Source organism: Ranitomeya imitator, chromosome 5 (genome assembly GCF_032444005.1).
Source record: "Ranitomeya imitator isolate aRanImi1 chromosome 5, aRanImi1.pri, whole genome shotgun sequence".
In the NCBI taxonomy this organism is placed as follows: Eukaryota; Metazoa; Chordata; class Amphibia; order Anura; family Dendrobatidae; genus Ranitomeya; species Ranitomeya imitator.
The window spans coordinates 327,427,932-327,572,110 of NC_091286.1; positions in this window are offsets into that span (position 1 = coordinate 327,427,932).

Here is a 144,179-nt window from a genome sequence, read left to right on the forward strand (position 1 = left end):
CACCAATTCATATGCACCCCAATAAGCCTTTGAACCCACATACTGGATGAGCCCATGAAAATCTGCTTCACAATATACATTTTGTACTCCCGTACTCCTTTGTTTTACACATTGGCAGCAAGGCCAGCCCTGCTGCACAGCCAGTCATATGCCCCCTTATTCCTTGGATCCCACATACTGGATGGGCCCAAGAAAATCCACTTGTATTTTTTAATGATATGATGGTTCCCTCTTTGCAGAATAATTTACAGGAGAATTTGGCAATTTAATTTGCCATGTTTTAACACTAAGTTTCAGATACAGCTTTAAAGAAGGCTAATACTTGCAATACAACGCAATTCTATAGCAAAGTAACAAATTAAAGGAATAGTATGATTGAATAGCATGAGTCTGTACACTTTTGTGTATGTTGACATAGAAAGGTTAAGTACATCTAAGGATTAAGTACATATAATGATTAAGTATATATAAAGATTAACTGCATACAGTATACTTAGATCATCACCAATAGGCATTTAAACATCATCTGTCTGGAATATCAGAGAAGCAACACCAAGACAGAGAACCCATGTGAGATTACCTACACTCCATGGGCATCCCCAATTATACAGGTATGAGCGTACTGTACATAAAACCACTACAGGTACCCCAGTTTTCGTATCTGTCTTAGTCATGTTTCTCTGGTCTTATATAAAGATGGACACTATGTAGTAACTCTAGTTTCAACCAGCCATTCAAGTGGTCAGCTTTCAAGGTTGGATGAAACTGAGATATCATGGAGTCATCAGATGAGGGGCCATAAACCCCTAGAATATAAAAGCCACAAGGATTTAGATCAAACCACCACAGGCAGAGTTTCCGAAAATCTTAATGTTTTACAAATACAAGCAGCAAACATATAGAGTCTTAGAATTGTTTTTGAAGTTAATAAACAAACATTTCTTTAAGATTGTGTCACTATGAGCATTGACTGTCACATCTGTAAATGTTTTACTAGAAATGCAGCTATGTAATTGTCTGAATGCATTCGGTATATAGTATTTTAATCTGGATTCCAAATTGCCATTTGAAAATTTGCCATTTGTACATTGGATGCAGCCAAAGTTTTTGCTCTCAAGGAGAGAAAGTAATATAGTGGACAAAGAAATATTGGTAATGAACTACAGAGCCAAACTAACAGCATTGCTTTATCAAATTTATGTGAAGTGCATTGTTTCCAATGTGAGCAACCAAGCAACACAAAAAGCTTTTTAAGTGAGCTCTTTAAGGAACACAAATGTTATGAAGTCTTTGCCTACAAGGATATGGTTTCACCAATGTGGGGTACTTTTTTAAAAATTATACTATTGCTATTACCGCCCCCCTTGTCCAAAATTCACCGGCCTATAACAGTACAGAGCTGGTTCACCCTGGTCATCTAGTGTCAGGTAAAGAAGATACATTGCAGGAGACAAAGTTAAGAAGTAGGCCCAATGTAGGGGTATGGGTCTCTGAGACTTGTAATGGAGTGCATGACCTGACAAGCATTTGCTCATGGGGGGTAAATTTTAAAAAAATATTTCATGGGGATAATAGATACCCTTGGCAAAAAATTGACTGTCTGTAGCAACACGGAACACATGAACCCTGGTGATATAGTGGTGGAAAATGATGAGAGGTAGAGGAAGGCCTCATTAAAACCTAGGCCCAATTGAAAGGAGCATTTCTCTTACACTTGTAATGCCCATACACTAAGTGCCTATGGGTTGACAAACATTACCCCAAGGGGGATACATTGATTAAAAACATACTATGGGCATCTGAGACACCCTTGCCAAAAAGTTGACTGCCTTTAGCTGCACACAAGCTGATAAGCCTGGTGATCTAGTGGTGGAGAATGAGGAGACATAAAGCTAAATCATAATGAAATAAAACAAATAGATAAAAAATGTGAATCCACTGATGAAAGTAAATAACAAAAGGGAGGGGCGAACACAGGTTCATAGATCTGAAGCCTGAATGTGTCCAACGAGATATGTTTGTCCCTATCAACTGCTCAGAGACAGGGCTAAAAATAAAAATATAATATACAAGTCTTGGAATAATTTTCTATTGTAAAGGTATACACTACCTCATTAGAGGATTTTCCAGAGATTGGGAAAATGGAAAATATAAGAATAACTGGGAATAATAGACTTACATCTCTTTTTTATGACATTTACCCCTCTGTGAGTAACATTTGTTTTGGTTTCCAATTAGTTGCTGGCATAATAGTTACACCCTTGCCAAAAAAAATTAGGAATTTGGCATCACGGAATCCGTTCACTCTGGTGCTATACTGGTTGTGACTTATGAGAATGAGGATAAGGAGGAGGATAACAAGAAGCAGACCAAATCTGGAAGCGAATACCCATGTGTGGTTGTGAAGAGGTGCATGAGAATACACCTCTAAAAACAGAGAATGTATTTGAGGTTATGTTTCGCTGTTTTCACTTGGTAGTGTCTTTCCCAATCCAACTCTTATTCATTTTTATAAGAGTCAGCCTGTCAACATTTTAAGTTGACAGGCGGATGCGCTTATCTGTTGTAATTCCACCAGCTGCACTAAAAACGCGCTCTGACAGAACGCTAGCAGCAGGGCAGGCCAGAACCTCCAAGGAGTAGAGAGCCAGTTCATGAAACGTGCTACAAGGGCCCTCTGGTACTGAAACATTTTAGTACACCTCTCTGCCTCTGACAGAAGAGATTGAAAGTTCTCCTTGTAGCATGGGTTTAGAAGTGTCACCATCCATTAATGATTGTCACCCAAAATTTTTATAATGTGAAGGTCACGTGAAATGCAGCACAACATAAAGTCTGCCATGTGTGCCAGACTGCTAACAGGCAAGACTTCCATATCCTTACCAACAGGAAGACTGACCATGCTGTTCTCCTCCTTCTCATCCTCCTCCCTGTCCTCAGGCCATTCCCGCTGAACAGACAGTATGACAGCTATGTTTGTAGTACCATCTATAGTGCATGAAAGTAGCTCATGCTCTTCCTCATCCTCCTCATTGACTACCAATGCATGTTGAGAAGACATGAGGCTTGGCTGTGCGTAATCCCCCTGTATGGTTCCTTGCTCCGTGCCCTCATGCTCTGCCTGCAATGCATCCTCTTTAATTGTGAGCAGAGAGCTTTTCAGAATGCTGAGAAAGTGGGATGGTGACACTAAATATGGCGTCATCGCCGCTCACCATCTTTGTGCAGTCCTCAAAGTTTTGGAGGATGGTACATATGTTTGACATCCATGTCCACTCCTGAGGTCTTATGTGTGGAGTCTGAACTGAATATCGATGGCCTTGTTGATGTTGGTAGTCAACATCTGCACTCTTCAGCTAACAAATCCTTTCCCACATATGCAGCATAGAGTTTCAGCGTGTGGGCACATCACACACCAGCCGGTGAGTGGGAAGCTGCAAACGCTGCTGAAGCACGGCAAGGGTGGCTGAAGCTGTAGCTGTCTTCCTAAAATGGGCAGACAGTTGGCATACTTTCACTAGCAGATCCGGAAGCTCCGGGTAGCTTTTCAGAAAATGTTGAACCATGAAGTTAAACACATTGGCCAAGCAAGGAACATGTGTGAGCTCACCTTGCCTCAGAGCCGCCACCAAGTTATGGCCATTATCAAACATGACCATGCCTGGCTGTAGGTTCAGCGGTGTCATCCAAATATCTGATGGCTCTTTCAGCACTGTCCACAACTCTTCTGCATTGTGCGGTTTGTCACCTATGGAGATTATCTTTAGCACAGCCTGTTGCCAGTTGGCTGAGGCAGTTTTGCAGTGCTTCCAGCTTCTGTGTTGATTTCAGAGATGGAGATTGAAGAGGAGGAGGTGCAGGAGCTGTAGACTGTGGGAGCAACTCTGATTGATGTAGGGCCAGCAATCCTCAGCAAGGGGAGGATGTGTTCCATCCCAAGGTCCGACTGGGTCCCAGCTTTCACTATGTTAACCCAGTGTGCCGATAGTGAGATGTACCATCCCTGCCCACAAGCACTTGTCCATATATCCGTGATTAGGGCGACTTTCCCTGTAACATCATTGTTGAGGGCACGGGTAATGTTGTGGGACACATGCTGGTGTAATGCCGGTATGGCACACTGGGAGAAATAGTGGCGATTGGGGACCGAGTACCTTGGGATGGCCGCCGCCATCAGGTGGCAGAAAGCTTCCATCTCAGTGAGCCTAAAAGGCAACATTTCTAGCGCAAGCAGAAGAGAAATATTAGAATTTAGGACTGTGGCCTGTGGGGCGTTGGCTGGGTATTTCTGCTTGCGTTCCAAAGACTGTGGTATAGACAACTGAAGGCTGTGCTGGGACAAGGACGTGGATGGGCTTGATGATGGTGCTTCTTGACTGTGGGCAACAACAGGTGTGGGGCTAAAGGCATCTTCACATTCACGGTGTACAGGGGATTGGCTTCTATGCAAAACAGTGGAAGAAGCAGTGGTGTCACCTGCAGACAGTGGTCCTGGAGCCTGGAGTTCGGCCCACAAAGTTGGGTGCTTTGCTGCCATGTGCCTGATCATGTTGGTGGTGGTCAGGCTGGTTGTTTTGCTACCCCTGCTGATGCGGGCATGGCAGGTGCTGCAAATGGCCTGTTTGGGGTTATCGGCAGAGTCTTTAAAAAATAACCAGACTCGGGACGATCTAACAGTTGGAATGTCAACTTCACTCATGTTGGTTTTACTGGGAACGGATGCACGCCTTCTGTCTGTGGCTACAACACTGCTTCTTCCTGCCTGTTTGGGTGATATGCCTCCTTCCCCAAGTGTGCTGCTGCCCTCGCTCTGCATGTCCTCCTGCCAAGTTGGGTCAGTCACATTGTCATTTACCACCTTGTCTTCCACATCTGCACCCTGCTCCTACTCCTGACTTACTGGCAATCGTGACTCATCATCATCCACCTCTTCTGACACTTTCCCACCATCACGTTTGTGTGACCTGGGCTGGTCAAAGCTTTGGGCATCTCTACATGCGATCTCAGCTGGCAACACTTCAAGTTGACCGGTCAAGAGTTCAGAATCTTGAAATGGAAAACTGAATAGTTCTTCGGAGTGTCCAAGTGTGGGATCAGTTGTCTCGGGGCTCTCGGCATGGTGGGAGGAAGGAGGATCAGGGTGAGGAATATCCGGGCCACACTCTTGGCTACTCAGACTTGACTGTGTGGAAGACATGGCGGTGGTGGCTAAGTGACTTGAAGCATTATCCGCTATCCAACCAACAACAGTTTCACACTGCTCTGGCTTCAATAGTGGTGTGCTGCGGTCCCCTAGAAACTGGGACAGAAAGGACGAGCAAGAAGATGTGGGTCTTTGTTGTGGCCCACTTTCACCTTGGACACAGCCTTGTCCTCTGCATGTACCATCAGCATCATGTACACTTCCCCGTCCCTTGCCCATTTTAAATGGACTACTGCACTATTTCAAAAGCTCAACACAAATGTATTTATTAAGAGCGAAATAATATCTGATCAGTATGTCTGCAAATCTACGATTTTTCAAACACAAACACCAGGCAGGCCTCAGCCTTACATAACAGACGGTATTCAATTTTTTGGGGCTTTTTTGTGAATTTTAATTCATGCAAAATAGTGCTGTACATAAGTAGAGTAACAGACAGCAAAAACAGTGGGAAAATGGCCTACAACTCCCAAACTTGGAGCACACAGATATAAGAGGCCTGTCACGGAAATACAGCACTGTCAAATATGAGTGCTGTATATAATTAGAGTAACAGACAGCAAAAACAGTGGAAAACCAGCCTAAAATGCCCAAACTTGGATCACGCAGATATATGAGGCCTGTCACGGAAATACCACACTGCCAAATATGTGGCCTGTGGTTTTTGTAAAGCAAAATAGTGCTGTATATCAGTAGACTAACAGACAGCAAAAAAAACTGGTAAACCGGACCACAATGCCCAAACTTGCCAAACTTGGAGCACGCAGGTATATTAGGCCTGTCACGGAAATATCACACTGCCAAATATGTGGCCTGTATTTTCAGAATGCAAATTAGAGCTGTATATAAGTAGAGTATCAGACAGCAAAAAAATGGTAAACCGGCCTACAATGCCCAAAACTTGGAGCACGCAGATACAGTTATATGAAAAAGTTTGGGCACCCCTATTAATCTTAAGCTTAATGTTTTATAAAAATTGTTTTTTTGCAACAGCTATTTCAGTTTCATATATCTAGTAACTGTTGGACACAGTAATGTTTCCACCTTGAAATGAGGTTTACTGTACTAACAGAAAATATGCAATCTGCATTCAAACAAAATTTGACAGGTGCATAAGTATGGGCACCCCACCAGAAAAGTGACATTAATATTTAGTAAATCCTCCTTTTGCAAAAATAACAGCCTCTAGTCGCTTCCTGTAGCTTTTAATGAGTTCGTGGATCCTGGATGAAGGTATTTTTGACCATTCCTTTTTACAAAACAATTCCAGTTCAGTTAAGTTTGATGGTCGCCGAGCATGGACAGCCCTCTTCAAATGATCCCACAGATTTTCAATGATATTCAGGTCTGAGAACTGGGATGGCCATTGCAGAACAGTGTAATTGTTCCTCTGCATGAATGCCTGAGTAGATTTGGAGCTATGTTTTGGATCATTGTCTTGCTGAAAGATCCATCCCCTGCGTAACTTCAACTTTGTCACTGATTCATGAACATTATTGTCAAGAATCTGCTGATACTGAGAGGAATCTATGCGTCCCTCAACTTTAACAAGATTCCCGGTGCCGACATTGGCCACACAGCCCCAAAGCATGATGGAACCTCCACCAAATTTTACTGTGGGTTGCAAGTGTTTTTCTTGGAATGCTGTGTTTTTTGGCCGCCATGCATAACACCTTTTTGTATGACCAAACAAGTCAAACTTGGTTTCATCAGTCAACACGACCTTCTTCCAAAAAGAAATTGGCTTTCCCAAATGTGCTTTTGCATACCTCAGCCAACTCTGTTTGTGGTGTCCTTGCAGAAACGGCTTCATTCGCATCACTCTCCCATACAGCTTCTCCTTGTGCAAAGTGTGTTGTATAGTTGACCGATGCACAGTGACACCATCTGCAGCAAGTTGATGCTGCAGCTCTCTGGAGGTGGTCTGAGGATTGTCCTTGACTGATCTCATCATTCTTCTTCTCTGCCTTTCTGATGTTTTTCTTGGCCTGCCTCTTCTGGCCTTAACAAGAACTGTACCTGTGTTCTTCCATTTCCTTACTATGTTCCTCACAGTGGAAATTGACAGGTTAAATCTCTGAGACAGCTTTTTGTTTCCTTCCCCTGAACAACTATGTTGAATAATCTTTCTTTTCAGATCATTAGACAGTTGTTTTGAGGAGCCCATGATGCCACTCTTCAGAGGAGATTCAAACAGGAGAACAACTTGCAAGTGGCCACTTTAAGTAGCTTTTCTCATGATTGCATACACCTGGCTATGAAGCTCAAAGCTCAATGAGGTTAGAAAACCAAAAAAAGTGCTTTAGTAAGTCAGTAAAAAGTAGGTAGGAGTATTTAAAACAAGAAAATGATAAGGGTGCCCATACTTATGCACCTGTCAAATTTTGTTTGAATGCAGATTGCACATTTTCTGTAAGTACAATAAACCTCATTTCAAGGCAGAAACATTACTGTGTCAAACAGTTATTAGATATATGAAACTGAAATAGCTGTTGCAAAAAAAACATTTTTTAAAAACATTAAGCTTAAGATTAATAGGGGTGCCCAAACTTTTTCATATAACTGTATATGAGGCCTGTCATAGAAATACCACACTGCCAAATATGTGGCCTGTATTTTTATTTTAATGCAAAATAGTGCTGTACATCAGTTGAGTAACAGACAGGAAAAAAGTGGGTAACTGGCCTACAATGCCCAAACTTGGAGCACGCAGATATATGAGGCCTGTCATGGAAATACCACACTGCCAAATATATGGCCTGTTTTTTAGAAATGCAAATTAGTACTGTATATAATTAGAGTAGCAGACAGCAAAACAGTGGCAAAATGGCCTAAAATGCCCAAACTTGGAGAACGCAGATATATGAGACCTGTCATGGAAATACCACACTGCCAAATGTGTGGCCTGTTTTTTTGTAAAATTCAAAATAGTGCTGTATATAAGTAGAGTAACAGACAGCAAAAATAGTGGCAAAATGGCCTAAAATGCCCAAACTTGGAGAACGCAGATATATGAGGGCTTTTTTGGTGAATTTAAAACACACACACAAAAAAACAGTGGCACAAGGATAGCACACACAACTATGCTACATATGACTGACAAACTATGATTTTTAAACACCCCCCTATTTACTTAACTATGATTTTTAAACAGGCCTCAGTCTGACTGAACAGACTGTATATTTTTTTTTGGGGGGTGAACTTTTTGGGAAAAAAAAATGCCACTAAGTATATAGTAACGAAGCTGCAGCAGCAGCAGACAGTTATGGAGCTTTGGGAGGGAAGCAGTGGGAGCAATGTACGCACATACAGTACATTGTACGCACCGATGTGGATATGCTGTGCCCTGCCTACCTAGCACTGCAATATCGGGACCCATGAATTAGCCCTAAAAAGGACTGTTGGTTTCTCAGGAGTTGTGGATTTAACAGTTGCAGACCTACACTAACCATAAAACCACGATTCTGACCCTATCTTGGCAGCGCTCTTCCTACTCTTGCTTAATCCGGAGCTAAATGTGGCGAGCAGGGCGGCACTAGGTCTCTTATACCTGGGATGATGCTGTGCGGCCAAGCCAATCACTGCACGACCACAACAAAGATGGCTGTGGTGTTTCATGGCATGGCACACAATCCCTGCACTGTGATTGGGTCTCTAAAGTCTGCCAAAAATGCTGGGTGGAGACACCAGTTACCACCAAAAAATCCCGGAAATGCTCTGCGCTCGGTGAGTACACCAAGTACACTGATACTCGGGTAAGTAACAAGTAGTGGCAAGCATGTTCACTCATCACTATCTGCTACCCTTGTTCTATACATTAATTTGTGATAAAAAAAAAAAAATCCAGGCCACACTGTAATGATTAGGCAATTCAGTACCACAATGGACATAGCGATCACTAGAGGCAGCCGTGGATTGCGCCTAACACTCCCTATGCAACTCGGCACAGCCTGAGAAACTAGCTAGCCTGAAGATAGAAAATAAGCCTACCTTGCCTCAGAGAAATACCCCAAAGGAAAAGGCAGACCCCCCACATATAATGACTGTGAGTTAAGATGAAAAGACAAACGTAGAGATGAAATAGATTTAACAAAGTGAGGCCCGACTTTCTGAACAGAGCGAGGAAAGGAAAGGTAACTTTGCGGTCAACACAAAACCCTAAAAAACCACACAAAGGGGGCAAAAAGACCCTCCGTACCGAACTAACGGCACGGAGGTACACCCTCTGCGTCCCAGAGCTTCCAGCAAAACAAATAGATAAGCTGGACAGAAAAAACAGCAAACAAAATAGCAAAGGAAAACTTAGCTATGCAGAGCAGCAGGCCACAGGAGAAAAACAATCCAGGAGAAAACAAGTCCAATACTGGAACATTGACAGGAGGCCAGGATCAAAGCACTAGGTGGAGTTAAGTAGAGCAGCACCTAACGACCTCACCACATCACCTGAGGGAGGAAACTCAGAAGCCGCAGTACCACTTTCCTCCACCAATGGAAGCTCACAGAGAGAATCAGCCGAAGTACCACTTGTGACCACAGGGGGGAGCTCTGCCACAGAATTCACAATAGTACCCCCCCCCCCCTTGAGGAGGGGTCACCGAACCCTCACCAGAGCCCCCAGGCCGACCAGGATGAGCCACATGAAAGGCACGAACAAGATCGGGAGCATGGACATCAGAGAGCAAAGACCCAGGAATTATCTTCCTGAGCATAAGCCTTCCACTTAACCAGATACTGGAGTTTCCGTCTTGAAACACGAGAATCCAAAATCTTCTCCACAATATACTCCAACTCCCCCTCCACCAAAACCAGGGCAGGAGGGTCAACAGATGGAACCATAGGTGCCACGTATCTCCGCAACAACGACCTATGGAATACGTTATGTATGGAAAAAGAATCTGGAAGGGTCAGACGAAAAGACACAGGATTAAGAACCTCAGAAATCCTATACGGACCAATGAAACGAGGTTTAAACTTAGGAGAGGAAACCTTCATAGGAATATGACGAGAAGATAACCAAACCAGATCCCCAACACGAAGTCGAGGACCCACACAGCGTCTGCGATTAGCGAAACGTTGAGCCTTCTCCTGGGACAAGGTCAAATTGTCCACTACATGAGTCCAAATCTGCTGCAACCTGTCCACCACAGTATCCACACCAGGACAGTCCGAAGATTCAACCTGTCCTGAAGAGAAACAAGGATGGAACCCAGAGTTGCAGAAAAATGGCGAAACCAAGGTAGCCGAGCTGGCCCGATTATTAAGGGCGAACTCAGCCAAAGGCAAAAAGGACACCCAGTCATCCTGATCAGCAGAAACAAAGCATCTCAGATATGTTTCCAAGGTCTGATTGGTTCGTTCGGTCTGGCCATTAGTTTGAGGATGGAAAGCCGAGGAAAAAGACAAGTCAATGCCCATCCTACCACAAAAGGCTCGCCAAAACCTCGAAACAAACTGGGAACCTCTGTCAGAAACGATATTCTCTGGAATGCCATGTAAACGAACCACATGCTGGAAGAACAATGGCACCAAATCAGAGGAGGAAGGCAATTTAGACAAGGGTACCAGATGGACCATCTTAGAAAAGCGATCACAGACCACCCAGATGACTGACATCTTTTGAGAAACGGGAAGATCTGAAATAAAATCCATAGAGATATGTGTCCAAGGCCTCTTCGGGACCGGCAAGGGCAAAAGCAACCCACTGGCACGAGAACAGCAGGGCTTAGCCCGAGCACAAATCCCACAGGACTGCACAAAAGTACGCACATCCCGCGACAGAGATGGCCACCAAAAGGATCTAGCCACTAACTCTCTGGTACCAAAGATTCTAGGATGACCAGCCAACACCGAACAATGAACCTCAGAGATAACTTTATTCGTCCACTTATCAGGGACAAACAGTTTCTCCGCTGGACAACGATCAGGTTTATTAGTCTGAAATTTTTGCAGCACCCGCCGCAAATCAGGGGAGATGGCAGACACAATTACTCCATCCTTGAGGATACCCGCCGGCTCAGACAAACCTGGAGAGTCGGGCACAAAACTCCTAGACAGAGCATCTGCCTTCACATTTTTAGAGCCCGGAAGGTACGAAATCACAAAGTCAAAACGGGCAAAAAACAGCGACCAACGAGCCTGTCTAGGATTCAACCGCTTGGCAGACTCGAGATAAGTCAAGTTCTTATGATCAGTCAATACCACCACGCGATGCTTAGCTCTTTCAAGCCAATGACGCCACTCCTCAAATGCCCACTTCATGGCCAGCAACTCTCGGTTTCCCACATCATAATTTCGCTCAGCAGGCGAAAACTTCCTGGAAAAAAAAAGCGCATGGTTTCATCACTGAGCAATCAGAACCTCTCTGCGACAAAACAGCCCCTGCTCCAATCTCAGAAGCATCAACCTCGACCTGGAACGGAAGAGAAACATCTGGTTGACACAACACAGGGGCAGAAGAAAAATGACGCTTCAACTCTTGAAAAGCTTCCACAGCAGCAGAAGGCCAATTGACCACATCAGCACCCTTCTTGGTCAAATCGGTCAATGGTTTAGCAATACTAGAAAAATTGCAGATGAAGCGACGATAAAAATTAGCAAAGCCCAGGAACTTTTGCAGACTTTTCAGAGATGTCGGCTGAGTCCAATCATGGATGGCTTGGACCTTAACAGGATCCATCTCGATAGTAGAAGGGGAAAAGATGAACCCCAAAAACGAAACCTTCTGCACACCAAAGAGACACTTTGATCCCTTCACAAGCAAAGAATTAGCACGCAGGACCTGAAAAACCGTTCTGACCTGCTTCACATGAGACTCCCAATCATCCGAGAAGATCAAAATGTCATCCAAGTACACAATCAGGAATTTATCCAGGTACTCTCGGAAGATGTCATGCATAAAGGACTGAAACACTGATGGAGCATTGGCAAGTCCGAATGGCATCACTAGATACTCAAAATGACCCTCGGGCGTATTAAATGCAGTTTTCCATTCATCGCCTCGCTTAATTCGCACCAGATTATACGCACCACGAAGATCTATCTTGGTGAACCAACTAGCCCCCTTAATCCGAGCAAACAAATCAGATAACAATGGCAAGGGGTACTGAAATGTAACCGTGATCTTACTTAGAAGGCGGTAATCTATACAAGGTCTCAGCGAACCATCCTTCTTGGCTACAAAAAAGAACCCTGCTCCTAATGGCGACGATGACGGGCGAATATGCCCCTTCTCCAGGGATTCCTTCACATAACTGCGCATAGCGGCATGCTCAGGCACGGATAAATTAAACAGTCGACCTTTTGGAAATTTACTACCAGGAATCAAATTGATAGCACAATCACAATCCCTATGCGGAGGTAGGGTATCGGACTTGGGCTCATCAAATACATCCCGGTAATCAGACAAGAACTCTGGAACCTCAGAAGGGGTGGATGACGAAATTAACAGAAATGGAACATCACCATGTACCCCCTGACAACCCCAGCTGGACACCGACATGGATTTCCAATCTAATACTGGATTATGGGCTTGTAGCCATGGCAATCCCAACACGACCACATCATGCAAATTATGCAACACCAGAAAGCGAATAACCTCCTGATGTGCAGGAGCCATGCACATGGTCAGCTGGGTCCAGTATTGAGGCTTATTCTTGGCCAAAGGCGTAGCATCAATTCCTCTCAATGGAATAGGACACTGCAAGGGCTCCAAGAAAAACCCACAACGCTTAGCATACTCCAAGTCCATCAAATTCAGGGCAGCGCCTGAATCCACAAATGCCATGACAGAATACGATGACAAAGAGCAGATCAAGGTAACGGACAGAAGAAATTTTGACTGTACCGTACCAATGGCGGCAGACCTAGCGAACCGCTTAGTGCGCTTAGGACAATCAGAGATAGCATGAGTGGAATCACCACAGTAGAAACACAGCCCATTCAGACGTCTGTGTTCTTGCCGTTCAACTCTGGTCAAAGTCCTATCGCACTGCATAGGCTCAGGTGATACCGCCAAATGGTGCACAGATTTACGCTCACGCAAGCGTCGACCGATCTGAATGGCCAAAGACATAGACTCATTCAGACCAGCAGGCATAGGAAATCCCACCATGACATCCTTAAGGGCTTCAGAGAGACCCTTTCTGAAAATCGCTGCGAGCGCACCTTCATTCCATTGCGTGAGTACGGACCACTTTCTAAATTTCTGACAATATACCTCTATCTCATCCTGACCCTGACAAAGAGCCAGCAAATTTTTTTCTGCCTGATCCACTGAATTAGGTTCATCGTACAGCAATCCAAGCGCCAGGAAAAACGCATCGATATTACTCAATGCAGGATCTCCTGACGCAAGAGAAAATGCCCAGTCCTGATGGTTGCCACGCAAAAAAGAAATGATGATCCTAACTTGTTGAACTGGGTCACCAGAGGAGCGAGGTTTCAAAGCCAGAAATAGTTTACAATTATTTTTGAAACTCAGAAATTTAGTTCTATCTCCAAAAAACAAATCTGGAATAGGAATTCTCGGTTCTAACAAAGAATTCTGAACCACAAAATCCTGAATATTTTGTACTCTTGCCGTGAGCTGATCCACACATGAAGACAGACGTTTAATGTCCATTGCTACACCTGTGTCCTGAACCACCCAAATGTCTAGGGGAAAAAAAAGGCAAAACACAGTGCAGAGAAAAAATAAATGGTCTCAGAACTTCTTTTTTCCCTCTATTGAGAATTATTAGTACTTAGGCCTCCTGTACTGTAATGATTAGGCAATTCAGTACCACAATGGACATAGCGATCAGAGCACATACAGTGATCTGACAATAACCTAAAAACATAGAACGAGCTCTGAGACGTGGGAACTCTGTTGACCGCAATCCCTGATCCTCTCCAACAACACTAGAGGCAGCCGTGGATTGCGCCTAACGCTCCCTATGCAACTCGGCACAGCCTGAGAAACTAGCTAGCCTGAAGATAGAAAATAAGCCTACCTTGTGTGGCACCCCTAGGGGTATTTGCCACAAAAATAGTTACTGACAGTAAGTACAAATACTAAAATAGCAAGACTGCACTACCACCTCCGGCCAGAAGGGGGAGCTCCAGAGACTCCCCTTGATCTATTCTGGTCTGAGAGAAGAACTGGCAGTTGGGCTAAGGAGCTGATAGTGAGAGGTCATACAGCTGAATTTCTAACAGCCCTATGACGGTTTCCAGGCCGAAATCACCGGCCTGAGGAGAAGAGGGATAGAGAAAAAGGACATTGTGAGAACCGGGTAGCATTAATCACTACCCAGAACACGCACAAAGACGGATACCGGATCCGTGGCTGTATTCATTATATATAATACAGCAACCGGAAAAACGTGAGGTGATATCAGCTTCACTAGGGCCGGACGCAGCAACAGACACAGAGTTCAGCGGTACTCCCAGAGGGGGTAAACCGATAAAAGGACTCGGGTTGCCCGTCGAACCAGTACCCAGAGGGGACAGATTGGGCCGGCAGCCAGTTCACATACAGCAGCAGGGCCACACAGAAATTGCGCACAATAAGAGGCGAAGACCCCGGCAGGGTCAAAGTAACTCAGAGTTCCCATACAGACTCCGGTGACAGGACTGGTTGTAAATCCTTTTATGTTAAAGTAAACTGGTTAAACGTTTCAGTGCCTCAGTCTTTCATTTGGACAATAGCCATCTATCCAGGATCGGGATCGTCACCGCTGGGAGAACCTGCTGCTGATCAAGTAAGTGCCTGTCCCCTCATGATACCCCTTACACTGTGCATTGCCTGAGGCCACAGCACCGAGTCAAGCCACCCGTGACATCCCCCTCAAGAGACAGACTCCATTGGTCCGGTGCTGGGTATCCCGGTCTCCTGGGCGTCACAATTTCTGTGTGGCCCTGCTGCTGTATGTGAACTGGCTGCCGGCCCAATCTGTCCCCTCCGGGTACTGGTTCGACGGGCAACCCGAGTCCTTTTATCGGTGTGACGCCCAGGAGACGCCCAGGAGACGTGACGCCCAGGAGACCGGGATACCCAGCACCGGACCAATGGAGTCTGTCTCTTGAGGGGGATGTCACGGGTGGCTTGACTCGGTGCTGTGGCCTCAGGCAATGCACAGTGTAAGGAGGCCAGGATCAAAGCACTAGGTGGAGCTAAGTAGAGCAGCACCTAACGACCTCAACACATCACCTGAGGGAGGAAACTCAGAAGCCGCAGTACCACTTTCCTCCACCAACGGAAGCTCACAGAGAGAATCAGCCGAAGTACCACTTGTGACCACAGGAGGGAGCTCTGCCACAGAATTCACAACACCACATATTTAAACAGTCTGTTATCTCAGTCAGATTCCTGGTCTATCTGTGGTGTCGAAATCCTTGCTTTTGTAGGCATACATTCCAGTTTTTTGTCTGCTACGATGGATCTATGCAATATTTTGTGGTTAAAAAAAATTCAAAAAAATCCAGGCCACTTATTGAAACAGTCTTTTATCTCCATCAGATCAAAACAACCAACTCACAAACATTAGCAGCATGGCAAATTGTATAATAAACCACAATGGGGGAATGATGGTACAAGGAAAAAATCCTAGCCTGCTATAGTCAAATGGACGTAAAAAACGGACCAGTCACAAAACAAGCATATATAAAGAAAGGGCAAAAAAGCCAGAACAAAACGACCAAAAGGTTCATATATAAGTATATGCAAAAATGCTTTATTAAGGACAATACAAAGAACAGTACAAGATCAGAGTGTAAAAATGGTGCAAGGGAAAACATCCATAGCAAAAAAGTACAAAAAACAAGCAAGTGTGAATAGACCCATAGAACCCCCACATCAAAAGGAAAAATGCTGTGGGATTTGGGACAATGCCCAGTAATAATCAAATAGTCACAGAGATATCCCTATGTGAGTCAGAGAAATAAAACTATCCACTGGGAATCCACATGCCAATACACTAAAGTATATGAAACTTAGCACCAACATATTAGTTTCTGAAGGGTATAAGGAAAAATTCCCAGTCTATCCTAGTGCAGCCAGGACATCACAGGAACATTACATACCGCAGCAGGATGATGTGAGGGTTCACAGGGGCCATCCACACACCCCGACGATCGTTTCCGACAATCACCTTCCTCAGGGGGCATGTTGATAAGTGTCTGAAACCAGAGTTAAATAGTAAAAATAACCAGAAGTGAAATGGTTTGACCCCGGAAGTATAGGCGTAACCAAGGAGACCGGTGCACAATACGAAACCACACAGAAACCTATACAGCACAGCACATGGTGTCCCCTCCAAAAGACGGCACAGGCCCTGTGCCACAGCACACCAGGCAAAAACACGGGGCCCCGTGTATCACACCGGTGGGTGGGCAAAGGGACGAGCGCCGGAGAAATTGGGGGCGGAGCCATAGCCACGCATGCGCAGGTGGGGCACAAAGGGAGAAGCCACCATACAGACTAAGGGCAACAGGTAGGGAACCAAGTGACATGAAAATTAATAGCCATACTGTTAGGACTGGCGGACCGCACCAAGAGAGATGTAATGGATGCGTTCGCAGTCCAGGGTCCACCGTGCAGGTGAAACCTGCTGCTAGGACATGACAGACGATATGGCGGTACTCATAAGTATACACGCGTGGGTTAAACCTCACCCAGCGTGAAGAAAGCGATCCTGTTGCGTCACAGGATCGCGGTACCGCACATAGAGCGCGAGCAAGTGGTCAGCGAACTAGACCCCAACAGGGATAGTAGTCCGATTAGACCCTTGCTGGCACTACACCACAACTGGGTGTGAAAAGTATATACAATAGAGGCACCGAAGTGCAAACTGTGCCGTGCTGGCAGGCACCACTAAGTACCCAGACATGGGTCAGGAAGCGCACACAGGCGCGTGGCGCCGCACTGGCGGTCACAGCAGAGGACGCTGACACGTGTGTGACACGTTGAGTGTTAAGTCGGGCGCTAGATAGCAGCCATACACCATACGCGAACAATCATACAGTAGGGTAGGGGTATTTAAAGGACGACTTGCACTCACAACAAACACACGTATAAAGTTGTACACTAGCGCATGGCCGTGCGGTCATGCGCAGTTTATATAGCTGCAGGACAGGAAGCGGCCACAGAAACTTTGCCCTTCCAAGACCTGCCAAGAGGACCAATAGAATGCGCTGCAGAGTCTGAGCACATGACCCTCGATCTCCAACGGGAGATCTTGCCCTGGGCATGCTCAGTGTGCGCAGACAAGGACTTAGTCCCAGAGAAGTCCACTCGCTGCTGACCAATATTGGCTTTAAAGGCAGAAGCTGGAGAAGCAGCAGTAACTCTTCTCACAGAGTCAGACTGAGCGAGACGCTGGGATCGACGTCCCTGCTGAGCAGGCTCCACTGCGGCTGGAGGAGAATGGGAGACCGCAGCGGAGACGGATCGAGATTCCCCCTGTGCAGCAGAGGAAACTCGACTCCTAACATTACCCCCCCTCCTAGGGCCCCCCCCTCCTTGGGCCTCACTACGTTCGAAGGCAGCAATGAGCTGTGGGGCCCGAATGTTTTCAGCAGGCTCCCATGACCTGTTCTCTGGACCATAACCCTTCCAATCCACCAGATAGAACTTTTTTCCGCGTACCACCTTACACCCCAAAATAGCGTTCACCTCGTAATCGTCCGTAGACGAACCCGATGTCCCGGCAGATGACTCGGAAAACCGGGACATGTATACGGGTTTCAAGAAGGACACATGAAAGGTGTCGGTGATACCCAAGCGTGGAGGAAGAGCCAGGCGGTAGACCACAGGATTAACCTGTTCGAGAACCTTGAAGGGACCCAAGTAGCGAGGAGCAAACTTAGTGGACTCAACTCGCAGCCTGATGTTATGGGCGGAGAGCCACACCAAGTCGCCAGGGACAAAAGTCGGAGCAGGGCGCCGATGATCGGCGGAGGACCTCATTCTCTCCTTGGAGGCCCAAATGGCATCCTGCGTGCGATCCCAAATGTCCCGTGCCTCCACAGCCCAGTCTGCCACCCTGGGATCAGCGGAAGACACAGGCATGGGCACTGGAACACGCGGATGCTGGCCGTAATTTAAGAGGAATGGAGTCTGACCGGTGGAGTCGGCAACGGCATTGTTAAGTGCAAACTCTGCCCACGGTAGCAAGGATGCCCAGTCATCCTGTCTGGCAGAAACAAAATGTCGCAGATATGTGACCAAGGTCTGGTTGGCCCTTTCTACCAACCCATTCGTCTCGGGATGATATGCCGAAGAGAGATTTAACTCAATACTGAGTAAACGACATAGCTCCCTCCAGAATCGAGACGCAAACTGGGGACCCCGGTCACTAACAATTTTGTCTGGCATACCGTGTAAGCGAAAGATATGCTTGATAAACAAGACAGCCAACGCCCGTGCAGATGGTAGCCGTGGAAGAGGCACCAAATGCACCATTTTGGAGAAATGGTCGGTGATCACCCAGATAATGGTGCAATTACGAGACTTGGGTAAGCCCACCACAAAGTCCATCCCGACCATCTCCCAGGGCCTGTCAGCCACGGGCAGAGGGTAAAGCAAACCAGCTGGCCGTTGCCGAGGAGTCTTGTTCCTGGCGCAAGAGACACACGCCCGAACGTACTCCGCGACATCACGAGCCATATGCGGCCACCAGTATGTCCTCGCCAGTAACTCAGATGTCCTTTTAGTACCAAAATGTCCACCCACCCTGGACGAGTGCGCCCAAGAGAGAACCTCCAGCCGCAAACTAGATGGAACAAAAGTCTTGCCCGGGGGCACAGACTCCAGCGAAACCGGGGCCACGGTTCTCAAACTCTCGGTGGGGACAATAAGCCGAGGCTCCTCCTCCGCAGATGACACAACGGAGCGAGAGAGAGCATCGGCCCGAATGTTCTTCTCCCCAGAAAGGAAATGGAGGGTGAAATGAAACCGGGAGAAGAACAAGGACCATCTGGCCTGGCGAGAATTCAACCGCTGAGCTGTCTGCAGATACACCAAATTTTTGTGATCTGTGAAGACTTGGAAGGGAAAACGTGCTCCCTCCAAGAGATGTCTCCACTCCGAGAAAGCCAACTTCATGGCTAGCAACTCCCTGTCCCCGATGGAATAATTCCTCTCTGCTGGTGCGAAGGTCTTGGAGAAAAAGAAGCAAGGATGCTTCCGACCTTGAGCATCCTTTTGGAAGAGGACTGCTCCAGCACCAACAGAAGAGGCATCCACCTCCATGATAAATGGCTTATCAACATCGGGGCGATGAAGTATGGGAGCGCTAGCGAAGTGTGACTTTATAGAGATAAAGGCCTTGGAGACCTCCTCAGACCACAATTTAGGATTTGCCCCCTTCTTGGTGAGGGCAACCAAGGGAGCTACCAAAGTTGAGAAATGCGGGATGAACTGGCGATAATAATTGATGAACCCCATAAAGCGCTGCACCGCTTTAAGAGAATGAGGTTCCTGCCAGTCCATCACAGCCTGTAGTTTGGCAGGATCCATAGCCAATCCCTGGGCTGAGATGATGTAGCCTAGGAAAGGTAAGGACTCCTGCTCAAACATGCACTTCTCCAACTTGGCATAGAGGGAGTTTGCCCGTAGGAGGTCGAAGACTTTGCAAACATCTCTCCGGTGGGAGTCAATATCTGGAGAGTAGATGAGAATATCATCCAGATAGACTACGACCGAGGTGGAAAGCATATCCCGGAAGATATTGTTCACAAAGTCTTGGAAAACGGCTGGGGCATTACAGAGCCCAAAGGGCATCACCAGATATTCATAGTGCCCATCCCTGGTGTTAAAAGCCGTCTTCCATTCGTCCCCCTCACGGATGCGAATCAGGTTGTAAGCACCCCGCAGATCTAATTTAGTAAATACCCTTGCTCCCCGAAGCCTATCGAACAGTTCAGATATCAAAGGCAAAGGGTATTTATTCTTAACGGTGATGGCGTTAAGACCCCTGTAGTCTATGCATGGACGCAATTCCCCACTCTTCTTCTGCACGAAGAAGAATCCTGCCCCAGCAGGTGACACTGACTTCCTGATGAACCCTCTTGCCAGATTTTCCTGTATGTACTGTGACATTGCCTCCGTCTCCGGGAGAGATAGCGGATAGACTCAACCCCGGGGAGGCTCAGCACCAGGCAAGAGGTCAATAGGACAGTCATAGGGGCGATGGGGCGGAAGGGTCTCCGCCGCCTTTTTGGAGAATACGTCTGCATATGACCAATACTGCTTGGGGAGAGAGGATAGATCTGCGGATACCTCAGTAGTAGCAACCTGAACGCACTCCCTCTGACACCTACCCCCACAAGATTCACCCCAACCCAGAATTCTGCCTGAGGACCACTCGATATGAGGAGAGTGGTACCGTAGCCAAGGTATTCCCAACAGGATCTCATCAATTCCTTCCAGAATGACGAGCAGAGAAATTATCTCCTGATGAGATGGCGACATGGACAGAGTAAAAGGGATGGTCTGGTGTGTTATCTGTGAGGGCAATGTCGACCCATTCACCACTCGCACCGTTACTGGTTGAGCAAGCATAACCAAGGGTATTGCGTGACGTTGGGCGAAGGCAGAAGACATAAAGTTGCCCTCCGCCCCAGAATCCACGCAGAGCTCTACCGAGTGGGAAAATGAGCCAATAGTAATTGTCCCCTTAAAGGACAACTTAGAGGCAAACGTCGCCGTGTCTAGTGTACCTCCACCAACTACCACTAGACGCTGACGTTTCCTCGACCGCTGAGGACATCTGGTGGCTAGATGTCCTGACTGCTGGCAAACATGACAGACCCTGAGTGCACAAGCGGTCCGGGACTTAGATCCTGCTTGTGACACCTCCCTGGCCTCATGTGACTCAGGAACCAGGACTGGAAATTCAAGAGGTTTGGCAAAAGTAGGAGCCAGCCGAAACCTCTGCCTACACTGGGGTCGCTCTAACCTCCGCTCGTTAAAACGGAGGTCAATTCGAGTGGAGACAGTTATTAACTCCTCCAGTGTGGCAGGAATCTCCCTAGTGGCCAGAGCGTCCTTTACGTGGTCAGCCAAGCCCCTCCAAAATATGGGGATAAGAGCTTTATCCGACCAATCCAGCTCAGATGCTAAGGTGCGGAATTGGACGGCAAAATGACTGACCAAGGACTCACCCTGAGTTAATGCCAGCAATTGGAGCGCAGTATCATGGGTGACTTGAGGTCCTAAAAAGACCTGTTTCAGAGCGCTCAGAAACAGCGGAGCACTCTGCACCACATGATCGCCACGCTCCCACAGCGGCGTAGCCCATTCCAACGCCCTGTCCGACAATAGAGACAAAATAAATCCCACCTTAGCACTGACTCACAAATCCCCTACAAAACTTGCTATCACCAGAAAATTTTTCTGGCAGCGGGAGGTGAGATAATGTCGGAACAGGGGTGGCAATGGACATAGTAGCTGCAGCCACGCTGGCAGCCTGTACAGCTACTGCAGTAACATCCACAGCTGAGGTCGCGCTCTCGAGAGCCGCCAACTTACCCTCCAGCTGCTGGATATGCCGCAGAGATTGCTGTATGTCTGTCATCACTAGCCAGACCCTGGCGCTAGTGTAATGTTAGGACTGGCGGAACGCACCAAGAGAGATGTAATGGATGCGTTCGCAGTCCGGGGTCCACCGTGCAGGTGAAACCTGCTGCTAGGACATGACAGACGATATGGCGGTACTCATAAGTATACACGCGTGGGTTAAACCTCACCCAGCGTGAAGAAAGCGATCCTGTTGCGTCACAGGATCGCGGTACCGCACATAGAGCGCGAGCAAGTGGTCAGCGAACTAGACCCCAACAGGGATAGTAGTCCGATTAGACCCTTGCTGGCACTACACCACAACTGGGTGTGAAAAGTATATACAATAGAGGCACCGAAATGCAAACTGTGCCATGCTGGCAGGCACCACTAAGTACCCAGACATGGGTCAGGAAGCGCACACAGGCGTGTGGCGCCGCACTGGCGGTCACAGCAGAGGACGCTGACACGTGTGTGACACGTTGAGTGTTAAGTCGGGCGCTAGATAGCAGCCATACACCATACGCGAACAATCATACAGTAGGGTAGGGGTATTTAAAGGACGACTTGCACTCACAACAAACACACGTATAAAGTTGTACACTAGCGCATGGCCGTGCGGTCATGCGCAGTTTATATAGCTGCAGGACAGGAAGCGGCCACAGAAACTTTGCCCTTCCAAGACCTGCCAAGAGGACCAATAGAATGCGCTGCAGAGTCTGAGCACATGACCCTCGATCTCCAACGGGAGATCTTGCCCTGGGCATGCTCAGTGTGCGCAGACAAGGACTTAGTCCCAGAGAAGTCCACTCGCTGCTGACCAGTATTGGCTTTAAAGGCAGAAGCTGGAGAAGCAGCAGTAACTCTTCTCACAGAGTCAGACTGAGCGAGACGCTGGGATCGACGTCCCTGCTGAGTAGGCTCCACTGCGGCTGGAGGAGAATGGGAGACCGCAGCGGAGACGAATCGAGATTCCCCCTGTGCAGCAGAGGAAACTCGACTCCTAACACATACAAGGCAAAAGGCACACCGCAGCCATGTTAGATGATAAGTACCCAGAAACTGAGAACTAATATATATTATGGGGAAAACGTCATCCCATATACTGGCCACAAATTACCCCACACCCATATTAGTAAGGGGGCGGAGTCAGGGCTGCCCTTAGCCAAAGGGATAAAGGAAACGACCATTAAGAATATGGGCAGCAGGTAAAGGCCTGGGTGATAGTGGCCATATGAGATAAAAATAAAAATAAAAAACACCAAACGACCACAGGGTTATAGCAATGTGTCCAGGACAATAAATTGTCCGGAACTAGAGATTTGTATATATTAAATAGGGTGGCGACATACGATATGTAAGCCACAGGTGACCCCATACCCGTACTATAATATCGAGAACGTTAACTCTTCCCACCGGGACATAAGAATAACCGGAGGACACATATCACCCAAGTAAAAAATAACAAACAACGAACAAAAATGAAGGCAATTACCTGTGAACAGGCAATTATGGTTAGGATGTAACAGTACACTCATAAAAAGATAACCACAATTAAATTGTACTAGTATTGCCCTGTGAAAATTCACAGGAAATACATAAAAAGCCGCAATAATTATAATACATCTTATATAAATCATAATGTCCCGCTGGGTACAAGTATCAAAAGTCCATGGTCTCCGAAAGGTGCAAAGAAGACACAGAATAAATAACTTGATAGTCGATCCTGATATCCGTCCAGAGAAGTAACATGTTCCTTATATTCCCCTACAATGTCTCTTGGTGTACTGAGTTTCTATTGTGTTGATTGGTGGTCACTAGGGTTGAGCGAAACGGGTCAGTCATTTTCATAAGTCGCCGACTTTTGGCAAAGTCGGGTTTCATGAAACCTGACCCGATCCCTGTGTGGGTTCGGCCATGCGGTACGCGACTTTCGCGCCAAAGTCGCGTTTCAATGATGCGAAAAGCGCCATTTCTCAGCCAATGAAGGTGGACGCAGAGTGTGGGCAGCGTGATGACATAGGTCTCAGTCCCCACCATCTTAGATAAGGGCATTGCAGTGATTGGCTTGCTGTCTGCGGCGTCACAGGGGCTATAAAGGGGAGTTCCCGCCGACCGCCATCTTACTGCTGCTGATCTGAGCATAGGGAGATGTTGCTGCCGCTTCGTCAGAAGCAGGGATAGCGTTAGGCAGGGTCCATTAACCCCCAAACCGCTTGTGCTGTAGCGATTTCCACTTTCCAACACCACCTTTTGTTTGCAGGGACAGTGGAGGCTATATTTTTTTTTCCTCAGCGCTGTAGCTCATTGGGCTGCCCCAGAAGGCTCCCAGATAGCTGCATTGCTGTTTGTACACCGATGTGCAAACCAACTGCTTTTTTCAAAGCACAAGTCCTGTTGCTCCTTCCTTTCTGCACAGCTTCCTTGTTTGTTTGTCCACACTGTTGACATTTTTTGTGCAGCAGTCCACTCCTTGTTATTGCTGCCTGCCATACATTGCTGAGATTACTGCAGGGAGATAGTAATTGTAGGACAGTCCCTTTTTTTTGTTTCGTTATATCTCTTCAAGCCACTTTCTGCCACAGAAAATATACTCTAATACAGTGGCCCAGATTTATTCACTAGTCTCCCTGAAGAAGAAAAGAGTGCAGATTAAAATTGGCAAATCTGTATCAGTAGCAGTCCTGTGTGTGGAACCTGTCTGAAATTGTGTGCCACATTAAACCTAGTGTGTAATACTGGGTCAGATTTCTTTTAAATTCTCCCTGAAAAAAAAAATTGTGGGAGATTAAGATTGGCATTTCTGCTTCAGTGCCACTCCTGTGTGTGCCACCTGTCTCAAATTGTGTGCCACATTAAACCTAGTGTGTAATACTGTGCCAGATTTCTTTTAAATTCTCCCTGAAAAAAAAAATAGTGGGAGATTAAGATTGCATTTCTGCTTCAGAGCCACTCCTGTGTGTGCCACCTGTCTCAAATTGTGTGCCAAATTAAACCTAGTGTGTAATACTGGGTCAGATTTCTTTTAACCCCTTCATGACCCAGCCTATTTTGACCTTAAAGACCTTGCCGTTTTTTGCAATTCTGACCAGTGTCCCTTTATGAGGTAATAACTCAGGAACGCTTCAACGGATCCTAGCGGTTCTGAGACTGTTTTTTCGTGACATATTGGGCTTCATGTTAGTGGTAAATTTAGGTCAATAAATTCTGCGTTTATTTGTGATAAAAATGGAAATTTGGCGAAAATTTTGAAAATTTCGCAATTTTCACATTTTGAATTTTTATTAGATATTTTAGAGATATATGACACAAAATAGTCAATAAATAACATTTCCCACATGTTTACTTTACATCAGCACAATTTTGGAAACAAAATTTTTTTTTGTTAGGAAGTTATAAGGGTTAAAATTTGACCAGCGATTTGTCATTTTTACAACGAAATTTACAAAACCATTTTTTTTAGGGACTACCTCACATTTGAAGTCAGTTTGAGGGGTCTATATGGCTGAAAATACCCAAAAGTGACACCATTCTAAAAACTGCACCCCTCAAGGTACTCAAAACCACATTCAAGAAGTTTATTAACCCTTCAGGTGCTTCACAGCAGCAGAAGCAACATGGAAGGAAAAAATGAACATTTAACTTTTTAGTCACAAAAATTATCTTTTAGCAACAATTTTTTTATTTTCCCAATGGTAAAAGGAGAAACTGAACCACGAAAGTTGTTGTGCAATTTGTCCTGAGTACGCTGATACCTCATATGTGGGGGTAAACCACTGTTTGGGCGCACGGCAGGGCTTGGAAGGGAAGGAGCGCCATTTGACTTTTTGAATCAAAAATTGGCTCCACTCTTTAGCGGACACCATGTCACGTTTGGAGAGCCCCCGTGTGCCTAAAAATTGGAGCTCCCCCTCAAGTGACCCCATTTTGGAAACTAGACGCCCCAAGGAACTTATCTAGATGCATAGTGAGCACTTTGAACCCCCAGGTGCTTCACAAATTGATCCGTAAAAATGAAAAAGTACTTTTTTTTCACAAAAAAATTCTTTTAGCCTCAATTTTTTCATTTTCACATGGGCAACAGGATAAAATGGATCCTAAAATGTTTTGGGCAATTTCTCCTGAGTACGCCGATACCTCATATGTGGGGGTAAACCACTGTTTGGGCACATGGTAAGGCTCGGAAGGGAAGGAGCGCCATTTGACTTTTTGAATGAAAAATTATTTCCATCGTTAGCGGACACCATGTCGCGTTTGGAGAGCTCCTGTGTGCCTAAACATTGGCGCTCCCCCACAAGTGACCCCATTTTGGAAACTAGACCCCCCAAGGAACTTATTTAGATGCCTAGTACGCACTTTAAACCCTCAGGTGCTTCACAAATTGATCTGTAAATATGAAAAAGTACTTTTTTTTCACAAAAAAATTCTTTTCGCCTCAATTTTTTCATTTTCACATGGGCAGTAGGATAAAATGGATCATAAAATTTGTTGGGCAATTTCTCCCGAGTACGCCGATACCTCATATGTGGGGGTAAACCACTGTTTGGGCACACGGCAGGGCTCGGAAGGGAAGGCGCGCCATTTGACTTTTTGAATGGAAAATTAGCTCCAATTGTTAGCGGACACCATGTCGCGTTTGGAGAGCCCCTGTGTGCCTATGCATTGGAGCTCCCCCACAAGTGACCCCATTTTGGAAACTAGACCCCCCAAGGAACTTATCTAGATGCATATTGAGCACTTTAAACCACCAGGTGCTTCACAGAAGTTTATAACGCAGAGCCATGAAAATAAAAAATAATTTTTCTTTCCTCAAAAATGATTTTTTAGCCTGGAATTTCCTATTTTGCCAAGGATAATAGGAGAAATTGGACCCCAAATATTGTTGTCCAGTTTGTCCTGAGTACGCTGATACCCCATATGTGGGGGTAAACCACTGTTTGGGCGCATGGCAGGGCTCGGAAGGGATGGCACGCCATTTGGCTTTTTAAATGGAAAATTAGCTCCAATCATTAGCGGACACCATGTCACGTTTGGAGAGCCCCTGTGTGCCTAAACATTGGAGATCCCCCAGAAATGACCCCATTTTGGAAACTAGACCCCCAAAGGAACTAATCTAGATGTGTGGTGAGGACTTTGAACCCCCAAGTGCTTCACAGAAGTTTATAACGCAGAGCCATGAAAATAAAAAAAAAAAATTATTTTCTCAAAAATGATCTTTTAGCCTGCAATTTTTTATTTTACAAAGGGTAACAGGAGAAATTTGACACCAAAAGTTGTTGTCCAATTTCTCCTGAGTACGCTGATACCCCATATGTGGGGGTAAACCACTGTTTGGGCACATGCCGGGGCTCGGAAGTGAAGTAGTGACATTTTGAAATGCAGACTTTGATGGAATGCTCTGTGGGAGTCACGTTGCGTTTGCAGAGCCCCTGATGTGGCTTAACAGTAGAAACCCCCCACAAGTGACCCCATTTTGGAAACTAGACCCCGAAAGGAACTTATCTAGATGTGTGGTGAGCACTTTGAACCCCCAAGTGCTTCATAGAAGTTTATAATGCAGAGCCGTGAAAATAATAAATACGTTTTCTTTACTCAAAAATAATTATTTAGCCCAGAATTTTTTAATTTTCCCAAGGGTAACAGGAGAAATTTGACCCCAATATTTGTTGACCAGTTTCGCCTGAGTACGGTGATACCCCATATGTGGGGGTAAACTACTGTTTGGGCACATGCCGGGGCTCGGAATTGAAGTAGTGACGTTTTGAAATGCAGACTTTGATGGAATGCTCTGCGGGCGTCACGTTGCGTTTGCAGAGCCCCTGATGTGCCTAAACAGTAGAAAACCCCCACAAGTGACCCCATTTTGGAAACTAGACCCCAAAAGGAACTTATCTAGATGTGTGGTGAGCACTTTGAACCCCCAAGTGCTTCATAGAAGTTTATAATGCAGAGCCGTGAAAATAATAAATACGTTTTCTTTCCTCAAAAATAATTATTTAGCCCAGAATTTTTTATTTTCCCAAGGGTTACAGGAGAAATTGGACCCCAAAAGTTGTTGTCCAGTTTCTCCTGAGTACGCTGATACCCCATGTGTGGGGGTAAACCACTGTTTGGGCACACGTCGGGGCTCAGAAGGGAAGTAATGACTTTTGAAATGCAGACTTTGATGGAATGGTCTGCGGGCGTCACATTGCGTTTGCAGAGCCCCTTGTGTGCCTAAACAGTAGAAACCCCCCACAAGTGACCCCATTTTAGAAACTAGACCCCCCAAGGAACTTATCTAGATATGTGGTGAGCACTTTGAACCCCCAAGTGCTTCACAGACGTTTACAACGCAGAGCGGTGAAAATAAAAAATCATTTTTCTTTCCTCAAAAATGATGTTTTAGCAAGCATTTCTTTATTTTCACAAGGGTAACAGGAGAAATTGGACCCCAGTAATTGTTGCGCAGTTTGTCCTGAGTATGCTGGTACCCCATATGTGGGGGTAAACCACTGTTTGGGTGCACGTCGGGGCTCGGAAGTGAGGGAGCACCATTTGACTTTTTGAATACAAGATTGGCTGGAATTAATGGTGGCGCCATGTTGCGTTTGGAGACCCCCTGATGTGCCTAAACAGTGGAAACCCCTCAATTCTAACTCCAACACACCCCTAACCCTTATCCCAACTGTAGCCGTAACCCTAATCACAACCCTAACCCCAACACACCCGTAACTCCAACACACCCCTAACCCTAACCACAACCCTAATTCCAACCCAACCCTAGCCCTAAGGCTATGTGCCAACGTTGCGGATTCGTATGAGATTTTTCAGCACCATTTTTGAAAAATCCGCGGGTAAAAGGCACTGTGTTTTACCTGCGGATTTACCGCGGATTTCCAGTGTTTTTTGTCCGGATTTCACCTGCGGATTCCTATTGAGGAACAGGTGTAAAACGCTGCGGAATCCGCACAAAGAATTGACATGCTGCGGAAAATACAACGCAGCGTTCCCGCGCGGTATTTTCCGCACCATGGGCACAGCGGATTTGGCTTTCCATATGTTTACATTGTACTGTAAACCTGATGGAACTCTGCTGCGGATCCGCAGCGGCCAATCCGCACCGTGTGCACATAGCCTAATTCTAAAGGTATGTGCACACGCTGCGGAAAATGCTGCGGATCCGCAGCAGTTTCCCATGAGTTTACAGTTCAATGCAAACCTATGGGAAACAAAAATCGCTGTACACATGCTGCGGAAAAACTGCACGGAAACGCAGCGGTTTACATTCCGCAGCATGTCATTTCTTTCTGCGGATTCCGCAGCGGTTTTACAACTGCTCAAATAGAAAATCGCTGTTGTAAAACCGCATTGAAATGCGCAGAAAAAACATGGTAAATCCGCCATAAATCCGCAGCGGTTTAGCACTGCGGATTTATCAAATCCGCAGCGGAAAAATCCGCAGAGGAACAGAATACGTGTGCACATACCGAAACCCTAACCCTACCCCTAACCCTACCCCTACCCCTAACCCTACCCCTAACCCCACCCCTAACCCTACCCCTAACCCTAACCCTACCCCTAACCCTACCCCTAACCCTAACCCTAACCCTAGTTCTTACCCCAACCTTAGTGGAAAAAAAAATAATATTTTTTTTATTGTCCCTACCTATGGGGGTGACAAAGGGGGGGGGGGTCATTTACTTTTTTTTTTTATTTTGATCACTGAGATATAACCTATCTCAGTGATCAAAATTCACTCTGGAACGAATCTGCCGGCCGGCAGATTCGGCGGGCGCACTACATATGCGCCCGCCATTTTGGAAGATGGTGGCGCCCAGGAAAGAAGACAGACGGTCCCCGGGAGGCCAGGTAAGTATAAGGGGGGGGAGATCAGGGCACGGGGGGGCGTCGGAGCACGGGGGAGGTGGATCGGAACACGGGGGGGTGGATTGGAGCACGGAGTGGGGGATCGCTGTGCGGGTGGGTGGATCGGAGCACGGGGGGGAATCGCTGTGCGGGGGTGGATCGCTGTGCGGGGGGGGGATCGCTGTGCGGGGGGGGGATCGGAGTGCGGGGGGGTTTGATTGGAGCACGGGGGTGTGATTGGAGCACGGGGGGAGCGGGCAGGAGGACGGGGGAGCGGAGCACAGGACCGAGGGGAGCAGACCGCAGATCGGGGGGCTGGGGGGGCGATCGGAGGAGTGAAGTGGGTGCACATTAGTGTGTCCAGCCATGGCCGATGATATTGCAGCATCGGCCATGGCTGGATTGTAATATTTCACCATTTTTTAAGGTGAAATATTACAAATCGCTCTAATTGGCAGTTTCACTTTCAACAGCCAATCAGAGCGATCGTAGCCACGAGGGGGTGAAGCTTCACCCCCCCCCTGGGCTAAACTACCACTCCCCCTGTCCCTGCAGATCGGGTGAAATGGGAGTTAACCCTTTCACCCGATCTGCAGGGACGCGATCTTTCCATGACGCATATGCTGCGTCATGGGTCGGAATGGCACTGACTTTCATGACGCAGCGTATGCGTCAAAGGTCGGGAAGGGGTTAAATTCTCCCTGAAAAAAAATAATAGTGGGAGATTAAGATTGGCATTTCTGCTTCAGTGCCACTCCTGTGTGTGCCACCTGTCTCAAATTGTATGCCACATTAAACCTAGTGTGTAATACTGGGTCAGAATTCTTTTAAATTCTCCCTGAAAAAAAAAAATAGTGAGAGATTAACCCCTTTCTGACCTCGGACGGGATAGTACGTCCGAGGTCAGATCCCCTGCTTTGATGCAGGGCTCCGCGGTGAGCCCGCATCAAAGCCGGGACATGTCAGCTGTTTTGAACAGCTGACATGTGCCCGCAATAGGTGCGGGCAGAATCGCGATCTGCCCGCACCTATTAACTAGTTAAATGCCGCTGTCAATCGCAGACAGCGGCATTTAACTACCGCATCCGGCCGGGCGGCTGGAAATGACGTCATCGCCGACCCCCGTCACATGATCGGGGGTCGGCGATGCGTCTCCATTGTAACCATAGAGGTCCTTGAGACCTCTATGGTTACTGATGAGCGGTGGCTGTGAGCGCCACCCTGTGGTCGGCGCTCACAGCACACCTCCATTTCTGCTACATAGCAGCGATCTGATGATCGCTGCTATGTAGCAGAGCCGATCGCGTTGTGCCTGCTTCCAGCCTCCCATGAAGGCTATTGAAGCATGGCAAAAGTAAAAAAAAAAGTTAAAAAAATGTGAAAAAAATAAAAAAAATATAAAAGTTTAAATCACCCCCCTGTCGCCCCAATCAAAATAAATCAATAAAAAAAAATCAAATCTACACATATTTGGTATCGCCGCGCTCAGAATCGCCCGATCTATCAACTAAAAAAAAGCATTAACCTGATCGCTAAACGGCATAGCGAGAAAAAAATTCGAAACGCCAGAATTACGTTTTTTAGGTCGCCGCGACATTGCATTAAAATGCAATAACGGGCGATCAAAAGAACGTATCTGCACCAAAAATGCTATCATTAAAAACGACATCTCGGCACGCAAAAAATAAGCCCTCAACCGACCCCAGATCATGAAAAATGGAGACGCTACGAGCATCGGAAAATGGTGCAATTTTTTTTTTTTAGCAAAGAATGGAATTTTTTTTCATCACTTAGATAAAAAATAACCTAGTCATGTTAGGTGTCTATGAACTCGAACTGACCTGGAGAATCATAATGTCAAGTCAGTTTTAGCATTTAATGAACCTAGCAAAAAAGCCAAACAAAAAACAAGTGTGGGATTGCACTTTTTTTGCAATTTCACCGCACTTGGAATTTTTTTCCCGTTTTTTAGTACACGACATGCTAAAACCAATGATGTGGTTCAAAAGTACAACTTGTCCCGCTAAAAATAAGCTCTCACATGGCCAAATTGACGGAAAAATAAAAAAGTTATGGCTCTGGGAAGGAGGGGAGTGAAAAACGAACACGGAAAAATGAAAAATCCCATGGTCATGAAGGGGTTAAGATTGGCATTTCTGCTTCAGTGCCACTCCTGTGTGTGCCACCTGTCTCAAATTGTGTGCCACATTAAACCTAGTGTGTAATACTGGGTCAGATTTCTTTTAAATTCTCCCTGAAAAAAAATAGTGGGAGATTAAGATTGGCATTTCTGCTTCAGAGCCACTCCTGTGTGTGCCACCTGTCTCAAATTGTGTGCCACATTAAACCTAGTGTGTAATACTGGGTCAGATTTCTTTTAAATTCTCCCTGAAAAAAAAAAATAGTGGGAGATTAAGATTGGCATTTCTGCTTCAGTGCCACGCCTGTGTGTGCCACCTGTCTCAAATTGTGTGCCACATTAAACCTAGTGTGTAATACTGGGTCAGATTTCTTTTAAATTCTCCCTGAAAAAAAAAATAGTGGGAGATTAAGATTGGCATTTCTGCTTCAGTGCCACTCATGTGTGTGTCACCTGTCTCAAATTGTGTGCCACATTAAACCTAGTGTGTAATACTGGGCCAGATTTCTTTTAAATTCTCCCTGAAAAAAAATAGTGGGAGATTAAGATTGGCATTTCTGCTTCAGTACCACTCCTGTGTGTGCCACCTGTCTCAAATTGTGTGCCACATTAAACCTAGTGTGTAATATACTGGGTCAGATTTCTTTTCAATTCTCCCAGAAAAAAAAAATAGTGGGAGATTAAGATTGGCATTTCTGCTTCAGAACCACTCCTGTATGTGCCACCTGTCTCAAATTTTGTGCCACAGAACATATACTGTATGAGAGTGGGCCACATTTCTTCAAAATTCTCCCAGAAAAAATAAAAAGGGGGAGATTTGAATTGTTAGTGTCTGCATCAGCGTCATTCCTGTTAGTGGCATATCAGTCTGCCACTGAAGCTGTGTACTGTTATACATTGGGCCTGATTTTCCCTGCAGTCTGACCCACCTATAAAGGGATATATAAATCCAACAGAAGTTTGAGTTCACCTTGTAACTGGTTTTACAGTAACAAATACCGTTAGTTTGGTTACGTTTTTCAAACAATGAGGAAGTCTAGTGGAAGAGGTCGTGGTCGTGGGCGGTCATTGCCAGCTGGTAATAATGGTAGTGGTGGTGGAGCATCACGTGGTCGTGGGAAAAGCAATATAGCACCTAAGTCTCGAGTTATTGAGCCAGGTTCGTCGTCTGGCTACATAAGGCCTTGAACGCTCCCTTTCCTGGGAGTAGGAAAACCGGTTTTTACCTCTTCAGATGCCCCAGCGTTCAGCGTTTGCTCTGGACACAGCCGGTCTCAGCACTCATCGGCTTTTTCACAGCGCAGCCCAGCACATCAGCCGGCGCAAGTCTGGGACTTCTATTGCCCTCTACAGCTATCCGGACCTTCAGTACTAGTAAGTGGATGTTTTCACTATCTGTGGGCACTCCATTACTGTCGGTTCTCAGCGGACAAACCCTCATGCCACCATAATAGGAGGCGGCCAGTATAATATTGATTTTGGAGGCATAGCCCATTTATCTTATACATATTTATTGCATTTATCTGTGCGCAAGTGGCTCCGTCCATGTTGCTGTATTGCTAGCATTATATTTGTTTTCTGAGCGCAGGTGGGTCAATAGTACATCTTTACACATACCGTTCCTGGGTTAGAAAGTGAAACAGTTAACAGGCCATGCCCATTACAAATTGAATCGGACATGGAGTGCACTGATGCACAGCCACAGCCAGATTACTATGCTCTTCCTTTGACTCAGACCACAACATTGCCCTCGCAGTGTACTGATCCAGAATCAGATCCTGATGAGACTATGGTGCCCCGTCACGAACGCTATACCACCGGCTTACACGGAGACACAGACGAAGTTGCACACGAGATAGAAGAGGAGGTCATAGATGACCGAGTTGTTGACCCCGATTGGCAGCCATTGGGGAAAGAGGGTGCAGGCGGCAGTAGCTCTGAAGCGGAGGAGGAGGAGCCGCAGAAGGCATCAACATCGCAACAGGTTCCATCTGCCAGACCCGTATCTGGCCAAAACCAGTTGTAGGACAGCGTGGACATCCGGTTAAAGAAGCTCAGTCTGCAATGCCTGAAAAGGTATCCGATAGTAGAAAGAGTGCAGTCTGGCATTTTTTTAAACAACATCCAAATGATCAGCGCAAAGTCATCTGTCAAAAATGTTCAACTACCTTAAGCAGAGGTCAGAATCTTAAAAGTCTAAATACAAGTTGCATGCGTAGACATTTAACCACCATGAATTTGCAAGCCTGGACTCACTACCAAACGTCCCTTAAGGTTGTAGCACCCTCGGCCAATGAAGCTAGTCAGCAATGCTACATCTCTTCCCTCACTGTAAGCCCACCATTTCCCGCACCACCTGCAGCAAATGTGCAGATTTCATCGCCAGGCCAAAGCAATCAGGGAATCACCAGTTTCGTAGTAGGAAACACTGCATGTAGGGCACCAGCAAGAATACCATCTCCAACCCTCTCTCAGTCTGCCATGTCCACCGGCACCCCCGCTAGTTCCACGATCTGCAGCTCTCCAGTCCAGCTCACCCTACATGAGACTCTCGTTAGGAAAAGGAAGTACTCATCCTCGCATCCGCGTACACAGGGTTTAAACACCCACATTGCTAGACTAATCTCATTAGAGATGATGCCCTACCGGTTAGTTGAAAGCGAAGCTTTCAAAGCCCTGATGGACCACGCATAACCATGCTATGAGCTACCCAGTCGACACTTCTTTTCGAGAAAAGCCATCCCAGCCCTCCACCAGCATGTAAAAGACCGCATCATCCATGCACTCAGGCAATCTGTAAGAACAAAGGTGCACCTGACAACAGATGCATGGACCAGTAGGCATGGCCAGGGACATTACGTGTCCATCACGGCTCACTTGGTTAATGTGGTGGATGCAGGGTCCACAGTGTTAGGACTGGCGGAACGCACCAAGACAGATGATATAGATGCGTTCGCAGTCCGGGGTCCACCGTGCAGGTGAAAACCTGCTGCTAGCAAATTGCAGACTATATGGCGGTACACTTAAGTATACACACGTGGGTTAAACCTCACCCAGCGTGAAAGAAACAATCCCGTTAAGTCACAGGACCGCGGTACCGCACCTAAAGCGCGAGCAAGTAGTCAGCGTACTTAACCCCAGCCGGGATTGAAGTCCGATTAGACCCTTGCTGGCACTACACCGCAACTGGGCGTGAAAGGAAACTAAATAGAAATATATAAATGCACAGGAGTGCGAGCAATGCCGCACTGACAGACGCCACCAACCACTCAGGCTTGGGTATGGAAAGCGCAAGGCAAGCGCAAGCCGCCGTACAGGCGGACACAGCAAGAGGACGCTGTAATGTGTGTATTGTGCAGATGGTTAGTCGGGCGCTAGATAGCTACCAACATCCGCGAGCAGACAACAACTCTAGGGAGGGATACTTAGGAGCTTTCATCCATCGACATACATCCATCTACACACACACATATATCATTGTAAGACAATACTAGCACATGGCCGTGCGGTCATGCGCAGTTTATATAGTTGCAGCACAGGAAGTGGCTACAGCACTTTTGCCCTTCCAAGACCTGCCAAGAGGACCAATGGAATGTGCTGCAGAGCCTGAGCACATGACCCTCGATCTCCAACGGGAGATCTTACCCTGGGCATGCTCAGTACGTGCAGACAAGGACTTAGTCCCAGAGAAGTCCGCTCGCTGCTGACCAGCACTGACTTTAATGGCAGAGACTGGAGAAGCAGCAGTAACTCTCAGAACAGAGTGAGAATGAGCAAGACGCTGGGACTGACGTCTTTGCTGAGCAGACTCCACTGCGGCTGGATAAGAATGGGAGACCGCAGCAGAGGTGGCTCGAGATTCCCCCTGTGCAGAAGCGGGAACTCGACCCCTAACATTACCCCCCCTCCTAGGACCCCCCCCCTCCCTGGGCTTCGCTACGTTCGAAGGCAGCAATGAGCTGCAAAGCCCGGATGTGCTCAACAGGCTCCCAGGATCTATCCTCAGGACCGCAACCCCTCCAGTCCACCAAATAAAATTTTTTGCCACGAACCAGCTTGAAGCCCAGGATAGCGTTCACCTCATAATCGTCCGTAGACGAACCCGATGTCCCAGTAGAGAACTCAGAAAACCGGGACATGTAGACGGGCTTAAGGAGGGACACATGAAAGGTGTCAGTGATACCAAGGCGTGGAGGAAGGGCCAGGCGGTAAACTACAGGATTAACCCATCCAAGGACCTTAAAAGGACCTAAGTAGCGAGGTGCAAACTTGGTAGACTCTACTCGCAACCTGATATTACTGGCGGAGAGCCACACCAAATCGCCAGGAGCAAAGGTTGGAGCGGGGCACCGATGTGCATCGGCGGAGGACCTCATTCTCTCCTTGGAAGCCCGAATGGCATCCTGAGTGCGATCCCAAATGTCCCGTGCCTCCACAGCCCAGTCTGCCACCCTGGAATCGGCGGATGGAGTCTGTCCAGTGGAATCAGCGACAGCATTGTTAAGAGCAAACTCCGCCCATGGTAGCAAAGATGCCCAGTCATCCTGCTTAGCAGAAACAAAATGTCGCAGATATGTGACCAAGGTCTGGTTGGCTCTCTCTACCAACCCATTTGTCTCGGGATGATAAGCCGAAGAGAGATTCAACTCGATACTGAGAAGACGACAAAGCTCTCTCCAGAACCGAGACGCAAACTGGGGACCTCGGTCACTGACAATTTTGTCTGGCATACCGTGAAGACGAAAGATGTGTTTAACAAACAACGCTGCCAAGGCCCGTGCAGAAGGTAACCGGGGAAGCGGCACCAAATGCACCATTTTAGAAAAATGGTCGGTGATTACCCAAATAATGGTACAGCCACGAGACTTGGGCAGACCCACTACAAAATCCATCCCGACCATCTCCCAGGGCCTGTCTGCCACCGGCAGAGGGTATAACAAACCAGCTGGCCGTTGTCGGGAAAACTTATTCTTGGCACAAGAGACACATGCCTGAACGTAGTCTCCGACGTCACGAACCATATGTGGCCACCAGTACATTCTCGCCAGTAACTCAGATGTCCTTTTTGCCCCAAAGTGTCCACCCACTCTGGACGAATGAGCCCAAGAGAGAACCTCCGGTCGCAAATTGATGGGAACAAAAGTCTTGCCCGGGGGGCACAGACTCTAGCGAAACCGGAGCTACAGTTCTCAGACTCTTGGAAGGGACAATGAGTCGAGGCTCGTCCTCCTCCTCCTCAGCTGACACGAAGGAGCGAGAGAGAGCGTCAGCACGAATGTTCTTCTCCCCGGCGAGATAATGTAGGGTAAAGTGGAACCGGGAGAAAAACAGGGACCATCTGGCCTGACGAGAATTCAGCCGCTGGGCTGTTTGTAAATAGACCAAATTCTTGTGATCCGTGAAAACTTGGAATGGGAACCGAGCACACTCCAAGAGATGTCTCCACTCTGAAAAGGCCAACTTCATTGCCAGTAACTCCCTATCCCCGATGGAGTAATTTCTCTCCGCTGGTGTGAAAGTCTTAGAGAAAAAGAAGCATGGGTGCTTCCGACCCTGAGCATCCTTTTGATAGAGGACTGCTCCAGCACCAACGGATGAGGCATCCACTTCCAAAAGGAATGGCTTACCCACATCGGGACGATGTAAGATGGGAGCGCTAGCAAAATGGGACTTTATAGAAGTGAAGGCCTTGGAGACCCCTTCGGACCACGATAAGGGATTCGCTCCCTTCTTGGTGAGGGATACCAAGGGAGCTACCAAAGTTGAGAAGTGGGGAATGAACTGGCGATAGTAATTTATGAACCCCATAAAGCGCTGCACCACTTTAAGAGAATGGGGTTCCTGCTAGGGTTGAGCGAAACGGGTCGAACATTTTCAAAAGTCGCCGACTTTTGGCTAAGTCGGGGTTTCATGAAACCCGATCCGACCCCTGTGCGTGGTCGGCCATGCGGTACGCGACTTTCGCGCCAAAGTCGCGTTTCAATGACGCGAAAAGCGCCATTTCTCAGCCAATGAAGGTAAACGCAGAGTGTGGGCAGCGTGATGACATAGGTCCTGGTCCCCACCATCTTAGAGAAGGGCATTGCAGTGATTGGCTTGCTGTCTGCGACGTCACAGGGGCTATAAAGAGGCGTTCCCGCCGACCGCCATCTTACTGCTGCTGATCTGAGCTTAGGGAGAGGTTGCTGCCGCTTTGTCAGAAGCAGGGATAGCGTTAGGCAGGGTCCATTAACCACAAAACCGCTTGTGCTGCAGCGATTTGCACTGTCCAACACCACCCTCGGTGTGCAGGGACAGTGGAAGTTTTTTTTTTTCCCCTCAGCGCTGTAGCTCATTGGGCTGCCCTAGAAGGCTCCCTGATAGCTGCATTGCTGTGTGTACGCCGCTGTGCAAACCAACTGCTTTTTTCAAAGCACAAATCCTCTTGTTCCTTCCTTTCTGCACAGCTATCTTTTTTGTTTGTCCACACTTTTTATTTCATTTGTGCATCAGTCCACTCCTTATTGCTGCCTGCCATACCTGGCTGAGATTACTGCAGGCAGGGAGATAGTAGCTGCCTGCCATACCTGGCTGAGATTACTGCAGGCAGGGAGATAGTAATTGTAGGACATTCCCTGTTTTTTTTTTTTTTTTTTTTTGGTGGGAGATTAAGATTGGCAATTTGGCATTTCTGCTAGAGTGCCATCCCTGTGTGTGCCATCTCTCTCACATAGTGGGCCATAGAAAGCCTTTTCATTTTTCTGTATTTTTTTTTGTGGGGTGTATAAATTCTCCCTGATAAAAATACAGTGGGAGATTAATATTGGCCTTTGGGCTTGTGTGCCAGTCCTGAGTGTGCCATCTCTCTCACAAATAGTGGGCCATAGAAAGCCTATTTTATTTTTTTTGGGGTTTTATAAATTCTCCCTGAAAAAAGGGAGATTAATATTGGCCTCTGGGCTTGTGTGCCAGTTGTGAGCGTGCCATCTGTGCCAGTCCTGAGCGTGCCATCTCTCTCACAAATAGTGGGCCATAGAAAGCCTATTTAAATATTTTTTTGGTTTTATAAATTCTCCCAGAAAAAAAGGGAGATTAATATTGGCCTCTGGGCTTCTGTGCCAGTCCTGAGCGTGCCATCTGTGCCAGTCCTGAGCGTCCCATCTCTCTCACAAATAGTGGGCCATAGAAAGCCTATTTAATTTTTTTTTTGGTTTTATAAATTCTCCCAGAAAAAAAGGGAGATTAATATTGGCCTCTGGGCTTCTGTGCCAGTCCTGAGCGTGCCATCTGTGCCAGTCCTGAGCGTCCCATCTCTCTCACAAATAGTGGGCCATAGAAAGCCTATTTAATTTTTTTTTTGGTTTTATAAATTTTCCCTGAAAAAAGGGAGATTAATATTGGCCTCTGGGCTTGTGTGCCAGTTGTGAGCGTGCCATCTGTGCCAGTCCTGAGCGTGCCATCTCTCTCACAAATAGTGGGCCATAGAAAGCCTATTTAATTTTTTTTTTGGTTTTATAAATTCTCCCAGAAAAAAAGGGAGATTAATATTGGCCTCTGGGCTTCTGTGCCAGTCCTGAGCGTGCCATCTGTGCCAGTCCTGAGCGTCCCATCTCTCTCACAAATAGTGGGCCATAGAAAGCCTATTTTTTTTTTGGGGGGGGTTTTAGAAATTCTCCCTGGAAAAAAAAAGGGAGATTAATATTGCCCTTTGGGCTTGTGTGCCAGTACTAAGCGTTCCATCTCTCTCTCTCTCTCTTAGTCAGTGGGCCATAGAACGCCTATTTTTGGTTTTATTTGTTTTCTAAATTCTCCCTGCAAAAAATCATTTTATTTTATTTGGTTTCTAAATTCTTCCTGATAAAATCATATTTTTTTTATTATTTTTTTTTCTAAAGTCTCCCTGAAAAAAAAAAAAAAAAAAAAAAAAACAGTGGGAGATTAATATTGGCCTTTCTGCTTGTGTGCCAGTCTTGACTCCTGGGTGCGTCATCTCTCAGTCAGTGGGCCATAGAACGCCTATTTTTGGTTTTATTTGTTTTCTAAATTCTCCCTGAAAAAATCATTTTATTTTATTTGGTTTCTAAATTCTTCCTGATAAAATCATATTTTTTTTATTATTTTTTTTTCTAAAGTCTCCCTGAAAAAAAAAAAAAAAAACAACCAAAAAAAACAGTGGGAGATTAATATTGGCCTTTCTGCTTGTGTGCCAGTCTTGACTCCTGGGTGTGCCATCTCTCTCTCTCTCTCTCTCTCTCTCTCTCTCTCTCTCTCCAATTGTGGTCCATAGAAAGCCTATATTTTTTTTCCTTGATTTGGGTTCCAAAATCTACCAGAGAAAATAACTACATCAATCATTGGTAGAAAAATATTGGCCTCTGGGCTTGTGTGCCACTCCTGATTCCTGTGTGCGTCATCTCTCAGTCAGTGGGCCATAGAACGCCTATTTTTGTTTTTATTTGTTTTATAAATTCTCCCTGAAAAAATCATTTTATTTTATTTGGTTTCTAAATTCTTCCTGATAAAATCATATTTTTTTTATTATTTTTTTTTCTAAAGTCTCCCTGACAAAAAAAAAAAAAAAAAAAAAAACAGTGGGAGATTAATATTGGCCTTTCTGCTTGTGTGCCAGTCTTGACTCCTGGGTGTGCCATCTCTCTCTCTCTCTCTCTCTCTCTCTCTCTCTCTCTCTCCAATTGTGGTCCATAGAAAGCCTATATTTTTTTTCCTTGATTTGGGTTCCAAAATCTACCAGAGAAAATAACTCCATCAATCATTGGTAGAAAAATATTGGCCTCTGGGCTTGTGTGCCACTCCTGATTCCTGTGTGCGTCATCTCTCACTCAGTGGCCCATAGAAAGCATATAGTTTGTTACATTTGTTTTCTAAATTCTCCCTGCAAAAATCAAATTTCTTTTTTTTTTGGGGGGGTTTCTAAAGTGTTCCTGAAAAAAATAAAAATAAAAAACAAATAATAGTGTGACATTAATATTAACATTTGTGCTTCAGTGACAGTCCTGCGTGTGGGGCATCTCTCTAATTTGCAGCCACCAAAAAAAGAGTGTGTAACATTGTGCCTGATTTTCGCGGTGGTCTCACCAACCTGTAAAGGGGTAGCTAAATCATACTGAAGTTATAGCTCACCGTGTAAGTTGTGTGACTGCAACAAATAACGTTAGTTTGGTTACGTTTTTAAAACAATGAGGAAGTCTAGTGGAAGAGGTCGTGGCCGGGGGCGTTCATTGTCAGCTGGTAATGAGGGTAGTGGTAGTGGTGGAGCATCAGGTGGTCGTGGGGAAAAAAATATTGCACCTAAGTCTGGAGCTGTGGAGCCAGGTTCGTCGTCCGGCTACACAAGGCCTCGAACGCTCCCTTTTCTGGGATTAGGAAAACCGCTTTTAAAGCCGGAGCAGCAAGAGCAAGTTTTGGCTTATCTTGCTGACTCAGCCTCTAGCTCTTTTGCCTCCTCTCGTGAAACTGGTAAAAGTAAAAGCAGCGCGTCGTTAGTGGATGTTCACGGTCAGGGACAAGTCACTTCCTTGTCCTCTTCAGCAAAAACAACAACAGAGAAGAATGCAGCAGGCGACACAACGGGTTACTCCATGGAGCTCTTTACACATACCGTCCCTGGCTTAGAAAGTGAAGCAGTTAACAGTCCATGCCCATTACAAATTGAATCTGACATGGAGTGCAGTGACGCACAGCCACAGCCAGACTACTATGCTGGTCCTTTGACTCAGACCACAACATTGCCCTCGCAGGGTGCTGATCAAGAATCAGACCCTGATGAGACTATGTTGCCCCATCACGAACGCTATACCACCGAACGACACGGTGACACAGACGAAGTTGCGCAGGAGGTACAAGAAGAGTTATTAGATGACCCAGTTCTTGACCCCGATTGGCAGCCATTGGGGGAACAGGGTGCAGGCGGCAGCAGTTCTGAAGCAGAGGAGGAGGAGGGGCCGCAGCAGGCATCAACATCGCCACAGGTTCCATCTGCCGGGCCCGTATCTTGCCCAAAACGCGTGGCAAAGCCAAAACCTGGTGGAGGACAGCGTGGCCATCCGGTTAAAGCTCAGTCTGCAATGCCTGAAAAGGTATCCGATGCTAGAAAGAGTGCAGTCTGGCATTTTTTTAAACAACATCCAATTGATCAGCGCAAAGTCATCTGTCAAAAATGTTCTACTTCCTTAAGCAGAGGTCAGAATCTGAAAAGTCTCAATACTAGTTGCATGCATAGACATTTAACCACCATGCATTTGAAAGCTTGGACTAACTACCAAACGTCCCTTAAGGTTGTTGCACCCTCGGCCAATGAAGCTAGTCATCAACGCAACATCCCTTCCGGCAGTGTAGGACCACCATTTAGCGCACCACCTGCTGTATCTGTGCAGGTATCTTTGCCAGGCCAAAGCAGTCAGGGTCAGGGAATCACCAGTTTCGTAGTAGGAAACACTGCATCTAGGGCACCGGCGGCAACAATACCATCTCCCACCGTCTCTCAGTCTGCCATGTCCACCGGCACCCCCGCTAGTTCCACGATCTCCATCTCTCCAGTCCAGCTCACCCTACATGAGACTATGGTTAGAAAAAGGAAGTACTTAGCCTCGCATCCGCGTACACAGGGTTTGAACGCCCACATAGCTAGACTAATCTCGTTAGAGATGATGCCCTACCGGTTAGTTGAAAGCGAAGCTTTCAAAGACCTGATGGACTACGCTGTACCACGCTACGAGCTACCCAGTCGACACTTTTTTTCCAGAAAAGCCATCCCAGCCCTCCACCAGCATGTTAAAGAGCGCATCGTCCATGCACTCAGGCAATCTGTGAGCACAAAGGTGCACCTGACAACAGATGCATGGACCAGTAGGCATGGCCAGGGACGTTACGTGTCCATCACGGCACACTGGGTAAATGTGGTGGATTCAGGGTCCACAGGGGACAGCAAGTTTGGGACAGTTCTGCCTAGCCCACGGTCTAGTAAACAGTTGTCTGTAGCCGTTCGCACCCCCTCCTCCTCCTCCTCCTCCTCGTCCTCCTGCAGAAGCAAGAGCTCGTCCACAGACCGCAGTCGCACAAACACTCCATCCGCACCTGCCACTGTTGCACACCAGGTCTCCCATTATGGGGCAGCTACTGGCATACGTCAGCAGGCTGTATTGGCTATGAAGTGTTTGGGCGACAATAGACACACCGCGGAAGTTCTGTCCGAGTTCTTGCAGCAAGAAACGCAGTCGTGGCTGGGCACTGTAGATCTTGAGGCAGGCAAGGTAGTGAGTGATAACGGAAGGAATTTCATGGCTGCCATCTCCCTTTCCCAACTGAAACACATTCCTTGCCTGGCTCACACCTTAAACCTGGTGGTGCAGTGCTTCCTGAAAAGTTATCCGGGGTTATCCGACCTGCTCCTCAAAGTGCGTGGACTTTGCGCACATATCCGCCGTTCGCCTGTACACTCCAGCCGTATGCAGACCTATCAGCGTTCTTTGAACCTTCCCCAGCATCGCCTAATCATAGACGTTGCAACAAGGTGGAACTCAACACTGCACATGCTTCAGAGACTGTGCGAACAGAGGCGGGCTGTTATGTTTTTGTGGGAGGATACACATACACGGGCAGGCAGTAGGATGGCAGACATGGAGTTGTCAGGTGTGCAGTGGTCGAAGATTCAAGACATGTGTCAAGTCCTTCAGTGTTTTGAGGAATGCACACGGCTGGTTAGTGCAGACAACGCCATAATAAGCATGAGCATCCCCCTAATGCGTCTGCTGATGCAAAGTTTGACGCACATAAAGGATCAGGCGTCTGCACCAGAGGAAGAGGAAAGCCTTGATGACAGTCAGCGATTGTCTGGTCAGGGCAGTGTACATGACGAGGTACCGGGCGAAGAGGAGGTGGAGGATGAGGAGGATGATGGGGATGAGTATATTTTTAATGAGGAAGCTTTCCCGGGGGCACGGGAAATTGGTGGCGTGGCAAGGCCGGGTTCTGGTTTTTTGAGGGACACAAGTGACGTAGATTTGCCTGCAACTGCCCCTCAACCAAGCACAACCGCAGATTTGACAACGGGAACTTTGGCCCACATGGCGGATTATGCCTTGCGTATCCTCAAAAGGGACACACGCATTACAAAAATGATGAACGATGACGATTACTGGTTGGCCTGCCTCCTTGATCCTCGCTATAAAGGCAAATTGCAAAATATTATGCCACATGAGAACTTGGAACTAATATTAGCAACAAAACAATCAACTCTTGTTGACCGTTTGCTTCTGGCATTCCCTGCACACAGCGCCCGTGATCGTTCTCACACGAGCTCCAGGGGCCAGCAGACCAGAGGTGTTAGAGGGGCAGAAATCAGAAGTGGCGTTGGCCAGAGGGGTTTTCTGACCAGGTTGTGGAGTGATTTTTCTAGGACCGCAGACAGGACAGGTACTGCAGCATCAATTCAAAGTGACAGGAGACAACATTTGTCCAGTATGGTTACAAACTATTTTTCATCCCTTATCGACGTTCTCCCTCAACCGTCATTCCCATTTGATTACTGGGCATCCAAATTAGACACCTGGCCAGAATTGGCAGAATATGCATTGCAGGAGCTTGCTTGCCCGGCAGCTAGTGTCCTATCAGAAAGAGTATTCAGTGCTGCAGGTTCAATACTAACAGAAAAAAGGACTCGTCTGTCTACCCAAAATGTAGATGATCTAACCTTCATTAAAATGAACCACAACTGGATTTCAAAATCTTTTGCCCCACCCTGCCCGGCTGACACCTAGCTTTCCTATGAAAAGGTCTTGCCTGTGGACTATTCTGAATGACTTTTCCAATCTCGTAATTTTCTTCACCTGATTGTCCAGCATACGACATGTTTCCACCTCACGAAATGGCCAAACTCCCCACACGGGGTCGTGCTATCGCCACTTTGCGCTTGGACCCTTGAGAGTGCTGTTTGTCTGAAGAGGTGGGTGAGCCCGCTTTTGGTCGACGGCACTGCCACTGGGTCCCTCATAGTACAATAAAGTGTCTCTGGCGGTGGTGGTGCGCACCCAACGTCAGACTCACCGTTGTAATATGAGGGGCCCTGTGCCTGTACCGCCGGCCACAAGCCAGTTCCCCCCCCCCCCAGCTCAAACAGTGCTCTACCACTAGCAAAATTATCTCTCACAGCTTCACCAATGTGTAGTCTAGGCGCTGACATCCTTCAATGACTGGCACTGACAATACCATTGTTTTGACATTTTTGTTATGTTAGGCCTTCGAAGCCTGTCTGCGGTCACTCCTTCCACTAGACTTCCACTGACCAGACCACTGCTGCCCGTGTACCCCTGGAACCAATTTAAAATTGCCTACAGCCATGTGTGATTATTTTAGGCCGTCGATGCCTGTCTGCGGTCACTCCTTCCACTAGGCCTCCACTGACCACACCACTGCTGCCCGTGTAACCCTGGAACCAATTTAAAATTGCCTACAGCCAGCCCAATTTTTTTATTTTAGGCCTTCGATGCCTGTCTGCGGTACATTCTTTCAACTACTACTACACTGACCAGGGCACTGCTGCCCAAGTACCCCTGGAACCAATTTAAAATTGCCTACAGCCATGTGTTAATATTTTAGGCCTTCGATGCCTGTCTGCGGTCACTCCTTCCACTAGGCCTCCACTGACCACACCACTGCTGCCCGTGTAACCCTGGAACCAATTTAAAATTGCCTACAGCCATGTGTTATTATTTTAGGCCTTCGATGCCTGTCTGCGGTCACTCCTTCCACTAGGCCTCCACTGACCACACCACTGCTGCCCGTGTAACCCTGGAACCAATTTAAAATTGCCTACAGCCAGCCCAATTTTTTTATTTTAGGCCTTCGATGCCTGTCTGCGGTACATTCTTTCAACTACTACTACACTGACCAGGGCACTGCTGCCCAAGTACCCCTGGAACCAATTTAAAATTGCCTACAGCCATGTGTTAATATTTTAGGCCTTCGATGCCTGTCTGCGGTCACTCCTTCCACTAGGCCTCCACTGACCACACCACTGCTGCCCGTGTAACCCTGGAACCAATTTAAAATTGCCTACAGCCATGTGTGATTATTTTAGGCCGTCGATGCCTGTCTGCGGTCACTCCTTCCACTAGGCCTCCACTGACCACACCACTGCTGCCCGTGTAACCCTGGAACCAATTTAAAATTGCCTACAGCCATGTGTTATTATTTTAGGCCTTCGATGCCTGTCTGCGGTCACTCCTTCCACTAGGCCTCCACTGACCACACCACTGCTGCCCGTGTAACCCTGGAACCAATTTAAAATTGCCTACAGCCAGCCCAATTTTTTTATTTTAGGCCTTCGATGCCTGTCTGCGGTACATTCTTTCAACTACTACTACACTGACCAGGGCACTGCTGCCCAAGTACCCCTGGAACCAATTTAAAATTGCCTACAGCCATGTGTTAATATTTTAGGCCTTCGATGCCTGTCTGCGGTCACTCCTTCCACTAGGCCTCCACTGACCACACCACTGCTGCCCGTGTACCCCTGGAACCAATTTAAAATTGCCTACAGCCATGTGTGATTATTTTAGGCCGTCGATGCCTGTCTGCGGTCACTCCTTCCACTAGGCCTCCACTGACCACACCACTGCTGCCCGTGTAACCCTGGAACCAATTTAAAATTGCCTACAGCCATGTGTTATTATTTTAGGCCTTCGATGCCTGTCTGCGGTCACTCCTTCCACTAGGCCTCCACTGACCACACCACTGCTGCCCGTGTAACCCTGGAACCAATTTAAAATTGCCTACAGCCAGCCCAATTTTTTTATTTTAGGCCTTCGATGCCTGTCTGCGGTACATTCTTTCAACTACTACTACACTGACCAGGGCACTGCTGCCCAAGTACCCCTGGAACCAATTTAAAATTGCCTACAGCCATGTGTTAATATTTTAGGCCTTCGATGCCTGTCTGCGGTCACTCCTTCCACTAGGCCTCCACTGACCACACCACTGCTGCCCGTGTAACCCTGGAACCAATTTAAAATTGCCTACAGCCAGCCCAATTTTTTTATTTTAGGCCTTCGATGCCTGTCTGCGGTACATTCTTTCAACTACTACTACACTGACCAGGGCACTGCTGCCCAAGTACCCCTGGAACCAATTTAAAATTGCCTACAGCCATGTGTTAATATTTTAGGCCTTCGATGCCTGTCTGCGGTCACTCCTTCCACTAGGCCTCCACTGACCACACCACTGCTGCCCGTGTACCCCTGGAACCAATTTAAAATTGCCTACAGCCATGTGTGATTATTTTAGGCCGTCGATGCCTGTCTGCGGTCACTCCTTCCACTAGGCCTCCACTGACCACACCACTGCTGCCCGTGTAACCCTGGAACCAATTTAAAATTGCCTACAGCCATGTGTTATTATTTTAGGCCTTCGATGCCTGTCTGCGGTCACTCCTTCCACTAGGCCTCCACTGACCACACCACTGCTGCCCGTGTAACCCTGGAACCAATTTAAAATTGCCTACAGCCAGCCCAATTTTTTTATTTTAGGCCTTCGATGCCTGTCTGCGGTACATTCTTTCAACTACTACTACACTGACCAGGGCACTGCTGCCCAAGTACCCCTGGAACCAATTTAAAATTGCCTACAGCCATGTGTTAATATTTTAGGCCTTCGATGCCTGTCTGCGGTCACTCCTTCCACTAGGCCTCCACTGACCACACCACTGCTGCCCGTGTAACCCTGGAACCAATTTAAAATTGCCTACAGCCATGTGTTATTATTTTAGGCCTTCGATGCCTGTCTGCGGTCACTCCTTCCACTAGGCCTCCACTGACCACACCACTGCTGCCCGTGTAACCCTGGAACCAATTTAAAATTGCCTACAGCCAGCCCAATTTTTTTATTTTAGGCCTTCGATGCCTGTCTGCGGTACATTCTTTCAACTACTACTACACTGACCAGGGCACTGCTGCCCAAGTACCCCTGGAACCAATTTAAAATTGCCTACAGCCATGTGTTAATATTTTAGGCCTTCGATGCCTGTCTGCGGTCACTCCTTCCACTAGGCCTCCACTGACCACACCACTGCTGCCCGTGTAACCCTGGAACCAATTTAAAATTGCCTACAGCCATGTGTTATTATTTTAGGCCTTCGATGCCTGTCTGCGGTCACTCCTTCCACTAGGCCTCCACTGACCACACCACTGCTGCCCGTGTAACCCTGGAACCAATTTAAAATTGCCTACAGCCAGCCCAATTTTTTTATTTTAGGCCTTCGATGCCTGTCTGCGGTACATTCTTTCAACTACTACTACACTGACCAGGGCACTGCTGCCCAAGTACCCCTGGAACCAATTTAAAATTGCCTACAGCCATGTGTTAATATTTTAGGCCTTCGATGCCTGTCTGCGGTCACTCCTTCCACTAGGCCTCCACTGACCACACCACTGCTGCCCGTGTACCCCTGGAACCAATTTAAAATTGCCTACAGCCATGTGTGATTATTTTAGGCCGTCGATGCCTGTCTGCGGTCACTCCTTCCACTAGGCCTCCACTGACCACACCACTGCTGCCCGTGTAACCCTGGAACCAATTTAAAATTGCCTACAGCCATGTGTTATTATTTTAGGCCTTCGATGCCTGTCTGCGGTCACTCCTTCCACTAGGCCTCCACTGACCACACCACTGCTGCCCGTGTAACCCTGGAAACAATTTAAAATTGCCTACAGCCAGCCCAATTTTTTTATTTTAGGCCTTCGATGCCTGTCTGCGGTACATTCTTTCAACTACTACTACACTGACCAGGGCACTGCTGCCCAAGTACCCCTGGAACCAATTTAAAATTGCCTACAGCCATGTGTTAATATTTTAGGCCTTCGATGCCTGTCTGCGGTCACTCCTTCCACTAGGCCTCCACTGACCACACCACTGCTGCCCGTGTAACCCTGGAACCAATTTAAAATTGCCTACAGCCATGTGTTATTATTTTAGGCCTTCGATGCCTGTCTGCGGTCACTCCTTCCACTAGGCCTCCACTGACCTGTCTACTGCGGCCCGTGTACCCCTTGAACCAACCTAATAAAATATTTAAAAAATTAATTTGATTATAAAAAATAAGATCGTGTTGAGATCTCAAATGCAGACATTTTAACATTAAAAACAAACACACAACAAAAATCTGGAACTGTACTAAAAAGGTCCACCAGCTACAATTACTTTCTCCTGCAAGAAGTTAACTGAAAGGTTTTTTTGGAGTTGTTAACACAGATATGGCATCCACCGAGTGTTGTCCTGTCGCGTCTCCTTTAAATTATTTCCAATAAGATGTTAAACTATTAATTTAATAAAATCAATAATTAAAAAAATAATTGAGTAAGTCAAAAGCACATTGCAAATAAACATTAATTACAAATCAAGAAGCATGGCGCGTCCGAGGGTGAGTAGATACCGAATAAGAATATAATCACCCTCGGGCGCGCAATGCTTATTTACAACAGCCTTCCTTCCTAAGAATCAGCCCTTCCGTGGTGTAGAGAGAGGTTGTTGTTACACTCCAAGGTGTTCCCCAGGTTGCCTTTCCTGAGCTTCGATCTTCCGGCTCTCGTTTACTAGCTGTTGGAAACTACGCTGCATTAGGCCTACAAATTGTGTATGGGTGAAACAGTGGCGCATCTGCGGTCCCTCCTTCCACTAGGCCTCCACTGACCTGTCTACTGCTGCCCGTGTACCCCTTGAACCAACATCTTAAAATAAAAAAATAATTATTTTGATTATAAAAAATAAGATCGTGTTGAGATCTCAAATGCAGACATTTTAACATTAAAAACAAACACACAACAAAAATCTGGAACTGTACTAAAAAGGTCCACCAGCTACAATTACTTTCTCCTGCAAGAAGTTAACTGAAAGGTTTTTTTGGAGTTGTTAACACAGATATGGCATCCACCGAGTGTTGTCCTGTCGCGTCTCCTTTAAATTATTTCCAATAAGATGTTAAACTATTAATTTAATAAAATCAATAATTAAAAAAATAATTGAGTAAGTCAAAAGCACATTGCAAATAAACATTAATTACAAATCAAGAAGCATGGCGCGTCCGAGGGTGAGTAGATACCGAATAAGAATATAATCACCCTCGGGCGCGCAATGCTTATTTACAACAGCCTTCCTTCCTAAGAATCAGCCCTTCCGTGGTGTAGAGAGAGGTTGTTGTTACACTCCAAGGTGTTCCCCAGGTTGCCTTTCCTGAGCTTCGATCTTCCGGCTCTCGTTTACTAGCTGTTGGAAACTACGCTGCATTAGGCCTACAAATTGTGTATGGGTGAAACAGTGGCGCATCTGCGGTCCCTCCTTCCACTAGGCCTCCACTGACCTGTCTACTGCTGCCCGTGTACCCCTTGAACCAACATCTTAAAATAAAAAAATAATTATTTTGATTATAAAAAATAAGATCGTGTTGAGATCTCAAATGCAGACATTTTAACATTAAAAACAAACACACAACAAAAATCTGGAACTGTACTAAAAGGTCCACCAGCTACAATTACTTTCTCCTGCAAGAAGTTAACTGAAAGGTTTTTTTGGAGTTGTTAACACAGATATGGCATCCACCGAGTGTTGTCCTGTCGCGTCTCCTTTAAATTATTTCCAATAAGATGTTAAACTATTAATTTAATAAAATCAATAATTAAAAAAATAATTGAGTAAGTCAAAAGCACATTGCAAATAAACATTAATTACAAATCAAGAAGCATGGCGCGTCCGAGGGTGAGTAGATACCGAATAAGAATATAATCACCCTCGGGCGCGCAATGCTTATTTACAACAGCCTTCCTTCCTAAGAATCAGCCCTTCCGTGGTGTAGAGAGAGGTTGTTGTTACACTCCAAGGTGTTCCCCAGGTTGCCTTTCCTGAGCTTCGATCTTCATGCTCTCGTTTAGTAGGTGTCGGAAAGTAGGCTGCATTAGGCCTAAAAAATGGGGAATGGGGTGGAGAGAGATGGTGTGTTACACTCCAAGGTGTTCTCCAGGTTTCCTCGCCATTGCTTCGATCTTCCGACTCTCGTTTAGTAGTTGTAGAAAACTACACTGCATTAGGCCTACAAAATGGGTATCGGGTGGAGAGAGATGGTGTGTTACACTCCAAGGTGTTCCCCAGGTTTCCTTGCCATTGCTTCGGTCTTCCGACTCTCGTTTAGTAGTTGTAGAAAAGTACACAGCATTAGGCCTACAAAATGGGTATGGGGTGGAGAGAGATGGTGTGTTACACTCCAAGGTGTTCCCCAGGTTGCCTTTCCTGAGCTTCTATCTTCAGGCTCTCATTAAATTGTGGTTAAATGGAACAACTGCATTTGGCGTACTAGTTGGTTTGGGGCCTACTATCGGTGTCTGCCACTCCTTGCTGTTCTCCTGGTTTCCTGTCCTGAAATTCCATTTTCAGCCTCTCGTTAAGTAGTTGTTAATGTTAGACTGCATTTGGCCTACTAGTTGGGTTGGGGCCTACTATCGGTGTCTGCCACTCCTTGCTGTTCTCCTCCACTGAACAAAGCTGTGCCGCCTGTTTACTACGGTTGCCAATTTTGAACTGCATTTCGACTACTTACTGATTTGGCCCTACTCTCTGTGTCAGCCTCTCATTCCAGTTGTCCTCCACTGCAATGCCCCCTGGTTATTCCTGTGTTACCAATTTTGAACTGCATTTAGCCCACTTTCTTCTTTGGGCCTATATCTGTGTTTCCACTTCATCGTGCCCATTGCCCAGCCAGTGATAGATGAGTCTGCTGGTACATTGACCCATAACGCAACATTCCCCGTGCACGCTACACAACAACATTGTGACCCTGCTGAAAGTCAGGTTGCTCTTCCCGCATACCATACCACCTTACACGGGGACAAAGAGGAAGGTGCAGATGAAAGTGCAGGTTCCTTCATCAGGTGGGGGGAGGAATACTAGTTGGCGACGTCACTGGCACAGGGCCTCTCATAGTACGCAAAAGTGTTGCTGCCGGTGGGAGGCGCCCCCGCCGTGCAAACACACCGCTGTACTTTGAGGGGCCCTGTGCCAGTGCCAATGCCAACGAGTGGGCCCCCCCTGCTTGCTCAGGATCACAGCACTTGCAAAGTTGAAATACTTACCTCTCCCTGCTCCACTGCCGTGACGTGGTCCAGATTTACTGGGCCCACTAATTACTTGAACCAGCCCTACCCCCCACAACTTTAGCCAAATGACCCCCAATTTCAAATGCCTTCCAATTATTTTAAGGTAAATTACGCTTGACAAGCTTCATTAAGAAGAATGGATGGTTTTGACATTAAAATGGGCACTCTAGGTGTTTTCCTGGCCCCCACTCACTGCCGACTATGCTGCCCCATTGACTTGCATTGGGTTTCGTGTTTCGGTCGATCCCGACTTTACGTCATAATCGGCCGATTTCACTCGACCCGACTTTGGACATAGTCGGGTTTCGCAAAACCCGGCTCGACTCTAAAAAGGTCAAGGTCGCTCAACTCTAGTTCCTGCCAGTCCATCACTGCTTGTAGTTTGGCAGGATCCATAGCCAATCCCTGGGCCGAGATGATATAGCCCAGGAAAGGCAAGGACTCCTGCTCAAACACACACTTCTCCAACTTTGCATATAAGGAATTCGCCCGTAAGAGTTCGAAGACTCTGCCAACATCTCTCCGGTGGGAGTCAATATCTGGAGAGAAGATGAGAATATCATCCAGATAGACTACGACCGAGGTAGAAAGCATATCCCGGAAGATATCGTTGACAAAGTCCTGAAAAATTGCTGGGGCATTACAGAGCCTGAAAGGCATCACCAGGTACTCATAGTGCCCATCCCTGGTATTGAAAGCCGTTTTCCATTCGTCCCCCTCACGGATGCGAATCAGATTGTAGGCACCCCGCAGATCTAATTTGGTGAATATTTTAGCTCCCCTTAATCTGTCAAAGAGCTCCGATATCAGGGGCAACGGGTATTTGTTCTTAATAGTGATAGCATTGAGACCCCTGTAATCGATGCAAGGACGTAACTCCCCGTTCTTCTTCTGCACGAAGAAGAATCCCGCCCCTGCCGGAAACACTGACTTTCTTATAAACCCTCTTGCCAAATTCTCCTAAATGTATTGAGACATAGCCTCCGTCTCAGGGAGAGAGAGGGGATATACCCTTCCCCGAGGAGGTTCGGCTCCAGGCAAGAGGTCGATAGGACAGTCGTAAGGGCGATGAGGCGGTAGAGTCTCAGCAGCCTTTTTAGAGAACACGTCTGCATAACACCAATAATACCTGGGAAGTGATGAAAGGTCTGCGGGTACCTTGGTAGTAGAGACCTGTACACACTCACTCACACACCTGCCCAAACAAGACTTACTCCAACCCAATATTCTCCCTGAGGACCACTCAATTTGTGGGGAGTGGAAACGGAGCCAGGGTATTCCCAGCAAAATCTCATCCATTCCCTCAGGAAGGACAAGAAGGGAAATAATCTCCTGGTGGGAAGGAGATATGGACAGCGAGAATGGAACTGTCTGGTGTGTGATTTGCAGTGGGAGTGTCGCCCCATTCACAACTCTAACCGTTACTGGTTTGGCGAGCATGACTAGTGGTATAGCATGACGTGTAGCAAAAGCAGAGGACATGAAGTTTCCCTCTGCTCCTGAATCCACACAAAGCTCAACTGTTAGAGTGGAGGAGCCTAACAGGATTGTCCCTTTAAAGGACAGTTTGGAGGAGAATGCAGCTGTGTCTAGTGAACCTCCCCCAATGGTTACTAGACACGATCATTTCCCGACCGCCGCGGACATTTATTGGCGTAATGTCCATGTTGTTGACAGTTATTACAAACCACGGGTACTCGAGCGGTTAGGGATTTAGGTCCCGCTCGAGAAACCTCCGTGGCCTCATGAGAATCTGACACCAAGACAGAGGATTCCAGAGGTCTGGCGAAAGTTGGAGCCAGCCGAAACCTCTGCCTACACTGGGTCCGCTCCAACCTCCGCTCGTGAAAACGGAGGTCGATGCGGGTAGACACAGAAATAAGTTCCTCCAGTGTGGCCGGTATCTCCCTAGTGGCCAAGGCGTCCTTCACATGGTCTGCCAGTCCCCTCCAGAACACCGGAATAAGAACTTTGTCTGGCCACTCTAACTCTGAAGCTAGAGTCCGGAACTGGATGGCAAACTGGCTGACCACGGACGTACCCTGTGTAATAGACAACAATTGGAGTGCGGTGTCGTGGGTAACCTGAGGCCCTAAAAAGACCTGCTTCAGAGTGTCCAAGAAGAGAGGAGCACTCTGTACCACACGATCATCTCGCTCCCAGAGTGGCGTTGCCCACTCCAACGCCCTGCCCGACAAGAGAGATAGGATAAATCCCACTCTCGCCCGCTCCGTAGGAAAACATGATGCCAGGAGCTCAAGATGTATAGAGCACTGGCTCACGAATCCGCGACAATGTTTACTGTCGCCAGTAAACTTGTCAGGAAGCGGGAGACGGGATAAAGTCGGAGCAGGGGTGGCAGCGGACAAACTGGCTGCGGCTACACTTGCAGCCTGAACAGCTACAGCAGTGACATCCACAGCTGAGGTTGTACGCTCAAGAGCCGCCAACCTTCCCTCCAGCTGCTGGATGTACCTCTGTAAACGCTGGTCGTCCGCCATTTTACTAGCCAGACCCTGGCGCTAGTATTATGTTAGGACTGGCGGAATGCACCAAGACAGATGATATAGATGCGTTCGCAGTCCGGGGTCCACCGTGCAGGTGAAAACCTGCTGCTAGCAAATTGCAGACTATATGGCGGTACACTTAAGTATACACACGTGGGTTAAACCTCACCCAGCGTGAAAGAAACAATCCTGTTAAGTCACAGGACTGCGGTACCGCACCTAAAGCGCGAGCAAGTAGTCAGCGTACTTAACCCCAGCCGGGATTGAAGTCCGATTAGACCCTTGCTGGCACTACACCGCAACTGGGCGTGAAAGGAAACTAAATAGAAATATATAAATGCACAGGAGTGCGAGCAATGCCGCACTGACAGACGCCACCAACCACCCAGGCTTGGGTATGGAAAGCGCAAGGCGCCGTACAGGCGGACACAGCAAGAGGACGCTGTAATGTGTGTATCGTGCAGATGGTTAGTCGGGCGCTAGATAGCTACCAACATCCGCGAGCAGACAACAACTCTAGCGAGGGATACTTAGGAGCTTTCATCCATCGACATACATCCATCTACACACACACATATATCATTGTAAGACAATACTAGCGCATGGCCGTGCGGTCATGCGCAGTTTATATAGTTGCAGCACAGGAAGTGGCTACAGCACTTTTGCCTTTCCAAGACCTGCCAAGAGGACCAATGGAATGTGCTGCAGAGCCTGAGCACATGACCCTCGATCTCCAACGGGAGATCTTACCCTGGGCATGCTCAGTACGTGCAGACAAGGACTTAGTCCCAGAGAAGTCCGCTCGCTGCTGACCAGCACTGACTTTAACGGCAGAGACTGGAGAAGCAGCAGTAACTCTCAGAACAGAGTGAGAATGAGCAAGACGCTGGGACCGACGTCTTTGCTGAGCAGACTCCACTGCGGCTGGATAAGAATGGGAGACCGCAGCGGGGGTGGCTCGAGATTCCCCCTGTGCAGAAGTGGGAACTCGACCCCTAACACACAGGGGACAGCAATATTGGGACAGTTCTGCCTAGCCCACAGTCTAGGAAACAGTTGGCTGTAGGCGTTCGCTCCCCTCCTCCTCCTCCTCATCCTCCTGCAGAAGCAAGAGCTCGTCCACAGACCGCAGTTGCACGAGCACTCCATCCGCAGCTGCCACTGTTGCACACGAGGTGTCCCATTATGGGACACCTAGTGGTAAGCGTCAGCAGGCTGTATAGGCAATGAAGTGTTTGGGCGACAACAGACACACCGCGGAAGTTCTGTCTGAGTTCTTGCAGAAAGAAACTCAGTCATGGCTGGGCATGGAACATCTTGAGGAAGGCAAGGTAGTGAGTGATAACGGAAGGAATTTTATGGCTGCCATAGCCCTTTCCCAACTGAAACACATTCCTTGCCTGGCTCACACCTTAAACCTGGTGGTGCAGTGCTTCCTGAAAAGTTATCCGGGGTTACCCTACCTGCTCCTCCAAGTGCGCAGACTTTGCTCGCATATCCGCCGTTCGCCCGTGCACTCCAGCCATATGCAGAACCATCAGCGGTCTTTGAACCTTCCCCAGCATCGCCTAATCATCGACGTTGCAACAAGGTGGAACTCCACACTGCACATGCTTCAGAGACTGTGCGAACAGAGGCGTGCTGTTATGTATTTGTGGGAGGATACACGTACACGGGCAGGCAGTTGGATGGCAGACATGGAGTTGTCAGGTGTGCAGTGGTCGAAGGTACAAGACCTGTGTCAAGTCCTTTAGTGTTTTGAGGAATGCACATGGCTGGTTAGTGCAGACAACGCCATAATAAGCATGAGCATCCCCCTAATGCGTCTGCTGATGCAAAGTTTGACGCACATAAAGGAGCAGGCGTCTGCAGCCGAGGAAGAGGGAAGCCTTGATGACAGTCAGCCATTGTCTGGTCAGGGCAGTCTACAGGACGAGGTAGCGGGCGAAGAGGAGGAGGACGAGGGGGATGATGGGGATGAGTATTTTTGTATGAAGAAGCTTCTCCGGGGCCAATAGCAACTGGTGGCGTTGCAAGGCCGGGTTCAGGGTTTTTTAGGGAGACAAGTGACGTAGATTTGCCTGAAACTGCCCCTTAACCCAGCACAACCGCAGATTTGCCAACTGGAACTTTGGCCCACATGGCGGATTATGCCTTGCGTATCCTCAAAAGGGACCCACGCATTATTAAAATGATGACCGATGACGATTACTGGTTGGCCTGCCTCCTTCATCCTCGCTATAAAGGCAAATTGCAAAATATCATGCCACATGAGAACCTCGAACAAATATTAGCAACCAAACAAGCAACTCTTGTAGACCGTTTGATTCTAGCATTCCCAGCACACAGCGCCGGTGATGGTTCTCACACGAGCTGCAGGGGGCAACAGGGCAGAGGTGTTAGAGTTGCACAAATCAGAAGTAGCGCTGGACAGAGGGGTTTTCTGACCAGGTTGTGGAGTGATTTCGCAATGACCGCAGACAGGACAGGTACTGCAGCATCAATTCAAAGTGACAGGAGACAACATTTGTCCAGTATGGTTACTAACTATTTTTCATCCCTTATCGATGTTCTCCCTCAACCGTCATTCCCATTTGATTACTGGGCATCCAAAATAGACACCTGGTCTGAATTGGCAGAATATGCATTGCAGGAGCTTGCTTGCCTAGCAGCTAGTGTGCTATCAGAAAGAGTATTCAGTGCTGCTGGTTCAATATTGACCGAAAAAAGGACTGGTCTGGCTACCCAAAATGTTGATGATCTAACCTTCATTAAAATGAACCACTCATGGATTTCGAATTATTTTGCCCCACCTTTCCCGGCTGACACCTAGCTTTCCTATAAAAAGGTCTTGCTTGTGGACTCGTCTTACTGACTGTTCCAATCTCTTAATTTGCAGCAGCTGTTTGTCCAGCATACAAGATGTTTACACCTCCCTAAATGGGCTAACTCCCCCCACGGGGCCGTGGTCACGCCACTTGGCGCAAGCACCCGTGAGAGTGCCGTTTGTCTGAAGAGGTGGGTGTGCCCGCTTTTGGTCAACGGCACTGCAACTGGGTCCCTCATAGTGCAATAAAGTGTCTCTGGCGATGGTGGTGCGCACCCAACGTCAGACACACCGTTGTAACATGAGGGACCCTGGGCCTGTACCGCCGGCCACAAGAGAGTTCCCCCCCAGCTCAAACAGTGCTCTACCACTTGCAAAATTATCTCTCACAGCTCCACCAATGTTTAGTCTATGTGCTGACATCCTTCAATGCCTGGCACTGACAATACCAATTTGTTGACATGTATGATGCTAGTTAAAATAGTCAGGGTCAGTGTCCTATATTGACACCAGTAAATACTTAGCGCCAAATTACTATGTTTGAAACTCAGCAGAGGAGCCCACCCCTGTACCTAAGTATGCCACCCTTTTGTTTTTTGGTTTTGTTGTTTTGCGAGACATTAACATCTATTTATTTTTTGGGAGTACTAACTGTGTCAGACACTCCTTCCAATCGTCCTCCGCTGACCACACCAATGCTGCCTGTGTACCTCTGCAAGATAATTCAAACTGCTTTGAGCCTAATTTTTTTTATTTTAGGCCTACTAAGTCTGTCTGCGGTCTGTTGTGAATTCTGTGGCCAAGCTCCCTCCGGTGGTCGTGAGTGGTACTGCGGCTGGTTCTGTCTATAAGCTTCCTTTGGTGGATGAGAGTGGTACTGCGGCTTCTGAGTTTCCTTCCTCAGGTGATGAGGTTAAGTCGTTAGGTGCTGCTCTATTTAACTGCACCTGGTGCTTTGTTCCTGGCCTCCAGTCAATGTTCTAGTATTAGTCTTGCTTCCTCCTGGATCGTTCCTGTGGCCTCTCTATCCTGCATAAGCTAAGTTCTGCTTGTGTTATTTTTTGTTTGCTATATTTTTTGTCCAGCTTGCTATATTGGTTTGTTCTTGCTTGCTGGAAGCTCTGAGACGCAGAGGGAGCACCTCCGTACCGTTAGTCGGTGCGGAGGGTCTTTTTGTCCCTCTGCGTGGTTGTTTTGTAGGTTTTTGTGTTGACCGCAAAGCTATCTTTCCTATCCTCGGTCTATTCAGTAAGTCGGGCCTCACTTTGCTAAATCTATTTAATCTCTGTGTTTGTATTTCATCTTTACTCACAGTCATTATATGTGGGGGGCTGCCTTTTCGTTTGGGGAATTTCTCTGAGGCAAGTTAGGCTTATTTTTCTATCTACAGGGCTAGTTAGTTTCTCAGGCTGTGCCGAGTTGCATAGGGAGCGTTAGGCGCAATCCACGGCTACCTCTAGTGTGGTGTGTTAGGATTAGGGATTGCGGTCAGCAGAGTTTCCACGTCTCAGAGCTTGTCCTATGTTTTTGGTATTTGTCAGGTCACCTTGTGTGCTCTGAACTTCAAGGTCCACTGTGGTTCTGAATTACCTGTTCATAACAGCGGTCCCTCCTTCCAATTGTCCTCCGCTGAACACAACAATGCTGCCTGTGTACCCTTGCAAGATAATTGAAACTGCCTTGAGCCTAATTTTTTTTATTTTAGGCCTACTAAGTCTGTCTGCAGTCCCTCCTTCCAATTGTCCTCCGCTGAACACACCAATGCTGCCTGTGTACCCCTGCAAGATAATTGAAACTGCTTTGAGGCTAATTTTTTTATTTTAGGCCTACTAAGTCTGTCTGCGGTCCCTCCTTCCATTTGTCCTCCGCTGAGCACACCAATGCCGACCGTGTACCCATGTAACTTTTTGTCATCCTGCAGTGAGCCTACTTTGTGGTGTAAGGCCTACTAGCAGTGTCTGTCTGCGCCACTTAATACAGCTGTCCTCCTCTTAAAAAAAAAATGGCGGATTTTCAGCTCCTCAGAATTATAAAACTGCATTGGGGCCACAAGTTTCGTTGTGGTCTACATACTGAGTCTTCCGCTCCAAGGTTTTCTCTCTGTTGCCTCTCCTTCGCTTCTATCTTGAAGCTCTTGTTAAGTAGTTGTTGAAACAACACTGCATTAGGCCTACAAGTTGGGTCTGGGTTGTAGAGACGATGTCTGCCGCTCCAAGGTGTTCTCCAGGTTGCCTCTCCATAGCTTCAATCTTCATGCTCTTGTTAAGTAGTTGTTGAAACAACACTGCATTAGGCCTACAAGTTGGGTCTGGGTTGTAGAGACGGTGTCTCCCGCTCCAAGGTGTTCTCCAGGTTGCCTCTCCATAGCTTAAATCTTCATGCTCTTGTTAAGTAGTTGTTGAAACAACACTGCATTAGGCCTACAAGTTGGGTCTGGGTTGTAGAGACGATGTCTCCCGCTCCAAGGTGTTCTCCAGGTTGCCTCTCCATAGCTTAAATCTTCATGCTCTTGTTAAGTAGTTGTTGAAACAACACTGCATTAGGCCTACAAGTTGGGTCTGGGTTGTAGAGACGGTGTCTGCCGCTCCAAGGTGTTCTCCAGATTGCCTCTCCATGGTGTTCTCCACGTTGCCTCTCCATACCTTCTATCTTCTAGCTCTCGTTAAGTAGTTGTTGAAACAACACTGCATTAGGCCTACAAGTTGGGTCTGGGTTGTAGAGACGGTGTCTCCCGCTCCAAGGTGTTCTCCAGGTTGCCTCTCCATAGCTTCAATCTTCATGCTCTTGTTAAGTAGTTGTTGAAACAGCACTGCATTAGGCCTACAAGTTGGGTCTGGGTTGTAGAGACGGTGTCTCCCGCTCCAAGGTGTTTTCCAGGTTGCCTCTCCATAGCTTCAATCTTCATGCTCTTGTTAAGTAGTTGTTGAAACAACACAGCATTAGGCCTACAAGTTGGGTCTGGGTTGTAGAGACGGTGTCTGCTGCTCCAAGGTGTTCTCCAGGTTGCCTCTCCATGGTGTTCTCCAGGTTTCCTCTCCATAGCTTCTATCTTCTAGCTCTCGTTAAGTTGTTGTTGAAACAACACTGCATTAGGCCTCCAAGTTGGGTCTGGCTTGTAGAGACGGTGTCTCCCGCTCCAAGGTGTTCTCCAGGTTGCCACATAATCGAAGCTGCATAGAGCCTATTTTGTTATTTTAGGCCTACTAAGTCTTTCTGCGGTCCCTCCTTCCAATTGCCCTCCACTGAGCACACCATTGAAGACCGTGAACCTATGTAACCTTTTTTAAACCTGCGTCGAGTCAACTTTGTGGTGTAAGGCATACTTGCAGTGTCTGGCTGCGCCACTCAATACAGCTGTCCTCTTTAAAAAAATGACCTGCAATTATCAGGTTTTCAGCCTATTGGAATTTTAAAACTGCAGAGGGGCTACTAGTTTGGTTGGGGCCTACTAACAGTGTCTGCCGCTCCAAGGTGTTCTCCTGGTTGCCTTTCCTGAGCTTCTATCTTCAGGCTCTTGTTAAATAGTTGTTAAATGGAACAACTGCATTTGGCCTACTAGTTGGGTTGGGGCCTACTAACAGTGTCTGCCGCTCCTTGCTGTTCTCCTGGTTTCCTGTCCTGAAATTCCATTTTCAGGCTCTCGTTAAGTAGTTGTTAATGTTAGACTGCATTTGGCCTACTAGTTGGGTTGGGGTCTACTATCGGTGTCTGCCGCTCCTTGATGTTCTCCTCCACTGAACAAACCAGTGCCGCCTGTTTACTTCTGTTACCAATTTTGAGCTGCATTTAGCCTACTTACTGATTTGGGCCTACTCACTGTGTCAGCCTCTCATTGCAGTTGTACTCCACTGAAAAAAAGCAATGCCCCCAGGTTAGTCCTGTTACCAATTTTGAACTGCATTTAGCCCACTTTATTCTTTGGGCCTATATCTGTGTTTCCTCCTCATCCTGCCCATTGCCCAGCCAGTGATAGATGAGTCTGCTGGTACATTGACCCATAACACAACATTCCCCGTGCACGCTACACAGCAAGATTGTGACCCTGCTGAAAGTCAGGTTCCCCTTCCCGCATACCATACCACCTTACACGGGGACAAAGAGGAAGGTGCAGATGAAAGTGCAGGTTCCTTCATCAGGTTAGGGGAGGAATACTCGTTGGCGACATCACTGGCACAGGGCCCCTCATAGTACGCAAAAGTGTTGCTGCCGGTGGGAGGTGCCCCCGCCGTGCAAACACACCGCCGTACTTTGAGGGGCCCTGTGCCAGTGCCAATGCCAACGAGTGGGCCCCCCCTGCTTGCTCAGGATCACAGCACTTGCAAAGTTAATATACTTACCTCTCCCTGTTCCACTGCCGTGACGTGGTCCAGATTTCCTGGGCCCACTAAATACTTGAACCAGCCCTACCCCCCACAACTTTAGCCAAATGATCCCCAATTTCCAATGCCTTACTATTATTATAAGGTAAATTAAGATTGACAAGCTTCAGTAACAAGAATGTATGTTTTTGCCATTAAAATGGGCACTGTACATGTTATCCTGGCCTCCACTCACTGCCGACTATGCTCCCCCGTTGACTTGCATTGGGTTTCGTGTTTCGGTCGATCCCAGACTTTTCGCGATAATCGGCTGATTCCACTCGACTCGACTTTTGAGATAGACCCGACTCGAACCTAAAAAACTAAAAGTCACTCAACCCTAGTGGTCACACTAGGGAACGCCATACTTGAACTGACAAAAGTAGGATCCAAAAAAATGGGATCCGAAAAATGGACACCAAATACCAAAAAAGATAGAAGAAACTGTGAAACAAATAAAAGCCGTATTAAAACCAACGGTACAAAAAAGCAATGGAATGCCAAAAGGTGACACATAATACAGTGAATGACGATCACAGAAAGGGAGCGAAACTGAGGCTCTCATTCAGGCCATGCGGGTGGACCGTGTTTAGAGTCCAGATCCAGCGGGACTCCAGCTGTGCTAACCGCTGTGAGATTTTTCCGCCGCAAATTCCTGGATCGACAATATCGATGCCCTTTACCCTTAGGTCCTTACCATTACAATTATGAAATAGCCTAAAGTGTCTTAGTATTGTCTTTAGTGATGCAATGTCGTCCTGATCGTTCGCAGCGTATATACCCCGTACATGCTCCCTGACCCGAACCTTCAACTGGCTTGTCGTTAGTCCTATATAGGCCAGGGAGCAGGGACAGACCGCAAAATATATTACATTCCTGGTATTACAGGTGATAGATCTTTTAACTTTAAATATTTTCTGAACAGAAGAGTCACAAAAGTTGTCACTACGGTCGACATTACTACACGCCACACAATGACCGCATGGGGAACACCCGCGTCAAGCTTTAAACAAGTCCAGAAACGTGTGAGGGGATGCAGAGTTGCAATGGCTCCTGACCAAATGGTCATGCAGGTTTTTGGCACGCCTAAATGTGATCTGTGGTCGTTCAGGTAACAATTTGGCAATCTTCTTGTCTGCCATGAGGATAGGCCAAGATTTCAAAAGCGAAGAACGAATTAGGTTAGATTGAAAATTAAAATTCATTATAAACCTAATTGCATTCGAATCTTTATTGTTTCTGTCCATATTATATAGGAGACCATTCCTATCAGACCATTTGGCTCGATGATAAGCCCTCTTAATAGCACGATTGCTATAACCCCGCTCACGAAACCGCATTTTCAGGTTCTCCGCCTCCTGTTCAAAGGCCGACTGAGTGGAGCAGATATGGCGAAGGTGGAGAAACTGCCCCATGGGCACAGCCTGAATCATGTGTTGAGGGTGTGCCGACGTGGCATGCAAAAGTGCATTGGTGGCAGTAGGTTTCCTGAAGATACTGGTACAAATGTTGCCCGTATCCCCTCTCCTCAAAGTCACATCCAAAAACTCAACCTCACTAGGATGATAATGGGTAGTGAGGGGTATATTAAAGGGATTAGCGTTGAGTTCATTGATCAGCTCAGTGAGGGTGGAGACTGAGCCCTGCCAGACCAGAAATATGTCATCAATGTACCGCGTCCAAGTGAGGACGCGGTCCATTGATGACGATCCCTGGTCTGACAGGAAGAGGTCCCTCTCCCACAGCCCTAGGAACAAGTTAGCATATGAGGGAGCAAAGGCTGCCCCCATAGCCGTTCCTTGGAGCTGCAGGAAGAAGGACCCCTTAAAAACAAAAAAATAAAAAAATGTACCCCAAGAGACATTGTATGGTAAATATAAGGAACACGTTACTTCTCTGGACAGATATCAGGATCGACTATGAAGTTATTTATTCTGTCTTCTTTGCACCTTTCGGAGACCATGGACTTTTGATACTTGTACCCAGCGGGACATTATGATTTATATAAGATGTATTATAATTATTGCGGCTTTTTATGTATTTCCTGTGAATTTTCACAGGGCAATACTAGTACAATTTAATTGTGGTTATCTTTTTATGAGTGTACTGTTACATCCTTACCATAATTGCCTGTTCATAGGTAATTGCCTTCATTTTTGTTCGTTGTTTGTTATTTTTTACTTGGATGGTATGTGCCCTCCGGTTATTCTTATGTCCCGATGGGAAGAGTTAACTTTCTTGGTATTATAGTACGGGTATGGGGTCACCTGTGGCTTACATATCATATGTCGCCGCCCTATGTAATATATACGAATCTCTAGTTCCGGACAATTTATTGTCCTGGACACATAATTATAACCCTGTGGTCGTTTGGTGTTTATTTTTATTTTTATCTCATATGGCCACTATCACCCAGGCCTTTACCTGCTGCCCATATTCTTAATGGTGGTTTCCTTTATCCCTTTGGCTAAGTGCGTCCCTCTCTCCGCCCCCTTACTAATATGGGTGTAGGGTAATTTGTGGCCAGTATATGGGATGACGTTTTTCCCATAATATATATTAGTTCTCAGTTTCTGGGTACTTATCATCTAACATCGCTGCGGTGTGCCTTTTGCCTTGTATGGCTATTAATTTTCATGTCACTTGGTTCCCTACCTGTTGCCCTTAGTCTGTATGGTGGCTTCTCCCTTTGTGCCCCGCCTGCGCATGCGCGGCTATGGCTCTGCCCCCCATTTCTCCGGCGCTCGTCCCTTTGCCCGCCCACCGGTGTGATACACGGGGCCCCATGTTTTTGCCTGGTGTGCTGCGGCGCAGGGCTTGTGCCGTCTTTTGGAGGGGGCACCATGTGCTGTGCTGTATAGGTTTCTGTGTGGTTTCGCATTGTGCGCCGGTCTCCTTGGTTACGCCTATACTTCCGGGGTCAAACCATTTCATTTCCAGTTATTTTTACTATTTAACTCCGGTTTCAGACACTTACCAACATGCCCCCTGAGGAAGATGATTGTCTGAAACGATCGTCGGGGTGTGTGGATGGCCCCTGTGAACCCTCACATCATCCTGCTGCAGTATGTAATGTTCTTGTGATGTCCTGGCTGCACTTGGGTAGACTGGGAATTTTTCCTTATACCCTTCAGAAACTAATATGTTCGTGCTAAGTTTGATATACTTCAGTGCATTGGCATGTGGATTCCCAGTGGATAGTTTTATTTCTCTGACTCAAATAGGGATATCTCTGTGACTATTTGATTATTACTGGGCATTGTCCCAAATCCCACAGCATTTTTCCTTTTGATGTGGGGGTTCTAGGGGTCCATTCACACTTGCTTGTTTTTTGTACTTTTTTGCTATGGATGTTTTCCCTTGCACCATTTTTATACTCTGATCTTGTACTGTTCTTTGTATTGTCTTTAATAAAGCATTTTTGCATATACTTATATATGGACTTTTTGGTCGTTTTGTTCTGGCTTTTTTGCCCTTTCTTTATATATCTCCATCAGATGCCCGGTCTATCTGTGGTGTCAAAATCCGTGCTTTTCAGGCATACATTCCAAATTTTTGTATGCTACCCTTGGTCTATACAGTATCTTGTTGTTAAAAATCTTTTTTAAAATACTGGCCACATATTGGAACAGTCTGTTAGCTCAGTATGATGCCTGGTCTATCTGAGGTGTCTAAATACTTGCTTTTCTGGCATGCATTCCAGTTTTTTTTTGTCAGCTACTCTTGATCTATACAGTATTTTATGGTTAAATAAAATTAAAAAAATACGGGCCACATATTAAACAGTCCGTTATCTCCGTCAGACGCCCAGTCTCTCTGTGGTGTCCAAATCATTGCTTTTCAGGCATACATTCCAGTTTTTTCTGCTACCCCTGGTCTATACCTGGTCTATACAGTATTTTGCAATTCAAACATTTTTTAAAAATCCAGGTCAGATATTGAAATAGTCTGTTATCTCAGTCAGATAACTGGTCTATCTGTCGTGTCCAAATCCTTGCTTTTCAGGCATACATTCCAGTTTTTTTGTCTGCTACCCTTGTGTTGTGAATTCTGCTCTTGGGTTCCCTCCAGTGGTTGTAGGTGGGAATGCAGTTGGCTCTGACTCGCAGTCCTTGCCAGGTGTATCGAATGATTACAATTCTGACTGGGATATTTAGGTGTGCAGGATCCTTTAGCCCTTGCCAGTTTTCAATGTTCCTTGTGAAGTGTTGGATCACTTTCTGGCTTCTCCTGCTTGCTGCCAAATTCAGCAAAGATAAGTGTTTGTTTTTTTGTATCTGTGGCACACTGCTGTGTGCTTGTTTCAGTTTTATTCCTGCTCTGATTGTAGGATTCACTGGAGTTGCAGATTTACGCTCCTACATATTTAGTTAGATGTAGGAAGTTTTTGTATATTCTGCTGTGGATATTTTGGAAGGGTTTTAATACTGACCGCACAGAACTCTGTCCTATCCTGTCCTATCTAGCTAGAGTGGCCTCCTGTGCTTAATAATGTTTATCTGCCTGTGTATGTTTTTTTCCTCTCCGACTCACCGCCAATATTTGTGGGGGGCTGTTTATCCTTTGGGGATTTTCTCTGAGGCAAGATAGTATTCCATTTCCATCTTTAGGGGTATTTAGTACTCCGGCTGTGACGAGGTGTCTAAGTGTGTTAGGTACACTCCACGGCTACTTCTAGTTGCGGTGTTAAGTTCAGGATTGCGGTCAGTATAGTGGCCACTTTCTCCAGTGAAAGTTCTCAAGCAGCTCCAAGGTCACCGGATCATAACAGTACAACTGGCCAACAATGAGTTAAATGCATCTCAGAAGAAGGGAAGGAAGCTCTTGAGCCATTTTTTTTTCTCCAGTCTGTTTTGTGTTCTCTTCCCTCTTAATATCTGGGTGGCTGAGGAGCCTGGTGCAAGCATGAATGTTCAGGAATTAGCTTTTCGTGTAGACCAGCTTGCTGCTAGGGTGCAAGGTATTTCTGATTATATTGTTCAGACTCCTGCTTTAGAATCGAAGATTCCTACTCCTGATTTGTTTTCTGGTGACAGGTCTAAATTTTTGAGTTTTAAAAACAACTGTAAACTGTTTTTTGACCTGAGACCTCGATCTTCTGGTGATTCCATTCAGCAGGTAGAAATCGTGATCTCCCTGCTGCGTGGCGACCCACAGGATTGGGCGTTTTCCCTGGAATCTGGGAATCCGGCTTTGCTTAACATTGACTCCTTTTTTCAGGCTTTAGGACTATTATATGATGAACCTAATTCTGTGGATCAAGCTGAGAAGACCTTGTTGGCCCTGTCTCAGGGTCAAGAGGCGGCAGAATTGTATTGTCAGAAATTCAGAAAATGGTCTGTGTTGACTAAATGGAATAATGATGCTTTGGTAGCAATTTTCAGAAGGGGGCTTTCTGAATCCGTTAAAGATGTTATGGTGGGGTTTCCCATGCCTTCCGGTCTGAGTGATACTATGTCTCTGGCCATTCAGATTGACCGACGCCTGCGGGAGCGCAGAACTGTGCACGTTGTGGCGTTATCTTCAGAGCAAATTTCTGAGCCTATGCAATGTGATAGAATTCTGTCTCGAACGGAACGACAAGGTTTCAGACGTCAAAATAGGTTGTGTTATTATTGTGGCGACGCTTCTCATGTCATTTCTGTCTGCCCTAAGCGGACAAAGAGGATCGCCAGTTCAATTACCATCAGTACTGTACAACCTAAATTTCTGTTATCTGTGTCCTTGATCTGCTCATTGTCATCATTTTCTGTCATGGCGTTTGTGGATTCAGGCGCCGCCTTGAATTTAATGGATTTTGAGTTTGCCAAGCGTTGTGGTTTTCCCTTGCAGCCTTTGCAGAACCCTATTCCTTTAAGGGGCATTGATGCTACACCCTTGGCTAAACATAAGCCCCAGTTTTGGACACAGGTGACCATGCGCATGGCGCCAGCCCATCAGGAAGATTGTCGATTTCTGGTGTTGCATAACTTGCATGATGTTATCGTGCTGGGTTTTCCATGGTTGCAGGTACATAATCCTGTGTTGGACTGGAAGTCCATGTCTGTGACTAGTTGGGGTTGTCAGGGGGTTCATAATGATGTTCCTTTGATGTCAATCTCCTCTTCTTCACCTTCTGAAATTCCAGAGTTTTTGTCTGATTTTCAGGATGTATTGGATGAGCCCATGTCCAGTTTCCTTCCACCGCACAGGGACTGCGATTGTGCTATTGACTTGATTCCAGGCTGTAAGTTTCCTAAGGGTCGACTTTTTAATCTATCTGTGCCTCAACATACCGCCATGCGGAGCTATATTAAGGAGTCTTTGGAGAAAGGGCATATTGGGCCATCTTCTTCACCGTTGGGAGCGGGGTTCTTTTTTGTTGCTAAAAAAGATGGTTCCTTGAGACCCTGTATAGATTATCGCCTCTTGAATAAAATCACGGTCAAGTTTCAATACCCTTTACCTTTGCTTTCCGATTTGTTTGTTAGGATTAAGGGAGCTAGTTGGTTTACCAAGATTGACCTTCGAGGGGCATATAATCTAGTTCGTATTAAGCAGGGTGATGAATGGAAAACTGCGTTTAACACGCCCGAAGGCCATTTTGAATACCTTGTGATGCCATTCGGACTCTCTAATGCTCCATCTGTTTTTCAGTCCTTCATGCATGATATTTTCCGGACTTATCTTGATAAATTCTTGATTGTATATTTGGACGATATTTTGATTTTTTCCGATGATTAGGAGTCTCATGTGCAACAGGTCAGGAAGGTATTTCAGATCCTTCGTGACAATGCCCTGTTTGTGAAAGGTTCTAAGTGTCTCTTTGGGGTGCAGAAAGTCTCTTTTTTGTGCTTCATTTTTTCTCCTTTGTCTATAGAGATGGATCCGGTTAAGGTTTAGGCCACTCATGATTGGATTCAGCCTACATCCATGAAGAGCCTTCAGAAATTTTGGGGTTTTGCAAATTTTTATCGCCGTTTCATTGCTAATTTTTCCAGCATGGTTAAACCCTTGACCAATTTGACGAGGAAAGGCGCTGATGTGGCGAATTGGTCCTCTGCGGCTGTCTCTGCCTTTCAGGAGCTTAAACGTCGATTTACTTCTGCTCCAGTGTTGCGCCAACCGGATGTTTCTCTTCCGTTTCAGGTTGAGGTTGACGCTTCTGAGATTGGGGCAGGGGCCGTTTTGTCTCAGAGGGATCCTGTTGGTTCCTTAATGAAACCGTGTGCCTTCTTTTCCCGTAAGTTTTTGCCTGCTGAACGCAATTATGATGTCGGCAATCGGGAGTTATTGGCTATGAAGTGGGCATTTGAGGAGTGGCGACATTGGCTTGAGGGAGCTAAGCACCGTATTGTGGTCTTGACCGATCATAAGAATTTGATTTACCTCGAGTCTGCTAAATGGCTTAATCCTAGACAGGCTTGATGGTCCTTCTTTTTTTCCCGTTTTGATTTCGTGGTCTCGTACCTTCTGGGTTCTAAGAATATTAAGGCTGATGCCCTCTCTAGGAGTTTTTTGCCTGATTCTCCTGAGGTCTTAGAGCCGGTCGGTATTCTGAAAGAGGGGGTGGTCCTTTCTGCTATTTTACCTGATTTACGACGGGTTCTTCAGGAATTTCAGGCTGACAAACCTGACCACTGTCCAGTGGGGAAATTGTTAGTTCTTGACAGATGGACTAGTAGAGTGATTTCTGAGGTTCACTGTTCCGTGTTGGCTGGTCATCCTGGCATTTTTGGTACCAGAGATTTGGTTGGTAGGTCCTTTTGGTGGCCTACATTGTCACGTGATGTGCATTCTTTTTTGCAGTCCTGTGGGACTTGTGCGCGGGCCAAGCCTTGTTGTTCCCGTGCTAGTGGGTTGCTTTTGCCATTGCCAGTCCCTGAGAGGCCCTGGACGCATATTTCGATGGATTTTATTTCTGATCTTCCGGTCTCCCAGAAGATGTCTGTTATCTGTTTGTGACCGGTTCTCTAAGATGGTTCATTTGGTGCCCTTACATAAATTGCCTTCCTCTTCAGATTTGGTTCCGTTGTTCTTTCAGCATGTGGTTCGTTTGCATGGTATTCCGGAGAATATTGTGTCCGACAGAGGTTCCCAGTTTGTTTCTAGGTTTTGGCGGGCCTTTTGTGCTAGGCTGGGCATTGATTTGTCTTTTTCTTCTGCATTTCATCCTCAGACAAATGGCCAGACCGAGCAAACTAATCAGACCTTGGAGACTTATTTGAGATGCTTTGTGTCTGCTGATCAGGATGATTGGGTGGCTTTCTTGCCATTGGCCGAGTTTGCCCTTAATAATCGGGCTAGCTCGGCTACTTTGGTTTCACCTTTCTTTTGCAATTTTGGTTTTCATCCTCGTTTTTCTTCTGGGCAGGTTGAGCCTTCTGACTGTCCTGGTGTGGATTCTGTGGTTGACAGGTTGCAGCAGATTTGGGCTCATGTTGTGGACAAGTTGGTGTTGTCTCAAGAGGAGGCTCAACGTTTTGCTAATCGTCGTCGGTGTGTTGGTTCCCGGCTTCGGGTTGGGGATCTGGTCTGGTTGTCTTCCCGTCATGTTCCTATGATGGTTTCTTCTCCTAAGTTTAAGCCTCGGTTTATTGGTCCTTATAGGATTTCTGAGATTATTAATCCGATGTCTTTTCGACTGGCGCTTCCGGCCTCTTTTGCTATCCATAATGTCTTCCATAGATCTTTGTTGCGGAAATATGTGGAGCCCGTTGTTCCCTCTGTTGATCCTCCGGCCCCTGTGTTGGTTGATGGTGAGTTGGAATATGTTGTTGAGAAGATTTTGGATTCCCGTTTTTCGAGGCCGAAGCTTCAGTACCTGGTCAAATGGAAGGGTTATGGCCAGGAGGATAATTCTTGGGTTTTTGCCTCTGATGTCCATGCTGCTGATTTGGTCCGTGCCTTTCATCTGGCTCGTCCTGATCGTCCTGGGGGCCCTGGTGAGGGTTCGGTGACCCCTCCTCAAGGGGGGTACTGTTGTGAATTCTGCTCTTGGGTTCCCTCCAGTGGTTGTAGGTAGGAATGCAGTTGTCTCTGACTCGCAGTCCTGGCCAGGTGTATCAGATGATTACAATTCTAACTGGGATATTTAGGTGTGCAGGATCCTTTAGCCCTTGCCAGTTGTCAATGTTCCTTGTGAAGTGTTGGATCACTTTCTGGCTTCTCCTGCTTGCTGCCAAATTCAGCAAAGATAAGTGTTTGGCTTTTTGTATCTGTGGCACACTGCTGTGTGCTTGTTTCAGTTTTATTCCTGCTCTGATTGTAGGATTCACTGGAGTTGCAGATTTACGCTCCTACATCTTTAGTTAGATGTAGGAAGTTTTTGTATATTCTGCTGTGGATATTTCAGAAGGGTTTTAATACTGACTGCACAGAACTCTGTCCTATCCTGTCCTATCCAGCTAGAGTGGCCTCCTGTGCTAAATCCTGTTTTTCTGCCTGTGTATGTTTTTTTCCTCTATGACTCACCTCCAATATTTGTGGGGGCTGTCTATCCTTTGGGGATTTTCTCTGAGGCAAGATAGTATTCCATTTCCATCTTTAGGGGTATTTAGTCCTCCGGCTGTGACGAGGTGTCTAGGTGTGTTAGGTACACTCCACGGCTACTTCTAGTTGCGGTGTTAAGTTCAGGATTGCGGTCAGTATAGTGGCCATTTTCTCCAGTAAAAGTTCTCATGCAGCTCCAAGGTCACCGGATCATAACACCCTTGGTCTATACAGCATTTTGTGGCTCAAATTTTTTTTTAAAAATCCAGGCCCAATATTGAAACAGTCTGTTATCTCAGTCAGACGCTTGGTCTATCTGTGTTGTCCAAATCCTTGCTTTTCAGGCATATATTCCAGTTTTTGTGTGCTACCCTTTGTCTATACAGTATTTTGTGGTTCAAAAAATTCAGGTCAAATATAGAAACAGTCTGTTATCTGCGCCAGATGCCTGGTATATCTGTGGTGTCCAAATCCTTGCTTTTCAGGCATACGTTCCACTTTTTTGATGTTGTATTAGCTTACTTCATGAAAGTTATTGTATTTTCAAAAAATAAAAAAGGCCACTTATTGAACATTGTGGTTTTTCTGTCAGACACCTCCTCTATCAGTGTTTTAAAAATTGTTGCATTTGAGTGCTCTTTTGAACTGGTTTTGGTGTGTCTTAAAAACACCAGTACACAGGCAGAGATGCTTACCTGTACAGGGCCTCCAAACAATTGCTCTAACCAAGGTGCAGTGGACCCAAATAGAGATGGCAAATACACAGGTGCAATAATACTGATAAGGCAGCCAGCCTACAATCAGGAATTGGTCGCTTGGTACACCTGTGCAAACAAATAAACTGTATGTGGCATGTTCACACAGAAATGCAGAGCATATGGCTCAAAGCATATTAATGACGCCTTATAGGGGGCTAACCATTGCTGACTATAATGCATCCTGTGTGAACAGAGGCCACAGTTTACAGAGCCATCTAGGGCCCAGCTGCACCCTGAAAAAATATAAAGTGCACAAAAACATAACAATGTATGCAAGGTATTGGTTGATATTATGGCCACAATACTTAAGCCGGCAACCCACGTCAAGGGTCCTTACATATTGCCAGTCCTAATCTAACAAAAAAACACCATAAGAGTAAATACCTCCACTAGTCTAGACAAAAAAAACACCAGTACACAGGCAGAGATGCTTACCTGTACAGGGCCTCCAAACAATTGCACTAACCATGGTGCAGGGGACCCAAATAGAGATGGTAAATACACAGGTGCAATAATGCAGATAAGGCAGCCAGCCTACAATCAGGAATTAGCTGCTTGGTACACCTGTGCAAACAAATAATCTGTATGTGGCATGTTCACACAAAAATGCAGAGCATATGGCTCAAAGCCTCTTAATGATGCCATATAGCGGGCTAACCATTGCTAACTATAATGCATCCTGTGTGAACAGAGACCACAGTTTACAGAGCCACCTAGGGCCCAGCTGCACCCTGAAAAAATATAAAGTGCACAAAAACATAACAATGTATGCAAGGTATTGGTTGATATTATGGCCACAATACTTAAGCCGGCAACCCATATCAATGGTCCTTACATATTGCTGGTCCTAATCCAACAAAAAAACACCATAAGAGGAAAAACCTCCACTATTCTAGACAAAAAAACACAAGTACACAGGCAGAGATGCTTACCTGTACAGGGCCTCCAAACAATTGCACTAACCAAGGTGCAGCGGACCTAAATAGAGATGGCAAATAGACAGGTCAATAATACCGACAAGGCTGCCAGCCTACAATCAGGAATTGGCCGCTTTGTACACCTGTGCAAACAAATAACATGCCACATACAGATTATTTGTTTGCACAGGTGTACCAAGCGGCCAATTCCTGATTGTAGGCTGGCTGCCTTATCTGTATTATTGCACCTGTGTATTTGCCATCTCTATTTGGGTCCGCTGCACCTTAGTTAGTGCAATTGTTTGGAGGCCCTGTACAGGTAAGCATCTCTGCCTGTGTACTGGTGTTTTTCCTCTTATGGTGTTTTTTTGGTGTGTCTTTCCCTAATTAATAATAAAACTTGTTAAAAACAAAATTATTATTATTTTATTATTATTATACATTTTTATAGCGCCATTTATTCCATGGCGCTTTACATGTGAATACGGGGCAAATATAGACAAATACATTAAACATGAGCAAAATTACAAACATTCCATTGAATTAAAAGTGTGTTTTTTCAGCACACTGATCACATATAATTTTCTCAAAATTAATCCATTTGTATTGAACTTTTAAAATATTTCAGCAGTTTATTCAAAATGGGCAAGGCAAAGGGCAAGGGAAAGTTAAGTTGATGTTCTGCTGATGTGCATGCAGAGGATGAGGCCATGGCCAACTGAAAGTTGACCACAACAAAGATCCACATCTTCTCGCTCGACCTTCCTCTCTCAGATTTTATGGGACCTCAACACACCACTATTGAAGCCAGAGCAGTGTGAAACTGTTGTTGGTTGTTTAGCGGATACTGCTTCCAGTCACTTAGCCACCACCACCATCAGGTCTTCCACACGGTCAAGTTTGACTAGCCATGAGTTTGGACCACCTATTACTCACCCTGAACCTCCTTCCTCTCACCATGCTGAGTGCCATGAGACAACTGATCCCACACTTGGACACACCGAAGAGCTGTTCACTTTTCCCTTTAAAAATTTCAGACTCTCGGCTGGTCATCTTGAAGTGGGGCAAGATGAGATCGCATGTAGAGATGCCCAAAGATTTGAGCAGCAACTGTAACATGAAGGCAATAGTGGGAAAGTATTACAAGAGGTGGACGATGATGAGACACAATTGCAAGAAAGTCAGGAGGAGGAGCAGGGTGCGGATGTAGAAGACATGGTGGTGGATGACATAGTAACTGACCTAACCTGGCAGGAGGACATGCAGAGCGAGGACAGCCACACACATGGGGAAGGAGGCATAGCACCCAAACAGGCAGGAAGAAGCAGTGTGGTGGCCACAGACAGAAGGCGTGCATCCGTTCCCCGCAACACCAACATGACGGAAGTTGCCATCCCAACTGTTTGATCTTCCCGAGTCTGGTTATTTTTTAAAAACTCTGATGATAACCCCAAACAGGCCATTTGCAAGCACCTTCCATGCCTGCATCAGTAAGAGTAGCAAAACTACCAGCCTGACCACCAACAGCATGATCAGGCACATGGCAACAAAGCACCGAACTTTGTGGGCCGAACCCCAGGCACCAGGAAAACTGTCTGCACATGACACCACTTCTTCCTCTGTTTTACATAGAAGCCAATCCCCAGTCCAAGGTGCATGCAATGATGCCTCGTGCCCTGCACCTATTGTTGCCCACAGTCAACCAACATCATCATCAACCCAGTCCACATCCTTGTCACAGTGCAGCCTTCAGTTGTGTATACCCCAGTCATTGGAACGCAAGCAGAAATATGCAGCTGATGCCCCACCAGCCGCAGAACTAAATTCTCAAATTTCTCATCTGCTTGCACCTGAAATGTTGCCTTTTAGGCTCCTTGAGATGGAACCTTTCCGCAACCTGATGGTGGCGGCCGTCCCAAGGTACTCGGTCCCCAGTCGCCACCATTTCTCCCAGTGTGCCATACCGGCAATACACCAGCAAGTGTCCCACAACATTACCCGTGCCCTCAACAATGCTGCTACTGGGAAAGTCCACCTATCCACGGACAGGTGGACAAGTGCTTGGGGGCAGGGACGGTACATCTCACTGACAGCACACTGGGTTAACATAGTGGAAGTCGGGACCAAGTCAGAGCTTGGGATGGAACACATTCTCCCAATGCCAAGGATTGCAGGCTCTACGCCAATCAGGGTTGCCCCCCAGTCTACAGCTCCTGCACCTCCTCAGCGCTGAAAGAGCAGTCAGATATTTGGCTGACACCGCTGAACCTACAGCCAGGCATGTTTGTGGGTGACAATGGCCAGCACTTGATGGTGGCTCTGAGGCAAGGTGAGCTCACACACATACCTTGCCTGGCCCATGTGCTTAACCTCAATGTTTTATCAAATGCTACCTGCGTTTCCTGATCTGCTAGTGAAAGTACGCCTCCTGTCTGCCCATTTTAGAAAGTTAGCTTCAGCTTCAGCCGCCCTTGCCATGCTTCAGCAGCGTTTGCATCTTCCGGCTCACAGACTGGTGTGTGATGTCCAAATGTGTTGGTACTAGTGTTGAGCATTCCGATACCGCAAGTATCGGGTATCGGCCGATATTTGCGGTATCGGAATTCCAATACCGAGTTCCGATATTTTTGCGATATCGGGAATCGGTATCAGGATGAAGATTGATGTGTAAAATAAAGAATAAAAATAAAAAATATTGATATACTCACCCTCGGACGCGCCCTGGTTGTAACCACTGCAACCGCCATGCTTCTGTTCCTAAGAATGAGCGCATGAAGGACCTTCGATGACGTCGTGGCTTGTGATTGGTCGCGTGAGCGGTCACATGAGCGGTCACGCGACCAATCACAAGCCGCGACGTCATCGAAGGAGTTTCCTCTCCTTCAGACCCTGGGAACCATAGAGGATACCTTCCGATATTTGTGTCCCATTGACTTGTATTGGTATCGGATATCGGTAACGGCGATATCCGATATTTTTCGGATATCGGCCAATACCATCCGATACCAATACTTTCAATTATCGGACGGTATCGCTCAACACTAGTTGGTACTCTACACTGCATATGTTGGAAAGGATTTGTGAGCAGAAGAGGGCAGTTGTTGACTATCAGCATCAATAAGGCCATCATTTTTCAGTTCCGACTCAACACGTAAGACCTCAGGAGTGGACATGAATGTCAGACATATGTACCATCCTCCAAAGCTTTCAGGACTGCACCAAGATGGTGAGCGGTGATGACGCCATAATTAGCATCACCATCCCACTTCTCTACATTCTGAAAACCTCTCAGCTCACAACTAAAGAGGATACATTGCAGGCGGAGTACGAGGACATGGAGCAAGGAACCATACAGGGTAATTACACTCAGCCAGCCTCATGTGATCCCAACTTGGATTGGTAGACAATGAGGAAGAGGAGGAGGAAGAACAGGAGCTAGTTTCATGCGCTATAGATGGTACTACAAGCACAGATGTCATACAATATGTTCGGCATGGATGGCCTGAGGACTGGGAGGAGGTGGAGGATGAGGAGGAGGACAGTATAGTCAGTCATCCTGTTGGTGAGGACTGTTATGAAAACTGATATGAAGGCAATTCAGTACCACAATGGACATAGCGATCAGAACACATACAGTGATCTGACAAACACCCAAAATAATAGAACGAGCTCTGAGACGTGGGAACTCTGCAGACCGCAATCCCTAATCCTATCAAACCACACTAAAGGTAGCCGTGGAGTGCTCCTGACCAGAACCTAGGCGCCTCGTCACAGCCTGAGAAACTAGCTAGGCCTGAAGATAGAAAAATAAGCCTACCTTGCCTCAGAGAAATTCCCCAAAGGAAAAGGCAGCCCCCCACATATAATGACTGTGAGTAAGATGAAAACACAAACATAGAGATGAAACAGGTTTAGCAAAGTGAGGCCCGACTAGCTGAATAGAACGAGGATAGGGAAGATAACTTTGCGGTCAGCACAAAAACCTATAAATAACCACGCAGAGGGGACAAAAAGACCCTCCGCACCGACTAACGGTACGGAGGTGCTCCCTCTGCGTCTCAGAGCTTCCAGCAGGCAAGAAAAACCAATTAAGCAAGCTGGACAGAAATATAGCAACAACAAAAAACATAAGAAACACTTAGCTATGAAGAGCAGCAGGCCACAGGAATGATCCAGGGAAAAGCAAGTCCAACACTGGAACATTGACAGGAAGCATGGATCAAAGCATTAGGTGGAGTTAAGTAGAGAAGCACCCAACGAGCTCACAAGATCACCTGAGGAAGGAAACTCAGAAGCAGCAGTACCACTTTTCTTCACAAACAGAAGCTCCCAGAGAGAATCAGCCGAAGTACCACTTGTGACCACAGGAGAGAGCTCTGCCACAGAATTCACAACAGAGGACACAGAAGTCTTGCCTATTAGCAGTCTGGCACGCATGGCTGACTTTATGTTGCGCTGCATTTCCCATGACCCTTACATTATTAAAATTTTAAGTGACACTCATTACTGGTTAGTGACACTTTTAGACCCATGCTACAAGGAGAACTTTTAATCTCTTCTTCCAGAGGCAGACAAGTGCACTAAAATGGTGCAGTACCACAGGGCCCTTGTTGTGGAAATACTAAAAAATTCCCATTCGAGAACGCTGGCAGCAGACATCAGAGTTTGTTGTACAACCAAGGAGTTCAAGTGAGAGAGACAGAAGTACAATCCAGCACAGGCAGTGGAACAATTGCAAAGTTCTGGGACAGTTTTCTTAAACCCTCTCATCGCGCCGGCACAGAGGCAAGGGGTGATGTCACAAGAAGTGCAATGTTTGGAAAAATGCTTAGGGAGTACCTTGCTGATCGCACAAACATCCTCTGAGATTCCTCTGTGCCTTTTAATTATTGGGTTTCCAAGCTGGACACTTGGCATGAACTGGCTCTCTAAGCCTTGGAGATCCTGGCTTGCCCTTCTGCTAGCGTTCTGTCAGAGCGGGTTTTGGCCAGCTTGGGTTGTTAAATGTTACAATTGCATTTCCCAGTGAATGCATTTGTATTGGTTGAAAGCAATGTTAAAGTTGAAAAAAGCATTAAAAACACTGAGTGCGAAAATAGCCCAAGTGGTGGAGGAACATTTTGGTCTGGGGTTAATTATTTTGCCTTCTTTACAAGTTATTACCCTGGAAAGCATATACCTTAACATACTTCCTAACAAAATCCATTTTGTTTTCATTTTTGTATATTTTTTGGTGCACCTGTAAAAATGGCGTGAAACTCTGAAAACATTGCTTACAGCTGTGAGCTAGGAGTCATAAATGCTTCCAGGGGCGATCCCCATGATGTACCTGTGTCATTTTAGCAGTTTTTCCAGTCTTTTCAGATGTTTTTAGACCTTAAAAGGACCCCTGGGGGATCCCAGTAAAAATACTAGGGTTTCCTATAGACTTACATAGGGCACGTTGCTTGGGTCGAGTACCCAAGTATTCCAATTTGCTCAACCCGAGAAACAAGCACCCGAACATTTTAATGCTTGCCCATCACTAGTTAGTAACAGACAGAATATTGAAACTTTTCATAAACGTAATGTCTTTGTGAATAAAAGTATAAAAAACGTATCAAATACTGTACTTTAGTGATAAGCGAGTATACTCGTTGCTCGGGTTTTTCCGAACATGCTCGGATGGTCTCCGAGTATTTGTGAGTGCTTGGAGATTTAGTTTTTGTCAACATAGCTGCATGATTTACGGCTACTAGCCAGCCTGAACACATGTGGGGGTTGCCTGGTTGCTAGTGAATTCTCACATGTATTCAAGCTGTCTTGCAGCTGCAAATCATGCAGCTACAAAGCCAAAAACTAAATCTCCGAGCACTCATAAATACTCGGAGACCACCCAAGCATGCTCAGGAAAACCCGAGCAACGAGTATACTCGATCATTACTACTCTACTTCAGTATACTATTGAAACATCTTTCTATAAAATCTAAAAACAATAAAGCATAAAACTGTGTGTTAAATTTGTACTAGGTCTCAAAACTTTTGACTATGATTGTTGCGTAACCTGTTATGATCTGGTGGTTTAGGAGCAACATGGAACGAGCTCTGAAGGACGTGGTAACTGTACTGACCGCAGTCCCTAAGCTCAACACAACACTAGAAGTAGCCGTGGAATGCTCCTAACTCTCCCTAGGCATCTCGTCACAGCCTAAGAGCTAACTACCCCTAAAGACAGAAGCAGAAAACTATCTTGCCTCAGAGAAAATCCCCAAAGGATAGATTAGCCCCCCACAAATAATGACTGTGAGTGGAGAGGAAAAAGACATACACAGAATGAAACCAGGATGAGCACAGGAGGCCAGTCTAGCTTGATAGATAGGACAGGATGGAATACTGTGCGGTCAGTATAAAACACTACAAAAAATCCACGCAGAGTTTACAAAAATCTCCACACCTGACTAAAGGCATGGAGGGTAAATCTGCCTTCCAGAGCTTCCAGCAAGACAGAATTAATTCATACTGATAAGCTGGACAAACATAGAAAGCACTGAACTGATAAGTCCACAATCTATGGACAGAAAAGAGCAAGCAAAAACTTAGCTTTGCTGAACTGGTCAGGATAACAGGGAAATCCAAAGAGATGTGAATCCAACCAGGAACCATTTACAAGTGGCACTGGCTGAAGAAAGAGCCAGGCCTAAATAGCAGAGCAGAAGAGACGATAAGTGGAGGCAGCTGATGACAGCTAACTCCAAGGAGCAGCCATACCACTAGAAACCACAAGAGGGAGCCCAAGAGCAGAACTCACAAAAGTGCCACTTACAACCACCAGAGGGAGCCCAAGAGCGGAATTCACAACAGTACCCCCCCCCTTGAGGAGGGGTCACCGAACCCTCACCAGAGCCCCCAGGCCGATCAGGACGAGCCAAATGAAAAGCACGAACCAAATCGGTGGCATGGACATCGGAGGCAACAACCCAAGAATTATCCTCCTGGCCATAACCCTTCCACTTAACAAGATACTGAAGCCTCCGCCTCGAAAAACGAGAATCCAAAATCTTCTCAACCTCATATTCCAACTCTCCCTCAACCAACACCGGGGCAGGAGGGTCAACAGAGGGAACAACGGGCACCACATATCTCCGCAACAAAGATCTATGGAAAACATTATGAATGGCAAAAGAGGCTGGAAGAGCCAAACGAAAAGACACCGGATTAATAATTTCAGAAATTTTATAAGGGCCAATAAACCGAGGTTTAAACTTAGGCGAAACCTTCATAGGAACTTGACGAGAAGACAACCAAACCAAATCCCCCACACGAAGCCAGGGACCAACACACCGACGGCGGTTAGCAAAACGTTGAGCCCTTTCCTGAGACAACGTCAAATTGTCCACCACATGAGTCCAAATCTGCTGCAGCCTGTCCACCACAGAATCAACACCAGGACAATCAGAAGGCTCAACCTGCCCAGAAGAAAAACGAGGATGAAAACCAAAATTACAAAAGAAAGGTGAAACCAAAGTAGCCGAACTAGTCCGATTATTAAGGGCAAACTCGGCCAACGGCAAAAAAGACACCCAATCATCCTGATCAGCAGACACAAAGCATCTCAAATAGGTCTCCAAGGTCTGATTAGTTCGCTCAGTTTGGTCATTAGTCTGAGGATGAAACACCGAAGAAAAAGACAAATCAACGCCCAGCCTAGCACAAAAGGCCCGCCAAAATCTAGAGACAAACTGAGAACCTCTGTCAGACACAATATTCTCCGGAATGCCATGCAAACGAACCACATGCTGAAAATATAATGGAACCAGATCTGAGGAGGAAGGCAACTTAGGCAAAGGCACCAGATGGACCATTTTAGAGAACCGGTCACAAACATCCCAGATAACAGACATCTTCTTGGAAACAGGAAGATCCGAAATAAAATCCATGGAAATATGCGTCCAGGGCCTCTCAGGGACCGGCAAAGGCAAAAGCAACCCACTAGTGCAGGAACAGCAAGGCTTGGCCCGGGCACAAGTCCCACAGGACTGCACAAAAGCACGCACATCGCGCAACAAGGAAGGCCATCAAAAGGACCTAGCAACCAAATCTCTGGCACCAAAAATCCCAGGATGACCAGCCAACACTAAACAATGAACCTCAGAAATTACCTTACTTGTCCATCTATCAGGAACAAACAGCTTCCCCACTGGACAGCGGTCAGGCCTATCAGCCTGAAATTCCTGAAGTACCCGCCGCAAATCAGGGGAGATAGCAGAATGAATCACCCCCTCCTTAAGAATGCCAACCGGCTCAAGGACTCCAGGAGAATCAGGCGAAAAACTCCTAGAGAGGGCATCAGCCTTAACATTCTTAGATCCCGGAAGATACGAGACCACAAAATCAAAACGGGAGAAAAACAGGGACCATCGAGCCTGTCTAGGATTCAGCCGCTAGGCCGACTCGAGGTAAATCAGATTCTTATGATTGGTCAGGACCACAACGCGGTGTTTAGCTCCCTCAAGCCAATGTCGCCACTCCTCAAACGCCCACTTCATAGCCAACAACTCCCGATTGCCAACATCATAATTGCGTTCCGCAGGCGAAAACTTTCTGGAAAAAAAAACACACGGTTTCATCAAAGAACCATCAGAATCCCTCTGAGACAAAACGGCCCCTGCCCCAATCTCAGAAGCGTCAACCTCAACCTGAAATGAAAGAGAAACATCCGGCTGACGCAACACAGGGGCAGAAGTAAATCGGCGTTTAAGCTCCCAAAAGGTCTCATCAGCCGCAGAGGACCAATTCGTCACATCAGCGCCTTTCTTCGTCAAATCAGTAAGGGGCTTAACCACACTGGAAAAGTTGGCAATGAAACGGCGATAGAAATTAGCAAACCCCAAAAATTTTTGAAGGCCTTTCACAGATGTTGGTTGGATCCAGTCATGAATAGCTTGGACCTTAACAGGATTCATTTCCATAGACGAGGGAGAAAAAATAAAACCCCAAAAAGAGACCTTCTGAACTCTGAATAGGCACTTAGACCCCTTCACAAACAAAGCATTATCATGAAGGATCTGGAACACCATCCTGACCTGCTTCACATGAGACTCCCAATCATCGGAAAAAATCAAAATATCATCCAAATATACGACCATGAATTTATCAAGATAATTGCGGAAAATATCATGCATGAAAGACTGGAACACAGATGGAGCATTAGAGAGCCCAAATGGCATCACAATGTATTCAAAATGGCCTTCGGGCGTATTAAATGCAGTTTTCCATTCATCACCCTGTTTAATACGAACAAGATTATATGCCCCTCGGAGGTCAATCTTAGTAAACCAACTAGTCCCCTTAATCTGAGCAAACAAATCAGTAAGCAATGGCAAGGGGTATTGGAATTTGACCATGATCCTATTAAGAAGATGATAATCAATACAGGGTCTCAAGGAGCCATCCTTCTTAGCAACAAAAAAGAAACCCGCTCCCAATGGTGACGAAGAGGGCCGAATATGCCCCTTCTCCAAAGATTCCTTAACATAACTCCGCATGGCGGCATGCTCTGGCACAGACAGATTGAAAAGTCGGCCCTTAGGGAACTTGCAACCAGGAATCAAGTTAATAGCACAATCACAGTCCCTGTGCGGAGGAAGGGAACTGGACTTGGGCTCATCAAATACATCCTAGAAATCTGACAAAAACTCAGGGACCTCAGAAGAGGGGGAAGAGGAAATTGACATCAAAGGAACGTCACTATGTACCCCTTGACAACCCCAACTAGTCACCTACATAGTTTTCCAATCCAGCACCGGATTATGTTCCTGTAACCATGGAAAACCCAGTACAACAACATCATGCAGGTTATGCAACACCAGAAAACGGCAATCTTCCTGATGTGCAGGAGCCATGTACATAGTCATCTGTGTCCAGTACTGAGGTTTATACTTGGCCAAGGGTGTAGCATCAATACCCCTCAAAGGAATAGGGCTCTGCAAAGGCTGCAAGGAAAAACCACAGCGCCTGGCGAATTCTAAGTCCATTAAGTTCAGGGCAGCGCCTGAATCCACAAATGCCATGACAGAAAAGGACGACAATGAGCAAATCACGGTCACAGATAAGAGAAATTTAGGCTGTATAGTACTAATGGTAACAGACCTAGCGACTCTCTTAGTATGCAATCAGAGATAACATGAGCAGAATCACCACAGTAAAAACACAGCCTATTCTGATGTCTGAATTCCTGCCGTTCTGTTCTAGTCAAAATCCTATCACATTGCATAGGTTCAGGACTCTGCTCAGAGGACACTGCCATATGGTGCACAGCTTTGCGCGCGTGCAGACGCCGATCAATCTGAATGGCTAGCGACATAGATTCGCTCAAACCGGCAGGTGTAGGAAAGCCCACCATAACATCTTTAAGGGCTTCAGAAAGACCTTTTCTGAAAATAGCAGCCAGAGCCTCTTCATTCCATTTAGTGAGCACAGACCATTTTCTAAATTTCTGGCAGTATAACTGTGCTGCTTCCTGACCTTGATACAAGGCCAACAGGGTTTTTTCTGCATGATCCACAGAATTAGGTTCGTCATACAAAAATCCGAGCGCTAGAAAAAATGCATCAACATTCAATAATACCGGATCCCCTGTTTCAAGAGAAAAAGCCCAGTCTTGAGGGTCACCACGCAGCAAGGATATGATGATTTTTACTTGCTGAATGGGATCACCAGAAGAACGGGGTTTCAAGGCAAAAAAACAATTTGCAGTTATTTTTAAAGTTCAAAAACTTGGATCTGTCCCCAAAAAACAAATCAGGAGTAGGAATTCTAGGCTCTAAAGCCGGAGTCTGGACAACATAGTCCTGGATACTCTGTACTCTTGCAGCAAGTTGATCCACACGAGAAAAAAAAACCTGAACATCCATGCCAAAGCATATATCCTGAACCACCCAGATATCAAGAGGAGAAAAAAGACAAACCAGAGCACAGAAAAAAAAATGGTTCAGAACTTTCTTTTCCTTCTTTTGAGATGCATTTAATTCATTTTTGGCCACTTGTACTGTTATGATCTGGTGGTTTAGGAGCAACATAGAACGAGCTCTGAAGGACATGGTAACTATACTGACCGCAGTCCCTAAGCTCAACACAACACTAGAAGTAGCCGTGGAATGCTCCTAACTCTCCCTAGGCACCTCGTCAAAGCCTAAGAGCTATCTACCCCTAAAGATAGAAGCAGGAAAGCTATCTTGCCTCAGAGAAAATCCCCAAAGGATAGATTAGCCCCCCACAAATAATGACTGTGAGTGGTGAGGGAAAAGACATACACAGAATGAAACCAGGATGAGCACAGGAGGCCAGTCTAGCTAAATAGATAGGACAGGATGGAATACTGTGCGGTCAGTATAAAACACTACAAAAAATGCACGCAGAGTTTACAAAAATCTCCTCACCTGACTAAAGGCGTGGAGGTCAAATCTGCCTTCCAGGGCTTCCAGCAAGACAAAATTAATTCATACTGATAAGCTGGACAAACATAGAAAGCACTGAACGGATAAGTCCACATCTATGGACAGAAAAGAGCAAGCATAACCTTAGCTTTGCTGAACTGGTCAGGATAACAGGGAAATCCAAAGAGATGTGAATCCAACCAGGAACCATTTACAAGTGGCACTGGCTGAAGAAAGAGCCAGGCCTAAATAGCAGAGCAGAAGAGACGATAAGTGGAGGCAGCTGATGACAGCTAACTCCAAGGAGCAGCCATACCATTAGAAACCACAAGAGGGAGCCCAAGAGCAGAACTTACAAAAGTGCCACTTACAACCACCGGAGGGAGCCCAAGAGCGGAATTAACAACAGTAACCATGAATTTGCATCAGTCAAATGGTTTTAATGAAAAGCTGCCTGTGCTGCCTCCCTACCTGACCGGACATGAACACTGTAGCATGGGAAAGTTTCTGAACATTTTCCCATGCTGTCCAGTTCACCTCAGGTCTGGCGGGGCCAACTGTCACTGACATCACTGAGCATGCACAGACTCCCTGCCTGACCAGCGATGAACTGACAGCGTGGGAAAATGTTCTGAAACTTTCCCATGCTACAGAGTTCATGTCCAGTCAGGCGGGGAGGCTGCGCAGGTAGCTTTTCATTCATTTCTCCCTGGTTTACAGCCTGGCTGGTAGCATTAGCACCGCTCTGGGTTGCCCTTGAGATTGATTACAGCGTGGGAGTTGACTGTACGGCAGACAGGTATGGGATATTGTTGCTTTTTTATTTGTGAATTTTTTACAGGAGAACGAGGGCTTTTCTTGGATTGAGAGCAATAAACATGTTAAACCTGTGTGTTTAATTATTTCATTAAAATACTTTATTCTTAATGTGTGTGAATTTTTAACACTTTCATACTATTGGATTAATAATGGATAGGTGTCTTATTGTCACCTCATTATTAACCAGACTTAATGTCACCTTACAATAGCAAGGTGACATTAACCCCTTATTACCCCATGTGCAAATGCCACAGGGCAGTGGGAAGAGAGAAGCTAAATGCTGGAATAGGTGCATCTTAGCAGATGTTTTTAGCCGGGGGGGGGGGGGGGCAATGACCATGGTCCCTCTCTAGGCTTTTAATATCTGCCCTCAATCACTGGCTTTCCCTCTCTGGCGGAGAAAATTGCCCGGGAGCTCACGCCAGTTTCTTTTCGTGAAATAAATCCTTTAATTTAACACCTACAGCTCACAAATTTTACACACATACACTACTAACGTTATTAGTGAGGGACATATAAAAATCTAACGGATATGCAGTGGTTTACTCTATGTAAACCATTTCTCATCTCCCGTCAGGATTTACAATGGTTTTACAGAACCTGACAATTGCATTATCGGCTATTCTGCTATCTAATTCTCTATGAAATCTAAAGATATACAGTATATATATATATATATATATATATATATATATATATATATTTATATATATATATGTGTGTGTGTGTGTAGCAATGACATATATATTTATATATACCTATACTATGTGTAGACATTTATTTTATCTATTCTATTGTAACCGGTTAGTGTGATTTTACTGTACACTGCACTGAAATGCAGGCTTTTCTAAAGGACACCAGTGCGTATTTCTCGCAAGTCACGCTAATGGTCCATGTGCTGTGCGAGTTTTTCTTGCACCCATAGACTTTCATTGGCGATTCTTGGTCGATATACGGTGCAAATCGTAGCATGCTGTGATTTCTCTTGAACGTATAATATGGCAGAGAAAGCAACGGATGATAGGAGCTGCCCCACAGATTAACATTGGTCCGAGAGCTATGCGATTTTTTATCGCATAGCACTCGTCCGTATTACGGTCTAGTGTAACTCCGGCCTAATGCTTAAACTGGGTTAAAACTATGGATTTTAATGAAAAGTACAACATAAATGCATTATTAGTTCCAGCGCATCAATGTTCTGCCAGTTCAAATACTTTGCAGATATGGAATGAGGCCTATAAGTCATTCATGCTAAAATTACATGATGAAAGCTGCAGGGTGCTCCTTTAGGTTTGGTGCTTAGCAGCACTTACAATTTGCTGCTAATCAAATTCAGACAAATTTGAATTTCAAAAATGTTGCTCATCTGTAATTTCCATTGATGATTTAGAACTAACAAACTGAAAAAAATAATATTTTATGTAGCGCTAAATTACTTGTATTACATAATTACTAATTCATGTTCCAGTGGCTAAAATTATTATTATTTATAACAGGAACATTTATGCTCTCTCAAAAAAAAGTTGACCTTTTTGGCTAAAATAATTTACAGGGTTAAAGTATCACCAAAGTAAGCTCATTTAAAATCTAACTTGTCCATTGAGATATTCTAAGGTCCCAGCTGTCCATTTCTGTGCTAAATGCTTTAATATGCATAGACTATAATTTACATAGCAAGTAGTTGTGTGAAATGAATTATTTATTCACAGACAAATACTCATTGCCCATTGTATTGTCAGATACCAAGATGAACCATATTTGACCTGTTGTGCAAATTTGCTTTTGAGAATTTATAATCTTTTGTATATACATGACATTGAAGTTCTATCACTGAAAAGGCAAGTCATTTAAGCATTGATTAAATTGGATCAAATAGTCAACTGTAAAATAATAGAAAATCAGACAAAAAATACATTTTTTATTTTTTTTATTAGAATTCAAAAATAAAATAATAAAGTAAAGTTTATTCACTGAACTATCCATAAACTATATAAATTTTTCCGTTTTTTAAAATTCACTGTACCATGCAATTCTTTAATTGTTTCCTATCACTACAGTGTCTTTTCATATACTAATAGAACATGTCACTTTCCATAAGTGCATACAATAGAAATGCATCTTATGATTCTAAGTATCCATCTTTCATGTACTGCTTACTTCCTTATGGCAACATAGACACAACAGCAGGGAGAGTGCAGTGTCAGTGACTACAGTGGCTCAGCTATCTCCTTACATGCCGCAGTTAAAAAAGACTATGACATTTAGACCACGTTCACACGGTCAGTATTTGGTCAGTATTTCACATCAGTATTTGTAAAACCCGGAGTGGAACAGTCAGAGGAAAGGTATAATAGAAACATGTCACCTCTTTGTTAATTTTCACCTACTCCCAGTTTTGGCTTACAAATACTGATGTAAAATACTGACCAAATACTGATTGTTTGAATATGGCCTTAAAGGGAACCTGTCACCCCCAAAATTGAAGGTGAGCTAAGCCAAGCGGCATCAGGGGCTTATCTACAGCTTTCTGAAATGTGGTAGATAAGCCCCTGATGTATCATGAAAGATGACAAAAAGAGGTTAGATTATATTCACCCAGGGGCGTTCCCGCTGCGGTCCGGTCCGATGAGTGTCACGCGGAGCCACAGTGTGAAGACAAGAAGAGGACGTCATCGTAAGAAGATGGGAGGCCATGGACCGGACCGCGACGCCCATCGGATCGGACCGCCCACCCATGTTACCGATTGTATAGACATAATAGCGGGCACGACCCCGGAAGAATTAATCGAAATGGGTGTTGGGGTTGAAGACAGGTCTCGTGTGGTTCCATTGAGGTAATTATGTTTGGTTAATTACGCTATTATGTCTATACATTCGGAAATGAATGTATGCACTTAAGCACTTTACTTGGGTTCCTCTATAGGTCACTTTGTCCTGGATATTACCCATGATTTCAATGGTGGTATTGTTAGGAACATTATTTAAGGCATAATTGCTACTTGTCATGTAATGTATGTCACTCGTCGTTTTTGAACCACATCTGATCTGTTTTAGATAGGATGCATCATTACAACAATTTTGTGTAATAATAATAATTTTAACTTGTAATATAAATAAAATATACTTTTTAAAACAATACATTCTGTAGCCTGTCCATTATGGTGGGAGGTTTTTGGTTGCAAGGACAACATCGGTAAGGAGTTTGGATCTTCTACCCATGCTTGCATGCGTTTCCTCCAGGTACTCCAGTTTCCTCCCAAACTTCAAAAACATATTGATAGGGATACATGAGCCCCAATAAATAAGCAGTCAAAGGAGGAGTAATCCAGCACTGTTATTTTTCTACTTTTTTAGTATTTATTTATTTTGTATTTTTTAAATGTAACTCATTTAAAACAATCTAGAATTTACAAAACTAAAACTAGCTATGTAGAACCAATGGTCCAAGTGGAGAAAGAGGTTTTTTTTTATGGAAATTACTTGAAAGAACATAGAATGAACCCTAAATAAAATGATAGATAGTGCCGGATGATGTAACATAGTAACATAGTAACATAGTTATTAAGGTTGAAGAAATACTTTAAGTCCATCTAGTTCAACGCATAGCCTAACCTAACATGTTGATCCAGAGGAAGGAAAAAAAACCCATGTGGCAAAAAGTAAGCTCCACATTGGGGAAAAAAATTCCTTCCCGACTCCACATACGGCAATCAGACTAGTTCCCTGGATCAACACCCTATTATGTGGTGTGCTCATAACGTTTTGCCACATTTAGGCCAAGTTAACCCTGCTTTCCGAGGTTCTGGTGGTGCCCCAGCTGCATTGGCGACTTCCTGTTGTTGCCTCTGTCTTGTTGTTGTAGTGAGCCCCCACTGTCAGGTGGGAATGCCATTAGTAGGCTTTCTACCTGCATGTGCTTGTATTCATGCATTTTGCAATCCATTTACAGTGACGGAAGCAATGATGATACATTGTCCTTGTTGCAGGGATCCATCAGGGTGGCCACCCAGTAATCTGCACTGGTAACAATATGAGAAATTTGACAGTCATTCTGCAGGCACTGCAGCATGTATTAACTCATGTGTGCTAGGCTGCCAAGAGACAAAGACAAGCTGTCCTCGGTGGGAGGTATATTGTCTGGGTACTCTGTATTCCATCAGCCACGCTCCAGTGATGTGGGTGAGCTGATCTAACTGCCACCTTGATGTGAATATATTTGTTCTTCCTACCCTACCTCTTCCTCCTACTTATCATCATCATCCTCCCAAACTGTCCCCTAGCTTTACAGTTGGGTACCTGGCCAATTTTGGCTTAGTAACCCACCCTCCGAGCCATGTGAGCATGACAGGCCTGAATTGTTTTTCCACCAGGAATATAAATGGTATAATAATGCTGTTGATGGCATGATCAGCGCTGACCATATTGGTGGAATATTACACACACGTCCCTCAAGGAGGCCCAGTCATTGGTGGTGAAGTCATGATGTTCTGCAGAGCTCCTTATCAATGTGTGCTGCAGCTGGATCTCCACTATTAACATAGTAACATAGTAACATAATTGGTAAGGCCGAAAAAAGACATTTGTCCATCCAGTTCAGCCTATATTCCATCATAATAAATCCCCAGATCTACGTCCTTCTACAGAACCTAATAATTGTATGATACAATATTGTTCTGCTCCAGGAAGACATCCAGGCCTCTCTTGAACCCCTCGACTGAGTTCGCCATCACCAACTCCTCAGGCAAGCAATTCCAGATTCTCACTGCCCTAACAGTAAAGAATCCTCTTCTATGTTGGTGGAAAAACCTTCTCTCCTCCAGACGCAAAGAATGCCCCCTTGTGCCCGTCACCTTCCTTGGTATAAACAGATCCTCAGCGAGATATTTGTATTGTCCCCTTATATACTTATACATGGTTATTAGATCGCCCCTTTTTTCTAGACTAAATAATCCTAATTTCGCTAATCTATCTGGGTATTGTAGATCTCCCATCCCCTTTATTAATTTTGTTGCCCTACTTTGTACTCTCTCTAGTTCCATTATATCCTTCCTGAGCACCGGTGCCCAAAACTGGACACAGTACTCCATGTGCGGTCTAACTAGGGATTTGTACAGAGGCAGTATAATGCTCTCATCATGTGTATCCAGACCTCTTTTAATGCACCCCATGATCCTGTTTGCCTTGGCAGCTGCTGCCTGGCACTGGCTGCTCCAGGTAAGTTTATCATTAACTAGGATCCCCAAGTCCTTCTCCCTGTCAGATTTACCCAGTGGTTTCCCGTTCAGTGTGTAATGGTGATATTGATTCCTTCTTCCCATGTGTATAACCTTACATTTATCATTGTTAAACCTCATCTGCCACCTTTCAGCCCAAGTTTCCAACTTATCCAGATCCATCTGTAGCAGAATACTATCTTCTCTTGTATTAACTGCTTTACATAGTTTTGTATCATCTGCAAATATCGATATTTTACTGTGTAAACCTTCTACCAGATCATTAATGATCTGGTAGAAGGTTTACACAGTAAACTATTGCCTGCTGCTTGCACAGTGTCTTCAACATATGCAAGGTGGAGTTCTACCTTGTTGGTATGTTGCACATCAGCCGGTGACCAGTGACTCTGCAGCGCAAACAGGCAAGCAGCAGGGTGCAAATGATTAAAGTACACATACACTGCCCGCATTTTCAGCAGCAGCTTCAACATGAGTGGGCAGTTTTTCAGGAAGCTCTGCACCACCATGCTCCAGGAAAGGAAATTGCATCAAACTGCCTAGGCTGAGAGACGCTGTGAGATTTCACATGTTATCACACATCACCAGGCCTGGCTTGTGGTTCACCTGCACCAACCATTCATCTGTCTGTTGTTTGATCCCAATCCACAGCTCCTAGCTGGTGGTAGGATATGAGCTAGAATGCATTCCGTCTCTGTCCCTGCTGCCACTACATTTACCCAGTGGGCAGTTAGAGAGATGAAACATCCCTGGCCATGCTTACTGGTCCACATATTGGTAGTTATGTGGACCTTGCCATTGATGGCATTGCGAAGTGAACACTTGACATGGTCTGAAACATGTTTGTGGAGGACAGTGATAGCCTGCCTGGAAAAGTAGTGACGACTGGGAACAATGTACGACGGGAAAGCCAATGACATTAGAATTATAAAATTGTCCATCTCCGCCAGCCAGAATGACAGCATTTCAAAGGCCAATAATTTGAATATGCTGTCATTCAGGACCATAACCATGGGCCATCTTCTCTTTCTCTTAAGGATTTTTGGGATGGAATGCTGAACACTTCCATGGGACAGTGTGGAGATGCGCAGTTACAATGGTGGTGGTGGTGATGATGCTGTCACATCCTATGCTTGTGGGGATGCAGGGGGCCCTATTGATCATGAGTGGGAGGAAGAGGCTGAGACCGCAGCAGAATAAGGAACATGATGAGGCTTGGATCTGTCATAATTTTTAAGATGTGTATTCCACTGCACCTCGTGCTTGGAATTCAGATGCCTCATCATACAGGTGGTGCTCAGGTTCATAACATTTATTCTTTGCTTCAGAATCTAACAGCACATAGTGAAAAAACACTTGTCACTTGTTAACAGCACCTTACCTGAAGAAACAAGACACAATGGAGCTCTTTTAGCTGTCTTTGGTGTGCTTATTTCATTTGTGCAATTGGCAGTAGCATCCAACATACTGGCTAGGGGCTGCCCGCTGTGTCTTTGCACCCTGCTGCTTCATTTGCTGTGCTGCTGTGGCAGCATGGCCACTTCTCTGACTCAGAACTGCACACACCACTAGGATGGCCTCACACTCCATATGGGGTTGAGGACTGCATCATATCCTGCATCATGTTCCATCGACTCCTAAACCCTGCTCTTCTTGCCAGTCTGCACACTGCAGAAAGACGCTGCAGTTGGCAATTGATTTTTGTCATTATCTGACATGTGCTGCAGTGGTACACTGACAGTGTGCATTAGCCCTCCCACGTACTCATCCTCCAACCTAAAAAGTAGTTGGGCATCAGTGCACTCAGTCTCTTCCATCTCTGAAGGAGGGGCAGATGGATGGGCCATGGAAACTAAGCCAACAGATTCATCAAAAAGCAGAATAGACTGGTGCATGACTTATGGCTCTGACTTCTTGGTTTATTTGCAAGGAGGAGATGTGGAAGCCAGTTGACCATGGTCCTCATGGGCCAACTGTGCACTTTTTGCACTGGACCAGGAAGAAGATAATGCAAAGGACCAGGAGCCATCAAATCTAACACCTTTTCAACATCTTTTGGCCTCACCATTTGTGAAGCTGTGTGCGGGACTACAGAAGGACACATAACGTCCTTTTGTCTGAGCGCACCAGATGAAGGTGTTGTGTTTGGGCACATAGCATCAGCTACACCACCACCACCATCAACAATTACACCAGCACCACCACGGATATGTCAATGTTTCTTATACAATGCTTTCCTCATTTAAGGAAATTAACTTTATAAACACTAATGACAAAGAGATGGCGGAAACGTAGATTTATTTATTTGCAATAGTACTAGAAAAAAAACAGCAATTCCGAAAAATATTTTTTTATGCCTAGAAATGACAGCTAGATGGCTGAGACACAATATTTATTTCCTAGACTAATAAAAACACACACCAGTCTAGAGAAATTATATTTTGTGCCTAGAAATGGCAGCTAGATGGTTCATGACAATTATTTATTTCCAAGACCAAAAAAACACACACCAGTCAAGCAAATTATCTTTTGAGCCTAGAAATGGCAATTAAAGTGCTGATGCCATTAATTTTATTTCCAGATTAATAAACAACACACTAGTCCAGAAAAAATACTTTTAGGGCCTAGAAATGGCAACAAGACGACAGATGCAATATATTTATTTGCAAAACTACTGGCTGATGCTATTATTTCTACTAGAAAATATGCAGTGGCTTAATATAACAGTACACAGGCAGGGGGGGTGCAGTGTACACACAATGGCTTAAAGGGAAGGTGCCGCAATTTTGTTTTTGTATTAAAAATAATTGTTTATATAAACAATTATTTTTAATACAAAATTATTTTTTTTAACTTTAATATATTTTTTATTATTAATTATTTTTGCAGCCACTGGGCGCCGCCATTTTGTTTTGCAGCAGTGTAAGGCCGGCGTCACACTTGCGAGTTTTACGGATGTAAGAGCGCAGAAACTACGTCCGTAAAACTCGCAAAAAATATGGCACAATTATTCTCTATGCCCCTGCTCCTATCTGCCGTATTAAACTGATCAGTATTATACGGCTTTCTACGGCCGTAGAAAATCGCAGCATGCTGCGTTTGTCACCGTATTGCGCAAATAAAACGTCAATGAAAGTCTATGGAAGCCCCAAAAATACGGATTACACACGGACCAGCAGTGTGACTTGCGAGGAATACGCAGCGCTGTTAGAGAGAAAAGACGGCAATTCAGTGCGGTGTACAATAAAATCACACTGACAGCTTACAGAAGAATAGGTAGAATAAATGTGTACACATAGAATAGCTATATATATATATATATATATATGTCATTGAGACACATATATGTATATATATTAATATTTCTTCCAGCGCTAGACAGCTTTAAAGCTGGTAATTCAATTACCGGCTTTTGCTTTCTCCTTCCTAAAACCCGACATGATATGAGACCTGGTTTACATACAGTAAACCATCTCATATCCCCATTTTTTTTGCATATTCCACACTACTAATGTCAGTAGTGGAACCACAAAGACCTCTCTGACATATTGCTGTCAGAAACAATGGCTATAGTTAGCCCATTTAGACAAGAAACAAGAAGGATATACCCGCTCAATAAATCATATCGAAAAAGGAGAAGAAGGAGCTATGTTAGGTATATAGTATAAAATCCAAAGTTTATTGAAAATAATTACATAATATATATAAAAGCGTTAAATACACGTACAAAAGACAATACACCAAGGTGAACCAGATCCACCAGAGAACCCAAAATGCCTAGATTACAAAACAACTAGTAGTAAAGTGCAGAGTATCACAATATAGGCAAGTGTGCCCACCAACAGAACGCCCTATATAGGCTTAGCCCCCAATGGGGCAGTGACCACAGTCTGGAGGGTGGGAGAACACTTACCAAAGGCAGGGGATGGAGGATCATAAGTCGGATGTGTACAGACGCCCCCCGACGCGCGTTTCGCGTCCCTATAAGACCGCTTTTTCAAGGGAGTGCCAATGCATCCGTCTGCAGGACCTTTTAAAGGTCAAAAGGTAAGTCACATGTTCCATATGGCCCAATCCAAGTGGTTACACAGCGGCGCACGCGCACCGCAGACTCCAGGTCCTGGCAGTGCGACAAAGCGTCGCGCGCTACTGCGCACGCGCGGGGAACACAGGGAATCCCCAGGCGTGCGAGCAGGGCAAGTGACGCGACGCCGCATACCAAAAATCCCGGGCCGCGGCATGCGTGCGCACAACCACTGGATCACCAATGGATAATGTGAACGCTGCTGCGTACGATACCAGACGTCAGTTGCGGCAGCAGAAAGGTTCATTTACAATAAACGAGGGACACAATGGAGGCACAAGAACAGTTTCCTAACAATAGCGATTTAACAGCAGAGAAAAATAAAGAATAATTAGATCACAGGTAGTGCAACAGTCCAGATTTCAGTCATATAGAGCATTCTTTTCTCTGCGGTTTATGTAGATGTCCTCTTTATTGCCCTCGGATGTAACAATTCAGGTTATGTATCGTGCAGCACAACGACATCCAGCATCTTGATAAGATGTAATAAGGATCCATAGATTCATTTTATCCTGCTGCCGGATAATAAGCATAATAATGAAAGAATAAAATTAATATACAATTAAAAATAAGTTAAAATCAACAACCACCCGACTTAAAAAAGTGGGTAACCGGTAGGAACAAATATTTCAGATAGAATGTACAGAGATATATCATATTCAGGATCCTATAAATGAGGAGAAAGATAACGATTCATTAAGACCACTCGGGGTCAAAGTATCAAGCATGGTGATCCACTTTGCTTCGACCTGTGCTAACACTTTTTTATAGTCCCCCCCTCTAATACCGAGGTGGATAACATCTATCCCCCTTACTTTAAATGATCCAGGATCACTATTGTGGAATTGCCTGAAATGGCGGGGAACAGTTTTAAGAAGAGTCACATCGGTCGCCGTCTTGGCCGCGCAAATGTCCCGCACATGCTCACGTACCCTTATTCTGAGCTCTCTTGAAATAAGTCCTACATATATTTTGGAGCACCCGCACGTAGCATAATAGATTACGTTCGTGCTACTGCAGGAAATCCGATGTCTAATTTCGAAGGTTTTACTTCCATCAGAGCTACAGAAGGTAGAGCAGCGCAGGACATTTGCGCAGGCAAGACAGCGACCGCATGGTATAGATCCCAATGTCGGACCCCTAGAACCAAAGGGGTGCTTCACGGTGGGCACATAGTGGCTGCTAACCAAAAGGTCTTTCAGCTTTTTGGACCTTCTAGCAGTCATAAGGGGATAATCCCCCAATCCGACTCCCAGGGACGGCTCGGTATGCAAAATGGACCAGTGTTTTGAAAGGATCTGCCGCATATCCTCCCATTCATGATTGAAGGTTGATATAAATCGGATAGGCCCATTGTTAGTAGTATTTGGTCGAGCTCTGGCACCCCTAAGGAGATCGAGGCGTGGAGTCGCCCGTGCCCTGCGATAGCCATACTTGATACACCGGTTCGAATAACCACGTGCCTCAAATCTGGATTTAAGATCCGAGGCCTGTGCCTCGAATTTGGCATCTGACGAACATATCCGCCTCATCCGGAGGAACTGTCCGACCGGGACGGCCCTGATGGTAGATGCAATGTGAGCTGAAGACGCATGAATCAAAGAATTCACAGATGTTGGTTTACGATATACATCTGTTTGAATAGACCTGTTTTTATCTACTTCAAAACTGACATCCAAGAAGTTAACCTTCTTGACGTCATAACTATAGGTCAGAAATATGTTAAGAGAATTCCGATTCAACGTCTCCATAAAGTCCCTGAGCTGCCGCACCATCCCGTCCCACAAGAAAAAAATATCATCAATATATCTGTGCCAGCACAGCACATGGGAAGCGGCCTGCGGGCCCTCGTCGCCAAAAATCAATCTCTCCCAGGAGCCCAGGAAGAGATTTGCGTACGAGGGCGCACAGGCCGCGCCCATGGCTGTGCCGCGCTTCTGTAAATAAAACTGATCTTTGTAAACAAAAAAATTATGAGTCAGGACGTAGTGCAGCAGCTCGAGGATAAACTCACAAAGCGGGCCGTCACGGTCGGATGCCTCCAGAAAGAGGCGGACCGCGTCAATGCCGTGTTGGTGGTCTATGCAGGTGTACAGGCTCTCCACGTCGGCGGTCACCATCAGGGTATCATGATCCACAAAAATGCCATCGACCCTAGCCAGGGCGTCTGTTGTGTCCCGTACATACGATGGTAATGTCTCTACTAGGGGTTTTAAATAAAAATCAATAAATTGGCATATGGGGTTACAAAGTCCCCCAATGCCTGACACAATAGGACGCCCCGGGGGGTCGAGGGCATTCTTGTGGATTTTAGGAAGCAGGTAGAATGTTGGTATCTTAGGATGTTTCACTGTCAGGCCCTCCACTACCTGTTTAGTGATAATCTCTTTGTCCAGAGCCCGAACCAAAATGCCCTGGAGACCGAGAGAGAAAGAGGCCAGAGGATTATAGGATAGTCTGGAGTACGTATTGAGGTCCCTAAGTTGTCTAAGGGCCTCACGTTCATATTTCTCTTGAGGCCAGATCACAATGTTCCCCCCCTTGTCTGCTGGTTTAAAGATAACACCAGGCAAGGACTGTAATTGGGATAAAGCTGCACGTTCACTCTGTGTCAGATTATCGTAACGTCTTCTAGTTGACAATTTTTTAAAATCCTCACTGACACATCTGGTAAAGACCACAATTGCTGGGCTTAAAGACAAAGGGGGGAACCTTGTAGATCTGGGCAAACATGACGGAGGAAATCTGTTAGTTTGTGGACCAACCTGTTCATCCAAAAGATCCTCCAAGTTCTGGAGAGTCTCTCTCTCGGTCTCACTCATAGGCTCACATAGGTCCTTTTTATGATGTAGTTTCTTCAACAAAAGTTTACGGGAGAATAGGTGCAGATCCTTTATCGCTGTAAAAAAATTAAATGAATTAGTAGGAGAAAAGGATAATCCTTTAGACAAAAGTTTAAGCTGAACGTTAGTGAGTTGGTAAGAAGACAGATTAACTACCTGTAGCCCACCCTGGGAGTCGGATGGTGCCCCACCACCAGTCTTAGATTTGGTGGCCTGTCTTGTGGTCCTTTTAAAGTTTAGTGCACCACCTGAAGCACCACTCTGTTTAGTATTCTTAGAGGTCACCTCCTCTTCCCCCGAGAAATTAGATCTAATAGATGTTGAGCGTGACCTGGAATATGACGCATTTCTAAAGTAAGATCTTGAACGCTCATTACTATTGCGCCATCTATATACTCTTGAGAGCCTCTTGTCTTCCACATCCCTCTGAAATTTCTTACTCTTGGTAGCTTGGATCTCATTAGCCCATTTTTGAGAGAGGGAGTCCATCTCCTCATTAAACTTTTTAAGAGCGTCGGTCGTCATATCCCTCCGCAGGGTAACCTGTAACTCCTCTATCTCAACCTCGAGAGAAACTAGGGATTCCTGGTTCATGTTTTTCAACAGTTCCAGGAAGCCCCTTGAGCATGTGTTGGTCAAAGTTTCCCATTTATCTTTAAATGTCACATCTTCAATGGGAAATGAGGGGAAAACCTGTACTCTTAAGCCTCGTGGTATCAGGTCCTTTTGTAAATATTGTTCCAAAAACGCATGATTCCACCAAATACGTGTCCTTTTTCTCAAAAGATCCTTAAATTTATTAATAGTGTCTTGTATGTTCCTATCGGGTCCCACAGAACACCCTTCGGTATCGTCTTGCACAGTATCATTAATTAAGGCCCGCCAAGTCTGGTCGCGAGCACGAAAGTCCATATTAGGTCAGAGGCTAGCTGTGAAAAACACAGAGATAATTAGTAACCACAAAGACCTCTCTGACATATTGCTGTCAGAATCAATGGCTATAGTTAGCCCGTTTAGACAAGAAATAAGAAGGATATACCCGCTCAATAAATCATATCGAAAAAGGAGAAGGAGGAGCTATGTTAGGTATATAGTATAAAATCCAAAGTTTATTGAAAACAATTACATAATATATATAAAAGCGTTAAATACACGTACAAAAGACAATACACCAAGGTGAACCAGATCCACCAGATTTTTTTTTTTTTTTACAGATCAGTTTTATTTACAGAAGCGCGGCACAGCCATGTGCACGGCCTGTGCGCCCTCGTACGCAAATCTCTTCCTGGGCTCCTGGGAGAGATTGATTTTTGGCGACGAGGGCCCGCAGGCCGCTTCCCATGTGCTCTGCTGGCACAGATACAGTGGGGCAAAAAAGTATTTAGTCAGTCAGCAATAGTGCAAGTTCCACCACTTAAAAAGATGAGAGGCGTCTGTAATTTACATCATAGGTAGACCTCAACTATGGGAGACAAACTGAGAAAAAAAAATCCAGAAAATCACATTGTCTGTTTTTTTATCATTTTATTTGCATATTATGGTGGAAAATAAGTATTTGGTCAGAAACAAACAATCAAGATTTCTGGCTCTCACAGACCTGTAACTTCTTCTTTAAGAGTCTCCTCTTTCCTCCACTCATTACCTGTAGTAATTGCACCTGTTTAAACTTGTTATCAGTATAAAAAGACACCTGTGCACACCCTCAAACAGTCTGACTCCAAAATCCACTATGGTGAAGACCAAAGAGCTGTCAAAGGACACCAGAAACAAAATTGTAGCCCTGCACCAGGCTGGGAAGACTGAATCTGCAATAGCCAACCAGTTTGGAGTGAAGAAATCAACAGTGGGAGCAATAATTAGAAAATGGAAGACATACAAGACCACTGATAATCTCCCTCGATCTAGGGCTCCACGCAAAATCCCACCCCGTGGGGTCAGAATGATCACAAGAACGGTGAGCAAAAATCCCAGAAACACGCGGGGGGACCTAGTGAATGAACTGCAGAGATCTGGGACCAATGTAACAAGGCCTACCATAAGTAACACACTACGCCACCATGGACTCAGATCCTGCAGTGCCAGACGTGTCCCACTGCTTAAGCCAGTACATGTCCGGGCCCGTCTGAAGTTTGCTAGAGAGCATTTGGATGATCCAGAGGAGTTTTGGGAGAATTTCCTATGGTCTGATGAAACCAAACTGGAACTGTTTGGTAGAAACACAACTTGTTGTGTTTGGAGGAAAAAGAATACTGAGTTGCATCCATCAAACACCATACCTACTGTAAAGCATGGTGGTGGAAACATCATGCTTTGGGGCTGTTTCTCCGCAAAGGGGCCAGGGCGACTGATCTGGGTACATTAAAGAATGAATGGGGCCATGTATCATGAGATTTTGAGTGCAAACCTCCTTCCATCAGCAAGGGCATTGAAGATGAAACGTGGCTGGGTCTTTCAACATGACAATGATCCAAAGCACACCGCCAGGGCAACGAAGGAGTGGCTTCGTAAGAATCATTTGAAGGTCCTGGAGTGGCCTAGTCAGTCTCCAGATCTCAACCCTATAGAAAACCTTTGGAGGGAGTTGAAAGTCCGTGTTGCCAAGCGAAAAGCCAAAAACATCACTGCTCTAGAGGAGATCTGCATGGAGGAATGGGCCAACATACCAACAACAGTGTGTGGCAACCTTGTGAAGACTTACAGAAAACGTTTGACCTCTGTCATTGCCAACAAAGGATATATTACAAAGTATTGAGATGAAATTTTGTTTCTGACCAAATACTTATTTTCCACCATAATATGCAAATAAAATGATAAAAAAACAGACAATGTGATTTTCTGGATATTTTTTTCTCAGTTTGTCTCCCATAGTTGAGGTCTACCTATGATGTAAATTACAGACGCCTCTCATCTTTTTAAGTGGTGGAACTTGCACTACTGCTGACTGACTAAATACTTTTTTGCCCCACTGTATATTGATGATATTTTTTTCTTGTGGGACGGGACAGTGCGGCAGCTCGGGGACTTTATGGAGACGTTGAATCGGAATTCTCTTAACATATTTCTGACCTATAGTTATGATGTCAAGAAGGTTAACTTCTTGGATGTCAGTTTTGAAGTAGATAAAAACAGGTCTATTCAAACAGATGTATATCGTAAACCAACATCTGTGAATTCTTTGATTCATGCGTCTTCAGCTCACATTGCATCTACCATCAGGGCCGTCCCGGTCGGACAGTTCCTCCGGATGAGGCGGATATGTTCGTCAGATGCCAAATTCGAGGCACAGGCCTCGGATCTTAAATCCAGATTTGAGGCACGTGGTTATTCGAACCGGTGTATCAAGTATGGCTATCGCAGGGCACGGGCGACTCCACGCCTCGATCTCCTTAGGGGTGCCAGAGCTCGACCAAATACTACTAACAATGGGCCTATCCGATTTATATCAACCTTCAATCATGAATGGGAGGATATGCGGCAGATCCTTTCAAAACACTGGTCCATTTTGCATACCGAGCCCTCCCTGGGAGTCGGATTGGGGGATTATTCCCTTATGACTGCTAGAAGGTCCAAAAATCTGAAGGACCTTTTGGTTAGCAGCCACTATGTGCCCACCGTGAAGCACCCCTTTGGTTCTAGGGGTTCGACATTGGGATCTATACCATGCGGTCGCTGTCTTGCCTGCGCAAATGTCCTGCGCTGCTCTACCTTCTGTAGCTCTGATGGAAGTAAAACCTTCGAAATTAGACATCGGATTTCCTGCAGTAGCACGAACGAAATCTATTATGCTACGTGCGGGTGCTCCAAAATATACGTAGGACTTACGTCAAGAGAGCTCAGAATAAGGGTACGTGAGCATGTGCGGGACATTTGCGTGGCCAAGACGGCGACCGATGTGACTCTTCTTAAAACTGTTCCCCGCCATTTCAGGCAATTCCACAATAGTGATCCTGGATCATTTAAAGTAAGGGGGATAGATGTTATCCACCTCGGTATTAGAGGGGGGGACTATAAAAAAGTGTTAGCACAGGTCGAAGCAAAGTGGATCACCATGCTTGATACTTTGACCCCGAGTGGTCTTAATGAATCGTTATCTTTCTCCTCATTTATAGGATCCTGAATATGATATATCTCTGTACATTCTATCTGAAATATTTGTTCCTACCGGTTACCCACTTTTTTAAGTCGGGTGGTTGTTGATTTTAACTTATTTTTAATTGTATATTAATTTTATTCTTTCATTATTATGCTTATTATCCGGCAGCAGGATAAAATGAATCTATGGATCCTTATTACATCTTATCAAGATGCTGGATGTCGTTGTGCTGCACGATACATAACCTGAATTGTTACATCCGAGGGCAATAAAGAGGACATCTACATAAACCGCAGAGAAAAGAATGCTCTATATGACTGAAATCTGGACTGTTGCACTACCTGTGATCTAATTATTCTTTATTTTTCTCTGCTGTTAAATCGCTATTGTTAGGAAACTGTTCTTGTGCCTCCATTGTGTCCCTCGTTTATTGTAAATGAACCTTTCTGCTGCCGCAACTGACGTCTGGTATCGTACGCAGCAGCGTTCACATTATCCATTGGTGATCCAGTGGTTGTGCGCACGCGTGCCGCGGCCCGGGATTTTTGGTATGCGGCGTCGCGTCACTTGCCTTGCTCGCACGCCTGGGGATTCCCTGTTTTCCCCGCGCGTGCGCAGTAGCGCGCGACGTTTCGTCGCACTGCCAGGACCTGGAGTCTGCGGTGCGCCTGCGCCGCTGTGTAACCACTTGGATTGGGCCATATGGAACATGTGACTTACCTTTTGACCTTTAAAAGGTCCTGCAGACGGATGCATTGGCACTCCCTTGAAAAAGCGGTCTTATAGGGACGCGAAACGCGCGTCGGGGGGCGTCTGTACACATCCGACTTATGATCCTCCATCCCCTGCCTTTGGTAAGTGTTCTCCCACCCTCCAGACTGTGGTCACTGCCCCATTGGGGGCTAAGCCTATATAGGGCGTTCTGTTGGTGGGCACACTTGCCTATATTGTGATACTCTGCACTTTACTACTAGTTGTTTTGTAATCTAGGCATTTTGGGTTCTCTGGTGGCTCTGGTTCACCTTGGTGTATTGTCTTTTGTACGTGTTTTTAACGCTTTTATATATATTATGTAATTGTTTTCAATAAAATGAGGACAACCAGCAGAGGGCGCCCTCTTATGAACTCGAGCCAGGGAGCTTTCTAGGAAAGTTCCCACGATCTAGGAACAGCCAGCAGAGGGCGCCTCACCGCAAATGAAGCTAAATATAGGTCAATGACCTACTTTACCTTCATTCGCTGGGTTTTTGCAGGCAGGAGTAGCGTTGCATTAGCAGAACTCCTGCCTGCAAAATATTTTAACCCCTTCAGATGGATTTACATCGTTGGACCTTACAGATCCTCGGAAGGTATGTATATTCTTGGTTTATTATTTTTTTTTTATTTACAGATCGAGGGTCTTCAGTGAGTGGATTGAGAGTAGAATAAATTAATACATCAACCTTTGTGTTTTTTTCATTAAATTAATTTTTAATAATGTGTGTGTGTGTTTTTTTTAACCCTTTACTAGTATTGGATTAATAATGGATAGGTGTCAGAATTGACGCCTCTCCATTATTAATTTGGCTTAAGACACCTTACAATAGCAAGGTGACATTAACCCTTCATTACCCCATATCCCACCGCTACACGGGAATGGGAAGAGAGTGGCCAAGTGCCAGAATAGGCGCATCTTCCAGATGTGCCTTTTCTGAGGTGGCTGGGGGCAGGTGTTTTTAGCCGGGGGGGGGCCAATAACCGTGGACCCTCTCCAGGCTATTAACATCTGCCCTCAGTCACTGGCTTTACCTCTCTGGCTGAGAAAATTGTTCGGGAGCCCACGCCAATTTTTTCCGCCATTTAACCCCTTAATTTACTAGCTAGAACGGCCAAATTTTGCATAGACACACTACTGACATTAGTATTGTGGAATATGCAAAAAAATGGGGATATGAGATGGTTTACTGTATGTAAACCAGGTCTCATATCATGTCGGGTTTTAGGAAGGAGAAAACAAAAGCCGGTAATTGAATTACCGGCTTTCTGCTATATCGCGCTGGATGAAATATTAATATATATACATATATGTGTCTACTGACATATATATATATATATATGTGTCTACTGACATATATATATATATATAGACAGTATATATGGGTTTTTGTTTTTTTTTTACACATGGATCCCTTGTATAGCCGTATGTTGGTTTTGCAAGCCTGCGATAAAAACACGCATTACGGCTGCCATACGGATTACATACGGAGGATGCCATGCGCAAAAAACGGTGACACACCCTGCCTACGGAGGAGCTACGGACCACTATTTTCGGGACTTTTCAGCATATTACGGCCGTAATATACGGACCGTATTTTCATATGCTGTGTGTGACACCGGCCTAAGAGTCTCAGCACGACACTTACACTGTGCAAAATACGGCAGCCCTGGACATAGGAGGCTGCAGTCGGGAGCCGACCCCATAGCTATCATTGTGCTTTGATGTGGCCATGCCCCCTGGGCTGTCTCCACATCACAGGAGAGGCAGGAGATCGGCGCCATCTTGCTTCAGCCTACAGTGGAGTGTACCTGTGAGCTCCACTGTGACTGAGAGCTGTGCTGTTGGAGGGGCAGCTACATCTGTCTCCCCTCACACTGTCAGCGGCCGTTCCCTGTCCTCTGCTGCCTGGTGTGTGGCTGTAATTCCTAGAGAGGGTGAAGGAGTGCTGCCGTCTGATGTCCTCTATCAGGAGCTGCAGAGAGGTAACAGAGGGGGATGGGGGAGGCTCTGTGCTGCACGACCTCTCACTGCAGCTCCTCACAGGACATCAGACCGTGCATCTATCACTATATTGTGCTGAGCCATGTATCTAATCCTCTCCTGTGTAATACTGTCTGCTGGCCCCTGTATCTAATCCTCTCATGTGTGATACTATGCTGAGCCATGCATCTAATCCTCTCCTGTGTGATACTGTCTGCTGAGCCATGCATCTAATCCTATACTGTGTGATATTATGCTGAGCCGTTTATCTAATCTTCTCCTGTGTGATACTGTCTGCTGTGCTGTGTATCTAATCCTCTCTTGTGTGATACTGTCTGCTGAGCCGTGTATCTAATCCTCTCTTGTGTGATACTGTCTAGTGAACCGTGTATCTAATCCTCTCCTGTGTAATACTGTCTGCTGGCCCCTGTATCTAATCCTTTCATGTGTGATACTATGCTGAGCCATGCATCTAATCCTCTCCTGTGTGATACTGTCTGCTGAGCCATGTATCTAATCCTTTCATGTGTGATACTATGCTGAGCCATGTATCTAATCCTCTCCTGTGTGATACTGTCTGCTGAGCCTTGTATCTAATCCTCTCCTGTGTGATACTGTCTGCTGAGCCGTGTATCTAATCCTATACTGTGTGATATTATGCTGAGCCGTGTATCTAATCCTCTCTTGTGTGATACTGTCTGGTGAACCGTGTATCTAATCCTCTCCTATGCACTCCTCTCCCCCCTGCATATCTTTCCCCATTGCACACACAACTCAATGCGTGCGATAACAGGAGCTGCGGGCGTCATGCTGTATTATGGCATTACGTGAGATCTATATGACGGTATTATGTGATCTGTGTGGTGGTATTATGCTTGATCAGTATTGTGAGAATTATATGGTGGTATTGTGTGTGATCTATATGGCGGTATTATGTGAGAACACTGGCAGTATTATGTGTGATCTATATGGCGGTATGTGAGAACACTGGTGGTATTATGTGTGATCTATATGGCGGTATGTGAGAACACTGGTGGTATTGTGTGATCTATATGGCGGTATTATGTGAGAACACTATGGCAGTATTATGTGTGATTTATATGGCGGTATTATGTGAGAACACTGGCAGTATTATGTGTGATCTATATGGCGGTATGTGAGAACACTGGTGGTATTATGTGTGATCTATATGGCGGTATGTGAGAACACTGGTGGTATTATGTGTGATCTATATGGCGGTATTATGTGAGAACACTATGGCAGTATTATCTTCAGAAAGCGGACCCATTCTATGGTGGTTCTGGCTGAGCACCTGCACGCGGGTCTGGGGTAATAGAGGGGGCAGCATGACCTCCAGTTAGGTGTAGTCAGGGGAAGGCTGGTGAGGTAGCTGAAGAGAGGGGTCTCATTTTTATCGTTACTATATGGCTACATTTCCTTCCCAGCGTCACCCCGACTCCGCCTGTCACCTCGCTTTCACATATTGCCAGGACAGGATGGAGAAGACAGGATCTGAGGAGAGGAATGGGGTCTGTATGCAAAGTCTGGATCAGACCAGGCCATCAATCCGCAGAAATGTTTCCTGGATTTCTGTGAAGCAGACGGTCCATCCATGTGTATAAAAGACAGCGCTCTATGTACAATCCCTGGCTGCTCCGCGCACCAAACAGGGGGCCCCCATAGACCAGCACACTGCTCTCCTGAAATACTCTGTGCTGCTGTCACCCTGCTCCCTCCACCACATATCTCCCAGAATCCTTGCTGCCTGCCATCCTCGGTAACTGTCTACTTGTCAGTATAAGGCTGCTTTCACACTAGCGTCGGTATGGGCCCGTCGCAGTGCGTCGGGCCGATGTACCGACGTTTGCTGTGAAAGAAATGTCCGACATGGGCAGCAGAAGTAGTCTTACGACGCTTCCGCTGCCCCATTGTAAGGTCTGGGGAGGATGGGGCGGAGTTTCTGCCGTGCATGCGCAGTCGAAAATGGCGGACTCTACGCACAAACAAACGTTACATGTAACTTTCTTTGTGACGGCGGTCCACCAAAACATGACGCAACCGTCGCACGACAGTTGCGACGTGTGGCAATACGTCGATAATGTTAGTCTATGGGGAAAAAACGCATCCTGCGGACAACTTTGCAGGATGTGTTTTTTCTCCTGAACGACGCATTGCAACGTACAGCCAACAACGCTAGTGTGAAAGTAGCCTAAGGCTGCCGTCCACTAGCAGTATTTGGTCAGTATTTTACCTCAGTATTTGTAGCTAAAACCAGGAGTGGGTGATAAATACAGAAGTGGTGCATATGTTTCTATTATACTTTTCCTCTAATTGATCCACTCCTGGTTTTTGCTTACAAATACTGAGGTAAAATCCTGACCAAATACTGCTAGTGTGACGGCAGCCATACTCTACAGTCGCCAACAAAATGGCTGCTCATTTGGTTCCTGAATATCATCCTCTCTAATCCCTTAGCAAACACCCAGAAGGAGAGGAGAGGAGACATCACACACGTCAGCAGACTCCGCCCATAAATACTGCAGTGCAGTAATGTGAGCTATTTGTACACTAGGTTTTTGTCAAATTTCAGCAGCTGCTCCCCCTAGTGTTTAAAAGTGGAAATTCCCAAACTTTTCAAATTATTTTTCATATTTTACTAAATTATAAACAAATGATAATATTTTTTAAGAAAATGTAATCATTAATTCTTTATATTTTTAAAATTTCTGAAAAATTTTTTTTTTTGATGGCACCTTCCCTTTAAAGGACAGCACTCCCACAGGAAGGGGGGTGCAAAGTACACCCAGTGGCTTAAAGGACAGTACTACCACAGGCAATGGGGAGCCGAGTACACACAGCGGCTTGAAGGACAGAACTCCCACAAGCAGGGGGATGCAGAATACACTCATCAGCTGGAAGAATAGTACTCTCACAGGTGGGGAATGCAAGTACACACAGTGGCTTAACCCCTTTCTGACATCGGATGTAATATTCCATCCTTGTGACCTGGGCCTGTCTGACTAGGTATGGAATAATACATCATCGCGATCGGCCATGCACACGAGATGCGCGTGGGCAATTGCCGCTGGGTGTCAGCTGATTCTGACAGCTGACACCTGTCACAGACCGCTCCCGGCACTTTAACCTCCAAAATGCTGTGATTGAACACAATAGCATCTTTCCTGAAGCCAGCACAGTGCTGGCAGCTCCTCTGCCTTTGGATCGAAGACCCCGTGGTGTGAATCGGAGTCCCGATCATTGCCATGGTGACCCAATGTCATCATGATGACATCCGGGTCACCAGAGAGAGGAAACTTGCTGATCATGTGCATTGCAAAAAATAATTGTCCCATTAAAAAATCAAAAATAATTATGAAACATCAATATAGATTCAATCACTAAATAAATATTTGAATGAAAAAAAAATCTAAATAATAAAAGTACACATATTTGGTATCCCTGCGTCCGCAACAACCTGAACTATAAAACTGTCCCACTAGTTAACTTCTTTTGAAAACACATTAAAAAAATAAAAAACAAGGCAAAATACAATGCTTTATAATCATACCACCAAACATTCGCGGTGATGCGCCCCCTGCTGGATGTCCTCATATGACCTCGAGCCTGGGAACTTTTCCCACGCTCCAGGGACATCCAGCAGGGGGCGCATCACCGCGAATGAAGGTAACTACAGGTTACTGACCTACATTACCTTCATTCGCTGAGGTTTACAGCCACAAGCAGCGCTGCATTAGCAGAGCTCCTGGCTGTAAAATATTTTAACCCCTTCAGATGGATTTACAACGTGGGACGTTACAGATCTACGGAAGGTATGTATATTGTTGGTTTATCATTTTTTATTTGTTACAGAGCAAGGGTCTTCAGCGAGTGGATTAAGCGTACAATAAAATATTACAACAAACGGTGTGTTTATTTCATTAAAATACTTTTAATATTATGTGTGTGGGTTTTTTTTAGCTCTTTCATACAATTGGATTAATAATGGATAGGTGTCATAATTGACGCCTCTCCATTATTAATCTGGCTTAATGTCACCTTACAATAGCAAGGTGGCATTAACCCTTCATTACCCCATATCCCACCGCTACACGGGAATGGGAAGAGAGTGGCCAAGTGCCAGAATAGGCGCATCTTACAGATGAGCCTTTTCTGGGGTGGCTGGGGGCAGGTGTTTTTAGCCAGGGGGGGGCCAATAACCATGGACCCTCTCCAGGCTATTAATATCTGCCCTCAGTCACTGGCTTTACTACTCTGGTGGAGAAAATTGCGCGGGAGCCCACGCCAATTTTTTCCGCCATTTAACCCTTTAATTTAATAGCTAGAGCGCCGAAATTTTGCATATACACACTACTAACAATAGTAGTGTGGAATATGCAAAAAAAAGGGGGATATGACATGGTTTACTGTATGTAAACCATGTCTCATATCATGTCGGGTTTAGGCAGGAGAAATGAAAAGCCGGTAATTGAATTACCGGCTTTTCTGCTATATCGCCCTGAAGGAAATGTAAAAAAAAAACAAAAAAACATAGACTTACATTGGGTTTCGAGTTTCGGCCGATCCCCGACCCCGACTTTTCAATAGGATCGGCCGATTTCACTCGACCCGACTTTTGAGAAAGTCGGGTTTCGTGAAACCCGACTCGACCTTGAAAAACTAAAAGTCGCTCAACCCTACTCACCACACATCTAGATAAGTTCCTTTGGGGGTCTAGTTTCCAAAATGGGGTTTCTACTGTTTAGACACGTTAGTGGCTCTCCAAATGTGTCATGACGTCCGATCTCAATTCCAGCCAATTATACGTTGAAAAACTAAAATGGCGCTCCTTCCCTTCCGATCTCTGCCATGTGCCCAAACACTGGTTTACCCCCACATATGGGGTATCAGCATGCTCAGGACAAATTGCACAACAACTTTTTGGGTCCAATTAATCCTGTTACCCTTGGTAAAATAAAAAATTGGAGGCAAAAATGTCATTTTTTGTGGAAAAAATGAGTTTTTTATTTTTACGGCATCACGTTAAAATTTTCTGTGAAGCATTTGGGGGTTCAAAGTACTAATCACACATAGTAGAAATGTAATTTACTATTTCTTCACCGTTCAGTGGTATAAAGCTCTGTGAGGCACATGTAGTTTTAATATAATCACTGCACTCTAGACGAACTCATTGGAGAGTGGAGTTTGTAAAATGAGTTCACATATAGGGGGTTTCTGTTGTTCTGGCACCTCAGAGACTCTACCAATGTGACATGGCACCCTCAAACTATTCCAGCAAAATCTGAACTCCAATATGGCGCCTCTTCCCTTCTGAGCTTTACCCTGCGCCACACATCTAGGTAAGGTCCTTGCGCAGTCTAGTTTCAAAATGGTGTCACCTGTGGGGGGTTTCCACTGTTTAGGCACATCATCGGCTCTCAAAATGCGACATGGCATCCACTCTCAATTAAAGCAGATTTTGCTTTCAAAAAGTCAAATGGTGCTCCTTCCCTTCTGAGCCCTGCAGTGCACCCAAACAGTGGTTTTCTCCCACACATGGAGTATCGGCATAGTCAGGAAAAATTGTACAACAATATTTGACATCTATTTTCTCCTTATTGTCCTTATGGAAATAAAAAAATTGGGGCTAAAACTTAAATTTTGTGGAAAAATTTTTATTTTTTATTTTCACTGCTCTAAGTTATAACCTTTTGTGATGCACTTGGGGGTTCAAAGTGCTCACCACACATCTAGATAAATAACTTGAGGGGTCTAGTTTCCAAAATCAGTCATTTGTTTGGGGGTTCCACTATTCAGGCACATTAGGGGCTCTTCAAACTCGATATGGCGTCCCCTCTAAAATTCAGCCAATTTTGCATTCAAAACAGTGCTCCTTTCCTTCCAAGCCCTGCCTTGCGCCCAAACAGTAATTTTTTCCCCCACATATTTGGTATTTCCATATTCAGGACAAATTTTGCAACAATATCTGGGGTCCTTTTTCTCCTGTTACCCTTGGTTTCCCTTGTAAAAATGAAAAAAAATTGGTCTTAATTAATTTTTTTGGGAAAAAAGTTAAATGTTCATTTTTTCCACATTCCAAACATTCATGTGAAGCACCTAAAAGGTTAATAAACTTCTTGAATGTGGTTTTGCGCACATTGAGTATTGCAGATTTTAGAATTGTGACTTTGGGGTATTTTCGGTCATATAGACCCCTCAAAGTCACTTCAAATTTTATGTAGTCCCCCAAAAAATTGGTTTTGTAAATTTTGTTGGAAAATTGAGAAATTGCTGGTCAACTTTTAACTAACTTCTAACTTCAAAAAAATGATTCAAAAATTGTGCTGATGTAAAGTAGACATGTGGTAAATATTATTTTTTTACTATTTTGTGTGACATAACTCTCTGATTTAAGGGTATAAATATTAAAACCATACTTTATTGATTACAATTGTAAAAACTATACCCAAAATTTGCCCTGAGGGTTAGTCAGGAAGGTGACTAATAGAAAAAACATAAACCCATTATCTCAGTATATAGGGTGAGGTGACATGCGTTGAGATGATAGGCAAGGTTAGTGAGTGTGTACATGTTTTGTCACCTTACATACTGTGACCTGGAGTTGATTTTTTTATTAGTCACATTCCTGACTAACCCATAGGAGGTGAATTGTGGGTATAGTTTTACAATTTGAATCAATAAAGTATGGTTTCATCAATTTGTCAGTGAATGCTCGAATTGAGGGATAATTATATTTTCAGTGAACCATAAATATTATAGGTTTGAAAAATTTTAAAAAAATTGCCAAATTTCCATTTTTGTTAGAAATAAATGCAATACTTTTTCATAAATAAATGCAATACATATTGAAGACATTTCACAACTATGATGAAGTAAAATATGACACGAAAAAATAATCTCAGATTTAGTGGAATAAGTTGAAGCGTTCCAAAGTTATTACCTCATAAAGTGACACTGGTTAGAATTGTAAAATTCAGCCTAAACATGAAGGTGCAAACAGCCTTGGGAGCACCATGTAAACCTATGGAGAACAAAATCCGCAGTGCAAATGCAGCGGGAAAAAAAAAACACAAGGAAATGTAGCGCTGTTTATTCCGCAGCATGTCAGTTCTTTGTGCGGATTCCGCAGCGGTTTACACCTGCTCCGCAATAGGTTTAAAACCACAGGTGGAATCCGCACAAAATCCGCAAAAAAATCGCGGTAAATCCACTGTAATTCCGCAGGAAATCCGTAGTGCAGTATACCTGCGGATTTACCAAAATCAGTCCGGAAAAATCCGCAAAGTAATCCGCAGCGTGTGCACATACATAGTAACATAGTAACATAGTAACATAGTTAGTAAGGCCGAAAAAAGACATTTGTCCATCCAGTTCAGCCTATATTCCATCATAATAAATCCCCAGATCTACGTCCTTCTACAGAACCTAATAATTGTATGATACAATATTGTTCTGCTCCAGGAAGACATCCAGGCCTCTCTTGAACCCCTCGACTGAGTTCGCCATCACCACCTCCTCAGGCAAGCAATTCCAGATTCTCACTGCCCTAACAGTAAAGAATCCTCTTCTATGTTGGTGGAAAAACCTTCTCTTCTCCAGACGCAAAGAATGCCCCCTTGTGCCCGTCACCTTCCTTGGTATAAACAGATCCTCAGCGAGATATTTGTATTGTCCCCTTATATACTTATACATGGTTATTAGATCGCCCCTCAGTCGTCTTTTTTCTAGACTAAATAATCCTAATTTCGCTAATCTATCTGGGTATTGTAGTTCTCCCATCCCCTTTATTAATTTTGTTGCCCTCCTTTGTACTCTCTCTAGTTCCATTATATCCTTCCTGAGCACCGGTGCCCAAAACTGGACACAGTACTCCATGTGCGGTCTAACTAGGGATTTGTACAGAGGCAGTATAATGCTCTCATCATGTGTATCCAGACCTCTTTTAATGCACCCCATGATCCTGTTTGCCTTGGCAGCTGCTGCCTGGCACTGGCTGCTCCAGGTAAGTTTATCATTAACTAGGATCCCCAAGTCCTTCTCCCTGTCAGATTTACCCAGTGGTTTCCCATTCAGTGTGTAATGGTGATATTGATTCCTTCTTCCCATGTGTATAACCTTACATTTATCATTGTTAAACCTCATCTGCCACCTTTCAGCCCAAGTTTCCAACTTATCCAGATCCATCTGTAGCAGAATACTATCTTCTCTTGTATTAACTGCTTTACATAGTTTTGTATCATCTGCAAATATCGATATTTTACTGTGTAAACCTTCTACCAGATCATTAATGAATATGTTGAAGAGAACAGGTCCCAATACTGACCCCTGTGGTACCCCACTGGTCACAGCGACCCAGTTAGAGACTATACCATTTATAACCACCCTCTGCTTTCTATCACTAAGCCAGTTACTAACCCATTTACACACATTTTCCCCCAGACCAAGCATTCTCATTTTGTGAACCAACCTCTTATGCGGCACGGTATCAAACGCTTTGGAAAAATCGAGATATACCACGTCCAATGACTCACCGTGGTCCAGCCTATAGCTTACCTCTTCATAAAAACTGATTAGATTGGTTTGACAGGAGCGATTTCTCATAAACCCATGCTGATATGGAGTTAAACAGTTATTCTCATTGAGATAATCCAGAATAACATCCCACAGAAACCCTTCAAATATTTTACCAACAATAGAGGTTAGACTTACTGGCCTATAATTTCCAGGTTCACTTTTAGAGCCCTTTTTGAATATTGGCACCACATTTGCTATGCGCCAGTCCTGCGGAACAGACCCTGTCGCTATAGAGTCCCTAAAAATAAGAAATAATGGTTTATCTATTACATTACTTAGTTCTCTTAGTACTCGTACTAAATAGGGTGGGGTGCTTTCAAATTGGCTGAAGCAAGGATCTGATAGCTTCAGCTGAACAGTAGCAGATATTGCAGGAGCAGGTTCTGGTGGAGATTTGGCACTGTCCTGGTCCTCGCTATTGCACATGTCATCCAGCAAGTTCTACTCACTGTGCTATAGCCTTCAGTCTGTGTTATCCAGCCTCACTAGGTGAGCTCAGAATAAGGTGTTTTTGGCAGCTCATTTTAAAACAATGGTTTTTCATGACATGCTGCAGTAATTAAGAATAGAACATATTAGTTTTTGATTAAGGAGGTTTATTTTTATATTGTCTGAGGCAAAGAAGTATTACAAATTTCATGACAGATTTTCTTTATATTTATTACCATTTAGTGCTCCTGGGATGATGAATATGCTGACCCTGCCTCACTCTATACAGAAAAATTTAAAAGTCATCTTCAGAAAACAATAAATGATACAATTGTATGTCTGCACATACAAAAATTACAATAGTTCAGTTTTTTAATAGAAAGTTGCATAAAACATTACATTATATAATTTACTTATTATATTAGTCAAGCAGAAAGAGGTCATAAATGTGAATCAGCAATTAAAAAGTATTTGCTCCTTTATTATTAAATGGTATTAAGTTCAACAACATTGTCCCAAGAATTCTTTCATGTCCATTTATTAGCTTTAGTTGCAAGATTTTGTATTACGTTAATTAATTAAGAAGATCTTTAATACTACATGTTTATGTGAAACGGTCTCATTAATAACAGTAGATTAAGTTCAAACATCAAGCTTAGAGTATCTTAAATAGCTTAAAGTACTGTTTTAGTATGTTTTTTATTAGCTACCGTAATTTGTTATTGGAGTGATAAAGCTTATTGTCTTCAGCACACAAGGTAGATTTGTCTATGTACAAGCTATAAATTGCAGTTAATGAGGTTGGTCATTGGAAGAGTAGCACGTATTATTGATTGCCAATAATTGGAGTACATACAACTTAATAACAGATTTTAATAAATGTTAAAGATGTAGCATATATACAAAATAGTAAATCTACCACTATTTTTTATCTGAAATTTTGCACTGTTTACAATACTGCACAAATTAAATGTTGAATTTAATTTTTTGGTTTAGTAAAATTACACCCGTACCACACGTGGACAAAATTGTTGGTACCTTTCTGTTAAAGTTAGAAAAAGCCTCAAATGTCACTAAAATAACTTAAATCTAAAAATAAATAAATTTCATTTTATAACTGACGCGATGCTCGGCACACTCTTCTCTGGAAATAGTTCATGGAAAGTTGATCTAGGAGTGAATCCTTATTAAAGCAGATATATAGGCAGTGTTCAATTGCCATTGCAGTACGTGTATACTGCTACTGCACCATTAAAATAAAAGATCATTTCAGGGCTAAATACTGTCATTTCACTTGTAAAACCACTGTTACTTGCATTCAATGCAAGAATAGTTGATGGAGGAGGGATAAATGCATATACGGTAGGCAGGTGTCACGGGTGAGTCAAAGGCTGCAGGCCATTGCTCTGACTACAGAAAGTCTCAGCAGTTTGCTTTGCAGACTTCTTCCTGGTCCTTCTGACTCTAGGACCAAATGTAGCCTTCCCCGACTCTAGTTGACACATCTGGACCGGTGTGTTTATAACTCCCAGCTTGCAATGAAACAATTAGAGTAACAATAAAGGGTAAATTTAGAGACAATTATTGGACTGTGATACGTATATGCCTTTGAGTCATAGTGATTTAAATAAAATTCAAAAGAAAATATCTATGGTGGTAGAAAAATATAAAACACTGGGAAGTATTGATAATAAATTAGCAGAATATTTGACACACAGCCAGGAGGGGTCATCAGAAACACTTATCTTTTCATAACTCTTTGAATGGTATATGGAAAGAACTGCAGTTTACTATTTTCCTATAACTCACACAAAATTAATTTCCTTGATACGATGATTAACCCCTTTACCCCCAAGGGTGGCTTGCACGTTAATGACCGGGCCAATTTTTACAATTCTGACCACTGTCCCTTTATGAGGTTATAACTCTGGAACGCTTCAAAGGATCCCAGTGAATCTGACATTATTTTCTTGTGACATATTGTACTTTATGACAATTGTAAAAATTCTTTGATAGTACTTGCGTTTATTTGTGAAAAAAACGGAAATTTGGCGAAAATTATGAAAATTTCGCAATTTTCCAACTTCAAATTTTTATGCAATTAAATCACAGAGATATGTCACACAAAATACTTAATAAGTAACATTTCCCACATGTCTACTTTACATCAGCACAATTTTGGAACCAAAATTTTTTTTGTTAGGGAGTTATAAGGGTGAAAATTGACCAGCAATTTCTCATTTCTACAACACCATTTTTGTTTAGGGACCACATCTCATTTGAAGTCATTTTGAGGGGTCTATATGATAGAAAATACCCAAGTGTGACACCATTCTAAGAACTACACCCCTCAAGGTGCTCAAAACCACATTCAAGAAGTTTATTAACCCTTCTGGTGCTTCACAGGAATTTTTTGAATGTTTAAATAAAAATGAACATTTAACTTTTTTTCACAAAAAATTTAATTCAGCTCCGATTTGTTTTATTTTACCAAGGGTAACAGGAGAAAATGGACCCCAAACATTGTTGTACAATTTGTCCTGAGTACGCCAATACCCCACATGTGGGGGTAAACCACTGTTTGGGCGCATGGCACAGCTGGGAAGCGAAGGAGCGCCATTTGACTTTTCAATGCAAAATTGACTGGAATTGAGATGGGACGCCATGTTTCGTTTGGAGAGCCCCTGATGTGCCTAAACATTGAAACCCCCCACAAGTGACACCATTTTGGAAAGTAGACCCCCTAAGGAACTTATCTAGAGGTGTGGTGAGCACTTTGACCCACCCAGTGCTTCACAGAAGTTTATAATGCAGAACCGTAAAAATAAAAAATTATATTTTTTCACAAAAAATATATTTTTGCCGCCAATTTTTTATTTTCCCAAGGGTAAGAGAAGAAATTGGACCCCAAAAGTTGTTGTACAATTTGTCCTGAGTACGCTGATACCCCATATGTGGGGGTAAACCACTGTTTGGGCGGATGGGAGAGCTCAGAAAGGAAGGAGCGCCGTTTGACTTTTCAATGCAAAATTGACAGGAATTGAGATGAGACGCCATGTTGCGTGTGCAGAGCCCCTAATGTACCTAAATAGTAGAAATCCCTCACAAGTGACACCATTTTGGAAATTAGACCCCCTAAGGAACTTATCTAGATGTGTGGTGAGCGCTTTGACCCACCAAGGGCTTCACAGAAGTTTATAATGGAGAGCCGTAAAAACAAAACAAAAATTTTTTCCCACAGAAATTATTTTTTAGCCCCCAGTTTTGTATTTTCCCTGGGGTATCAGGAGAAATTGGACCCCAAAATTTGTTGTCCAATTTGTTCTGAGTGCGCTGATACCCCATATGTGGGGGGGAGCCACTGTTTGGGCGCATGGGAGGGCTCGGAAGGGAAAGAGCTCCATTTGGAATGCAGACTTAGATGGAATGGTCTGCAGGTGTCACATTGCATTTGCAGAGCCCCTAATGTACCTAAACAGTAGAAACCCCCCACATGTAACACCATTTTGGAAACTAGACCCCCAAAGGAACTCATCTAGATGTGTTGTGAGAGCTTTGAACCCCCAAGTGTTTCACTACAGTTTGTAATGCAGATCCGTGAAAATTAAAAAAAAAATCTTTCCCCCAAAAATTATTTTTTAGCCCCCAGTTTTGTATTTTCCCGAGGGTAAGAGGAGAAATTCGACCCCAAAAGTTGTTGTCCAATTTGTCCTGAGTACGCTGATACCCCATATGTTGGGGGGAACCACGGTTTGGGCGCACGGGAGGGCTCGGAAGGAAAGGAGTGCCATTTGTAATGCAGACTTAGATGGAATGGTCTGCAGGCGTCACATTGCGTTTGCAGAACCCCTAATGTACCTAAACAGTAGAAACCCCCCACAAGTGACCACATATTGGAAACTAGACCCCCCAGGGAATTTACCTAGATGTGTTGTGAGAACTTTGAACCCCCAAGTGTTTCACTACAGTTTATAACGCAGAGCCGTAAAAATAAAAAATCTTTTTTTTCCCACAAAAATTATTTTTTAGCCCCCAGTTTTGTATTTTCCCAAGGGTAACAGGAGAAATTGGACCCCAACAGTTGTTATCCTATTTGTCCTGAGTATGCTGATACCCCATATGTTGGGGTAAACCCCTGTTTGGGCACACGGGAGAGCTCGGAAGGGAAGAAGCACTGTTTTACGTTTTCAACGCAGAATTGGCTGGAATTGAGATCGGACGCCATGTCGCTTTTGGAGAGCCCCTGATGTGCCTAAACAGTGGAAACCGCCCAATTATAACTGAAACCCTAATCCAAACACTCCCCTAACCCTAATTCCAACGGTAACCCTAACCACACCTCTAACCCTGACACACCCCTAACCCTAATCCCAACCCTATTCCCAACTGTAAATGTAATCTAAACCCTAACTGTAACTTTAGCCCCAACCCAAACTGTAGCCTTAGCCCTAACCCTAGCCCTAACCCTAGCCCTAACCCTAACCCTAACCCTAGCCCTAACCCTAACCCTAACCCTAGCCCTAACCCTAGCCCTAATCCTAGCCCTAGCCCTAACCACAGCCCTAACCCTAGCCCTAACCCTAACCCTAGCCCTAACCCTAGCCCTAACCCTAGCCCTAACCCTAACCCTAGCCCTAACCCTAGCCCTAACCCTAGCCCTAGCCCTAACTCTAACCCTAACCCTAGCCCTAACCCTAACCCTAGCCCTAACCCTAGCCCTAATGGGAAAATGGAAAGAAATACATTTTTTTAATTTTTCCCTAACTAAGGGGGTGATGAAGGGGGGTTTGATTTACTTTTATAGTGGGTTTTTTAGCGGATTTTTATGATTGGCAGCCGTCACACACTGAAAGACGCTTTTTATTGCAAAAAATATTTTTTGCGTTACCACATTTTGAGAGCTATAATTTTTCCATATTTTGGTCCACAGAGTCATGTGAGGTCTTGTTTTTTGTGGGACAAGTTGTTGTTTTTATTGGTAACATTTTCGGGCACGTGACATTTTTTGATCGCTTTTTATTCCGATTTTTGTGAGGCAGAATGACCAAAAAACAGCTATTCATGAATTTCTTTTGGGGGAGGCGTTTATACCGTTCCGCGTTTGGTAAAATTGATAAAGCAGTTTTATTCTTCGGGTCAGTACGATTACAGCGACACCTCATTTATATAATTTTTTATGTTTTGCCGCTTTTATACGATAAAAACTATTTTATAGAAAAAATAATTTTTTTTGCATCGCTTTATTCTCAGGACTATAACTTTTTATTTTTTTGCTTATGATGCTGTATGGCGGCTCGTTTTTTGCGGGACAAGATGATACTTTCAGCGGTGCCATGGTTATTTATATCTGTCCTTTTGATCGCGTGTTATTCCACTTTATGTTCGGCGGTACGATAATAAAGCGTTGTTTTTTGCCTCGTTTTTTTTTTTTTCTTACGGTGTTTACTTAAGGGGTTAACTAGTGGGCCAGTTTTATAGGTCGGGCCGTTACGGACGCGGCGATACTAAATATATGTACTTTTATTGTTTTTTTTTATTTATTTAGATAAAGAAATGTATTTATGGGAATAATATATTTTTTTTTTCATTAATTAGGAATATATATATATATTTTTTATGACACATTTGGAAAAAATGTTTTTAACTTTTTTACTTTGTCCCAGGGGGGGACATCACAGATCGATGATCTGACAGTTTGCACAGCACTCTGTCAGATCACCGATCTGATAGCAGTGCAGGCTGCTTCACAGTGCCTGCTCTGAGCAGGCTCTGTGAAGCCACCTCCCTCCCTGCAGGACCCGGATCCACGGCCATCTTGGATCCGGGGCTGGAGCAAGCAGGGAGGGAGGTAAGACCCTCGCAGCAACGCGATCACATCGCGTTGCTGTGGGGGGCTCAGGGAATCCCGCAGGGAGCCCCCTCCCTGCGCGATGCTTCCCTGCACCGCCGGCACATCGCGATCATCTTTGATCGCGGTGTGCCAGGGGTTAATGTCCCGGGGGCGGTCCGTGACCGCTCCTGGCACATAGTGCCGGATGTCAGCTGCGATAGGCAGCTGACACCCGGCCGCGATCGGCCGCGCTCCCCCCGTGAGCGCTGCCGATCGTGCTGGACGTACTATCCCGTCCGTGGTCATAGGGGCCCACCCCACCTCGACGGGATAGTACGTCCGATGTCAGAAAGGGGTTAAAAATTACAATGGATGTTTTGATGTTGATTTATATAGGAAAAGTACTGATATAAACAGTTTACTACACTATAGTGCATACATACTCCTTGAAAAGAGAAATTCCTAAGGCACATTTTTAGAGAATTCGTAGAATTCTTTTCAATCCTGTGGAATGTGAACATAGGTTATTAGGAATTAGTCAAAGTTTCATTCAAGGGGTTATCCTTTGCATCCCATACCTTTTGTTAGGGATTAGTGATGAGGGTGTACATTAGGCATTATTCGTTAATCACACAAATAGATTTGGGCTATTCGTTACTCGGCAAGTAATTAGGTATTTGCCTCGGTATCTTTGAGTGACCCGCCCAGCATGTTTGGCACTTTATTTGCAGCCAAATGCTGGGCTGGCTTGCCAATCACAGTAATGCTGGCGCCATCTTTGGGGTGACATTACTGTGATTGGATGGCCTTCAAGTGTCATAGGGACTATTTAAAGGCTGTGCCATCTTGTGCACATTGCAGCTGGAAAAGCATAGGGAGAGCATAGTTTCAGCATAGGGACAGTGAAAGGAGCATAAGGAAAGTGATATGAGGTGACAGTGAGCGTTATTTATTCCAAAAAGCTCTTTTAAGAGCTGAAGATTGTCAAGATTAGTTGGAGGGGATGTAGTAGTTAGAGATTTAACAGGAGGGATTTAGGGTGGGAGAAAAGGCTGGCTCCAGGCTGTTCTTATCATTGCAAGTACATGTTACAGCTCTCTTCTATTTTCCACTTAAAATACCTAATATTTGTCTAGCGGTTGTGCGACTGGCACAATCTGCGAAGAGATAACCGTATGTGACAATTTAGCAGGGGCAATAATTTTCATTATTCTGCAGTTGGAGTTCATCAGCAAGACAATTGAAATACCATATTTTTCAGATTATAAGACGCTCCGAATTTTAAGATGCACCCCAAATTTTGAGGAGAAAAATGAGAAAAAAAATATTTTTTTAAATGGTGGTGCTTCTTATAATCCTTGCAACTTATTGCTTACTGGGGTGGTGGTTGTGGTGAAGCGGGGGCCCAGGGTCGCTGCTGGAGGAGGCAGGAGTGGGGTGATGCTGCAGGCCGGGATAAGGGGTTCCAATATGTGGCGCACTGCTGCCGGGGTCTAGTGCTGCTGTGGAGGTCTTGTGCTGGTGTCGGGTGTCTCCTGTTGCCTGGCGGTTGCTGGCTGGTGCTGTGGGTTCTCTGGTGTCCAGCGGTGCTGTGTGGGTGTCCTGTGCTGCCTGGAGCTCTGCTGACATTTTGGGACATGCCAGAGCCCCGGCACTTCTGTGGTTCTATGTGCGGTGGTCCTTGGAAATATGGCCACCTCCGGTGGTGGTGCATGCACAGATGGTGATCTCAGCACTGAAATCTCATCTCTTGGTCCCGAGATCACCATCTGCGCATACACTGCCCCTCGGTAGTTACCATATTCCCGGAGACCACCGCTCGTGGAACCATGGAAGTGCTGGGGCTCTGTCCTGTTACAAAATGTCGGCAGAGCCCCGGGCAGCAGCGGACACCCATGTGGCACCACTGGACACCGGAGACACCCGCAGCACCGAACAGCATCTGCCGGGTACCCAGAGACACCCAGACACCCCCTCATCCCAGCCTGCGACCTACACCCATGGTATCGGGAAGGCATGTTCGCTTTCTAGGGCACACCCCCAATTTCCCCCCATGTTTGGGGGAAAAAGTGTCTTACAAAGCAAAAAATATGGTAAATCATAATTTTCTCTTGGTTTAAAAAATAGTGCATCTTTATCTAGCAGTTGTGCAACTGGCACAATCTGGGTACAGATAATCTTATGTGACAATTTATATCAGGGACAATAATCTTAATTACTCCACATTTGGAGTGTGTCAGCAAGGCAATTGAAAAAAAAATCTTAAATTTCTATTGTTTTAAAAACTATAAACAGGGTACCAGACGACCACATAATGCTTTAGATATTGCGTACAGTTACGCCATAGGGAACAAAGTTACCCCACTCCATATAAACATAGAAGATCAGAGGAAACAGGAGTATTTAGGGTTAAAAAATAGTAAGCTTTATTACAAAAACATATCAAGTCATATAAATATATTCCAATAAGTGATACTAAAACCGGATGATGTGCCAGATCAATAGCGCCACTTATTCCCCTTTACCTCTCACTATGTATTATGTACTATTGGGGCATAGGTGGCGCTATTGATCTGGCACATCATCAGGTTTTAGTATCACTTTTTGGAATATATTTATATGACTTGATATGTTTTTGTAATAAAGCTTACTATTTTTTAACCCTAAATACTCCTGTTTCCTCCGATCTTCTATGTTTTAAAAACTAGCATTTCTGTATGGTAGAGATTATCGTAAGTGACAATTTATCAGAGGCAATAATCTTCATTACTCCACATTTGAAATGTGTCAGGAAAACAATTGAAAAAAATCATAGTTTTCTATTGGTTTAAAAAACAGTGAATCTTTATCTAGCAGTTGTTCGACTGGCACAGTTCTGATACAGATAATCTTATGTGACAATTTAGCAAGGGCAATAATATTCATTACCCCGCATTTGGAGTGTATCAGCCAGACGATTCCCAAAAAAATAGCTACACATTGCTTGATACATTGAATTTGTAAAGGTACTTGTGAAAAATAAAGATAGTATTATCTGGTTGCATAACGCATCCAAAATGAGAAAGGGATACATAAGAGGTGGAGGATAGTCATGAGGCAAAGTTGCCATCAAGTCAACCTCAAATCACAGCTCAGAAAGAAGATCAGATTGAGGAATTGGAAGTCAACATGGTAGATGATGAGCCCACTGATCCAACCTGGCATGGTGGCAAGCCTAGCGAGCACAGCAGTGCAGAGAGGGATATATCTGTAGCAAGAAAACAGGTACGAAGAGGTAGTGATTTGCTCAGAGGTAGAACTTGGTCAACTGTTCCACAGAGCCCCCCTCACTCGCCTATAACAGGCTAAGAGTGCGTTGTTCCCCTATATGGCAGTTTTTTTCTGAATTTCTTCAGATAAAACACCTGTAATTTGCAGCATCTGCCTAACCAATCTAAGAAGAGGCCAGAACACTGCAAACCTGAGCACCACCACCATGCAAAAGCTCATGGCAGCCAAGCACCCCAGCAGCTGGGTGCCAAATCTGACTTAGGGTGAAACTACTGCCACTTCCCCGTGTTACAGCCTTCCCAATCTGCTGATCATGAAGCAGGCATTGATGCCTCCTGTGCACAACCTGCAGTTGCACACACACAACAGTCAGTAACTACATCCACTTCATTGTCCCTGCACAGTGTTCAGTTGTCCCTGCCTCAGACATTTGCTAGAAAACAGAAATATGCAGCCACCCACTCACAGTCCCAAATGCTAAACACCCCCATTGCCAGATTGCAAGCTCTGGAAATGTTACCTCTACGACTTGTAGGAACTGTGTCTTTCCGCAACCTTTTGGCATTGGCAGCCACACGGTACTCGATTTCCAGCCACACTATTTTTCCCGGTGTTCCATCCCTGCATTACATAAGCACATGTTACTCAATATTAGCCGTGCTCTGGTCAAGGCAGTCACAGGGAAGGTCCGCCTAACCATAGACACGTGGTCAAGATCTTGTGGACAGGGACAATACTTTTCCCTGATGGCACACTGGGTTAAACTGGCGGAGTCCAGGACAAAGTCAGATGCTGGGACATCACACATCTAACCCACACCAAGATTAGTGGGCCCAACTTCCATCAGGGTTTAAGCCTCCTCGTATTGCACTTCCTGTCTCTCCTCCTCCTCATTCTCAGCATTAGTAGCCTCCCCATCACTGCCCAGCTGGAAAATCTGCAGCACAGCCTGGCAAAGCAGCAGCACACTCTGCTGAAGCTCATCTGTTAAGGTGGTAAAGCTCACAATGCAGCCAAGCTGCTGAAATGGATAAAAGAACAGACCTGATCAGTGGCTCTGCCTGCTGAACCTCCAACCAGGTCTGGTTGTGTGCGATAATGGGCGTAACTTGGTGGCGGTTTTAAAGCTCGGCAAGCTGGTACACGTTCCATGCATGGCCTACGTGCTGAACTTGGTTGTACAGGATTTTTTTTAAAACATACTCTGACTTGCCTGACCTACTTGCCAAGGTACGCCATGGCAGTGCACATTTCCAAATATCATCTCAGGTCCGTTTCTTTCACCAGTCTAGCTTTGCTGCAGCAGCACTTTAATTTGCCTCCTCATCAACTAATTTGTGACCTGCCCACATGCTGGAATTCGACCTTCCACATGTTGGCAAAGCTTAGTGAGCAGCAGAGAGCAGTCTCTGAATTACAGCTTCTTAATACCTGTCAGAGTAACATTCAGCCCTCACACATAGAAAGTGCCGAGTGGGTGTGGATCACTGACCTATATGAGGTTCTTCAAAACTTTGAGTACTGCACAAGATGGTGAGCACTGATGATGCTATTATGAGCATAACCATCCCACTGCTCTGTCTATTAAAATGTTTGCTGCAGAATCCTAAAGAGCAGGTGGCTATGTAGCAAAATTATACAGTGGCTGAAACCATACAGCGCAGCCTCACACAGTATTCTTAGGTTACATTGGGTGATGAAGAGGAACAGGAGGAGGAGAATGAGGAGGAGAAGGAACCGGACTTTTTGCTCTGCGCTACAGAGGGAACTCCCAAACCCAGATTCATGCTAGTCCAGCATGGAAGGCTTGAAGAGGAGGAGGCTATGCATCGTGAGGAGGAAAGGATGGTTAGTGTTGTTCCTGGTGAATACACTGAATGTTTGACTCTTTGTAGTCTGCTAACACATGGCACAGTTCATGTCCAGATGCCTTTCGCAAGCCCCTCACATGAAAGACATTCTATCCACCATTAAATACTGGCTGTGCACATTTCTTGACCCACAGTACAAGGAGAAATTTCCTTCTCTAATGTCAGAGGTAGACGTGCCATTTTCAGTGCAAGCATGCCTGAAGGCCATAGTAGAAGACTTGCTCAAAGATTACCCTTTGACAATGCTGGTGTTTTAGGTACCTGCTTTTTTCGCCCACATGGATTACAGGGGAGGGCCACAGACACCAGATGCAACTCAGAGGGGTGGGAAATGTCCACCAACTGGGCTATTTTCATGGGACTGTCACATCAGCAAGGGCTATCTGTGGGTGTAACTATGATGAGGAGGGAGAAGTTGACCAAGATGGTGGAGGACTACTTAAGTGATCATAACAGCATCCTTCCTGATTCTTCAGTGCACTTTAACTATTGGTTGTTCAAACTGCACACTTGACCCGTCCTCTCCTTGTACACCTTGGAGGTACTGGCATGCCCTGCCATGAGTGTGTTGTCTGAGCGGATTTTTAGTTCTGCATGCACAATCATAATAGATAAATGCACACAGATGTCAATGGAAAATGGAGACAGGCTGACTCTTCTAAAATTGAAAAAGGACTGGATTTCCTCCAATTTTGTAAGCCCTACAGATGACAGCAACGTTATATAAATGCAGGCCAAATGTTATTTTGAATGTTGTCTTCACGTCCATCCCTTACCATGCAAAACCATTTTGTTCAAGAAATCAATTCCTCATCCTTCTCCTGCTTTTGCAACAAGTACTTAATGTTCATCTATGTATACCCCACATGGGTACTGTTTTGTACTTTTTGAAACCTTTGCACATTGTGCAATGGTGAAACTCAATATCTCTACCTCCTGTAATAACTGCTAAGTGTATTGTGATGTCCCTATCACAGCATCTTTCAGCTGGTCTGGTCTGATTCAGACCCCTTGGCTAATATTTTGCAACCTTTTTCACATTGTGTAATGGTGAAACTCTCCGTCTCTACCTCTTGTAACAACTGCTAAATGTATTGTGATAACCCCATCATGGTCTCTTTCGGCATCTATGATACAGACCCCTTTGCAATTTTTTTTAAAACTTTGCACACTGTGCAATGGTGAAACTTGTACTCCCTATCTCTACCTTTTGTAATACCTGCAAACTGTATTTTAAGGTCCCCATCACAGTCTCTTTCAGCTTGCATTATTCAGCCCTCTTTGGGGAATTATTGGAAACCTTTGTACTTTGTGAAATGGTAAAATTTCTACTTTAAATTAGTGATGATTGATGAGCGAGCATGCTCGGTAATGCTCAGTGCTTGCCCAAGCATTGCGGTGCTCGCGCTGCTCGGCAAGCAACGAGCATTTCAGGGATTGTTCGGCAGGAGTTCAGGTCACCGCCCTGCATGTTTTTGTACTCTTCAGAGCCAATCAACATGCAGGGATTGTCTACCAAACACTGTAATGCCGCAGCCATGTTGGTTGTGGCATTACAGTGATTGGCTGGCCGCACAGCGTCATCAGGTCTATATCACGCCCCTTGAGGAAGGTCTTCTGACTGAAAGGCGTGTCGGGGTGTGCAGGCGTGCCACAGTGACCCCCCTATAATGACCCATCAAGGTATCAGTATTTATTATTATACACTTTACTTTTTACTGTGGAGATATATATATACTTAAATGTCTGTGACATGCCTGCACTTAGCGTTTCTTTTGGATGCCGCTAACATCTAATTTTACTCTTCCCTGGGCCCTATTTGCCCATTATCCCTGTTTTGATATTGTTAATAAAGATTTATATTTCGACTATTTCTAACGGACTTTATGACTGTAGTTTTTGCCCTTTGGGTTCTGCTTGTATATTGTTTACTTGCAGTTGGTCCCTACCATAGTCCAGTAAATGAGATGTGGAATTACGGCTACTTACATTTCTATTATTGTTGGTGTTAGTGGGAGTTTCCCTCCAATTTCTCCACTATAATATGCTTGCCAGTAACATTATCTATATCAGACCTGGCGCCTCCCTGCTTGGCACTGCCAACTCCGGACTCAGGCAGTGTAGGGAGAGTTTCTGCTGAGACAGAGAGAGACTTGTCATTTTATTAGTTAGTGTGTGTATACCATTGTTGAATCCACATGTCCAGCTAAACCAACAGTCCTTCTAAGGACTAGTTATGGGGTGTATATATATATATATATATATATATATATATATATATATATATACTGTATATATATACACAGTACAGACCAAAAGTTTGAACACACCTTCTCATTTAAAGATTTTTCTGTATTTTCATGACTATGAAAATTGTACATTCACACTGCACACTGAAAGCAACAAAACTATGAATTAACACATGTGGAATTATATACTTAACAAAAAAGTATGAAACAACTGAAATTATGACTTATATTCTAGGTTCTTCAAAGTAGCCACCTTTTGCTTTGATGACTGCTTTGCACACTCTTGGCATTATCTTGATGAGCTTCGAGAGGTAGTCACCAGGAATGGTTTTCACTTCACAGGTGTGCCCTGTCAGGTTTAATAAGTGGGATTTCTTGCCTTATAAGTGGGGTTGGGACCATCAGTTGTGTTGTGCAGAAGCCTGGTGGATACACAGCTGATAGTCCTACTGAATAGAATGTTAGAATTTGTATTATGGCAAGAAAAAAGCAGCTAAGTAAAGAAAAACGAGTGGCCATCATTACTTTAAGAAATGAAGGTCAGTCAGTCTGAAAAATTGGGAAAACTTTGAAAGTGTCCCCAAGTGCAGTGGCGAAAACCATCAAGTGCTGCAAAGAAACTGGCTCACATGAGGACCGCCCCAGGAAAGGAACACCAAGAGTCACCTCTGCTTCTGAGGATAATTTTATCTGAGTTACCAGCCTCAGAAATCGCAGGTTAACAGCAGCTCAGATTAGAGACCAGGTCAATGCTACGCAGAGTTCTAGCAGCAGACACATCTCTACAACAACTGTTAAGAAGAGACTTTCTGCAGCAGGCCTTCATGGTAAAATAGCTGCTAGGAAACCACGGCTAACGACAGGCAGCAAGCAGAAGAGACTTGTTTGGGCTAAAGAACACAAGGAATGGACATTAGACCAGTGGAAATCTGTGCTTTGGTCTGATGAGTCAAAATGTGAGATCTTTGGTTCCAACCACCGTGTCTTTGTGCGATGCAGAAAAGGTGAACGTATGGACTCTACGTGCCTGGTTCCCACCGTGAAGCATGGAGGAGGAGGTGTGATGGTGTGGGGGTGCTTTGCTGGTGACACTCTTGGGGATGTATTCAAAATTGAAGGCATACTGAACCAGCATGGCTACCACAGCTGCTGCTTCCTATCCTGGCCGCACCTTCTACTGTATGAGCGGTCACGTGGGGCCACTCATTTACAGTAATGAATATGTGGCTCCACCCCTATGGGAGCTGCATATTCATGATTGTAATGGAAGGCCCTACGTGACCACTCATACAGTAGAAGGTGTGGCCAGGACAGGAAGCAGCGCCAGCCAGCGAGGGAGCTGGGTGAGTATTTTAAGAACAGCGCACAGGGGGTGGGAGGGGGATGGGGACATGGATATTTATTTTAAACACGATTATTCATATCTTCTCTACAGCAAACACTGCTGCAGGGAAGATATGAATCGCGGCTTCAGCACCAGTGGGGGGGACAGTGCTTCCAGTAGCGCTGTCTCCTGCACGGCACACGGACTGCACATGGACAACGTCCATGTGCGGTACGTCTTTTACACGGACCAATTGACTTTAATGGGTCCGTGTAATCCTTGCGCTCGCACGAACACTGACATGTCTCCGTGTTTGGCACACGGAGACACGGTCCCCAAATATCAATGACATCTGCACAGATGCATTGATTTTACTGTGTCTACGTGTGTCAGTGGCTCCGGTATGTGAGGAAACTGTCACCTCACGTACCGGAGCCACTGACGTGTGAAACCGGCCTAAAATACAGCTATTTTAAACAGCTACTTTAAACGGGGGTTTGGCCATCACACTGATCACATCAGAGTGTGAATAACATTCTGGCATTTTTGTTCTAGTGTTACATTTTTTTGGAGTGTCTTATACAAGTTATAGACACCAGTTTGCTTAAAAAAATATTTACCTATAGGGCAGATGTTTTACAGTGTTTCGCCTACCATTGTGCTAAAAATTGTTGCATTTCAGGCCTCCAGCGAATTTTTTGTTGTGTGTCACCCTATTTATTGACACAATTTTGCTGCCAAAAAAACCCAAAACACAGGAATCTGCATCACAGGCATCACATAATATTGCGCTCAAAATAGTGTCATTTCAATCCTCCATTTAATTTTTTTCTGTGTCTTGTCCAACTCCACACTGATGAGGGGCAAATACCCCAAAACAGCTGTCTGTGGATGGATACCATGTTTTGGCATAGGTGGTTTTCCCTTTTGGGATGCTGCCCTTCCCGTGGTTGTTCCTTCCCGGTGAAAGACCTGGCTATTTATTGCTTGCATTGAGAAACATGTGATGGTGGCTTTTCTACATGCATTAGCCAACTTATTGACACAATTGTGCTGTAAACAAAAAAACACAGGCCAGATAATTCCAAGTCTGGTATCTACACCACACGCATCACCTGTTAGGTGTCAAGTTCCCTCCTCTGCACAGGGGGAATCTCGAACCATATCTGCTGCAGTCTCCCATTCTTCTCCAGCTGCAGTGGAGCTTGCTCAGTGGAGACGTCGGTCCCAGCGTCTAGCTCAAGCTAATACTGTGCGACTGGTTACTGCTGCCCTTCCAGGCTCTGCCTTTGTAGCCAGCACTGATCAGCAGCAAGTAGGTCTTTCTGGGACTAAGTCCTGCTTTTCCCATACTGAGCATACCGATGGGACGACCTCCCATTGGAGGTCGGGGGTCACATGCTCTGGTCCTGTTGCAGTTCCTATTGGACCATCTGGAAGGTCCCATAGCACTACTGCTATAAAAGGTTTGCATGGCCGCTCGGCCATGCTCTAGTGTATACTTGAAAACGTGTGTGTGTAGATGTGTGAAAGTCGCTCATTTATCATCCCCTTCCTAGTGTTTTTGACTGCTTGCAAATGGTGGATGCTTGCTATCATGCGCCCGACTGTGCTATCTGCACCTAACACACGATACTGCGTCCTATTGCAGTAACCGCCAGTACGGTGCCGTGCTTCAATAGAGCGCTTTCCTGACCCAAGTCAGGGAGGTTAGTGGCGTCTACCAGAGCAGCACTGCACGCACTCTAGTGCATTTAATTATTGTTTCCATTTACTCTGACACCTCAGTAGCGGTGTCGAGCGCAAGAGGTCTTGAGTAACTCTTTCCCTGAGTCTTGGGATAGAGTTCTGTGACTCCCTGCTTGTGCTCTTTGTGCGGTACTGTGGCCCTGTGATGCAACAGGGTTTGCTTCCTTCATACCGGGTGAAGCTAACCCTGTGGGTGTATCTACATTATACCACCATATAGTCCGTCATTACTCAGCAGCAGGTTCCATCTCTGCATGGTGGACCGTGGGCTGCGAATGCATCTTATACCATCTTCCTAATTATTTGGTGCGTTCCGCTAGCCCTAACATCACCTATCTGTGTGGAAAAAATTGGGCCATTTTTGTGCTCCATGGAACTGCTTTTGTTGTGTCTTAGCCTAGCTATTCACACTCTTTTGTTGTTTTTAAAAAAAATTACAGGCCAGATGATTCCAAGTCTTGTATCTACGTCACATGCTTCAGCTATCTGTGGGTAAAAAATGGGGCATTTTTGAGGCTCTATTGAAATTTGTTTGTTGTGTCTTAGTCTATTTATTGACACCTGTTTGCTTAACAAGAAAGGTGTTACCTACAGGTCAGATATTTTAACTGTGGTTTCCCCACACACGAATCACATATAATTTCACTCCAAAGTCAGGCATTTGTAGTGAATGTGCAAAATATTGCAGTGCATTTAAAATGGACAAGGTGCGTGCAAAGGAACAGGGAAGTGGACGTGATGCTGATAATGTATGCAGAGGCGGAGGCCGAGGATGTGCAGAAATTGGCCCAGAACAAACATTCACATCTTCTTGCTCGACCTTCCTGTCACAATTACTAGGGGACCGCAGCAGCACCCCACTATTGAACCCAGAGCAGTGTCAAAAGATTGTTGGTTGGATAGCGGATAATGCTTCCAGTCACTTTGCCACCACTACCACCACGCTGTCTTCCGCATAATCAAGTCTGAGTAGCCTTGAGTGTGGACCGCATATTCCTCACCCTTCCTCCCACAATGCCGAGTGCAACACAAGTGATCCCACACTTGGGCACTTCGAAGAGCTGTTCACTTTTCCATTTAGAGATTCATGCATCTCTCCCGATGCAGTTGTAGCGGGGCAAGAGGATATCGAATGTAGCGATACCCAAATATTTGAGCAGCTACATTTACACGAAGGCGATGGTAGGAATGTGTCACAATAGATGGACGATGATGAGGCACAATTGCCAGAAAGTCAAGAGGAGGACCAGGGTGCTGAAGTGTAAGACGAGATGGTGGATGATATAGTAACTGACTCAACCTCGCAGGAAGACATGCACAGTGAGGACAGCAGCACACAGGGGGAGGGAGGCATAGCACCACAACAGGCAGGGAGAAGCATTGTGTTGGCCACTGCAGAAGACAGGCAAACGTTCCCATAACACCAACACGACGGAAGTTGGCAGTCCAACTGTTAGGTCTTCCCGAGTCTGGTTGTTTTTAAAGACTTTGCCAATAACCTCAAATAGGCCATTTGCATCACCTCCCAGGCCCGCATCAGAAGGGGTAGCAAAATTATCAGCCTGACCATGAGCAGCATGATCAGGCACATGGCAGCAAAGCACCCAACTTTGTGGGCTGAACCACAGAGTCCAGGAACAGTGTCTGCAGTTAACACCAGTGTTTCTTCTGCTGTTGTGCGTGCAAGCCATTCCCCTGTACAAGGTGGCTATGAAGATGCCTCCTGACCTGCACCTGTAATTGCACACACTCAACTAGCACCATCAGCAAGCAGAAATACGCAGCCAACGCCTCAGATGCCACACTACTAAATTCACACATTTCTCATCTGCTTGCACCTGAAATGTTGGCTTTTAGGCTCATGGAACCTAGCACTCAACTGGATGCTTTTAGTGCGAATTTTATTGTAGTAGTACCCATTTTTTTGCTTTTAGTGCGAATTTTATTGTAGTAGTACCCAAACGTTTCGGTCCTGAATAACGGACCTTCATCAGTAGACTACATGTGACAAAAAATAAATATATAAAAATCAACCAAATATGAAAAAAAGAAGTGATAATACAAAACAAAGTATATACATGAAATGTCTGATAAGGAAACAGCATCTACATAAATAATAGGTCAATAGTATAAATAGGGCATGCGCCAAGGAGAGGCACACCGAATATCAAGGCACATTTAAATTCCACTCCGACATTTATAAGAGATAGCCCGAGAACACGAAAAAGGGGAAAGAACCGTACATACCGTACTAGTGTGTAGAATGTGAGACCATACGGTCACAGGGCACTAAAGAAGCAGCGTCTAAGAGAGTCAAGGGAAACCCATAAGAATATTACCAGGGTCTCAAGAGATAGATAAGGGAATGTAGGACATACCTTAGGTTAATGCCGGATATGTGTAACAAGTACTGTGAAAAAATGTAATATATAATATAATATACTATAATGTAATCGGCCGGTAGTATACCAGTGTTTGGGAGAAAGGTCCCAGGTGGCGGTGAGGTTATAATTACCCAGATAGTTACCCAAGTAGGCGGAAGGAGATATATGAAGCTGCCAGCAGACGCGGTGTCCACCGCTCGTCTGTTCTAGGAAGCGGAGAAGCCGCTGTTATGTGGGCGGGGGGCGGGACTAGGCACCGGTAAACGGCCAATCAGCGGCCGCGGGGCTAACCGGAAGTGAGGTACTACTACAATAAAATTCGCACTAAAAGCATCCAGTTGAGTGCTAGGTTCTTTTTTTTTTTTTTATTATACTATTCAAGGTGTGGGAACCTAACCTTAGCACCACCTCACCAGTAGTGCATACGGTCATTTTGTTTTAGGCTCATGGAGACAGAAGCTTTCCGCAACCTGATGGCGGTGGCCATCCCAAGGTGCCCTCAACAATGCTGTTACTGGGAAAGTACACCTAACCACAGACAAGTGGGGACAAGTGCTTGCGGGCAGGGACCTAAAATCTTGCTGATTGCACATTGGGTTAACACAGTGGAAGCCGGGACCCAGTTGGACATTGGGATAGTACATGTACTCCAGATGCAGAGGATTGCTGGCCCTATGTCAATCAGGGTTGCCCGCACAGTCTACAGCTCCTGCACCTCCCCTTCAGCCTCCATCTCCCAAATCACCACATCAGTCACAACTTGGAAGCACTGCAGCACTGACTCAGCCAAGAGTCATCAGGCTGTACTGAAGCTAATATGCTTAGGTGACAAACTGCACAATGCTGAAGAGTTGTGGACAGCTCTGAAAGAGCATGCATATCTGTGGCTGATACTGCTGATCCTACAGCCAGGCATGGTCATGTGTGACAATGGCTGTAACCTGGTGGCGGCTTTGAGGCGAGATGATCTCACATATGTACCTGGCTCATGTGCTTATCCTTGTTGTTCAATAGATTCTCAAAAGCTATCCGGAGCTGCCGGATCTGCTTGTGAAAGTAATCCGTCTGTGTGCCCATTTTAGAAAGTCAGCTACAGCTTCATTCACCCTTGCCGTGCTTAAGCAGAGTTTGCAGCTTCCAGTTCAATGATGTTGTGTGTTGTGAATTCCGCTCTTGGGCTCCCTCCGGTGGTTGTAAGTGGCACTTTTGTGAGTTTTGCTCTTGGGCTCCCTCTTGTGGTTTCTAGTGGTATGGCTGCTCCTTGGAGTTAGCTGTCATCAGCTGCCTCCACTTATCATCACTTCTTCTCCGCTATTTAAGTCTGGCTCTTTCTTCAGCCTGTGCCACTTGTCAATGTTTCCTGGCTGGATTCACATCTCTGCTTAGATTCTCCTGGTTTCCTGACCAGTTCTGCAAAGATAAGTTCTGGCTTTGCTAATTTCAGTCCACATATTGTGGACTTATTGTTCTGTGCATTCTATATTTGTCCAGCTTGTCAGTATGGATTATTTCTGTTAGCTGGAAGCTCTGGGAAGCAGATTTACCCTCCACACCTTTAGTCAGGTGTGGAGATTTTGTAAACTCTGTGTGGATTGTTTTGTAGTTTTTATACTGACCGCACAGTATCCTTTCCTGTCCTATCTATCAAGCTAGGCTGGCCTCCTATGCTAAAATCTGATTTCATTTCTGCGTATGTTATTTTCCCCTCCTCTCACCGTCAATATTTGTGGGGGGCTATCTTTCCTTTGGGGATTTTCTCTGAGGCAAGATAGGTTTCCTGTTTCCATCTTTAGGGGAAGTTAGATCTTAGGCTGTGCCGAGGGGTCTAGGGAGCGTCAGGTACCCCCCACGGCTATTTTTAGTTGCGCTGCTAGGTTCAGGGTTTGCGATCAGTACCTCCTTCAGAGCTTGTCTCATGTTGTTCCTAAACCACCAGATCATAACAGTACAAGTAGCCAAAAATGAATTAAATGCATCTCAAAAGAAGGAAAAGAAAGTTCTGAACCATTTTTTTTTCTGTGCTTTGGTTTGTCTTTTTTTTTTCCTCTTGATATCTGGGTGGTTCAGGATATATGTTTTGGCACGGATGTTCAGGATTTTTGTTTTCTCATGTGGATCAACTTGCTGCAAGAGTACAGAGTATCCAGGACTATGTTGTCCAGACTCCGGCTTTAGAGTCCAGAATTCCTACTCCTGATTTGTTTTTTGGGGACAGATCCAAGTTTTTGAACTTTAAAAATAACTGCAAATTGTTTTTTGCTTTGAAACCCCGTTCTTCTGGTGATCCCATTCAGCAGGTGAAAATCATCATATCCTTGCTGCGTGGTGACCCTCAAGACTGGGCTTTTTCTCTTGAAACAGGGGATCCAGCATTATTGAATGTAGATGCATTTTTTCAAGCGCTCGGATTATTGTATGACGAACCTAATTCTGTGGATCATGCAGAAAAAAACCCTGTTGGCCTTGTGTCAAGGTCAGGAAGCGGCAGAGTTATACTGCCAGAAATTTAGAAAATGGTCTGTGCTCACTAAATAGAATGAAGAGGCTCTGGCTGCTATTTTCAGAAAAGGTCTTTCTGAAACCCTTAAAGATGTTATGGTGGGCTTTCCTACGCCTGCTGGTTTGAGCGAATCTATGTCTCTAGCCATTCAGATTGATCGGCGTCGGCGCGAGCGCAAAGCTGTGCACCATATGGCAGTATCCTCTGAGCATAGTCCTGAACCTATGCAATGTGATAGGATTTTGACTAGAATAGAATGGCAGGAATTCAGACGTCAGAATAGGCTGTGTTTTTACTGTGGTGATTCGGCTCATGTTATCTCTGATTGCCCTAAGCGTACTAAGATAGTCGCTAGGTCTGTCACCATTAGTACTATACAGCCTAAATTTCTCTTATCTGTGACCCTGATTTGCTCATTGTCGTCCTTTTCTGTCATGGCATTTGTGGATAAAGGCGCTGCCCTGAACTTAATGGACTTAGAATTCGCCAGGTGCTGTGGTTTTTCCTTGCAGCCTTTGCAGAGCCCTATTCCTTTGAGGGGCATTGATGCTACACCCTTGGCCAAGGATAAACCTCAGTACTGGACACAGATGACTATGTACATGGCTCCTGCACATCAGGAACATTGTCGTTTTCTGGTGTTGCATAACCTGCATGATGTTGTTGTACTGGGATTTCCATTTTTACAGGAACATAATCCGGTGCTGGAGTGGAAAACTATGTCGGTGACTAGTTGGGGTTGTCGAGGAGTACATAGTGACGTTCCTTTGATGTCAATTTCCTCTTCCCCCTCTTCTGAGGTCCCTGAGTTTTTGTCGGATTTCCAGGATGTATTTGATGAGCCCAAGTCCAGTTCCCTTCCTCCACATAGGGACTGTGATTGTGCTATTAACTTGATTCCTGGTTGTAAGTTCCCTAAGGGCCGACTTTTCAATCTGTCTGTGCCAGAGCATGCCGCCATGCTGAGCTATGTTAAGGAATCTTTGGAGAAAGGGCATATTCGGCCCTCTTCGTCACCATTGGGAGCGGGTTTCTTTTTTGTTGCTAAGAAGGATGGCTCCTAAAGACCCTGTATTGATTATCGTTTTCTTAATAAGATCACGGTCAAATTCCAATACCCCTTGCCTTTGCTTACTGATTTGTTTGCTCAGATTAAGGGGGCTAGTTGGTTTACTAAGATTGACCTCCGAGGGGCATATAATCTTGTTCATATTAAACAGGGTGATGAATGGAAAACTGCATTTAATACGCCCGAAGGCCATTTTGAATACCTTGTGATGCCATTTGGGCTCTCTAATGCTCCATCTGTGTTCCAGTCTTTCATGCATGATATTTTCTGCAATTATCTTGATAAATTCATGGTTGTATATTTGGATGATATTTAGATTTTTTCCAATGATTGGGAGTCTCATGTGAAGCAGGTCAGGATGGTGTTCCAGATCCTTCGTGATAATGCTTTATTTGTGAAGGGGTCTAAGTGCCTATTCGGAGTTCAGAAGGTCTCTTTTTTGGGTTTTATTTTTTCTCCCTCGTCTATAGAAATGGATCCTGTTAAGGTCCAAGGTATTCATGACTGGATCCAACCCACATCTGTGAAGGGTCTTCAAAAATTTTTGGGCTTTGCTAATTTCTATCGCCGTTTCATTGCCAACTTTTCCAGTGTGGTTAAGCCCCTTATTAATTTGACGAAGAAAGGCGCTGATGTGACGAATTGGTCCTCTGCGGCTGTTTCTGCCTTTCAGGAGCTTAAACGCTGATTTACTTCTGCCCCTGTGTTGCGTCAACTGGATGTTTCTCTTCCTTTTCAGGTTGAGGTCGACGCTTCTGAGATTGGGGCGGGGGCCGTTTTGTCTCAGAGGGAGTCTGGTGGTTCTTTGATGAAATCGTGTGCTTTTTTTTCCAGAAAGTTTTCGCCTGCGGAACGCAATGATGATGTCGGCAATCGGGAGTTGTTGGCTATGAAGTGGGCGTTTGAGGAGTGGCGACATTGGCTTGAGGGAGCTATGAAAAAACAACAAGAAAAGGAGCCATGCAAATAGGGCGCACACCCAAAAGAATACAAGCTAAATAGCAAAAAATACAAAGATAGTTTATTAAGGAAAGAGACAAATGCACAAAAATAAAAACATATTAAAATACAACAACCACACTCCTGGTCCCAAGATACTCATATACAAACGGCCCAAAAATAAGTGATGTTAAACAACAACAGTAAGGACATGCCACAATTGGAATATTACAGCATAGAAGTGTATGTATAAGTATATACACATACCTTTCCCAATACGGTGTATGGGAAAGACCTATAATATGAAAGATAAGAACCCCCCTAATTCTTATATAAGAAAGGTATAGCTCAATATTTCAAATGGCCAAAATATAACAATATCTACATACATATGTGAGCATAGAGAGTCTGGGCGTCCCCAGACAACCTTATAGTAGATAGAATGCCCTAATATAGAAAGAGAGGCTAATACCACCAATGGGGCCCCAATAAGCACATAAGAGAACAATACCAATAAAGTAAGGTGTTAACCGGGTAAAGAGATGCAAGAGGCAAAGTAGCCTGGTGGGAAAATAAAGCCACCCAGGTTTAGGGCAAGATGGAAGTGTGTGGCACAATAATAAATAAGATACAGGGGTTAAGGATAAATACCCAAGATAAATCATCCAGTCTGTGGCATAGGTCGTCAGCAGTCAGGAGTCAAAGGTAGAGGAGGGCAAACCCGGGATGCAGAGAGTGTGGGGAGAGCCCCACGCGTATCGCTGCTGAACGCAGCTTCGTCAGGGGAAGTACTGGGGTACAAGTAGGAAGGTCTTAAGTAGCGGTAAATAGATTGGAAGTGATTGCTGACAGGTGGGCAGGAGATGCCCAAGTACATACCTTAATAAACAAAGGGGATGGGGGAAGTGCGCCGGCGTCCATGCGATGTGGTCACTGAAAGTGAAAGTGCGCACCTGCGCACAACACCAGATACTGGACGTCAGGAGAGCGCTTGCGCACAACGCACCGCTCGAGGTAGAGCCTGTGTGATGACGAGAAGGCTAAATAAGCCCGTGACAGAGCAAACATAAGACGCATGCGTAGAACAAAGCTGACAGCACCGTCCTACAACCCCAAAAGTATGGCATGTAGTGCCATAATCCAGCGCCAGCACAGCAAGCAGGAAGGCAGAAATGATAAAGCAGGCACTATCGAAGGAGAGACATGTTAACAAAAAAAGGGGAAACCATATATGTGGGATGAACAGATGGATATGGTAGCCCAAATAGGGGAGGGAAGAGGGGGTTCAGAGACCACAATGTGGTGCAGGAATAATTATAACAGCAATTACCCATGAATATCCAGTCTCGTGGACATAACCCAAAAAGAACATAAATATACACGTATATTCATATAAAAATATATAGAAAACATGAGTATATGTATGCACTATATACACAAGAATGTGAAAATAAAATGCTTAAACGGTATTTTAATAAAGAAAAAATAAACTTATATACGCAGGTAGATGTATGATTTAATATTTACAATAAACCATAATGAAAGAATGGCGAAGCAGGATAGGGAAACAACACCGAGGCCCCCACTGGAGTGGCTAAGTATCCACGCACAAGGGGCCTCAACCCCACATAAGCAAGTACATGATGAAAGAGCAGGACAAAGTATGGTAACCAGTCCAATTGTAGCACAAGCCATATACATGTGAGTTGCCAGACATGGTACACAACCCATAAGAATAATTACATAAAATATGAAAAAGGCCAAAACGGGTGGGCAAAACGTGAGTCCACAAAAAATACAACGTCCATGAGGGGGAGAGCCGGTGTTCTTATATTGAGGGTCAAAATTCCTATGAAGGTCCTGAAAACACTCATAGTCCCTCTTCCTCCTCCATTGAATTCCAATTCTTGGTGCATGAGTCCAGTAAGATCATCCCAGGAAGCTTGTAAAAAGCAGTTCCTCATTGAGCCCGGTGGGGGAAAGACTCCGCAGGTTGAAAATCCACCGGGACTCAGTTTGGAGCAGCAACTTCTTCAGGTTTCCTCCTCTGGTGTTAGGAAAGATTTTCTGTAAACCAAAAAATGAGATATGAGCCGAGGAGCCACCATGAGCAATTAAAAAATGCGAGGCGACTGGGGACACCATCCTGCCTTTTCTGGTATCAGATGCCGCCAGATGTATTGTGGACAGGTGCTTCTGTGCCCTCTTCCTGAATTCTTGGGAGGTCTGGCCCACATACACCTTATTGCATGGACAGATAATGGCATAGATCACATTAACCGTTCTGCAATTAATGTACGATGTTAATCGGTACGGTTTTGAATCCAATGGATTGATGAACTGATCTCTGGTAGCAGGGACATATTGACAGACACTGCATCCCCCACAGGGGAATAACCCTCTCAGGCATATGCCATGATTCAAACTGATGGTGGGGCATAGGAAGTGGCTCCTAGTCAGGATATCCCCAAGGTTGGGAGCCCTCTTGGCTGTCAAGGCAGGGCGGGGAGTGACAAGAGTGGAAGTTTGTGTGTCAGTGGTAAGAATGTCCCAATGAGATAGTAGGACACTTCTTATCCGATCCCATTGATCATTAAAATCCGTAATGAAACGGACACTATTATCGTGATGGCGGACACTAGGGGAAATTAGTAGGTCCTGGTTCATACCTGAAGCCCTTTGAAAGGCTTGGGAAATGGTCTTTCTTGGATAACTCCGCTGCCTAAATCTGGAAGTGAGAGCCCTAGACTGTGTTAAGAAATCCTCATCCCGGGTGCAATTGCAGCGGATCCTTAAGAATTGGCCAATGGGAATACCCCTTCTAGTGTGGAGAGGGTGGAAGCTATCATACCTGAGCAGGCTGTTCGTCGCGGTGGATTTGCGGTACAGATCCATGACCAGATGTTCGTCGTGAATGCAGACTTTTAAGTCCAAAAAAGTCACTGAGTCGGAAGAAAGACAATGTGTGAGGACGATGTTTAGGCTATTACTATTCAATTCATTGAGGAAGTCAAGGCACTACTGCTTCGTACCTGTCCATAGGAAAAAACATCATCAATAAAGCGATGCCAGTGCCGGACGAATGTTTTGAAGGAATTGGAGCGATATACGAAGGTTTCCTCCCACCAGCCTAAAAAAATGTTCGCATAAGCCGGTGCGCAACGCGCCCCCATGGCCACACCCGATACCTGCCGAAAAAAAGTACGGTCAAATAAAAAATAATTGTGATGTAGAATGAAGTGCAGTAAATCAATCAAAAAAGAGTCATGGAAACGGTCTGGATTGTCCTGTTTGCTGAGAAAGTGTCCCACTGCATGCAATCCATCAGAATGGTTAATGTTTGAATAAAGCGATTCGACATTGCAAGTCACCAAAAATACTTGGTCCGGGCAAACTACATCACGGCACCTACTGATAAAATGGGCCGAATCCCTAGTGTACGATGGTAAGGATGTGGCCAGCGGTCAGGGCGTCCGGGGGGTGCAGTTAGAGATTTATGCACCTTAGGGAGCAAATAAAACGTAGGGATGACTGGGAACTCCACCCATTGGCTTGAGGGAGCTAAATACCGTGTTGTGTTGTGTTGTGGTCCTGACCGATCATAAGAATCTGATTTACCTCGAGTCGGCCAAGCGGCTGAATCCTAGAGAGGCTCGATGGTCCCTGTTTTTTTCCCATTTTGATTTTGTGGTCTCGTATCTTCCGGGATCTAAAAATGTTAAGGCTGATGCCCTCTCTAGGAGTTTTTCACCTGATTCTCCTGGAGTCCTGGAGCCGGTTGGCATTCTTAAGGAGGGGGTGATTCTTTCTGCTATCTCCCCTGATTTGCGGCGGGTGCTTCAGGAATTTCAGGCTGATAGGCCTGACCGCTGTCCAGTGGGGAAGCTGTTTGTTCCTGATAGATGGACAAGTAAGGTAATTTCTGAGGTTCATTGTTCAGTGTTGGCTTTTTGGTACCAGAGATTTGGTTGCTAGGTCCTTTTGGTGGCCTTCCTTGTCTCGCGATGTGTGTGCTTTTGTGCAGTCCTGTGGGACTTGCGCCCGGGCCAAGCCTTGCTGTTCCCGCACTAGTGGGTTGCTTTTGCCTTTGCTGGTCCCTGAGAGGCCCTGGACGCATATTTCCATGGATTTTATTTCGGATCGTCCTGTTTCCCAGAAGATGTCTGTTATCTGGGTTGTTTGTGACCGGTTCTCTAAAATGGTCCATCTGGTACCTTTGCCTAAGTTGCCTTCCTCCTCAGATCTGGTTCCATTGTTTTTTCAGCATGTGGTTCGTTTGCATGGCATTCCGGAGAATATTGTGTCTGACAGAGGTTCTCAGTTTGTCTCTAGATTTTGGCGGGCCTTTTGTGCTAGGATGGGCATTGACTTATCTTTTTCTACGGCGTTTCATCATCAGACTAATGGCCAAACTGAGCGAACTAATCAGACCTTGGAGACCTATTTGAGATGCTTTGTGTCTGCTGATCAGGATGATTGTGTGTCTTTCTTGCCGTTGGCCGAGTTTGCCCTTAATAATCGGGCTAGTTCGGCTACTTTGGTTTCAACTTTCTTTTGTAATTTTGGTTTTCATCCTCGTTTTTCTTCTGGGCAGGTTGAGCCTTCTGATTGTCCTGGTGTTGATTCTGTGGTGGACAGGCTGCAGCAGATTTGGACTCATGTGGTGGACAATTTGACGTTGTCTCAGGAAAGGGCTCAACGTTTTGCTAACCGCCATCGGCGTGTTGGTCCCCGGCTTCGTGTGGGAGATTTGGTTTGGTTGTCTTCTCGTCATGTTCCTATGAAGGTTTCTTCTCCTAAGTTTAAGCCTCAGTTTATTGGTCCTTATAAAATTTCTGAAATTATTAATCCGGTGTCTTTTCGTTTGGCTCTTCCTGCCTCTTTTGCCATTCATGATGTTTTCCATAGATCTTTGTTGCGGAGATATGTGGTGCCCGTTGTTCCCTCGGTTGAACCTCCTGCCCCGGAGTGGAAGGGTTATGGCCAGGAGGATAATTCTTGGGTTGTTGCCTCCGATGTCCATGCTACCGATTTGGTTCGTGCTTTTCACTTGGCTCGTCCTGATCGGTCTGGGGGCTCTGGTGAGGGTTCGGTGACCCCTCCTCAAGGGGGGGTACTGTTGTGAATTCCGCTCTTGGGCTCCCTCCGGTGGTTGTAACTGGCACTTTTGTGAGTTCTGCTCTTGGGCTCCCTCTTGTGGTTTCTAGTGGTATGGCTGCTCCTTGGAGTTAGCTGTCATCAGCTGCCTCCACTTATCGTCTCTTCTTCTCCGCTATTTAAGTCTGGCTCTTTCTTCAGCCTGTGCCACTTGTCAATGTTTCCTGGCTAGATTCACATCTCTGCTTGGATTCTCCTGGTTTCCTGACCAGTTCTGCAAAGATAAGTTCTGGCTTTGCTCATTTCAGTCCACATGTTGTGGACTTATTGTTCTGTGCATTCTATATTTGTCCAGCTTGTCAGTATGGATTATTTCTGTTAGCTGGAAGCTCTGGGAAGCAGATTTACCCTCCACACCTTTAGTCAGGTGTGGAGATTTTGTAAACTCTGTGTGGATTGTTTTGTAGTTTTTATACTGACCGCACAGTATCCTTTCCTGTCCTATCTATCAAGCTAGGCTGGCCTCCTATGCTAAAATCTGATTTCATTTCCGCGTATGTTATTTTCCCCTCCTCTCACCGTCAATATTTGTGGGGGGCTATCTTTCCTTTGGGGATTTTCTCTGAGGCAAGATAGGTTTCCTGTTTCCATCTTTAGGGGAAGTTAGATCTTAGGCTGTGCCGAGGGGTCTAGGGAGCGTCAGGTACCCCCCACGGCTATTTTTAGTTGCGCTGCTAGGTTCAGGGTTTGCGATCAGTACCTCCTTCAGAGCTTGTCTCATGTTGTTCCTAAACCACCAGATCATAACAGTACAAGTAGCCAAAAATGAATTAAATGCATCTCAAAAGAAGGAAAAGAAAGTTCTGAACCATTTTTTTTTCTGTGCTTTGGTTTGTCTTTTTTTTTTCCTCTTGATATCTGGGTGGTTCAGGATATATGTTTTGGCACGGATGTTCAGGATTTTTGTTTTCTCATGTGGATCAACTTGCTGCAAGAGTACAGAGTATCCAGGACTATGTTGTCCAGACTCCGGCTTTAGAGTCCAGAATTCCTACTCCTGATTTGTTTTTTGGGGACAGATCCAAGTTTTTGAACTTTAAAAATAACTGCAAATTGTTTTTTGCTTTGAAACCCCGTTCTTCTGGTGATCCCATTCAGCAGGTGAAAATCATCATATCCTTGCTGCGTGGTGACCCTCAAGACTGGGCTTTTTCTCTTGAAACAGGGGATCCAGCATTATTGAATGTAGATGCATTTTTTCAAGCGCTCGGATTATTGTATGACGAACCTAATTCTGTGGATCATGCAGAAAAAAACCCTGTTGGCCTTGTGTCAAGGTCAGGAAGCGGCAGAGTTATACTGCCAGAAATTTAGAAAATGGTCTGTGCTCACTAAATAGAATGAAGAGGCTCTGGCTGCTATTTTCAGAAAAGGTCTTTCTGAAACCCTTAAAGATGTTATGGTGGGCTTTCCTACGCCTGCTGGTTTGAGCGAATCTATGTCTCTAGCCATTCAGATTGATCGGCGTCGGCGCGAGCGCAAAGCTGTGCACCATATGGCAGTATCCTCTGAGCATAGTCCTGAACCTATGCAATGTGATAGGATTTTGACTAGAATAGAATGGCAGGAATTCAGACGTCAGAATAGGCTGTGTTTTTACTGTGGTGATTCGGCTCATGTTATCTCTGATTGCCCTAAGCGTACTAAGATAGTCGCTAGGTCTGTCACCATTAGTACTATACAGCCTAAATTTCTCTTATCTGTGACCCTGATTTGCTCATTGTCGTCCTTTTCTGTCATGGCATTTGTGGATAAAGGCGCTGCCCTGAACTTAATGGACTTAGAATTCGCCAGGTGCTGTGGTTTTTCCTTGCAGCCTTTGCAGAGCCCTATTCCTTTGAGGGGCATTGATGCTACACCCTTGGCCAAGGATAAACCTCAGTACTGGACACAGATGACTATGTACATGGCTCCTGCACATCAGGAACATTGTCGTTTTCTGGTGTTGCATAACCTGCATGATGTTGTTGTACTGGGATTTCCATTTTTACAGGAACATAATCCGGTGCTGGAGTGGAAAACTATGTCGGTGACTAGTTGGGGTTGTCGAGGAGTACATAGTGACGTTCCTTTGATGTCAATTTCCTCTTCCCCCTCTTCTGAGGTCCCTGAGTTTTTGTCGGATTTCCAGGATGTATTTGATGAGCCCAAGTCCAGTTCCCTTCCTCCACATAGGGACTGTGATTGTGCTATTAACTTGATTCCTGGTTGTAAGTTCCCTAAGGGCCGACTTTTCAATCTGTCTGTGCCAGAGCATGCCGCCATGCTGAGCTATGTTAAGGAATCTTTGGAGAAAGGGCATATTCGGCCCTCTTCGTCACCATTGGGAGCGGGTTTCTTTTTTGTTGCTAAGAAGGATGGCTCCTAAAGACCCTGTATTGATTATCGTTTTCTTAATAAGATCACGGTCAAATTCCAATACCCCTTGCCTTTGCTTACTGATTTGTTTGCTCAGATTAAGGGGGCTAGTTGGTTTACTAAGATTGACCTCCGAGGGGCATATAATCTTGTTCATATTAAACAGGGTGATGAATGGAAAACTGCATTTAATACGCCCGAAGGCCATTTTGAATACCTTGTGATGCCATTTGGGCTCTCTAATGCTCCATCTGTGTTCCAGTCTTTCATGCATGATATTTTCTGCAATTATCTTGATAAATTCATGGTTGTATATTTGGATGATATTTAGATTTTTTCCAATGATTGGGAGTCTCATGTGAAGCAGGTCAGGATGGTGTTCCAGATCCTTCGTGATAATGCTTTATTTGTGAAGGGGTCTAAGTGCCTATTCGGAGTTCAGAAGGTCTCTTTTTTGGGTTTTATTTTTTCTCCCTCGTCTATAGAAATGGATCCTGTTAAGGTCCAAGGTATTCATGACTGGATCCAACCCACATCTG